The sequence below is a fragment of the Pan paniscus genome, chromosome 19 (assembly GCF_029289425.2).
Source record: "Pan paniscus chromosome 19, NHGRI_mPanPan1-v2.0_pri, whole genome shotgun sequence".
NCBI lineage: Eukaryota > Metazoa > Chordata > Mammalia > Primates > Hominidae > Pan > Pan paniscus.
Genome location: NC_073268.2, coordinates 5,232,158 through 5,376,336, shown reverse-complemented (window position 1 = coordinate 5,376,336; position 144,179 = coordinate 5,232,158).

Sequence of the window (144,179 nt, the reverse complement as noted above, 5' to 3'; positions counted from 1 at the left end):
TTTCCATGTTTATACAGATAGCGTTGGAGATATTTCCATGTTTATACAGATGGAGGTGTAGATATTTCCATGTATATACAGATGACTGTGAAGATATTTCCATGTTTATACAGATAGCGGTGTAGATATTTCCATGTTTATAGAGATGGCTGTGTAGATATTTACATATTTACATAGATGGCAGTGTAGATATTTCCATGTTTAGACAGATAATGGTGTAGATATTTCCATGTTTATACAGCTGGCTGTGTAGATATTTCCATGTGTATACAGATGGAAGTATAGATATTTCCATGTTTATAAAGATGGAGGTGTAGATATTTCCATGTTTATACAGATGACTGTGTAGATATTTCCATGTTTTTACAGATGGCGGTGTAGATATTTCCATGTTTATACAGATAGCGGTGTGGCTATTTCCATGTTTATAGAGATAGCGGTGTAGATATTTCCATGTTTATAGAGATGGCTGTGTAGATATTTACATGTTTATACAGATGGCAGTGTAGATATTTTCATGTTTATACAGATAGTGGTGTAGATATTTCCAGGTTTATGCAGATGACTGTGTAGTTATTTCCTTGTTTATACAGATGGCGTTGAAGATATTTCAAAGTTTATAGAGACAGCCATGTAGATATTTCCATGTTTTCACAGATAGCGGTGTAGACATTTCCATGTTTATAGAGATAGCGGTGTGGATATTTCCTTATGTATACAGATAGCGGTGTCACTATTTCCATGTTTATACAGATAGCGGTGGAGATATTTCCATGTTTATACTGATATCGGTGGAGATATTCTCATGTTTATAGAAATAGCGGTGTAGATATTTCCATGTTTATACAGATAGCTGTGTGGCTATTTCCAAGTTTATACAGATAGCGTTGGAGATATTTCCATGTTTATACAGATAGCGGTGGAGATATTTCCATGTTTATAGAGATAGCAGTGTATATATTAACATGTTTATACAGATAGCTGTGTGGCTATTTCCATGTTTATACAGATAGCGGTGTAGATATTTCCATGTTTATAGAGATGGCTGTGTAGATATTTACATATTTATACAGATGGCAGTGTAGATATTTCCATGTTTAGACAGATAATGGTGTAGATATTTCCATGTTTATACAGATTGCGATGTAGCTATTTCCATGTTTATAGAGATAGCGGTGTAGATATTTCCATGTTTATAAAGATGGCTGTATGGATATTTCCATGTGTATACAGATGGCAGTGTAGATATTTCCATGTTTATACAGATGGATGTGTTGATATTTCCATGTTTATACAGATGACTGTGTACATATTTCCATGTTTTTACAGATGGCAGTGTACACATTTCCATGCTTATACAGATAGCGGTGTGGCTACTTCCATGTTTATACAGATAGCGATGGAGGTATTTCCATGTTTATAGAGATAGCGTTGTAGATATTTCCATGTTTATACAGATAGCTCTGTGGCTATTTCCATGTTTATACAGATAGCGTTGGAGATATTTCCATGTTTATACAGATGGAGGTGTAGATATTTCCATGTTTATACAAATGACTGTGAAGATATTTCCATGTTTATACAGATAGCGGTGTAGATATTTCCATGTTTATAGAGATATCTGTGTAGATATTTACATATTTACATAGATGGCAGTGTAGATATTTCCATGTTTAGACAGATAATGGTGTAGATATTTCCATTTTTATACAGCTGGCTGTGTAGATATTTCCATGTGTATACAGATGGCAGTATAGATATTTCCATGTTTATAAAGATGGAGGTGTAGATATTTCCATGTTTATACAGATGGCGGTGTAGATATTTCCATGTTTATACAGATAGCGGTGTGGCTATTTCCATGTTTATAGGGATAGCGGTGTAGATATTTCCATGTTTATAGAGATGGCTGTGTAGATATTTACATGTTTATACAGATGGCAGTGTAGATATTTTCATGTTTATACAGACAGTGGTGTAGATATTTCCAGGTTTATGCAGATGACTGTGTAGTTATTTCCTTGTTTATACAGATGGCGGTGAAGTTATTTCAAAGTTTATAGAGACAGCCATGTAGATATTTCCATGTTTTCACAGATAGCGGTGTAGACATTTCCATGTTTATAGAGATAGCGGTGTGGATATTTCCTTATGTATACAGATAGCGGTGTCACTATTTCCATGTTTATACAGATAGCGGTGGAGATATTTCCATGTTTATACAGATATCGGTGGAGACATTCTCATGTTTATAGAAATAGCGGTGTAGATATTTCCATGTTTATACAGATAGCTGTGTGGCTATTTCCAAGTTTATACAGATAGCGTTGGAGATATTTCCATGTTTATACAGATGGCGGTGTAGATGTTTCCATGTTTATGCAGATGGCGGTGCAGATATTTCCATGTTTATACAGATAGCGGTGTATATATTTCCATATTTATACAGATGACTGTCTAGTTATTTCCATTTTTATACAGATGGCGGTGTAGATATTTCCATGTTTATACAGATAGCGGTGGAGATATTTCCATGTTTATACAGATGACTGTGTAGATATTTTCTTATTTTTACACATGTCGGTGTAGATATTTCCGTGTTTTTACAGATAGCAGTGTAGATATTTCCATGTTTATAGAGATGGCTGTGTAGATATTTCCATGTTAATACAGATGGCAGTGTAGATATTTCCATGTTTGTACAGACAGTGGTGTAGATATTTCCATGTTTATACAGATGAATGTGTAGGTATTTCCATGTTTATACAGATGGCGGTGTAGATTTTTCCATGTTTATACAGATAGCGGTGTGCCTATTTCCATGTTTATACAGATAGTGGCGTAGATATTTCCATGTTTATACAGATGGCGGTGTAGATATTTCCATGTTTATACAGATAGCGGTGTGGCTATTTCCATGTTTATACAGATAGCGGCGTAGATATTTCCATGTTTATAGAGATGGATGTGTAGATATTTACATGTTTATACAGATGGCGGTGGAGATATTTCCATGTTTATACAGATAGCGGTGGAGATATTTCCATGTTTATAGAGATAGAAGTGTATATATTTCCATGTTTATACAAATAGCTGTGTGGCTATTTTCCTGTTTAAACAGATAGCGGTGTAGATATTTCCATGTTTATAGAGATGGCTGTGTAGATATTTACATATTTATATAGATGGCAGTGTAGATATTTCCATGTTTAGAGAGATAATGGTGTAGATATTTCCATATTTATACAGATGGCTGTGTAGATATTTCCATGTGTATACAGATGGCAGTATAGATATTTCCATGTTTATACAGATAGTGGTGTAGATATTTCCAGGTTTATACAGATGACTGTGTAGGTATTTCCATGTTTATACAGATGGTGGTGTAGATATTTCCATGTTTATACAGAAAGCCATGTAGATATTTCCATGTTTATACAGATAGCGGTGTAGACATTTCCATGATTATAGAGATAGCGGTGTAGATATTTCCATATTTATACAGATAGCGGTGTTACTATTTCCATGTTTATACAGATAGCGGTGTAGATATTTCCATGTTTATACAGATAGCGGTGGAGATATATCCATGTTTATACAGATAGCGGTGCAGATATTTCCATGTTTATAGAGATAGCGGTGTAGATATTTCCATGTTTATACACATAGATGTGTGGCTATTTCCATGTTTATACAGATAGCGGTGTACATATTTCCATGTTTATAGAGATGGCTGTGTAGGTATTTACATATTGATACAGATGGCAGTGTAGATATTTCCATGTTTATACAGATGGAGGTGTAGATATTTCCATGTTTATACAGATGACTGTGTAGGTATTTCCATGTTTTTACAGATGGCGGTGTAGATATTTCCATGTTTATACAGATAGCGGTGTGGCTATTTCCATGTTTATACAGAGAGCGGTGTAGATATTTCCATGTTTATAGAGATGGCTGTGTAGATATTTACAAACTTATACAGATGGCAGTGTAGATATTTCCATGTTTAGACAGATAATGGTGTAAATATTTCCATGTTAATATTGATTGCGTTGTAGGTATTTCCATGTTTATAGAGATAGCGGTGTAGATATTTCCATGTTTATACAGATGGCTGTGTGGATATATCCATGTGTATACAGATGGCAGTGTAGATATTTCCATATTTATACAGATGGAGGTGTAGATATTTCCATGTTTATACAGATGACTGTGTAGATATTTCCATGTTTTACAGATGGCGGTGTAGATATTTCCATGTTAATACAGATAGCGGTGTGGCTATTTCCATGTTCTTACAGATAGCGGTGTAGATATTTCCATGTTTATAGAGATGTCTGTGTATTTATTTACATGTTTATACAGATGGCAGTGTAGATATTTTCATGTTTATACAGATAGTGGTGTAGATATTCCCAAGTTTATACAGATGACTGTGTAGTTATTTCCCAGTTTATACAGATGGCGGTGAGGATATTTCCATGTTTATAGAGATGGCTGTGTAGATATTTCCATGTTTATACAGATAGCGGTGTAGACATTTCCAAGTTTATAGAGATAGCGGTGTAGATGTTTCCATGTTTATACAGATAGCGGTGTCACTATTTCCATGTTTACACAGATATCGGTGGAGATATTTCCATGTTTATACAGATTGCGGTGGAGATATTTCCATGTTTATAGAGATAGCGGTGTAGACATTTCCATGATTATACAGATAGCTGTGTGGCGATTTCCATGTTCATACAGATAGCGTTGGCGATATTTCCATGTTTATACAGATAGCGGTGGAGATATTTCCATGTTTATACAGATAGCGGTGGAGATATTTCCATGTTTATAGAGTTAGCAGTGTATATATTAAGATGTTTATACAGATAGCTGTGTGGCTATTTCCATGTTTATACAGATAGCGGTGTAGATATTTCCATGTTTATAGAGATGACTGTGTAGATATTTACCTATTTATACAGATGGCAGTGTAGATATTTCCATGTTTAGACAGATAATGGTGTAGATATTTCCATGTTTATACAGATTGCGATGTAGGTATTTCCATGTTTATAGAGATAGCGGTGTAGGTATTTCCATGTTTATACAGATGGCTGTATAGATATTTCCATGTGTATACAGATGGCAGTGTAGATATTTCCATGTTTATACAGATGGATGTGTAGATATTTCCATGTTTATACAGATGACTGTGTACATATTTCCATGTTTTTACAGATGGCAGTGTACATATTTCCATGCTTATACAGATAGCGGTGTGGCTATTTCCATGTTTATACAGACAGCGATGGAGTTATTTCCATGTTTATAGAGATAGCGTTGTAGATATTTCCATGTTTATACAGATAGCTCTGTGGCTATTTCCATGTTTATACAGATAGCGTTGGAGATATTTCCATGTTTATACAGATGGAGGTGTAGATATTTCCATGTTTATACAGATGACTGTGTAGATATTTCCATGTTTTTACAGATGGCGGTGTAGATATTTCCATGCTTATACAGATAGCGGTGTGGCTACTTCCATGTTTATACTGATAGCTGTGGAGATATTTCCATGTTTATAGAGATAGCGGTGTAGGTATTTCCATGTTTATACAGATAGCTGTGTGGCTATTTCCATGTTTATACAGATAGCGTTGGAGATATTTCCGTGTTTATACAGATAGCGGTGGAGTTATTTCCATGTTTATAGAGAAGGCTATGTATATATTTACATGTTTATACAGATGGCAGTGTAGATATTTTCATGTTTATACAGATAGTGGGGTAGATATTTCCAGGTTTATACAGATGACTGTGTAGTTATTTCCATGTTTATACAGATGGCGGTGAAGATATTTGAGACAGCCATGTAGATATTTCCATGTTTATACAGATAGCGGTGTAGACATTTCCATGTTTATAGAGATAGCGGTGTAGATATTTCCATATTTATACAGATAGCGGTGTCACTATTTCCATGTTTATACTGATAGCGATGGAGATATTTCCATGTTTATACAGATAGTGGTGGAGATGTTTCCATGTTTATACAGATAGCGGTGTAGATATTTCCATGTTTATACAGATAGCTGTGTGGCTATTTCCATGTTTATACAGATAGCGGTGTAGATATTTGCATGTTTATAGAGATTGCTGTGTAGATATTTACATATTTATACAGATGGCAGTGTAGATATTTCCATGTTTAGACAGATAATGTTGTAGATATTTCCATGTTTATACAGATTGCGGTGTAGGTATTTCCATGTTTCTAGAGATAGCGGTGTAGATATTTCCATGTTTATTCAGATGGCAGTGTAGATATTTTCATGTTTATACAGATAGTGGTGTAGATATTTCCAGGTTTATACAAATGACTGTGTAGTTATTTCCATGTTTATACAGATGGCGGTGAAGATATTTCCATGTTTATAGAGACAGCCATGTAGATATTTCCATGTTTATACAGATAGTGGTGTAGATATTTCCATGTTTATAGAGATAGCGGTGTAGATATTTCCATATTTATACAGATAGTGGTGTCACTATTTCCAAGTTTATACAGATAGCGGTGGAGATAATTCCATGTTTATACAGATAGCGGTGGAGGTATTTCCATGTTTATAGAGATAGCGGTGTAGATATTTCCATGTTTATACAGATAGCTGTGTGGCTATTTCCATGTTCATACAGATAGCGCTGGAGATATTTCCATGTTTATACAGGTAGCGGGGGAGATATTTCCATGTTTATAGAGATAGCGGTGGTGATATTTCCATGTTTATAGATATAGCAGTGTATATATTTCCATGTATATACAGATAGCTGTGTGGCTATTTCCATGTTTATACAGATAGCGGTGTAGATATTCTCATGTTTATAGAGATGGCTGTGTAGATATTTACATATTTATACAGATGGCAGTGTAGATATTTCCATGTTTAGACAGATAATGGTGTAGATATTTCCATGTTTATACAGATTGCGTTGTAGGTATTTCCATGTTTATAGAGATAGCGGTGTAGATATTTCCATGATTATACAGATAGTTTTGTGGCTATTTCAATGTTTATGCAGATAGCGTTGGAGATATTTCCATGTTTATAGAGATAGCGGTGGAGATATTTCCATGTTTATACAGATAGCGTTGGAGATATTTCCATGTTTATAGAGATAGCAGTGCATATATTTCCATGTTTATACAAATAGCTGTGTGGCTATTTCCCTGTTTATACAGATAGCGGTGTAGATATTTCCATGTTTATAGAGATGGCTGTGTAGATATTTACAAATTTACATAGATGGCAGTGTAGATATTTCCATGTTTAGACAGATAATGGTGTAGATATTTCCATGTTTATACAGATGGCTGTGTAGATATTTCCATGTGTATACAGATGGCAGTATAGATATTTCCATGTTTATAAAGATGGAGGTGTAGATATTTCCATGTTTACACAGATGACTGTGTAGATATTTCCATGTTTTTACACATGGCGGTGTAGATATTTCCATGTTTATACAGATAGCGGTGTGGCTATTTCCATGTTTATACAGATAGCGGTGTAGATATTTCCATGTTTATAGAGATGGCTGTGTAGATATTTACATGTTTCTACAGATGGCAGTGTAGATATTTTCATGTTTACAGATAGTGGTGTAGATATTTCCAGGTTTATGCAGATGACTGTGTAGTTATTTCTATGTTTATACAGATGGCGGTGAAGATATTTCCATGTTTATAGAGACAGCCATGTAGATATTTCCATGTTTTCACAGATAGCGGTGTAGACATTTCCATGTTTATAGAGATAGCGGTGTAGATATTTCCTTATGTATACAGATAGCGGTGTCACTATTTCCATGTTTATACAGATAGCGGTGGAGATATTTCCATGTTTATACAGATATCGGTGGAGATATTCCCATGTTTATAGAAATAGCGGTGTAGATATTTCCATGTTTATACAGATAGCTGTGTGGCTATTTCCAAGTTTACACAGATAGCGTTGGAGATATTTCCATGTTTATACAGATGGTGGTGTAGATATTTCCATGTTTATGCAGATGGCGGTGCAGATATTTCCATGTTTATACAGATAGCGGTGAGAATATTTCCATATTTATACAGATGACTGTCTAGTTATTTCCATTTATATACAGATGGCGGTGTAGATGTTTCCATGCTTATACAGATAGCGGTGTAGATATTTCCATGTTTATAGAGATGGCTGTGTAGATATTTACATATTTATACAGATGGCAGTGTAGATATTTCCATGTTTAGACAGATAATGGTGTAGATATTTCCATGTTTATACAGATTGCGATGTAGGTATTTCCATGTTTATAGAGATAGCGGTGTAGGTATTTCCATGTTTATACAGATGGCTGTATAGATATTTCCATGTGTATACAGATGGCAGTGTAGATATTTCCATGTTTATACAGATGGATGTGTAGATATTTCCATGTTTATACAGATGACTGTGTACATATTTCCATGTTTTTACAGATGGCAGTGTACATATTTCCATGCTTATACAGATAGCGGTGTGGCTATTTCCATGTTTATACAGACAGCGATGGAGTTATTTCCATGTTTATAGAGATAGCGTTGTAGATATTTCCATGTTTATACAGATAGCTCTGTGGCTATTTCCATGTTTATACAGATAGCGTTGGAGATATTTCCATGTTTATACAGATGGAGGTGTAGATATTTCCATGTTTATACAGATGACTGTGTAGATATTTCCATGTTTTTACAGATGGCGGTGTAGATATTTCCATGCTTATACAGATAGCGGTGTGGCTACTTCCATGTTTATACTGATAGCTGTGGAGATATTTCCATGTTTATAGAGATAGCGGTGTAGGTATTTCCATGTTTATACAGATAGCTGTGTGGCTATTTCCATGTTTATACAGATAGCGTTGGAGATATTTCCGTGTTTATACAGATAGCGGTGGAGTTATTTCCATGTTTATAGAGAAGGCTATGTATATATTTACATGTTTATACAGATGGCAGTGTAGATATTTTCATGTTTATACAGATAGTGGTGTAGATATTTCCAGGTTTATACAGATGACTGTGTAGTTATTTCCATGTTTATACAGATGGCGGTGAAGATATTTGAGACAGCCATGTAGATATTTCCATGTTTATACAGATAGCGGTGTAGACATTTCCATGTTTATAGAGATAGCGGTGTAGATATTTCCATATTTATACAGATAGCGGTGTCACTATTTCCATGTTTATACTGATAGCGATGGAGATATTTCCATGTTTATACAGATAGTGGTGGAGATGTTTCCATGTTTATACAGATAGCGGTGTAGATATTTCCATGTTTATACAGATAGCTGTGTGGCTATTTCCATGTTTATACAGATAGCGGTGTAGATATTTGCATGTTTATAGAGATTGCTGTGTAGATATTTACATATTTATACAGATGGCAGTGTAGATATTTCCATGTTTAGACAGATAATGTTGTAGATATTTCCATGTTTATACAGATTGCGGTGTAGGTATTTCCATGTTTCTAGAGATAGCGGTGTAGATATTTCCATGTTTATTCAGATGGCAGTGTAGATATTTTCATGTTTATACAGATAGTGGTGTAGATATTTCCAGGTTTATACAAATGACTGTGTAGTTATTTCCATGTTTATACAGATGGCGGTGAAGATATTTCCATGTTTATAGAGACAGCCATGTAGATATTTCCATGTTTATACAGATAGTGGTGTAGATATTTCCATGTTTATAGAGATAGCGGTGTAGATATTTCCATATTTATACAGATAGTGGTGTCACTATTTCCAAGTTTATACAGATAGCGGTGGAGATAATTCCATGTTTATACAGATAGCGGTGGAGGTATTTCCATGTTTATAGAGATAGCGGTGTAGATATTTCCATGTTTATACAGATAGCTGTGTGGCTATTTCCATGTTCATACAGATAGCGCTGGAGATATTTCCATGTTTATACAGGTAGCGGGGGAGATATTTCCATGTTTATAGAGATAGCGGTGGTGATATTTCCATGTTTATAGATATAGCAGTGTATATATTTCCATGTATATACAGATAGCTGTGTGGCTATTTCCATGTTTATACAGATAGCGGTGTAGATATTCTCATGTTTATAGAGATGGCTGTGTAGATATTTACATATTTATACAGATGGCAGTGTAGATATTTCCATGTTTAGACAGATAATGGTGTAGATATTTCCATGTTTATACAGATTGCGTTGTAGGTATTTCCATGTTTATAGAGATAGCGGTGTAGATATTTCCATGATTATACAGATAGTTTTGTGGCTATTTCAATGTTTATGCAGATAGCGTTGGAGATATTTCCATGTTTATAGAGATAGCGGTGGAGATATTTCCATGTTTATACAGATAGCGTTGGAGATATTTCCATGTTTATAGAGATAGCAGTGCATATATTTCCATGTTTATACAAATAGCTGTGTGGCTATTTCCCTGTTTATACAGATAGCGGTGTAGATATTTCCATGTTTATAGAGATGGCTGTGTAGATATTTACAAATTTACATAGATGGCAGTGTAGATATTTCCATGTTTAGACAGATAATGGTGTAGATATTTCCATGTTTATACAGATGGCTGTGTAGATATTTCCATGTGTATACAGATGGCAGTATAGATATTTCCATGTTTATAAAGATGGAGGTGTAGATATTTCCATGTTTACACAGATGACTGTGTAGATATTTCCATGTTTTTACACATGGCGGGGTAGATATTTCCATGTTTATACAGATAGCGGTGTGGCTATTTCCATGTTTATACAGATAGCGGTGTAGATATTTCCATGTTTATAGAGATGGCTGTGTAGATATTTACATGTTTCTACAGATGGCAGTGTAGATATTTTCATGTTTACAGATAGTGGTGTAGATATTTCCAGGTTTATGCAGATGACTGTGTAGTTATTTCTATGTTTATACAGATGGCGGTGAAGATATTTCCATGTTTATAGAGACAGCCATGTAGATATTTCCATGTTTTCACAGATAGCGGTGTAGACATTTCCATGTTTATAGAGATAGCGGTGTAGATATTTCCTTATGTATACAGATAGCGGTGTCACTATTTCCATGTTTATACAGATAGCGGTGGAGATATTTCCATGTTTATACAGATTGCGGTGGAGATATTTCCATGTTTATAGAGATAGCGGTGTAGACATTTCCATGTTTATACAGATAGCTGTGTGGCGATTTCCATGTTCATACAGATAGCGTTGGCGATATTTCCATGTTTATACAGATAGCGTTGGAGATATTTCCATGTTTATACAGATAGCGGTGGAGATATTTCCATGTTTATAGAGATAGCAGTGTATATATTAACATGTTTATACAGATAGCTGTGTGGCTATTTCCATGTTTATACAGATATCGGTGTAGATATTTCCATGTTTATAGAGATGGCTGTGTAGATATTTACATATTTATACAGATGGCAGTGTAGATATTTCCATGTTTAGACAGATAATGGTGTAGATATTTCCATGTTTATACAGATTGCGATGTAGCTATTTCCATGTTTATAGAGATAGCGGTGTAGATATTTCCATGTTTATACAGATGGCTGTATGGATATTTCCATGTGTATACAGATGGCAGTGTAGATATTTCCATGTTTATACAGATGGATGTGTTGATATTTCCATGTTTATACAGATGACTGTGTACATATTTCCATGTTTTTACAGATGGCAGTGTACACATTTCCATGCTTATACAGATAGCGGTGTGGCTACTTCCATGTTTATACAGATAGCGATGGAGGTATTTCCATGTTTATAGAGATAGCGTTGTAGATATTTCCATGTTTATACAGATAGCTCTGTGGCTATTTCCATGTTTATACAGATAGCGTTGGAGATATTTCCATGTTTATACAGATGGAGGTGTAGATATTTCCATGTTTATACAAATGACTGTGAAGATATTTCCATGTTTATACAGATAGCGGTGTAGATATTTCCATGTTTATAGAGATATCTGTGTAGATATTTACATATTTACATAGATGGCAGTGTAGATATTTCCATGTTTAGACAGATAATGGTGTAGATATTTCCATTTTTATACAGCTGGCTGTGTAGATATTTCCATGTGTATACAGATGGCAGTATAGATATTTCCATGTTTATAAAGATGGAGGTGTAGATATTTCCATGTTTATACAGATGGCGGTGTAGATATTTCCATGTTTATACAGATAGCGGTGTGGCTATTTCCATGTTTATAGAGATAGCGGTGTAGATATTTCCATGTTTATAGAGATGGCTGTGTAGATATTTACATGTTTATACAGATGGCAGTGTAGATATTTTCATGTTTATACAGACAGTGGTGTAGATATTTCCAGGTTTATGCAGATGACTGTGTAGTTATTTCCTTGTTTATACAGATGGCGGTGAAGTTATTTCAAAGTTTATAGAGACAGCCATGTAGATATTTCCATGTTTTCACAGATAGCGGTGTAGACATTTCCATGTTTATAGAGATAGCGGTGTGGATATTTCCTTATGTATACAGATAGCGGTGTCACTATTTCCATGTTTATACAGATAGCGGTGGAGATATTTCCATGTTTATACAGATATCGGTGGAGACATTCTCATGTTTATAGAAATAGCGGTGTAGATATTTCCATGTTTATACAGATAGCTGTGTGGCTATTTCCAAGTTTATACAGATAGCGTTGGAGATATTTCCATGTTTATACAGATGGCGGTGTAGATGTTTCCATGTTTATGCAGATGGCGGTGCAGATATTTCCATGTTTATACAGATAGCGGTGTACATATTTCCATATTTATACAGATGACTGTCTAGTTATTTCCATTTTTATACAGATGGCGGTGTAGATATTTCCATGTTTATACAGATAGCGGTGGAGATATTTCCATGTTTATACAGATGACTGTGTAGATATTTTCTTATTTTTACACATGTCGGTGTAGATATTTCCGTGTTTTTACAGATAGCAGTGTAGATATTTCCATGTTTATAGAGATGGCTGTGTAGATATTTCCATGTTAATACAGATGGCAGTGTAGATATTTCCATGTTTGTACAGACAGTGGTGTAGATATTTCCATGTTTATACAGATGAATGTGTAGGTATTTCCATGTTTATACAGATGGCGGTGTAGATTTTTCCATGTTTATACAGATAGCGGTGTGCCTATTTCCATGTTTATACAGATAGTGGCGTAGATATTTCCATGTTTATACAGATGGCGGTGTAGATATTTCCATGTTTATACAGATAGCGGTGTGGCTATTTCCATGTTTATACAGATAGCGGCGTAGATATTTCCATGTTTATAGAGATGGATGTGTAGATATTTACATGTTTATACAGATGGCGGTGGAGATATTTCCATGTTTATACAGATAGCGGTGGAGATATTTCCATGTTTATAGAGATAGAAGTGTATATATTTCCATGTTTATACAAATAGCTGTGTGGCTATTTTCCTGTTTAAACAGATAGCGGTGTAGATATTTCCATGTTTATAGAGATGGCTGTGTAGATATTTACATATTTATATAGATGGCAGTGTAGATATTTCCATGTTTAGAGAGATAATGGTGTAGATATTTCCATATTTATACAGATGGCTGTGTAGATATTTCCATGTGTATACAGATGGCAGTATAGATATTTCCATGTTTATACAGATAGTGGTGTAGATATTTCCAGGTTTATACAGATGACTGTGTAGGTATTTCCATGTTTATACAGATGGTGGTGTAGATATTTCCATGTTTATACAGAAAGCCATGTAGATATTTCCATGTTTATACAGATAGCGGTGTAGACATTTCCATGATTATAGAGATAGCGGTGTAGATATTTCCATATTTATACAGATAGCGGTGTTACTATTTCCATGTTTATACAGATAGCGGTGTAGATATTTCCATGTTTATACAGATAGCGGTGGAGATATATCCATGTTTATACAGATAGCGGTGCAGATATTTCCATGTTTATAGAGATAGCGGTGTAGATATTTCCATGTTTATACACATAGATGTGTGGCTATTTCCATGTTTATACAGATAGCGGTGTACATATTTCCATGTTTATAGAGATGGCTGTGTAGGTATTTACATATTGATACAGATGGCAGTGTAGATATTTCCATGTTTATACAGATGGAGGTGTAGATATTTCCATGTTTATACAGATGACTGTGTAGGTATTTCCATGTTTTTACAGATGGCGGTGTAGATATTTCCATGTTTATACAGATAGCGGTGTGGCTATTTCCATGTTTATACAGAGAGCGGTGTAGATATTTCCATGTTTATAGAGATGGCTGTGTAGATATTTACAAACTTATACAGATGGCAGTGTAGATATTTCCATGTTTAGACAGATAATGGTGTAAATATTTCCATGTTAATATTGATTGCGTTGTAGGTATTTCCATGTTTATAGAGATAGCGGTGTAGATATTTCCATGTTTATACAGATGGCTGTGTGGATATATCCATGTGTATACAGATGGCAGTGTAGATATTTCCATATTTATACAGATGGAGGTGTAGATATTTCCATGTTTATACAGATGACTGTGTAGATATTTCCATGTTTTACAGATGGCGGTGTAGATATTTCCATGTTAATACAGATAGCGGTGTGGCTATTTCCATGTTCTTACAGATAGCGGTGTAGATATTTCCATGTTTATAGAGATGTCTGTGTATTTATTTACATGTTTATACAGATGGCAGTGTAGATATTTTCATGTTTATACAGATAGTGGTGTAGATATTCCCAAGTTTATACAGATGACTGTGTAGTTATTTCCCAGTTTATACAGATGGCGGTGAGGATATTTCCATGTTTATAGAGATGGCTGTGTAGATATTTCCATGTTTATACAGATAGCGGTGTAGACATTTCCAAGTTTATAGAGATAGCGGTGTAGATGTTTCCATGTTTATACAGATAGCGGTGTCACTATTTCCATGTTTACACAGATATCGGTGGAGATATTTCCATGTTTATACAGATTGCGCTGGAGATATTTCCATGTTTATAGAGATAGCGGTGTAGACATTTCCATGATTATACAGATAGCTGTGTGGCGATTTCCATGTTCATACAGATAGCGTTGGCGATATTTCCATGTTTATACAGATAGCGGTGGAGATATTTCCATGTTTATACAGATAGCGGTGGAGATATTTCCATGTTTATAGAGTTAGCAGTGTATATATTAAGATGTTTATACAGATAGCTGTGTGGCTATTTCCATGTTTATACAGATAGCGGTGTAGATATTTCCATGTTTATAGAGATGACTGTGTAGATATTTACCTATTTATACAGATGGCAGTGTAGATATTTCCATGTTTAGACAGATAATGGTGTAGATATTTCCATGTTTATACAGATTGCGATGTAGGTATTTCCATGTTTATAGAGATAGCGGTGTAGGTATTTCCATGTTTATACAGATGGCTGTATAGATATTTCCATGTGTATACAGATGGCAGTGTAGATATTTCCATGTTTATACAGATGGATGTGTAGATATTTCCATGTTTATACAGATGACTGTGTACATATTTCCATGTTTTTACAGATGGCAGTGTACATATTTCCATGCTTATACAGATAGCGGTGTGGCTATTTCCATGTTTATACAGACAGCGATGGAGTTATTTCCATGTTTATAGAGATAGCGTTGTAGATATTTCCATGTTTATACAGATAGCTCTGTGGCTATTTCCATGTTTATACAGATAGCGTTGGAGATATTTCCATGTTTATACAGATGGAGGTGTAGATATTTCCATGTTTATACAGAAGACTGTGTAGATATTTCCATGTTTTTACAGATGGCGGTGTAGATATTTCCATGCTTATACAGATAGCGGTGTGGCTACTTCCATGTTTATACTGATAGCTGTGGAGATATTTCCATGTTTATAGAGATAGCGGTGTAGGTATTTCCATGTTTATACAGATAGCTGTGTGGCTATTTCCATGTTTATACAGATAGCGTTGGAGATATTTCCGTGTTTATACAGATAGCGGTGGAGTTATTTCCATGTTTATAGAGAAGGCTATGTATATATTTACATGTTTATACAGATGGCAGTGTAGATATTTTCATGTTTATACAGATAGTGGTGTAGATATTTCCAGGTTTATACAGATGACTGTGTAGTTATTTCCATGTTTATACAGATGGCGGTGAAGATATTTGAGACAGCCATGTAGATATTTCCATGTTTATACAGATAGCGGTGTAGACATTTCCATGTTTATAGAGATAGCGGTGTAGATATTTCCATATTTATACAGATAGCGGTGTCACTATTTCCATGTTTATACTGATAGCGATGGAGATATTTCCATGTTTATACAGATAGTGGTGGAGATGTTTCCATGTTTATACAGATAGCGGTGTAGATATTTCCATGTTTATACAGATAGCTGTGTGGCTATTTCCATGTTTATACAGATAGCGGTGTAGATATTTGCATGTTTATAGAGATTGCTGTGTAGATATTTACATATTTATACAGATGGCAGTGTAGATATTTCCATGTTTAGACAGATAATGTTGTAGATATTTCCATGTTTATACAGATTGCGGTGTAGGTATTTCCATGTTTCTAGAGATAGCGGTGTAGATATTTCCATGTTTATTCAGATGGCAGTGTAGATATTTTCATGTTTATACAGATAGTGGTGTAGATATTTCCAGGTTTATACAAATGACTGTGTAGTTATTTCCATGTTTATACAGATGGCGGTGAAGATATTTCCATGTTTATAGAGACAGCCATGTAGATATTTCCATGTTTATACAGATAGTGGTGTAGATATTTCCATGTTTATAGAGATAGCGGTGTAGATATTTCCATATTTATACAGATAGTGGTGTCACTATTTCCAAGTTTATACAGATAGCGGTGGAGATAATTCCATGTTTATACAGATAGCGGTGGAGGTATTTCCATGTTTATAGAGATAGCGGTGTAGATATTTCCATGTTTATACAGATAGCTGTGTGGCTATTTCCATGTTCATACAGATAGCGCTGGAGATATTTCCATGTTTATACAGGTAGCGGGGGAGATATTTCCATGTTTATAGAGATAGCGGTGGTGATATTTCCATGTTTATAGATATAGCAGTGTATATATTTCCATGTATATACAGATAGCTGTGTGGCTATTTCCATGTTTATACAGATAGCGGTGTAGATATTCTCATGTTTATAGAGATGGCTGTGTAGATATTTACATATTTATACAGATGGCAGTGTAGATATTTCCATGTTTAGACAGATAATGGTGTAGATATTTCCATGTTTATACAGATTGCGTTGTAGGTATTTCCATGTTTATAGAGATAGCGGTGTAGATATTTCCATGATTATACAGATAGTTTTGTGGCTATTTCAATGTTTATGCAGATAGCGTTGGAGATATTTCCATGTTTATAGAGATAGCGGTGGAGATATTTCCATGTTTATACAGATAGCGTTGGAGATATTTCCATGTTTATAGAGATAGCAGTGCATATATTTCCATGTTTATACAAATAGCTGTGTGGCTATTTCCCTGTTTATACAGATAGCGGTGTAGATATTTCCATGTTTATAGAGATGGCTGTGTAGATATTTACAAATTTACATAGATGGCAGTGTAGATATTTCCATGTTTAGACAGATAATGGTGTAGATATTTCCATGTTTATACAGATGGCTGTGTAGATATTTCCATGTGTATACAGATGGCAGTATAGATATTTCCATGTTTATAAAGATGGAGGTGTAGATATTTCCATGTTTACACAGATGACTGTGTAGATATTTCCATGTTTTTACACATGGCGGTGTAGATATTTCCATGTTTATACAGATAGCGGTGTGGCTATTTCCATGTTTATACAGATAGCGGTGTAGATATTTCCATGTTTATAGAGATGGCTGTGTAGATATTTACATGTTTCTACAGATGGCAGTGTAGATATTTTCATGTTTACAGATAGTGGTGTAGATATTTCCAGGTTTATGCAGATGACTGTGTAGTTATTTCTATGTTTATACAGATGGCGGTGAAGATATTTCCATGTTTATAGAGACAGCCATGTAGATATTTCCATGTTTTCACAGATAGCGGTGTAGACATTTCCATGTTTATAGAGATAGCGGTGTAGATATTTCCTTATGTATACAGATAGCGGTGTCACTATTTCCATGTTTATACAGATAGCGGTGGAGATATTTCCATGTTTATACAGATATCGGTGGAGATATTCCCATGTTTATAGAAATAGCGGTGTAGATATTTCCATCTTTATACAGATAGCTGTGTGGCTATTTCCAAGTTTACACAGATAGCGTTGGAGATATTTCCATGTTTATACAGATGGTGGTGTAGATATTTCCATGTTTATGCAGATGGCGGTGCAGATATTTCCATGTTTATACAGATAGCGGTGAGAATATTTCCATATTTATACAGATGACGGTCTAGTTATTTCCATTTATATACAGATGGCGGTGTAGATGTTTCCATGCTTATACAGATAGCGGTGTAGATATTTCCATGTTTATAGAGATGGCTGTGTAGATATTTACATATTTATACAGATGGCAGTGTAGATATTTCCATGTTTAGACAGATAATGGTGTAGATATTTCCATGTTTATACAGATTGCGATGTAGGTATTTCCATGTTTATAGAGATAGCGGTGTAGATATTTCCATGTTTATACAGATGGCTGTATGGATATTTCCATGTGTATACAGATGGCAGTGTAGATATTTCCATGTTTATACAGATGGATGTGTAGATATTTCCATGTTTATACAGATGACTGTGTACATATTTCCATGTTTTTACAGATGGCAGTGTACACATTTCCATGCTTATACAGATAGCGGTGTGGCTACTTCCATGTTTATACAGATAGCGATGGAGGTATTTCCATGTTTATAGAGATAGCGTTGTAGATATTTCCATGTTAATACAGATAGCTCTGTGGCTATTTCCATGTTTATACAGATAGCGTTGGAGATATTTCCATGTTTATACAGATGGAGGTGTAGATATTTCCATGTATATACAGATGACTGTGAAGATATTTCCATGTTTATACAGATAGCGGTGTAGATATTTCCATGTTTATAGAGATGGCTGTGTAGATATTTACATATTTACATAGATGGCAGTGTAGATATTTCCATGTTTAGACAGATAATGGTGTAGATATTTCCATGTTTATACAGCTGGCTGTGTAGATATTTCCATGTGTATACAGATGGCAGTATAGATATTTCCATGTTTATAAAGATGGAGGTGTAGATATTTCCATGTTTATACAGATGACTGTGTAGATATTTCCATGTTTTTACAGATGGCGGTGTAGATATTTCCATGTTTATACAGATAGCGGTGTGGCTATTTCCATGTTTATAGAGATAGCGGTGTAGATATTTCCATGTTTATAGAGATGGCTGTGTAGATATTTACATGTTTATACAGATGGCAGTGTAGATATTTTCATGTTTATACAGATAGTGGTGTAGATATTTCCAGGTTTATGCAGATGACTGTGTAGTTATTTCCTTGTTTATACAGATGGCGTTGAAGATATTTCAAAGTTTATAGAGACAGCCATGTAGATATTTCCATGTTTTCACAGATAGCGGTGTAGACATTTCCATGTTTATAGAGATAGCAGTGTGGATATTTCCTTATGTATACAGATAGCGGTGTCACTATTTCCATGTTTATACAGATAGCGGTGGAGATATTTCCATGTTTATACAGATATCGGTGGAGATATTCTCATGTTTATAGAAATAGCGGTATAGATATTTCCATGTTTATACAGATAGCTGTGTGGCTATTTCCAAGTTTATACAGATAGCGGTGTAGATATTCTCATGTTTATAGAGATGGCTGTGTAGATATTTACATATTTATACAGATGGCAGTGTAGATATTTCCATGTTTAGACAGATAATGGTGTAGATATTTCCATGTTTATGCAGATTGCGTTGTAGGTATTTCCATGTTTATAGAGATAGCGGTGTAGATATTTCCATGATTATACAGATAGTTTTTTGGCTATTTCAATGTTTATGCAGATAGCGTTGGAGATATTTCCATGTTTATAGAGATAGCGGTGGAGATATTTCCATGTTCATACAGATAGCGTTGGAGATATTTCCATGTTTATAGAGATAGCAGTGTATATATTTCCATGTTTATACAAATAGCTGTGTGGCTATTTCCCTGTTTATACAGATAGCGGTGTAGATATTTCCATGTTTATAGAGATGGCTGTGTAGATATTTACAAATTTACATAGATGGCAGTGTAGATATTTCCATGTTTAGACAGATAATGGTGTAGATATTTCCATGTTTATACAGATGGCTGTGTAGATATTTCCATGTGTATACAGATGGCAGTATAGATATTTCCATGTTTATAAAGATGGAGGTGTAGATATTTCCATGTTTACACAGATGACTGTGTAGATATTTCCATGTTTTTACACATGGCGGTGTAGATATTTCCATGTTTATACAGATAGCGGTGTGGCTATTTCCATGTTTATACAGATAGCGGTGTAGATATTTCCATGTTTATAGAGATGGCTGTGTAGATATTTACATGTTTCTACAGATGGCAGTGTAGATATTTTCATGTTTACAGATAGTGGTGTAGATATTTCCAGGTTTATGCAGATGACTGTGTAGTTATTTCCATGTTTATACAGATGGCGGTGAAGATATTTCCTTGTTTATAGAGACAGCCATGTAGATATTTCCATGTTTTCACAGATAGCGGTGTAGACATTTCCATGTTTATAGAGATAGCGGTGTAGATATTTCCTTATGTATACAGATAGCGGTGTCACTATTTCCATGTTTATACAGATAGCGGTGGAGATATTTCCATGTTTATACAGATATCGGTGGGTATATTCCCATGTTTATAGAAATAGCGGTGTAGATATTTCCATGTTTATACAGATAGCTGTGTGGCTATTTCCAAGTTTACACAGATAGCGTTGGAGATATTTCCATGTTTATACAGATGGTGGTGTAGATATTTCCATGTTTATGCAGATGGCGGTGCAGATATTTCCATGTTTATACAGATAGCGGTGAGAATATTTCCATGTTTATACAGATGACTGTCTAGTTATTTCCATTTATATACAGATGGCGGTGTAGATATTTCCATGCTTATACAGATAGCGGTGTAGATATTTCCATGTTTATAGAGATGGCTGTGTAGATATTTACATATTTATACAGATGGCAGTGTAGATATTTCCATGTTTAGACAGATAATGGTGTAGATATTTCCATGTTTATACAGATTGCGATGTAGGTATTTCCATGTTTATAGAGATAGCGGTGTAGATATTTCCATGTTTATACAGATGGCTGTATGGATATTTCCATGTGTATACAGATGGCAGTGTAGATATTTCCATGTTTATACAGATGGATGTGTAGATATTTCCATGTTTATACAGATGACTGTGTACATATTTCCATGTTTTTACAGATGGCAGTGTACACATTTCCATGCTTATACAGATAGCGGTGTGGCTACTTCCATGTTTATACAGATAGCGATGGAGGTATTTCCATGTTTATAGAGATAGCGTTGTAGATATTTCCATGTTAATACAGATAGCTCTGTGGCTATTTCCATGTTTATACAGATAGCGTTGGAGATATTTCCATGTTTATACGGATGGAGGTGTAGATATTTCCATGTATATACAGATGACTGTGAAGATATTTCCATGTTTATACAGATAGCGGTGTAGATATTTCCATGTTTATAGAGATGGCTGTGTAGATATTTACAAATTTACATAGATGGCAGTGTAGATATTTCCATGTTTAGACAGATAATGGTGTAGATATTTCCATGTTTATACAGATGGCTGTGTAGATATTTCCATGTGTATACAGATGGCAGTATAGATATTTCCATGTTTATAAAGATGGAGGTGTAGATATTTCCATGTTTACACAGATGACTGTGTAGATATTTCCATGTTTTTACACATGGCGGTGTAGATATTTCCATGTTTATACAGATAGCGGTGTGGCTATTTCCATGTTTATACAGATAGCGGTGTAGATATTTCCATGTTTATAGAGATGGCTGTGTAGATATTTACATGTTTCTACAGATGGCAGTGTAGATATTTTCATGTTTACAGATAGTGGTGTAGATATTTCCAGGTTTATGCAGATGACTGTGTAGTTATTTCTATGTTTATACAGATGGCGGTGAAGATATTTCCATGTTTATAGAGACAGCCATGTAGATATTTCCATGTTTTCACAGATAGCGGTGTAGACATTTCCATGTTTATAGAGATAGCGGTGTAGATATTTCCTTATGTATACAGATAGCGGTGTCACTATTTCCATGTTTATACAGATAGCGGTGGAGATATTTCCATGTTTATACAGATTGCGGTGGAGATATTTCCATGTTTATAGAGATAGCGGTGTAGACATTTCCATGTTTATACAGATAGCTGTGTGGCGATTTCCATGTTCATACAGATAGCGTTGGCGATATTTCCATGTTTATACAGATAGCGTTGGAGATATTTCCATGTTTATACAGATAGCGGTGGAGATATTTCCATGTTTATAGAGATAGCAGTGTATATATTAACATGTTTATACATATAGCTGTGTGGCTATTTCCATGTTTATACAGATATCGGTGTAGATATTTCCATGTTTATAGAGATGGCTGTGTAGATATTTACATATTTATACAGATGGCAGTGTAGATATTTCCATGTTTAGACAGATAATGGTGTAGATATTTCCATGTTTATACAGATTGCGATGTAGCTATTTCCATGTTTATAGAGATAGCGGTGTAGATATTTCCATGTTTATACAGATGGCTGTATGGATATTTCCATGTGTATACAGATGGCAGTGTAGATATTTCCATGTTTATACAGATGGATGTGTTGATATTTCCATGTTTATACAGATGACTGTGTACATATTTCCATGTTTTTACAGATGGCAGTGTACACATTTCCATGCTTATACAGATAGCGGTGTGGCTACTTCCATGTTTATACAGATAGCGATGGAGGTATTTCCATGTTTATAGAGATAGCGTTGTAGATATTTCCATGTTTATACAGATAGCTCTGTGGCTATTTCCATGTTTATACAGATAGCGTTGGAGATATTTCCATGTTTATACAGATGGAGGTGTAGATATTTCCATGTTTATACAAATGACTGTGAAGATATTTCCATGTTTATACAGATAGCGGTGTAGATATTTCCATGTTTATAGAGATATCTGTGTAGATATTTACATATTTACATAGATGGCAGTGTAGATATTTCCATGTTTAGACAGATAATGGTGTAGATATTTCCATTTTTATACAGCTGGCTGTGTAGATATTTCCATGTGTATACAGATGGCAGTATAGATATTTCCATGTTTATAAAGATGGAGGTGTAGATATTTCCATGTTTATACAGATGGCGGTGTAGATATTTCCATGTTTATACAGATAGCGGTGTGGCTATTTCCATGTTTATAGAGATAGCGGTGTAGATATTTCCATGTTTATAGAGATGGCTGTGTAGATATTTACATGTTTATACAGATGGCAGTGTAGATATTTTCATGTTTATACAGACAGTGGTGTAGATATTTCCAGGTTTATGCAGATGACTGTGTAGTTATTTCCTTGTTTATAGAGATGGCGGTGAAGTTATTTCAAAGTTTATAGAGACAGCCATGTAGATATTTCCATGTTTTCACAGATAGCGGTGTAGACATTTCCATGTTTATAGAGATAGCGGTGTGGATATTTCCTTATGTATACAGATAGCGGTGTCACTATTTCCATGTTTATACAGATAGCGGTGGAGATATTTCCATGTTTATACAGATATCGGTGGAGACATTCTCATGTTTATAGAAATAGCGGTGTAGATATTTCCATGTTTATACAGATAGCTGTGTGGCTATTTCCAAGTTTATACAGATAGCGTTGGAGATATTTCCATGTTTATACAGATGGCGGTGTAGATGTTTCCATGTTTATGCAGATGGCGGTGCAGATATTTCCATGTTTATACAGATAGCGGTGTACATATTTCCATATTTATACAGATGACTGTCTAGTTATTTCCATTTTTATACAGATGGCGGTGTAGATATTTCCATGTTTATACAGATAGCGGTGGAGATATTTCCATGTTTATACAGATGACTGTGTAGATATTTTCTTATTTTTACACATGTCGGTGTAGATATTTCCGTGTTTTTACAGATAGCAGTGTAGATATTTCCATGTTTATAGAGATGGCTGTGTAGATATTTCCATGTTAATACAGATGGCAGTGTAGATATTTCCATGTTTGTACAGACAGTGGTGTAGATATTTCCATGTTTATACAGATGAATGTGTAGGTATTTCCATGTTTATACAGATGGCGGTGTAGATTTTTCCATGTTTATACAGATAGCGGTGTGCCTATTTCCATGTTTATACAGATAGTGGCGTAGATATTTCCATGTTTATACAGATGGCGGTGTAGATATTTCCATGTTTATACAGATAGCGGTGTGGCTATTTCCATGTTTATACAGATAGCGGCGTAGATATTTCCATGTTTATAGAGATGGATGTGTAGATATTTACATGTTTATACAGATGGCGGTGGAGATATTTCCATGTTTATACAGATAGCGGTGGAGATATTTCCATGTTTATAGAGATAGAAGTGTATATATTTCCATGTTTATACAAATAGCTGTGTGGCTATTTTCCTGTTTAAACAGATAGCGGTGTAGATATTTCCATGTTTATAGAGATGGCTGTGTAGATATTTACATATTTATATAGATGGCAGTGTAGATATTTCCATGTTTAGAGAGATAATGGTGTAGATATTTCCATATTTATACAGATGGCTGTGTAGATATTTCCATGTGTATACAGATGGCAGTATAGATATTTCCATGTTTATACAGATAGTGGTGTAGATATTTCCAGGTTTATACAGATGACTGTGTAGGTATTTCCATGTTTATACAGATGGTGGTGTAGATATTTCCATGTTTATACAGAAAGCCATGTAGATATTTCCATGTTTATACAGATAGCGGTGTAGACATTTCCATGATTATAGAGATAGCGGTGTAGATATTTCCATATTTATACAGATAGCGGTGTTACTATTTCCATGTTTATACAGATAGCGGTGTAGATATTTCCATGTTTATACAGATAGCGGTGGAGATATATCCATGTTTATACAGATAGCGGTGCAGATATTTCCATGTTTATAGAGATAGCGGTGTAGATATTTCCATGTTTATACACATAGATGTGTGGCTATTTCCATGTTTATACAGATAGCGGTGTACATATTTCCATGTTTATAGAGATGGCTGTGTAGGTATTTACATATTGATACAGATGGCAGTGTAGATATTTCCATGTTTATACAGATGGAGGTGTAGATATTTCCATGTTTATACAGATGACTGTGTAGGTATTTCCATGTTTTTACAGATGGCGGTGTAGATATTTCCATGTTTATACAGATAGCGGTGTGGCTATTTCCATGTTTATACAGAGAGCGGTGTAGATATTTCCATGTTTATAGAGATGGCTGTGTAGATATTTACAAACTTATACAGATGGCAGTGTAGATATTTCCATGTTTAGACAGATAATGGTGTAAATATTTCCATGTTAATATTGATTGCGTTGTAGGTATTTCCATGTTTATAGAGATAGCGGTGTAGATATTTCCATGTTTATACAGATGGCTGTGTGGATATATCCATGTGTATACAGATGGCAGTGTAGATATTTCCATATTTATACAGATGGAGGTGTAGATATTTCCATGTTTATACAGATGACTGTGTAGATATTTCCATGTTTTACAGATGGCGGTGTAGATATTTCCATGTTAATACAGATAGCGGTGTGGCTATTTCCATGTTCTTACAGATAGCGGTGTAGATATTTCCATGTTTATAGAGATGTCTGTGTATTTATTTACATGTTTATACAGATGGCAGTGTAGATATTTTCATGTTTATACAGATAGTGGTGTAGATATTCCCAAGTTTATACAGATGACTGTGTAGTTATTTCCCAGTTTATACAGATGGCGGTGAGGATATTTCCATGTTTATAGAGATGGCTGTGTAGATATTTCCATGTTTATACAGATAGCGGTGTAGACATTTCCAAGTTTATAGAGATAGCGGTGTAGATGTTTCCATGTTTATACAGATAGCGGTGTCACTATTTCCATGTTTACACAGATATCGGTGGAGATATTTCCATGTTTATACAGATTGCGGTGGAGATATTTCCATGTTTATAGAGATAGCGGTGTAGACATTTCCATGATTATACAGATAGCTGTGTGGCGATTTCCATGTTCATACAGATAGCGTTGGCGATATTTCCATGTTTATACAGATAGCGGTGGAGATATTTCCATGTTTATACAGATAGCGGTGGAGATATTTCCATGTTTATAGAGTTAGCAGTGTATATATTAAGATGTTTATACAGATAGCTGTGTGGCTATTTCCATGTTTATACAGATAGCGGTGTAGATATTTCCATGTTTATAGAGATGACTGTGTAGATATTTACCTATTTATACAGATGGCAGTGTAGATATTTCCATGTTTAGACAGATAATGGTGTAGATATTTCCATGTTTATACAGATTGCGATGTAGGTATTTCCATGTTTATAGAGATAGCGGTGTAGGTATTTCCATGTTTATACAGATGGCTGTATAGATATTTCCATGTGTATACAGATGGCAGTGTAGATATTTCCATGTTTATACAGATGGATGTGTAGATATTTCCATGTTTATACAGATGACTGTGTACATATTTCCATGTTTTTACAGATGGCAGTGTACATATTTCCATGCTTATACAGATAGCGGTGTGGCTATTTCCATGTTTATACAGACAGCGATGGAGTTATTTCCATGTTTATAGAGATAGCGTTGTAGATATTTCCATGTTTATACAGATAGCTCTGTGGCTATTTCCATGTTTATACAGATAGCGTTGGAGATATTTCCATGTTTATACAGATGGAGGTGTAGATATTTCCATGTTTATACAGAAGACTGTGTAGATATTTCCATGTTTTTACAGATGGCGGTGTAGATATTTCCATGCTTATACAGATAGCGGTGTGGCTACTTCCATGTTTATACTGATAGCTGTGGAGATATTTCCATGTTTATAGAGATAGCGGTGTAGGTATTTCCATGTTTATACAGATAGCTGTGTGGCTATTTCCATGTTTATACAGATAGCGTTGGAGATATTTCCGTGTTTATACAGATAGCGGTGGAGTTATTTCCATGTTTATAGAGAAGGCTATGTATATATTTACATGTTTATACAGATGGCAGTGTAGATATTTTCATGTTTATACAGATAGTGGTGTAGATATTTCCAGGTTTATACAGATGACTGTGTAGTTATTTCCATGTTTATACAGATGGCGGTGAAGATATTTGAGACAGCCATGTAGATATTTCCATGTTTATACAGATAGCGGTGTAGACATTTCCATGTTTATAGAGATAGCGGTGTAGATATTTCCATATTTATACAGATAGCGGTGTCACTATTTCCATGTTTATACTGATAGCGATGGAGATATTTCCATGTTTATACAGATAGTGGTGGAGATGTTTCCATGTTTATACAGATAGCGGTGTAGATATTTCCATGTTTATACAGATAGCTGTGTGGCTATTTCCATGTTTATACAGATAGCGGTGTAGATATTTGCATGTTTATAGAGATTGCTGTGTAGATATTTACATATTTATACAGATGGCAGTGTAGATATTTCCATGTTTAGACAGATAATGTTGTAGATATTTCCATGTTTATACAGATTGCGGTGTAGGTATTTCCATGTTTCTAGAGATAGCGGTGTAGATATTTCCATGTTTATTCAGATGGCAGTGTAGATATTTTCATGTTTATACAGATAGTGGTGTAGATATTTCCAGGTTTATACAAATGACTGTGTAGTTATTTCCATGTTTATACAGATGGCGGTGAAGATATTTCCATGTTTATAGAGACAGCCATGTAGATATTTCCATGTTTATACAGATAGTGGTGTAGATATTTCCATGTTTATAGAGATAGCGGTGTAGATATTTCCATATTTATACAGATAGTGGTGTCACTATTTCCAAGTTTATACAGATAGCGGTGGAGATAATTCCATGTTTATACAGATAGCGGTGGAGGTATTTCCATGTTTATAGAGATAGCGGTGTAGATATTTCCATGTTTATACAGATAGCTGTGTGGCTATTTCCATGTTCATACAGATAGCGCTGGAGATATTTCCATGTTTATACAGGTAGCGGGGGAGATATTTCCATGTTTATAGAGATAGCGGTGGTGATATTTCCATGTTTATAGATATAGCAGTGTATATATTTCCATGTATATACAGATAGCTGTGTGGCTATTTCCATGTTTATACAGATAGCGGTGTAGATATTCTCATGTTTATAGAGATGGCTGTGTAGATATTTACATATTTATACAGATGGCAGTGTAGATATTTCCATGTTTAGACAGATAATGGTGTAGATATTTCCATGTTTATACAGATTGCGTTGTAGGTATTTCCATGTTTATAGAGATAGCGGTGTAGATATTTCCATGATTATACAGATAGTTTTGTGGCTATTTCAATGTTTATGCAGATAGCGTTGGAGATATTTCCATGTTTATAGAGATAGCGGTGGAGATATTTCCATGTTTATACAGATAGCGTTGGAGATATTTCCATGTTTATAGAGATAGCAGTGCATATATTTCCATGTTTATACAAATAGCTGTGTGGCTATTTCCCTGTTTATACAGATAGCGGTGTAGATATTTCCATGTTTATAGAGATGGCTGTGTAGATATTTACAAATTTACATAGATGGCAGTGTAGATATTTCCATGTTTAGACAGATAATGGTGTAGATATTTCCATGTTTATACAGATGGCTGTGTAGATATTTCCATGTGTATACAGATGGCAGTATAGATATTTCCATGTTTATAAAGATGGAGGTGTAGATATTTCCATGTTTACACAGATGACTGTGTAGATATTTCCATGTTTTTACACATGGCGGTGTAGATATTTCCATGTTTATACAGATAGCGGTGTGGCTATTTCCATGTTTATACAGATAGCGGTGTAGATATTTCCATGTTTATAGAGATGGCTGTGTAGATATTTACATGTTTCTACAGATGGCAGTGTAGATATTTTCATGTTTACAGATAGTGGTGTAGATATTTCCAGGTTTATGCAGATGACTGTGTAGTTATTTCTATGTTTATACAGATGGCGGTGAAGATATTTCCATGTTTATAGAGACAGCCATGTAGATATTTCCATGTTTTCACAGATAGCGGTGTAGACATTTCCATGTTTATAGAGATAGCGGTGTAGATATTTCCTTATGTATACAGATAGCGGTGTCACTATTTCCATGTTTATACAGATAGCGGTGGAGATATTTCCATGTTTATACAGATATCGGTGGAGATATTCCCATGTTTATAGAAATAGCGGTGTAGATATTTCCATCTTTATACAGATAGCTGTGTGGCTATTTCCAAGTTTACACAGATAGCGTTGGAGATATTTCCATGTTTATACAGATGGTGGTGTAGATATTTCCATGTTTATGCAGATGGCGGTGCAGATATTTCCATGTTTATACAGATAGCGGTGAGAATATTTCCATATTTATACAGATGACTGTCTAGTTATTTCCATTTATATACAGATGGCGGTGTAGATGTTTCCATGCTTATACAGATAGCGGTGTAGATATTTCCATGTTTATAGAGATGGCTGTGTAGATATTTACATATTTATACAGATGGCAGTGTAGATATTTCCATGTTTAGACAGATAATGGTGTAGATATTTCCATGTTTATACAGATTGCGATGTAGGTATTTCCATGTTTATAGAGATAGCGGTGTAGATATTTCCATGTTTATACAGATGGCTGTATGGATATTTCCATGTGTATACAGATGGCAGTGTAGATATTTCCATGTTTATACAGATGGATGTGTAGATATTTCCATGTTTATACAGATGACTGTGTACATATTTCCATGTTTTTACAGATGGCAGTGTACACATTTCCATGCTTATACAGATAGCGGTGTGGCTACTTCCATGTTTATACAGATAGCGATGGAGGTATTTCCATGTTTATAGAGATAGCGTTGTAGATATTTCCATGTTAATACAGATAGCTCTGTGGCTATTTCCATGTTTATACAGATAGCGTTGGAGATATTTCCATGTTTATACAGATGGAGGTGTAGATATTTCCATGTATATACAGATGACTGTGAAGATATTTCCATGTTTATACAGATAGCGGTGTAGATATTTCCATGTTTATAGAGATGGCTGTGTAGATATTTACATATTTACATAGATGGCAGTGTAGATATTTCCATGTTTAGACAGATAATGGTGTAGATATTTCCATGTTTATACAGCTGGCTGTGTAGATATTTCCATGTGTATACAGATGGCAGTATAGATATTTCCATGTTTATAAAGATGGAGGTGTAGATATTTCCATGTTTATACAGATGACTGTGTAGATATTTCCATGTTTTTACAGATGGCGGTGTAGATATTTCCATGTTTATACAGATAGCGGTGTGGCTATTTCCATGTTTATAGAGATAGCGGTGTAGATATTTCCATGTTTATAGAGATGGCTGTGTAGATATTTACATGTTTATACAGATGGCAGTGTAGATATTTTCATGTTTATACAGATAGTGGTGTAGATATTTCCAGGTTTATGCAGATGACTGTGTAGTTATTTCCTTGTTTATACAGATGGCGTTGAAGATATTTCAAAGTTTATAGAGACAGCCATGTAGATATTTCCATGTTTTCACAGATAGCGGTGTAGACATTTCCATGTTTATAGAGATAGCAGTGTGGATATTTCCTTATGTATACAGATAGCGGTGTCACTATTTCCATGTTTATACAGATAGCGGTGGAGATATTTCCATGTTTATACAGATATCGGTGGAGATATTCTCATGTTTATAGAAATAGCGGTATAGATATTTCCATGTTTATACAGATAGCTGTGTGGCTATTTCCAAGTTTATACAGATAGCGGTGTAGATATTCTCATGTTTATAGAGATGGCTGTGTAGATATTTACATATTTATACAGATGGCAGTGTAGATATTTCCATGTTTAGACAGATAATGGTGTAGATATTTCCATGTTTATGCAGATTGCGTTGTAGGTATTTCCATGTTTATAGAGATAGCGGTGTAGATATTTCCATGATTATACAGATAGTTTTTTGGCTATTTCAATGTTTATGCAGATAGCGTTGGAGATATTTCCATGTTTATAGAGATAGCGGTGGAGATATTTCCATGTTCATACAGATAGCGTTGGAGATATTTCCATGTTTATAGAGATAGCAGTGTATATATTTCCATGTTTATACAAATAGCTGTGTGGCTATTTCCCTGTTTATACAGATAGCGGTGTAGATATTTCCATGTTTATAGAGATGGCTGTGTAGATATTTACAAATTTACATAGATGGCAGTGTAGATATTTCCATGTTTAGACAGATAATGGTGTAGATATTTCCATGTTTATACAGATGGCTGTGTAGATATTTCCATGTGTATACAGATGGCAGTATAGATATTTCCATGTTTATAAAGATGGAGGTGTAGATATTTCCATGTTTACACAGATGACTGTGTAGATATTTCCATGTTTTTACACATGGCGGTGTAGATATTTCCATGTTTATACAGATAGCGGTGTGGCTATTTCCATGTTTATACAGATAGCGGTGTAGATATTTCCATGTTTATAGAGATGGCTGTGTAGATATTTACATGTTTCTACAGATGGCAGTGTAGATATTTTCATGTTTACAGATAGTGGTGTAGATATTTCCAGGTTTATGCAGATGACTGTGTAGTTATTTCCATGTTTATACAGATGGCGGTGAAGATATTTCCTTGTTTATAGAGACAGCCATGTAGATATTTCCATGTTTTCACAGATAGCGGTGTAGACATTTCCATGTTTATAGAGATAGCGGTGTAGATATTTCCTTATGTATACAGATAGCGGTGTCACTATTTCCATGTTTATACAGATAGCGGTGGAGATATTTCCATGTTTATACAGATATCGGTGGGTATATTCCCATGTTTATAGAAATAGCGGTGTAGATATTTCCATGTTTATACAGATAGCTGTGTGGCTATTTCCAAGTTTACACAGATAGCGTTGGAGATATTTCCATGTTTATACAGATGGTGGTGTAGATATTTCCATGTTTATGCAGATGGCGGTGCAGATATTTCCATGTTTATACAGATAGCGGTGAGAATATTTCCATGTTTATACAGATGACTGTCTAGTTATTTCCATTTATATACAGATGGCGGTGTAGATATTTCCATGCTTATACAGATAGCGGTGTAGATATTTCCATGTTTATAGAGATGGCTGTGTAGATATTTACATATTTATACAGATGGCAGTGTAGATATTTCCATGTTTAGACAGATAATGGTGTAGATATTTCCATGTTTATACAGATTGCGATGTAGGTATTTCCATGTTTATAGAGATAGCGGTGTAGATATTTCCATGTTTATACAGATGGCTGTATGGATATTTCCATGTGTATACAGATGGCAGTGTAGATATTTCCATGTTTATACAGATGGATGTGTAGATATTTCCATGTTTATACAGATGACTGTGTACATATTTCCATGTTTTTACAGATGGCAGTGTACACATTTCCATGCTTATACAGATAGCGGTGTGGCTACTTCCATGTTTATACAGATAGCGATGGAGGTATTTCCATGTTTATAGAGATAGCGTTGTAGATATTTCCATGTTAATACAGATAGCTCTGTGGCTATTTCCATGTTTATACAGATAGCGTTGGAGATATTTCCATGTTTATACGGATGGAGGTGTAGATATTTCCATGTATATACAGATGACTGTGAAGATATTTCCATGTTTATACAGATAGCGGTGTAGATATTTCCATGTTTATAGAGATGGCTGTGTAGATATTTACATATTTACATAGATGGCAGTGTAGATATTTCCATGTTTAGACAGATAATGGTGTAGATATTTCCATGTTTATACAGCTGGCTGTGTAGATATTTCCATGTGTATACAGATGGCAGTATAGATATTTCCATGTTTATAAAGATTGAGGTGTAGATATTTCCATGTTTATACAGATGACTGTGTAGATATTTCCATGTTTTTACAGATGGCGGTGTAGATATTTCCATGTTTATACTGATAGCGGTGTGGCTATTTCCATGTTTATAGAGATAGCGGTGTAGATATTTCCATGTTTATAGAGATGGCTGTGTAGATATTTACATGTTTATACAGATGGCAGTGTAGATATTTTCATGTTTATACAGATAGTGGTGTAGATATTTCCAGGTTTATGCAGATGACTGTGTAGTTATTTCCTTGTTTATACAGATGGCGTTGAATATATTTCAAAGTTTATAGAGACAGCCATGTAGATATTTCCATGTTTTCACAGATAGCGGTGTAGACATTTCCATGTTTATAGAGATAGCGGTGTGGATATTTCCTTATGTATACAGATAGCGGTGTCACTATTTCCATGTTTATACAGATAGCGGTGGAGATATTTCCATGTTTATACAGATATCGGTGGAGATATTCTCATGTTTATAGAAATAGCGGTGTAGATATTTCCATGTTTATACAGATAGCTGTGTGGCTATTTCCAAGTTTATACAGATTGCGTTGGAGATATTTCCATGTTTATACAGATAGCGGTGGAGATATTTCCATGTTTATAGAGATAGCAGTGTATATATTAACATGTTTATACAGATAGCTGTGTGGCTATTTCCATGTTTATACAGATAGCGGTGTAGATATTTCCATGTTTATAGAGATGGCTGTGTAGATATTTACATATTTATACAGATGGCAGTGTAGATATTTCCATGTTTAGACAGATAATGGTGTAGATATTTCCATGTTTATACAGATTGCGATGTAGGTATTTCCATGTTTATAGAGATAGCGGTGTAGATATTTCCATGTTTATACAGATGGCTGTATGGATATTTCCATGTGTATACAGATGGCAGTGTAGATATTTCCATGTTTATACAGATGGATGTGTAGATATTTCCATGTTTATACAGATGACTGTGTACATATTTCCATGTTTTTACAGATGGCAGTGTACACATTTCCATGCTTATACAGATAGCGGTGTGGCTACTTCCATGTTTATACAGATAGCGATGGAGGTATTTCCATCTTTATAGAGATAGCGTTGTAGATATTTCCATGTTTATACAGATAGCTCTGTGGCTATTTCCATGTTTATACAGATAGCGTTGGAGATATTTCCATGTTTATACAGATGGAGGTGTAGATATTTCCATGTATATACAGATGACTGTGAAGATATTTCCATGTTTATACAGATAGCGGTGTAGATATTTCCATGTTTATAGAGATGTCTGTGTAGATATTTACATATTTACATAGATGGCAGTGTAGATATTTCCATGTTTAGACAGATAATGGTGTAGATATTTCCATGTTTACACAGCTGGCTGTGTAGATATTTCCATGTGTATACAGATGGCAGTATAGATATTTCCATGTTTATAAAGATGGAGGTGTAGATATTTCCATGTTTATACAGATGACTGTGTAGATATTTCCATGTTTTTACAGATGGCGGTGTAGATATTTCCATGTTTATACAGATAGCGGTGTGGCTATTTCCATGTTTATAGAGATAGCGGTGTAGATATTTCCATGTTTATAGAGATGGCTGTGTAGATATTTACATGTTTATACAGATGGCCGTGTAGATATTTTCATGTTTATACAGATAGTGGTGTAGATATTTCCAGGTTTATGCAGATGACTGTGTAGTTATTTCCTTGTTTATACAGATGGCGGTGAAGATATTTCAAAGTTTATAGAGACAGCCATGTAGATATTTCCATGTTTTCACAGATAGCGGTGTAGACATTTCCATGTTTATAGAGATAGCGGTGTGGATATTTCCTTATGTATACAGATAGCGGTGTCACTATTTCCATGTTTATACAGATAGCGGTGGAGATATTTCCATGTTTATACAGATATCGGTGGAGATATTCTCATGTTTATAGAAATAGCGGTGTAGAAATTTCCATGTTTATACAGATAGCTGTGTGGCTATTTCCAAGTTTATACAGATAGCGTTGGAGATATTTCCATGTTTATACAGATAGCGGTGGAGATATTTCCATGTTTATAGAGGTAGCAGTGTATATATTAACATGTTTATACAGATAGCTGTGTGGCTATTTCCATGTTTATACAGATAGCGGTGTAGATATTTCCATGTTTATAGAGATGGCTGTGTAGATATTTACATATTTATACAGATGGCAGTGTAGATATTTCCATGTTTAGACAGATAATGGTGTAGATATTTCCATGTTTATACAGATTGCGATGTAGGTATTTCCATGTTTATAGAGATAGCGGTGTAGATATTTCCATGTTTATACAGATGGCTTTATGGATATTTCCATGTGTATACAGATGGCAGTGTAGATATTTCCATGTTTAGACAGATAATGGTGTAGATATTTCCATGTTTATACAGATTGCGATGTAGGTATTTCCATGTTTATAGAGATAGCGGTGTAGATATTTCCATGTTTATAGAGATGGCTGTGTAGATATTTACATGTTTATACAGATGGCAGTGTAGATATTTTCATGTTTATACAGATAGTGGCGTAGATATTTCCAGGTTTATACAGATGACTGTGTAGTTATTTCCCTGTTTATACAGATGGCGGTGAAGATATTTCCAAGTTTAAAGAGATGGCTGTGTAGATATTTCCATGTTTATACAGATAGCGGTGTAGACATTTCCAAGTTTATAGAGATAGCGGTGTAGATATTTCCATGTTTATACAGATAGCGGTGTCACTATTTCCATGTTTATACAGATATCAGTGGAGATATTTCCATGTTTATACAGATTGCGGTGGAGATATTTCCATGTTTATAGAGATAGCGGTGTAGACATTTCCATGTTTATACAGATAGCTGTGTGGCGATTTCCATGTTCATACAGATAGCGTTGGCGATATTTCCATGTTTATACAGATAGCGTTGGAGATATTTCCATGTTTATACAGATAGCGGTGGAGATATTTCCATGTTTATAGAGATAGCATTGTATATATTAACATGTTTATACAGATAGCTGTGTGGCTATTTCCATGTTTATACAGATAGCGGTGTAGATATTTCCATGTTTATAGAGATGGCTGTGTAGATATTTACATATTTATACAGATGGCAGTGTAGATATTTCCATGTTTAGACAGATAATGGTGTAGATATTTCCATGTTTATACAAATTGCGATGTAGGTATTTCCATGTTTATAGAGATAGCGGTGTAGATATTTCCATGTTTATACAGATGGCTGTATGGATATTTCCATGTGTATACAGATGGCAGTGTAGATATTTCCATGTTTATACAGATGGATGTGTAGATATTTCCATGTTTATACAGATGACTGTGTACATATTTCCATGTTTTTACAGATGGCAGTGTACACATTTCCATGCTTATACAGATAGCGGTGTGGCTACTTCCATGTTTATACAGATAGCGATGGAGGTATTTCCATCTTTATAGAGATACCGTTGTAGATATTTCCATGTTTATACAGATAGCTCTGTGGCTATTTCCATGTTTATACAGATAGCGTTGGAGATATTTCCATGTTTATACAGATGGAGGTGTAGATATTTCCATGTATATACAGATGACTGTGAAGATATTTCCATGTTTATACAGATAGCGGTGTAGATATTTCCATGTTTATAGAGATGGCTGTGTAGATATTTACATATTTACATAGATGGCAGTGTAGATATTTCCATGTTTAGACAGATAATGGTGTAGATATTTCCATGTTTATACAGCTGGCTGTGTAGATATTTCCATGTGTATACAGATGGAAGTATAGATATTTCCATGTTTATAAAGATGGAGGTGTAGATATTTCCATGTTTATACAGATGACTGTGTAGATATTTCCATGTTTTTACAGATGGCGGTGTAGATATTTCCATGTTTATACAGATAGCGGTGTGGCTATTTCCATGTTTATAGAGATAGCGGTGTAGATATTTCCATGTTTATAGAGATGGCTGTGTAGATATTTACATGTTTATACAGATGGCAGTGTAGATATTTTCATGTTTATACAGATAGTGGTGTAGATATTTCCAGGTTTATGCAGATGACTGTGTAGTTATTTCCTTGTTTATACAGATGGCGTTGAAGATATTTCAAAGTTTATAGAGACAGCCATGTAGATATTTCCATGTTTTCACAGATAGCGGTGTAGACATTTCCATGTTTATAGAGATAGCGGTGTGGATATTTCCTTATGTATACAGATAGCGGTGTCACTATTTCCATGTTTATACAGATAGCGGTGGAGATATTTCCATGTTTATACTGATATCGGTGGAGATATTCTCATGTTTATAGAAATAGCGGTGTAGATATTTCCATGTTTATACAGATAGCTGTGTGGCTATTTCCAAGTTTATACAGATAGCGTTGGAGATATTTCCATGTTTATACAGATAGCGGTGGAGATATTTCCATGTTTATAGAGATAGCAGTGTATATATTAACATGTTTATACAGATAGCTGTGTGGCTATTTCCATGTTTATACAGATAGCGGTGTAGATATTTCCATGTTTATAGAGATGGCTGTGTAGATATTTACATATTTATACAGATGGCAGTGTAGATATTTCCATGTTTAGACAGATAATGGTGTAGATATTTCCATGTTTATACAGATTGCGATGTAGGTATTTCCATGTTTATAGAGATAGCGGTGTAGATATTTCCATGTTTATACAGATGGCTGTATGGATATTTCCATGTGTATACAGATGGCAGTGTAGATATTTCCATGTTTATACAGATGGATGTGTAGATATTTCCATGTTTATACAGATGACTGTGTACATATTTCCATGTTTTTACAGATGGCAGTGTACACATTTCCATGCTTATACAGATAGCGGTGTGGCTACTTCCATGTTTATACAGATAGCGATGGAGGTATTTCCGTCTTTATAGAGATAGCGTTGTAGATATTTCCATGTTTATACAGATAGCTCTGTGGCTATTTCCATGTTTATACAGATAGCGTTGGAGATATTTCCATGTTTATACAGATGGAGGTGTAGATATTTCCATGTATATACAGATGACTGTGAAGATATTTCCATGTTTATACAGATAGCGGTGTAGATATTTCCATGTTTATAGAGATGTCTGTGTAGATATTTACATATTTACATAGATGGCAGTGTAGATATTTCCATGTTTAGACAGATAATGGTGTAGATATTTCCATGTTTATACAGCTGGCTGTGTAGATATTTCCGTGTGTATACAGATGGCAGTATAGATATTTCCATGTTTATAAAGATGGAGGTGTAGATATTTCCATGTTTATACAGATGACTGTGTAGATATTTCCATGTTTTTACAGATGGCGGTGTAGATATTTCCATGTTTATACAGATAGCGGTGTGGCTATTTCCATGTTTATAGAGATAGCGGTGTAGATATTTCCATGTTTATAGAGATGGCTGTGTAGATATTTACATGTTTATACAGATGGCAGTGTAGATATTTTCATGTTTATACAGATAGTGGTGTAGATATTTCCAGGTTTATGCAGATGACTGTGTAGTTATTTCCTTGTTTATACAGATGGCGGTGAAGATATTTCAAAGTTTATAGAGACAGCCATGTAGATATTTCCATGTTTTCACAGATAGCGGTGTAGACATTTCCATGTTTATAGAGATAGCGGTGTGGATATTTCCTTATGTATACAGATAGCGGTGTCACTATTTCCATGTTTATACAGATAGCGGTGGAGATATTTCCATGTTTATACATATATCGGTGGAGATATTCTCATGTTTATAGAAATAGCGGTGTAGTTATTTCCATGTTTATACAGATAGCTGTGTGGCTATTTCCAAGTTTATACAGATAGCGTTGGAGATATTTCCATGTTTATACAGATGGCGGTGTAGATGTTTCCATGTTTATGCAGATGGCAGTGCAGATATTTCCATGTTTATACAGATAGCGGTGTACATATTTCCATATTTATACAGATGACTGTCTAGTTATTTCCATTTTTATACAGATGGCGGTGTAGATATTTCCATGTTTATACAGATAGCGGTGGAGATATTTCCATGTTTATACAGATGACTGTGTAGATATTTTCTTATTTTTACACATGTCGGTGTAGATATTTCCGTGTTTGTACAGATAGCAGTGTAGATATATCCATGTTTATAGAGATGGCTGTGTAGATATTTCCATGTTAATACAGATGGCAGTGTAGATATTTCCATGTTTGTACAGACAGTGGTGTAGATATTTCCATGTTTATACAGATGACTGCGTAGGTATTTCCATGTTTATACAGATGGCGGTGTAGATTTTTCCATGTTTATACAGATAGCGGTGTGGCTATTTCCATGTTTATACAGATAGTGGCGTAGATATTTCCATGTTTATACAGACGGCGGTGTAGATATTTCCATGTTTATACAGATAGCGGTGTGGCTATTTCCATGTTTATACAGATAGCGGCGTAGATATTTCCATGTTTATAGAGATGGATGTGTAGATATTTACATGTTTATACAGATGGCGGTGGAGATATTTCCATGTTTATACAGATAGCGGTGGAGATATTTCCATGTTTATAGAGATAGAAGTGTATATATTTCCATGTTTATACAAATAGCTGTGTGGCTATTTTCCTGTTTAAACAGATAGCGGTGTAGATATTTCCATGTTTATAGAGATGGCTGTGTAGATATTTACATATTTATATAGATGGCAGTGTAGATATTTCCATGTTTAGACAGATAATGGTGTAGATATTTCCATGTTTATACAGATGGCTGTGTAGATATTTCCATGTGTATACAGATGGCAGTATAGATATTTCCATGTTTATAAAGATGGAGGTGTAGATATTTCCATGTTTATAAAGATGACTGTGTAGATATTTCCATGTTTTTACAGATGGCGGTGTAGATATTTCCATGTTTATACAGATAGCGGTGGAGATATTTCCATGTTTATACAGATGACTGTGTAGATATTTTCATATTTTTACACATGTCGGTGTAGATATTTCCGTGTTTATACAGATAGCGGTGTGGCTATTTCCATGTTTATACAGATAGCAGTGAAGGTATTTCCATGTTTATAGAGATGGCTGTGTAGATATTTCCATGTTTATACAGATGGCAGTGTAGATATTTCCATGTTTGTACAGACAGTGGTGTAGATATTTCCATGTTTATACAGATGACTGTGTAGGTATTTCCATGTTTATACAGATGGCTGTGTAGATATTTCCATGTTTATACAGATAGCGGTGTGGCTATTTCCATGTTTATACAGATAGCGGCGTAGATATTTCCATGTTTATAGGGATGGATGTGTAGATATTTACATGTTTATACAGATGGCAGTGTAGATATTTCCATGTTTATACAGATAGTGGTGTAGATATTTCCAGGTTTATACAGATGACTGTGTAGGTATTTCCATGTTTATACAGATGGTGGTGTAGATATTTCCATGTTTATAGAGAAAGCCATGTAGATATTTCCATGTTTATACAGATAGCGGTGTAGACATTTCCATGATTATAGAGATAGCGGTGTAGATATTTCCATATTTATACAGATAGCGGTGTCACTATTTCCACGTTTATACAGATAGCGGTGTAGATATTTCCATGTTTATACAGATATCGGTGGAGATATATCCATGTTTATACAGATAGCGGTGCAGATATTTCCATGTTTCTAGAGATAGCAGTGTAGATATTTCCATGTTTATACAGATAGCTGTGTGGCTATTTCCATGTTTATACAGATAGCGGTGTACATATTTCCATGTTTATAGAGATGGCTGTGTAGGTATTTACATGTTGATACAGATGGCAGTGTAGATATTTCCATGTTTATACAGATGGAGGTGTAGATATTTCCATGTTTATACAGATGACTGTGTAGGTATTTCCATGTTTTTACAGATGGCGGTGAAGATATTTCCATGTTTATACAGATAGCGGTGTGGCTATTTCCATGTTTATACAGAGAGCGGTGTAGATATTTCCATGTTTATAGAGATGGCTGTGTAGATATTTACAAACTTATACAGATGGCAGTGTAGATATTTCCATGTTTAGACAGATAATGGTGTAAATATTTCCATGTTAATATTGATTGCGGTGTAGGTATTTCCATGTTTATAGAGATAGCGGTGTAGATATTTCCATGTTTATACAGATGGCTGTGTGGATATATCCATGTGTATACAGATGGCAGTGTAGATATTTCCATGTTTATACAGATGGAGGTGTAGATATTTCCATGTTTATACAGATGACTGTGTAGATATTTCCATGTTTTACAGATGGCGGTGTAGATATTTCCATGTTAATACAGATAGCGGTGTGGCTATTTCCATGTTCATACAGATAGCGGTGTAGATATTTCCATGTTTATAGAGATGTCTGTGTATTTATTTACATGTTTATACAGATGGCAGTGTAGATATTTTCATGTTTATACAGATAGTGGTGTAGATATTCCCCGGTTTATACAGATGACTGTGTAGTTATTTCCCAGTTTATACAGATGGCGGTGAGGATATTTCCATGTTTATAGAGATGGCTGTGTAGATATTTCCATGTTTATACAGATAGCGGTGTAGACATTTCCAAGTTTATAGAGATAGCGGTGTAGATGTTTCCATGTTTATACAGATAGCGGCGTCACTATTTCCATGTTTACACAGATAGCGGTGGAGATATTTCCATGTTTATACAGATTGCGGTGGAGATATTTCCATGTTTATAGAGATAGCGGTGTAGACATTTCCATGATTATACAGATAGCTGTGTGGCGATTTCCATGTTCATACAGGTAGCGTTGGCGATATTTCCATGTTTATACAGATAGCGGTGGAGATATTTCCATGTTTATACAGATAGCGGTGGAGATATTTCCATGTTTATAGAGTTAGCAGTGTATATATTAGCATGTTTATACAGATAGCTATGTGGCTATTTCCATGTTTATACAGATAGCGGTGTAGATATTTCCATGTTTATAGAGATGGCTGTGTAGATATTTACATATTTATACAGATGGCAGTGTAGATATTTCCATGTTTAGACAGATAATGGTGTAGATATTTCCATGTTTATACAGATTGCGATGTAGGTATTTCCATGTTTATAGAGATAGCGGTGTAGATATTTCCATGTTTATACAGATGGCTGTATGGATATTTCCATGTGTATACAGATGGCAGTGTAGATATTTCCATGTTTAGACAGATAATGGTGTAGATATTTCCATGTTTATACAGATTGTGATGTAGGTATTTCCATGTTTATAGAGATAGCGGTGTAGATATTTCCATGTTTATAGAGATGGCTGTGTAGATATTTTCATGTTTATACAGATGGCAGTGTAGATATTTTCATGTTTATACAGATAGTGGTGTAGATATTTTCAGGTTTATACAGATGACTGTGTAGTTATTTCCCTGTTTATACAGATGGCGGTGAAGATATTTCCAAGTTTAAAGAGATGGCTGTGTAGATATTTCCATGTTTATACAGATAGCGGTGTAGACATTTCCAAGTTTATAGAGATAGCGGTGTAGATATTTCCATGTTTATACAGATAGCGGTGTCACTATTTCCATGTTTATACAGATATCAGTGGAGATATTTCCATGTTTATACAGATTGCGGTGGAGATATTTCCATGTTTATAGAGATAGCGGTGTAGACATTTCCATGTTTATACAGATAGCTGTGTGGCGATTTCCATGTTCATACAGATAGCGTTGGCGATATTTCCATGTTTATACAGATAGCGTTGGAGATATTTCCATGTTTATACAGATAGCGGTGGAGATATTTCCATGTTTATAGAGATAGCAGTGTATATATTAACATGTTTATACAGATAGCTGTGTGGCTATTTCCATGTTTATACAGATAGCGGTGTAGATATTTCCATGTTTATAGAGATGGCTGTGTAGATATTTACATATTTATACAGATGGCAGTGTAGATATTTCCATGTTTAGACAGATAATGGTGTAGATATTTCCATGTTTATACAGATTGCGATGTAGGTATTTCCATGTTTATAGAGATAGCGGTGTAGATATTTCCATGTTTATACAGATGGCTGTATGGATATTTCCATGTGTATACAGACGGCAGTGTAGATATTTCCATGTTTATACAGATGGATGTGTAGATATTTCCATGTTTATACAGATGACTGTGTACATATTTCCATGTTTTTACAGATGGCAGTGTACACATTTCCATGCTTATACAGATAGCGGTGTGGCTACTTCCATGTTTATACAGATAGCGATGGAGGTATTTCCATGTTTATAGAGATAGCGTTGTAGATATTTCCATGTTAATACAGATAGCTCTGTGGCTATTTCCATGTTTATACAGATAGCGTTGGAGATATTTCCATGTTTATACAGATGGAGGTGTAGATATTTCCATGTATATACAGATGACTGTGAAGATATTTCCATGTTTATACAGATAGCGGTGTAGATATTTCCATGTTTATAGAGATGGCTGTGTAGATATTTACATATTTACATAGATGGCAGTGTAGATATTTCCATGTTTAGACAGATAATGGTGTAGATATTTCCATGTTTATACAGCTGGCTGTGTAGATATTTCCATGTGTATACAGATGGCAGTATAGATATTTCCATGTTTATAAAGATGGAGGTGTAGATATTTCCATGTTTATACAGATGACTGTGTTGATATTTCCATGTTTTTACAGATGGCGGTGTAGATATTTCCATGTTTATACAGATAGCGGTGTGGCTATTTCCATGTTTATAGAGATAGCGGTGTAGATATTTCCATGTTTATAGAGATGGCTGTGTAGATATTTACATGTTTATACAGATGGCAGTGTAGATATTTTCATGTTTATACAGATAGTGGTGTAGATATTTCCAGGTTTATGCAGATGACTGTGTAGTTATTTCCTTGTTTATACAGATGGCATTGAAGATATTTCAAAGTTTATAGAGACAGCCATGTAGATATTTCCATGTTTTCACAGATAGCGGTGTAGACATTTCCATGTTTATAGAGATAGCGGTGTGGATATTTCCTTATGTATACAGATAGCGGTGTCACTATTTCCATGTTTATACAGATAGCGGTGGAGATATTTCCATGTTTATACAGATATCGGTGGAGATATTCTCATGTTTATAGAAATAGCGGTGTAGATATTTCCATGTTTATACAGATAGCTGTGTGGCTATTTCCAAGTTTATACAGATAGCGTTGGAGATATTTCCATGTTTATACAGATAGCGGTGGAGATATTTCCATGTTTATAGAGATAGCAGTGTATATATTAACATGTTTATACAGATAGCTGTGTGGCTATTTCCATGTTTATACAGATAGCGGTGTAGATATTTCCATGTTTATAGAGATGGCTGTGTAGATATTTACATATTTATACAGATGGCAGTGTAGATATTTCCATGTTTAGACAGATAATGGTGTAGATATTTCCATGTTTATACAGATTGCGATGTAGGTATTTCCATGTTTATAGAGATAGCGGTGTAGATATTTCCATGTTTATACAGATGGCTGTATGGATATTTCCATGTGTATACAGATGGCAGTGTAGATATTTCCATGTTTATACAGATGGATGTGTAGATATTTCCATGTTTATACAGATGACTGTGTACATATTTCCATGTTTTTACAGATGGCAGTGTACACATTTCCATGCTTATACAGATAGCGGTGTGGCTACTTCCATGTTTATACAGATAGCGATGGAGGTATTTCCATCTTTATAGAGATACCGTTGTAGATATTTCCATGTTTATACAGATAGCTCTGTGGCTATTTCCATGTTTATACAGATAGCGTTGGAGATATTTCCATGTTTATACAGATGGAGGTGTAGATATTTCCATGTATATACAGATGACTGTGAAGATATTTCCATGTTTATACAGATAGCGGTGTAGATATTTCCATGTTTATAGAGATGGCTGTGTAGATATTTACATATTTACATAGATGGCAGTGTAGATATTTCCATGTTTAGGCAGATAATGGTGTAGATATTTCCATGTTTATACAGCTGGCTGTGTAGATATTTCCATGTGTATACAGATGGCAGTATAGATATTTCCATGTTTATAAAGATGGAGGTGTAGATATTTCCATGTTTATACATATGACTGTGTAGATATTTCCATGTTTTTACAGATGGCGGTGTAGATATTTCCATGTTTATACAGATAGCGGTGTGGCTATTTCCATGTTTATAGAGATAGCGGTGTAGATATTTCCATGTTTATAGAGATGGCTGTGTAGATATTTACATGTTTATACAGATGGCAGTGTAGATATTTTCATGTTTATACAGATAGTGGTGTAGATATTTCCAGGTTTATGCAGATGACTGTGTAGTTATTTCCTTGTTTATACAGATGGCGGTGAAGATATTTCAAAGTTTATAGAGACAGCCATGTAGATATTTCCATGTTTTCACAGATAGCGGTGTAGACATTTCCATGTTTATAGAGATAGCGGTGTGGATATTTCCTTATGTATACAGATAGCGGTGTCACTATTTCCATGTTTATACAGATAGCGGTGGAGATATTTCCATGTTTATACATATATCGGTGGAGATATTCTCATGTTTATAGAAATAGCGGTGTAGTTATTTCCATGTTTATACAGATAGCTGTGTGGCTATTTCCAAGTTTATACAGATAGCGTTGGAGATATTTCCATGTTTATACAGATGGCGGTGTAGATGTTTCCATGTTTATGCAGATGGCAGTGCAGATATTTCCATGTTTATACAGATAGCGGTGTACATATTTCCATATTTATACAGATGACTGTCTAGTTATTTCCATTTTTATACAGATGGCGGTGTAGATATTTCCATGTTTATACAGATAGCGGTGGAGATATTTCCATGTTTATACAGATGTCTGTGTAGATATTTTCTTATTTTTACACATGTCGGTGTAGATATTTCCGTGTTTGTACAGATAGCAGTGTAGATATATCCATGTTTATAGAGATGGCTGTGTAGATATTTCCATGTTAATACAGATGGCAGTGTAGATATTTCCATGTTTGTACAGACAGTGGTGTAGATATTTCCATGTTTATACAGATGACTGCGTAGGTATTTCCATGTTTATACAGATGGCGGTGTAGATTTTTCCATGTTTATACAGATAGCGGTGTGGCTATTTCCATGTTTATACAGATAGTGGCGTAGATATTTCCATGTTTATACAGAAGGCGGTGTAGATATTTCCATGTTTATACAGATAGCGGTGTGGCTATTTCCATGTTTATACAGATAGCGGCGTAGATATTTCCATGTTTATAGAGATGGATGTGTAGATATTTACATGTTTATACAGATGGCGGTGGAGATATTTCCATGTTTATACAGATAGCGGTGGAGATATTTCCATGTTTATAGAGATAGAAGTGTATATATTTCCATGTTTATACAAATAGCTGTGTGGCTATTTTCCTGTTTAAACAGATAGCGGTGTAGATATTTCCATGTTTATAGAGATGGCTGTGTAGATATTTACATATTTATATAGATGACAGTGTAGATATTTCCATGTTTAGACAGATAATGGTGTAGATATTTCCATGTTTATACAGATGGCTGTGTAGATATTTCCATGAGTATACAGATGGCAGTATAGATATTTCCATGTTTATAAAGATGGAGGTGTAGATATTTCCATGTTTATACAGATGACTGTGTAGATATTTCCATGTTTTTACAGATGGCGGTGTAGATATTTCCATGTTTATACAGATAGCGGTGGAGATATTTCCATGTTTATACAGATGACTGTGTAGATATTTTCATATTTTTACACATGTCGGTGTAGATATTTCCGTGTTTATACAGATAGCGGTGTGGCTATTTCCATGTTTATACAGATAGCAGTGAAGATATTTCCATGTTTATAGAGATGGCTGTGTAGATATTTCCATGTTTATACAGATGGCAGTGTAGATATTTCCATGTTTGTACAGACAGTGGTATAGATATTTCCATGTTTATACAGATGACTGTGTAGGTATTTCCATGTTTATACAGATGGCTGTGTAGATATTTCCATGTTTATACAGATAGCGGTGTGGCTATTTCCATGTTTATACAGATAGCGGCGTAGATATTTCCATGTTTATAGAGATGGATGTGTAGATATTTACATGTTTATACAGATGGCAGTGTAGATATTTCCATGTTTATACAGATAGTGGTGTAGATATTTCCAGGTTTATACAGATGACTGTGTAGGTATTTCCATGTTTATACAGATGGTGGTGTAGATATTTCCATGTTTATAGAGAAAGCCATGTAGATATTTCCATGTTTATACAGATAGCGGTGTAGACACTTCCATGATTATAGAGATAGCGGTGTAGATATTTCCATATTTATACAGATAGCGGTGTCACTATTTCCATGTTTATACAGATAGCGGTGTAGATATTTCCATGTTTATACAGATAGCGGTGGAGATATATCCATGTTTATACAGATAGCGGTGCAGATATTTCCATGTTTCTAGAGATAGCAGTGTAGATATTTCCATGTTTATACAGATAGCTGTGTGGCTATTTCCATGTTTATACAGATAGCGGTGTACATATTTCCATGTTTATAGAGATGGCTGTGTAGGTATTTACATGTTGATACAGATGGCAGTGTAGATATTTCCATGTTTTTACAGATGGAGGTGTAGATATTTCCATGTTTATACAGATGACTGTGTAGGTATTTCCATGTTTTTACAGATGGCGGTGTAGATATTTCCATGTTTATACAGATAGCGGTGTGGCTATTTCCATGTTTATACAGAGAGCGGTGTAGATATTTCCATGTTTATAGAGATGGCTGTGTAGATATTTACAAACTTATACAGATGGCAGTGTAGATATTTCCATGTTTAGACAGATAATGGTGTAAATATTTCCATGTTAATATTGATTGCGGTGTAGGTATTTCCATGTTTATAGAGATAGCGGTGTAGATATTTCCATGTTTATACAGATGGCTGTGTGGATATATCCATGTGTATACAGATGGCAGTGTAGATATTTCCATGTTTATACAGATGGAGGTGTAGATATTTCCATGTTTATACAGATGACTGTGTAGATATTTCCATGTTTTACAGATGGCGGTGTAGATATTTCCATGTTAATACAGATAGCGGTGTGGCTATTTCCATGTTCATACAGATAGCGGTGTAGATATTTCCATGTTTATAGAGATGTCTGTGTATTTATTTACATGTTTATACAGATGGCAGTGTAGATATTTTCATGTTTATACAGATAGTGGTGTAGATATTCCCAGGTTTATACAGATGACTGTGTAGTTATTTCCCAGTTTATACAGATGGCGGTGAGGATATTTCCATGTTTATAGAGATGGCTGTGTAGATATTTCCATGTTTATACAGATAGCGGTGTAGACATTTCCAAGTTTACAGAGATAGCGGTGTAGATGTTTCCATGTTTATACAGATAGCGGTGTCACTATTTCCATGTTTACACAGATAGCGGTGGAGTTATTTCCATGTTGATACAGATTGCGGTGGAGATATTTCCATGTTTATAGAGATAGCGGTGTAGACATTTCCATGATTATACAGATAGCTGTGTGGCGATTTCCATGTTCATACAGGTAGCGTTGGCGATATTTCCATGTTTATACAGATAGCGGTGGAGATATTTCCATGTTTATACAGATAGCGGTGGAGATATTTCCATGTTTATAGAGTTAGCAGTGTATATATTAGCATGTTTATACAGATAGCTATATGGCTATTTCCATGTTTATACAGATAGCGGTGTAGATATTTCCATGTTTATAGAGATGGCTGTGTAGATATTTACATATTTATACAGATGGCAGTGTAGATATTTCCATGTTTAGACAGATAATGTTGTAGATATTTCCATGTTTATACAGATTGCGATGTAGGTATTTCCATGTTTATAGAGATAGCGGTGTAGGTATTTCCATGTTTATACAGATGGCTGTATAGATATTTCCATGTGTATACAGATGGCAGTGTAGATATTTCCATGTTTATACAGATGACTGCGTAGGTATTTCCATGTTTATACAGATGGCGGTGTAGATGTTTCCATGTTTATACAGATAGCGGTGTGCCTATTTCCATGTTTATACAGATAGTGGCGTAGATATTTCCATGTTTATACAGATGGCGGTGTAGATATTTCCATGTTTATACAGATAGCGGTGTGGCTATTTCCATGTTTATACAGATAGCGGCGTAGATATTTCCATGTTTATAGAGATGGATGTGTAGATATTTACATGTTTATACAGATGGCGGTGGCGATATTTCCATGTTTATACAGATAGCGGTGGAGATATTTCCATGTTTATAGAGATAGAAGTGTATATATTTCCATGTTTATAAAAATAGCTGCGTGGCTATTTTCCTGTTTAAACTGATAGCGGTGTAGATATTTCCATGTTTATAGAGATGGCTGTGTAGATATTTACATATTTATATAGATGGCAGTGTAGATATTTCCATGTTTAGACAGATAATGGTGTAGATATTTCCATGTTTATACAGATGGCTGTGTAGATATTTCCATGTGTATACAGATGGCAGTATAGATATTTCCATGTTTATAAAGATGGAGGTGTAGATATTTCCCTGTTTATACAGATGACTGTGTAGATATTTCCATGTTTTTACAGATGGCGGTGTAGATATTTCCATGTTTATACAGATAGCGGTGGAGATATTTCCATGTTTATACAGATGACTGTGTAGATATTTTCATATTTTTACACATGTCGGTGTAGATATTTCCGTGTTTATACAGATAGCGGTGTGGCTATTTCCATGTTTATACAGATAGCAGTGAAGATCTTTCCATGTTTATAGAGATGGCTGTGTAGATATTTCCATGTTTATACAGATGGCAGTGTAGATATTTCCATGTTTGTACAGACAGTGGTGTAGATATTTCCATGTTTATACAGATGACTGTGTAGGTATTTCCATGTTTATACAGATGGCTGTGTAGATATTTCCATGTTTATACAGATAGCGGTGTGGCTATTTCCATGTTTATACAGATAGCGGCGTAGATATTTCCATGTTTATAGAGATGGATGTGTAGATATTTACATGTTTATACAGATGGCAGTGTAGATATTTCCATGTTTATACAGATAGTGGTGTAGATATTTCCAGGTTTATACAGATGACTGTGTAGGTATTTCCATGTTTATACAGATGGTGGTGTAGATATTTCCATGTTCATAGAGAAAGCCATGTAGATATTTCCATGTTTATACAGATAGCGGTGTAGACATTTCCATGATTATAGAGATAGCGGTGTAGATATTTCCATATTTATACAGATAGCGGTGTCACTATTTCCATGTTTATACAGATAGCGGTGTAGATATTTCCATGTTTATACAGATAGCGGTGGAGATATATCCATGTTTATACAGATAGCGGTGCAGATATTTCCATGTTTATAGAGATAGCGGTGTAGATATTTCCATGTTTATACAGATAGCTGTGTGGCTATTTCCATGTTTATACAGATAGCGGTGTACATATTTCCATGTTTATAGAGATGGCTGTGTAGGTATTTACATATTGATACAGATGGCAGTGTAGATATTTCCATGTTTATACAGATGGAGGTGTAGATATTTCCATGTTGATACAGATGACTGTGTAGGTATTTCCATGTTTTTACAGATGGCGGTGTAGATATTTCCATGTTTATACAGATAGCGGTGTGGCTATTTCCATGTTTATACAGAGAGCGGTGTAGATATTTAAATGTTTACAGAGATGGCTGTGTAGATATTTACAAACTTATACAGATGGCAGTGTAGATATTTCCATGTTTAGACAGATAATGGTGTAAATATTTCCATGTTAATATTGATTGCGGTGTAGGTATTTCCATGTTTATAGAGATAGCGGTGTAGATATTTCCATGTTTATACAGATGGCTGTGTGGATATATCCATGTGTATACAGATGGCAGTGTAGATATTTCCATGTTTATACAGATGTAGGTGTAGATATTTCCATGTTTATACAGATGACTGTGTAGATATTTCCATGTTTTACAGATGGCGGTGTAGATATTTCCATGTTAATACAGATAGCGGTGTGGCTATTTCCATGTTCATACAGATAGCGGTGTAGATATTTCCATGTTTATAGAGATGTCTGTGTATTTATTTACATGTTTATACAGATGGCAGTGTAGATATTTTCATGTTTATACAGATAGTGCTGTAGATATTCCCAGGTTTATACAGATGACTGTGTAGTTATTTCCCAGTTTATACAGATGGCGGTGAGGATATTTCCATGTTTATAGAGATGGCTGTGTAAATATTTCCATGTTTATACAGATAGCGGTGTAGACATTTCCAAGTTTATAGAGATAGCGGTGTAGATGTTTCCATGTTTATACAGATAGCGGTGTCACTATTTCCATGTTTACACAGATAGCGGTGGAGATATTTCCATGTTTATACAGATTGCGGTGGAGATATTTCCATGTTTATAGAGATAGCGGTGTAGACATTTCCATGATTATACAGATAGCTGTGTGGCGATATCCATGTTCATACAGATAGCGTTGGCGATATTTCCATGTTTATACAGATAGCGGTGGAGATATTTCCATGTTTATACAGATAGCGGTGGAGATATTTCCATGTTTATAGAGTTAGCAGTGTATATATTAACATGTTTATACAGATAGCTGTGTGGCTATTTCCATGTTTATACAGATAGCGGTGTAGATATTTCCATGTTTATAGAGATGGCTGTGTAGATATTTACATATTTATACAGATGGCAGTGTAGATATTTCCATGTTTAGACAGATAATGGTGTAGATATTTCCATGTTTATACAGATTGCGATGTAGGTATTTCCATGTTTATAGAGATAGCGGTGTAGGTATTTCCATGATTATACAGATGGCTGTATAGATATTTCCATGTGTATACAGATGGCAGTGTAGATATTTCCATGTTTATGCAGATGACTGTGTAGGTATTTCCATGTTTATACAGATGGCGGTGTAGATTTTTCCATGTTTATACAGATAGCGGTGTGCCTATTTCCATGTTTATACAGATAGTGGCGTAGATATTTCCATGTTTATACAGATGGCGGTGTAGATATTTCCATGTTTATACAGATAGCGGTGTGGCTATTTCCATGTTTATACAGATAGCGGCGTAGATATTTCCATGTTTATAGAGATGGATGTGTAGATATTTACATGTTTATACAGATGGCGGTGGAGATATTTCCATGTTTATACAGATAGCGGTGGAGATATTTCCATGTTTATAGAGATAGAAGTGTATATATTTCCATGTTTATACAAATAGCTGCGTGGCTATTTTCCTGTTTAAACTGATAGCGGTGTAGATATTTCCATGTTTATAGAGATGGCTGTGTAGATATTTACATATTTATATAGATGGCAGTGTAGATATTTCCATGTTTAGACAGATAATGGTGTAGATATTTCCATGTTTATACAGATGGCTGTGTAGATATTTCCATGTGTATACAGATGGCAGTATAGTTATTTCCATGTTTATAAAGATGGAGGTGTAGATATTTCCATGTTTATACAGATGACTGTGTAGATATTTCCATGTTTTTACAGATGGCGGTGTAGATATTTCCATGTTTATACAGATAGCGGTGGAGATATTTCCATGTTTATACAGATGACTGTGTAGATATTTTCATATTTTTACACATGTCGGTGTAGATATTTCCGTGTTTATACAGATAGCGGTGTGGCTATTTCCATGTTTATACAGATAGCAGTGAAGATCTTTCCATGTTTATAGAGATGGCTGTGTAGATATTTCCATGTTTATACAGATGGCAGTGTAGATATTTCCATCTTTGTACAGACAGTGGTGTAGATATTTCCATGTTTATACAGATGACTGTGTAGGTATTTCCATGTTTATACAGATGGCTGTGTAGATATTTCCATGTTTATACAGATAGCGGTGTGGCTATTTCCATGTTTATACAGATAGCGGCGTAGATATTTCCATGTTTATAGAGATGGATGTGTAGATATTTACATGTTTATACAGATGGCAGTGTAGATATTTCCATGTTTATACAGATAGTGGTGTAGATATTTCCAGGTTTATACAGATGACTGTGTAGGTATTTCCATGTTTATACAGATGGTGGTGTAGATATTTCCATGTTTATAGAGAAAGCCATGTAGATATTTCCATGTTTATACAGATAGCGGTGTAGACATTTCCATGATTATAGAGATAGCGGTGTAGATATTTCCATATTTATACAGATAGCGGTGTCACTATTTCCATGTTTATACAGATAGCGGTGTAGATATTTCCATGTTTATACAGATAGCGGTGGAGATATATCCATGTTTATACAGATAGCGGTGCAGATATTTCCATGTTTATAGAGATAGCGGTGTAGATATTTCCATGTTTATACAGATAGCTGTGTGGCTATTTCCATGTTTATACAGATAGCGGTGTACATATTTCCATGTTTATAGAGATGGCTGTGTAGGTATTTACATATTGATACAGATGGCAGTGTAGATATTTCCATGTTTATACAGATGGAGGTGTAGATATTTCCATGTTGATACAGATGACTGTGTAGGTATTTCCATGTTTTTACAGATGGCGTTGTAGATATTTCCATGTTTATACAGATAGCGGTGTGGCTATTTCCATGTTTATACAGAGAGCGGTGTAGATATTTAAATGTTTACAGAGATGGCTGTGTAGATATTTACAAACTTATACAGATGGCAGTGTAGATATTTCCATGTTTAGACAGATAATGGTGTAAATATTTCCATGTTAATATTGATTGCGGTGTAGGTATTTCCATGTTTATAGAGATAGCGGTGTAGATATTTCCATGTTTATACAGATGGCTGTGTGGATATATCCATGTGTATACAGATGGCAGTGTAGATATTTCCATGTTTATACAGATGTAGGTGTAAATATTTCCATGTTTATACAGATGACTGTGTAGATATTTCCATGTTTTACAGATGGCGGTGTAGATATTTCCATGTTAATACAGATAGCGGTGTGGCTATTTCCATGTTCATACAGATAGCGGTGTAGATATTTCCATGTTTATAGAGATGTCTGTGTATTTATTTACATGTTTATACAGATGGCAGTGTAGATATTTTCATGTTTATACAGATAGTGCTGTAGATATTCCCAGGTTTATACAGATGACTGTGTAGTTATTTCCCAGTTTATACAGATGGCGGTGAGGATATTTCCATGTTTATAGAGATGGCTGTGTAAATATTTCCATGTTTATACAGATAGCGGTGTAGACATTTCCAAGTTTATAGAGATAGCGGTGTAGATGTTTCCATGTTTATACAGATAGCGGTGTCACTATTTCCATGTTTACACAGATAGCGGTGGAGATATTTCCATGTTTATACAGATTGCGGTGGAGATATTTCCATGTTTATAGAGATAGCGGTGTAGACATTTCCATGATTATACAGATAGCTGTGTGGCGATATCCATGTTCATACAGATAGCGTTGGCGATATTTCCATGTTTATACAGATAGCGGTGGAGATATTTCCATGTTTATACAGATAGCGGTGGAGATATTTCCATGTTTATAGAGTTAGCAGTGTATATATTAACATGTTTATACAGATAGCTGTGTGGCTATTTCCATGTTTATACAGATAGCGGTGTAGATATTTCCATGTTTATAGAGATGGCTGTGTAGATATTTACATATTTATACAGATGGCAGTGTAGATATTTCCATGTTTAGACAGATAATGGTGTAGATATTTCCATGTTTATACAGATTGCGATGTAGGTATTTCCACGTTTATAGAGATAGCGGTGTAGGTATTTCCATGATTATACAGATGGCTGTATAGATATTTCCATGTGTATACAGATGGCAGTGTAGATATTTCCATGTTTATGCAGATGACTGTGTAGGTATTTCCATGTTTATACAGATGGCGGTGTAGATTTTTCCATGTTTATACAGATAGCGGTGTGCCTATTTCCATGTTTATACAGATAGTGGCGTAGATATTTCCATGTTTATACAGATGGCGGTGTAGATATTTCCATGTTTATACAGATAGCGGTGTGGCTATTTCCATGTTTATACAGATAGCGGCGTAGATATTTCCATGTTTATAGAGATGGATGTGTAGATATTTACATGTTTATACAGATGGCGGTGGAGATATTTCCATGTTTATACAGATAGCGGTGGAGATATTTCCATGTTTATAGAGATAGAAGTGTATATATTTCCATGTTTATACAAATAGCTGCGTGGCTATTTTCCTGTTTAAACTGATAGCGGTGTAGATATTTCCATGTTTATAGAGATGGCTGTGTAGATATTTACATATTTATATAGATGGCAGTGTAGATATTTCCATGTTTAGACAGATAATGGTGTAGATATTTCCATGTTTATACAGATGGCTGTGTAGATATTTCCATGTGTATGCAGATGGCAGTATAGGTATTTCCATGTTTATAAAGATGGAGTTGTAGATATTTCCAAGTTTATACAGATGACTGTGTAGATATTTCCATGTTTTTACAGATGGCGGTGTAGATATTTCCATGTTTATACAGATAGCGGTGGAGATATTTCCATGTTTATACAGATGACTGTGTAGATATTTTCATATTTTTACACATGTCGGTGTAGATATTTCCGTGTTTATACAGATAGCGGTGTGGCTATTTCCATGTTTATACAGATAGCAGTGAAGATATCTCCATGTTTATAGAGATGGCTGTGTAGATATTTCCATGTTTATACAGATGGCAGTGTAGATATTTCCATGTTTGTACAGACAGTGGTGTAGATATTTCCATGTTTATACAGATGACTGTGTAGGTATTTCCATGTTTATACAGATGGCTGTGTAGATATTTCCATGTTTATACAGATAGCGGTGTGGCTATTTCCATGTTTATACAGATAGCGGCGTAGATATTTCCATGTTTATAGAGATGGATGTGTAGATATTTACATGTTTATACAGATGGCAGTGTAGATATTTCCATGTTTATACAGATAGTGGTGTAGATATTTCCAGGTTTATACAGATGACTGTGTAGGTATTTCCATGTTTATACAGATGGTGGTGTAGATATTTCCATGTTTATAGAGAAAGCCATGTAGATATTTCCATGTTTATACAGATAGCGGTGTAGACATTTCCATGATTATAGAGATAGCGGTGTAGATATTTCCATATTTATACAGATAGCGGTGTCACTATTTCCATGTTTATACAGATAGCGGTGTAGATATTTCCATGTTTATACAGATAGCGGTGGAGATATATCCATGTTTATACAGATAGCGGTGCAGATATTTCCATGTTTATAGAGATAGCGCTGTAGATATTTCCATGTTTATACAGATAGCTGTGTGGCTATTTCCATGTTTATACAGATAGCGGTGTACATATTTCCATGTTTATAGAGATGGCTGTGTAGGTATTTACATATTGATACAGATGGCAGTGTAGATATTTCCATGTTTATACAGATGGAGGTGTAGATATTTCCATGTTGATACAGATGACTGTGTAGGTATTTCCATGTTTTTACAGATGGCGGTGTAGAGATTTCCATGTTTATACAGATAGCGGTGTGGCTATTTCCATGTTTATACAGAGAGCGGTGTAGATATTTCCATGTTTATAGAGATGGCTGTGTAGATATTTACAAACTTATACAGATGGCAGTGTAGATATTTCCATGTTTAGACAGATAATGGTGTAAATATTTCCATGCTAATATTGATTGCGGTGTAGGTATTTCCATGTTTATAGAGATAGCGGTGTAGATATTTCCATGTTTATACAGATGGCTGTGTGGATATATCCATGTGTATACAGATGGCAGTGTAGATATTTCCATGTTTATACAGATGACTGTGTAGATATTTCCATGTTTTACAGATGGCGGTGTAGATATTTCCATGTTAATACAGATAGCGGTGTGGCTATTTCCATGTTCATACAGATAGCGGTGTAGATATTTCCATGTTTATAGAGATGTCTGTGTATTTATTTACATGTTTATACAGATGGCAGTGTAGATATTTTCATGTTTATACAGATAGTGGTGTAGATATTCCCAGGTTTATACAGATGACTGTGTAGTTATTTCCCAGTTTACACAGATGGCGGTGAGGATATTTCCATGTTTATAGAGATGGCTTTGTAGATATTTCCATGTTTATACAGATAGCGGTGTAGACATTTCCAAGTTTATAGAGATAGCGGTGTAGATGTTTCCATGTTTATACAGATAGCGGTGTCACTATTTCCATGTTTACACAGATAGCGGTGGAGATATTTCCATGTTTATACAGATTGCGGTGGAGATATTTCCATGTTTATAGAGATAGCGGTGTAGACATTTCCATGATTATACAGATAGCTGTGTAGCGATTTCCATGTTCATACAGATAGCGTTGGCGATATTTCCATGTTTATACAGATAGCGGTGGAGATATTTCCATGTTTATACAGATAGCGGTGGAGATATTTCCATGTTTATAGAGTTAGCAGTGTATATATTAACATGTTTATACAGATAGCTGTGTGGCTATTTCCATGTTTATACAGATAGCCGTGTAGATATTTCCATGTTTATAGAGATGGCTGTGTAGATATTTACATATTTATACAGATGGCAGTGTAGATATTTCCATGTTTAGACAGATAATGGTGTAGATATTTCCATGTTTATACAGATTGCGATGTAGGTATTTCCATGTTTATAGAGATAGCGGTGTAGGTATTTCCATGTTTATACAAATGGCTGTATAGATATTTCCATGTGTATACAGATGGCAGTGTAGATATTTCCATGTTTATACAGATGACTGTGTAGGTATTTCCATGTTTATACAGATGGCGGTGTAGATTTTTCCATGTTTATACAGATAGCGGTGTGCCTATTTCCATGTTTATACAGATAGTGGCGTAGATACTTCCATGTTTATACAGATGGCGGGGTAGATATTTCCATGTTTATACAGATAGCGGTGTGGCTATTTCCATGTTTATACAGATAGCGGCATAGATATTTCCATGTTTATAGAGATGGATGTGTAGATATTTACATGTTTATACAGATGGCGGTGGAGATATTTCCATGTTTATACAGATAGCGGTGGAGATATTTCCATGTTTATAGAGATAGAAGTGTATATATTTCCATGTTTATACAAATAGCTGCGTGGCTATTTTCCTGTTTAAACAGATAGCGGTGTAGATATTTCCATGTTTATAGAGATGGCTGTGTAGATATTTACATATTTATATAGATGGCAGTGTAGATATTTCCATGTTTAGACAGATAATGGTGTAGATATTTCCATGTTTATACAGATGGCTGTGTAGATATTTCCATGTGTATACAGATGGCAGTATAGGTATTTCCATGTTAATAAAGATGGAGGTGTAGATATTTCCATGTTTATACAGATGACTGTGTAGATATTTCCATGTTTTTACAGATGGCGGTGTAGATATTTCCATGTTTATACAGATAGCGGTGGAGATATTTCCATGTTTATACAGATGACTGTGTAGATATTTTCATATTTTTACACATGTCGGTGTAGATATTTCCGTGTTTATACAGATAGCGGTGTTGCTATTTCCATGTTTATACAGATAGCAGTGAAGATATTTCCATGTTTATAGAGATGGCTGTGTAGATATTTCCATGTTTATACAGATGGCAGTGTAGATATTTCCATGTTTGTACAGACAGTGGTGTAGATATTTCCATGTTTATACAGATGACTGTGTAGGTATTTCCATGTTTATACAGATGGCTGTGTAGATATTTCCATGTTTATACAGATAGCGGTGTGGCTATTTCCATGTTTATACAGATAGCGGCGTAGATATTTCCATGTTTATAGAGATGGATGTGTAGATATTTACATGTTTATACAGATGGCAGTGTAGATATTTCCATGTTTATACAGATAGTGGTGTAGATATTTCCAGGTTTATACAGATGACTGTGTAGGTATTTCCATGTTTATACAGATGGTGGTGTAGATATTTCCATGTTTATAGAGAAAGCCATGGAGATATTTCCATGTTTATACAGATAGCGGTGTAGACATTTCCATGATTATAGAGATAGCGGTGTAGATATTTCCATATTTATACAGATAGCGGTGTCACTATTTCCATGTTTATACAGATAGCGGTGTAGATATTTCCATGTTTATACAGATAGCGGTGGAGATATATCCATGTTTATACAGATAGCGGTGCAGATATTTCCATGTTTATAGAGATAGCGCTGTAGATATTTCCATGTTTATACAGATAGCTGTGTGGCTATTTCCATGTTTATACAGATAGCGGTGTACATATTTCCATGTTTATAGAGATGGCTGTGTAGGTATTTACATATTGATACAGATGGCAGTGTAGATATTTCCATGTTTATACAGATGGAGGTGTAGATATTTCCATGTTGATACAGATGACTGTGTAGGTATTTCCATGTTTTTACAGATGGCGGTGTAGAGATTTCCATGTTTATACAGATAGCGGTGTGGCTATTTCCATGTTTATACAGAGAGCGGTGTAGATATTTCCATGTTTATAGAGATGGCTGTGTAGATATTTACAAACTTATACAGATGGCAGTGTAGATATTTCCATGTTTAGACAGATAATGGTGTAAATATTTCCATGCTAATATTGATTGCGGTGTAGGTATTTCCACGTTTATAGAGATAGCGGTGTAGATATTTCCATGTTTATACAGATGGCTGTGTGGATATATCCATGTGTATACAGATGGCAGTGTAGATATTTCCATGTTTATACAGATGGAGGTGTAGATATTTCCATGTTTATAGAGATGACTGTGTAGATATTTCCATGTTTTACAGATGGCGGTGTAGATATTTCCATGTTAATACAGATAGCGGTGTGGCTATTTCCATGTTCATACAGATAGCGGTGTAGATATTTCCATGTTTATAGAGATGTCTGTGTATTTATTTACATGTTTATACAGATGGCAGTGTAGATATTTTCATGTTTATACAGATAGTGGTGTAGATATTCCCAGGTTTATACAGATGACTGTGTAGTTATTTCCCAGTTTACACAGATGGCGGTGAGGATATTTCCATGTTTATAGAGATGGCTGTGTAGATATTTCCATGTTTATACAGATAGCGGTGTAGACATTTCCAAGTTTATAGAGATAGCGGTGTAGATGTTTCCATGTTTATACAGATAGCGGTGTCACTATTTCCATGTTTACACAGATAGCGGTGGAGATATTTCCATGTTTATACAGATTGCGGTGGAGATATTTCCATGTTTATAGAGATAGCGGTGTAGACATTTCCATGATTATACAGATAGCTGTGTGGCGATTTCCATGTTCAAACAGATAGCGTTGGCGATATTTCCATGTTTATACAGATAGCGGTGGAGATATTTCCATGTTTATACAGATAGCGGTGGAGATATTTCCATGTTTATAGAGTTAGCAGTGTATATATTAACATGTTTATACAGATAGCTGTGTGGCTATTTCCATGTTTATACAGATAGCGGTGTAGATATTTCCATGTTTATAGAGATGGCTGTGTAGATATTTACATATTTATACAGATGGCAGTGTAGATATTTCCATGTTTAGACAGATAATGGTGTAGATATTTCCATGTTTATACAGATTGCGATGTAGGTATTTCCATGTTTATAGAGATAGCGGTGTAGGTATTTCCATGTTTATACAGATGGCTGTATAGATATTTCCATGTGTATACAGATGGCAGTGTAGATATTTCCATGTTTATACAGATGACTGTGTAGGTATTTCCATGTTTATACAGATGGCGGTGTAGATTTTTCCATGTTTATACAGATAGCGGTGTGCCTATTTCCATGTTTATACAGATAGTGGCGTAGATACTTCCATGTTTATACAGATGGCGGTGTAGATATTTCCATGTTTATACAGATAGCGGTGTGGCTATTTCCATGTTTATACAGATAGCGGCATAGATATTTCCATGTTTATAGAGATGGATGTGTATATATTTACAGGTTTATGCAGATGGCGGTGGAGATATTTCCATGTTTATACAGATAGCGGTGGAGATATTTCCATGTTTATAGAGATAGAAGTGTATATATTTCCATGGTTATACAAATAGCTGCGTGGCTATTTTCCTGTTTAAACAGATAGCGGTGTAGATATTTCCATGTTTATAGAGATGGCTGTGTAGATATTTACATATTTATATAGATGGCAGTGTAGATATTTCCATGTTTAGACAGATAATGGTGTAGATATTTCCATGTTTATACAGATGGCTGTGTAGATATTTCCATGTGTATACAGATGGCAGTATAGATATTTCCATGTTAATAAAGATGGAGGTGTAGATATTTCCATGTTTATACAGATGACTGTGTAGATATTTCCATGTTTTTACAGATGGCGGTGTAGATATTTCCATGTTTATACAGATAGCGGTGGAGATATTTCCATGTTTATACAGATGACTGTGTAGATATTTTCATATTTTTACACATGTCGGTGTAGATATTTCCGTGTTTATACAGATAGCGGTGTGGCTATTTCCATGTTTATACAGATAGCAGTGAAGATATTTCCATGTTTATAGAGATGGCTGTGTAGATATTTCCATGTTTATACAGATGGCAGTGTAGATATTTCCATGTTTGTACAGACAGTGGTGTAGATATTTCCATGTTTATACAGATGACTGTGTAGGTATTTCCATGTTTATACAGATGGCTGTGTAGATATTTCCATGTTTATACAGATAGCGGTGTGGCTATTTCCATGTTTATACAGATAGCGGCGTAGATATTTCCATGTTTATAGAGATGGATGTGTAGATATTTACATGTTTATACAGATGGCAGTGTAGATATTTCCATGTTTATACAGATAGTGGTGTAGATATTTCCAGGTTTATACAGATGACTGTGTAGGTATTTCCATGTTTATACAGATGGTGGTGTAGATATTTCCATGTTCATAGAGAAAGCCATGTAGATATTTCCATGTTTATACAGATAGCGGTGTAGACATTTCCATGATTATAGAGATAGCGGTGTAGATATTTCCATATTTATACAGATAGCGGTGTCACTATTTCCATGTTTATACAGATAGCGGTGTAGATATTTCCATGTTTATACAGATAGCGGTGGAGATATATACATGTTTATACAGATAGCGGTGCAGATATTTCCATGTTTATAGAGATAGCGGTGTAGATATTTCCATGTTTATACAGATAGCTGTGTGGCTATTTCCATGTTTATACAGATAGCGGTGTACATATTTCCATGTTTATAGAGATGGCGGTGTAGGTATTTACATATTGATACAGATGGCAGTGTAGATATTTCCATGTTTATACAGATGGAGGTGTAGATATTTCCATGTTTATACAGATGACTGTGTAGGTATTTCCATGTTTTTACAGATGGCGGTGTAGATATTTCCATGTTTATACAGATAGCGGTGTGGCTATTTCCATGTTTATACAGAGAGCGGTGTAGATATTTACATGTTTATAGAGATGGCTGTGTAGATATTTACAAACTTATACAGATGGCAGTGTAGATATTTCCATGTTTAGACAGATAATGGTGTAAATATTTCCATGTTAATATTGATTGCGTTGTAGGTATTTCCATGTTTATAGAGATAGCGGTGTAGATATTTCCATGTTTATACAGATGGCTGTGTGGATATATCCATGTGTATACAGATGGCAGTGTAGATATTTCCATGTTTATACAGATGGAGGTGTAGATATTTCCATGTTTATACAGATGACTGTGTAGATATTTCCATGTTTTACAGATGGCGGTGTAGATATTTCCATGTTAATACAGATAGCGGTGTGGCTATTTCCATGTTCATACAGATAGCGGTGTAGATATTTCCATGTTTATAGAGATGTCTGTGTATTTATTTACATGTTTATACAGATGGCAGTGTAGATATTTTCATGTTTATACAGATAGTGGTGTAGATATTCCCAGGTTTATACAGATGACTGTGTAGTTATTTCCCAGTTTATACAGATGGCGGTGAGGATATTTCCATGTTTATAGAGATGGCTGTGTAGATATTTCCATGTTTATACAGATAGCGGTGTAGACATTTCCAAGTTTATAGAGATAGCGGTGTAGATGTTTCCATGTTTATACAGATAGCGGTGTCACTATTTCCATGTTTACACAGATAGCGGTGGAGATATTTCCATGTTTATACAGATTGCGGTGGAGATATTTCCATGTTTATAGAGATAGCGGTGTAGACATTTCCATGATTATACAGATAGCTGTGTGGCGATTTCCATGTTCATACAGATAGCGTTGGCGATATTTCCATGTTTATACAGATAGCGGTGGAGATATTTCCATGTTTATACAGATAGCGGTGGAGATATTTCCATGTTTACAGAGTTAGCAGTGTTTATATTAACATGTTTATACAGATAGCTGTGTGGCTATTTCCATGTTTATACAGATAGCGGCGTAGATATTTCCATGTTTATAGAGATGGCTGTGTAGATATTTACATATTTATACAGATGGCAGTGTAGATATTTCCATGTTTAGACAGATAATGGTGTAGATATTTCCATGTTTATACAGATTGCGATGTAGGTATTTCCATGTTTATAGAGATAGCGGTGTAGGTATTTCCATGTTTATACAGATGGCTGTATAGATAATTCCATGTGTATACAGAAGGCAGTGTAGATATTTCCATGTTTATACAGATGACTGTGTAGGTATTTCCATGTTTATACAGATGGCGGTGTAGATTTTTCCATGTTTATACAGATAGCGGTGTGCCTATTTCCATGTTTATACAGATAGTGGCGTAGATATTTCCATGTTTATACAGATGGCGGTGTAGATATTTCCATGTTTATACAGATAGCGGTGTGGCTATTTCCATGTTTATACAGATAGCGGCGTAGATATTTCCATGTTTATAGAGATGGATGTGTAGATATTTACATGTTTATACAGATGGCGGTGGAGATATTTCCATGTTTATACAGATAGCGGTGGAGAGATTTCCATGTTTATAGAGATAGAAGTGTATGTATTTCCATGTTTATACAAATAGCTGCGTGGCTATTTTCCTGTTTAAACAGATAGCGGTGTAGATATTTCCATGTTTATAGAGATGGCTGTGTAGATATTTACATATTTATATAGATGGCAGTGTAGATATTTCCATGTTTAGACAGATAATGGTGTAGATATTTCCATGTTTATACAGATGGCTGTGTAGATATTTCCATGTGTATACAGATGGCAGTATAGATATTTCCATGTTTATAAAGATGGAGGTGTAGATATTTCCATGTTTATACAGAAGACTGTGTAGATATTTCCATGTTTTTACAGATGGCGGTGTAGATATTTCCATGTTTATACAGATAGCGGTGGAGATATTTCCATGTTTATACAGATGACTGTGTAGATATTTTAATATTTTTACACATGTCGGTGTAGATATTTCCGTGTTTATACAGATAGCGGTGTGGCTATTTCCATGTTTATACAGATAGCAGTGAAGATATTTCCATGTTTATAGAGATGGCTGTGTAGATATTTCCATGTTTATACAGATGGCAGTGTAGATATTTCCATGTTTGTACAGACAGTGGTGTAGATATTTCCATGTTTATACAGATGACTGTGTAGGTATTTCCATGTTTATACAGATGGCTGTGTAGATATTTCCATGTTTATACAGATAGCGGTGTGGCTATTTCCATGTTTATACAGATAGCGGCGTAGATTTTTCCATGTTTATAGAGATGGATGTGTAGATATTTACATGTTTATACAGATGGCAGTGTAGATATTTCCATGTTTATACAGATAGTGGTGTAGATATTTCCAGGTTTATACAGATGACTGTGTAGGTATTTCCATGTTTATACAGATGGTGGTGTAGATATTTCCATGTTTATAGAGAAAGCCATGTAGATATTTCCATGTTTATACAGATAGCGGTGTAGACATTTCCATGATTATAGAGATAGCGGTGTAGATATTTCCATATTTATACAGATAGCGGTGTCACTATTTCCATGTTTATACAGATAGCGGTGTAGATATTTCCATGTTTATACAGATAGCGGTGGAGATATATACATGTTTATACAGATAGCGGTGCAGATATTTCCATGTTTATAGAGATAGCGGTGTAGATATTTCCATGTTTATACAGATAGCTGTGTGGCTATTTCCATGTTTATACAGATAGCGGTGTACATATTTCCATGTTTATAGAGATGGCTGTGTAGGTATTTACATATTGATACAGATGGCAGTGTAGATATTTCCATGTTTATACAGATGGAGGTGTAGATATTTCCATGTTTATACAGATGACTGTGTAGGTATTTCCATGTTTTTACAGATGGCGGTGTAGATATTTCCATGTTTATACAGATAGCGGTGTGGCTATTTCCATGTTTATACAGAGAGCGGTGTAGATATTTCCATGTTTATAGAGATGGCTGTGTAGATATTTACAAACTTATACAGATGGCAGTGTAGATATTTCCATGTTTAGACAGATAATGGTGTAAATATTTCCATGTTAATATTGGTTGCGTTGTAGGTATTTCCATGTTTATAGAGATAGCGGTGTAGATATTTCCATGTTTATACAGATGGCTGTGTGGATATATCCATGTGTATACAGATGGCAGTGTAGATATTTCCATGTTTATACAGATGGAGGTGTAGATATTTCCATGTTTATACAGATGACTGTGTAGATATTTCCATGTTTTACAGATGGCGGTGTAGATATTTCCATGTTAATACAGATAGCGGTGTGTCTATTTCCATGTTCATACAGATAGCGGTGTAGATATTTCCATGTTTATAGAGATGTCTGTGTATTTATTCGCATGTTTATACAGATGGCAGTGTAGATATTTTCATGTTTATACAGATAGTGGTGTAGATATTCCCAGGTTTATACAGATGACTGTGTAGTTATTTCCCAGTTTATACAGATGGCGGTGAGGATATTTCCATGTTTATAGAGATGGCTGTGTAGATATTTCCACGTTTATACAGATAGCGGTGTAGATATTTCCATGTTTAGACAGATAATGTTGTAGATATTTCCATGTTTATACTGATTGAGGTGTAGGTATTTCCATGTTTCTAGAGATAGCGGTGTAGATATTTCCATGTTTATTCAGATGGCAGTGTAGATATTTTCATGTTTATACAGATAGTGGTGTAGATAATTCCAGGTTTATACAAATGACTGTGTAGTTATTTCCATGTTTATACAGATGGCGGTGAAGATATTTCCATGTTTATAGAGACAGCCATGTAGATATTTCCATGTTTATACAGATAGTGGTGTAGACATTTCCATGTTTATAGAGATAGCGGTGTAGATATTTCCACATTTATACAGATAGTGGTGTCACTATTTCCAAGTTTATACAGATAGCGGTGGAGATATTTCCATGTTTATACAGATAGCGGTGGAGGTATTTCCATGTTTATAGAGATAGCGGTGTAGATATTTCCATGTTTATACAGATAGCTGTGTGGCGATTTCCATGTTCATACAGATAGCGCTGGAGATATTTCCATGTTTATACAGGTAGCGGGGGAGATATTTCCATGTTTATAGAGATAGCGGTGGTGATATTTCCATGTTTATAGATATAGCAGTGTATATATTTCCATGTATATACAGATAGCTGTGTGGCTATTTCCATGTTTATACAGATAGCGGTGTAGATATTTTCATGTTTATAGAGATGGCTGTGCAGATATTTACATATTTATACAGATGGCAGTGTAGATATTTCCATGTTTAGACAGATAATGGTGTAGATATTTCCATGTTTATACAGATTGCGGTGTAGGTATTTCCATGTTTATAGAGATAGCGGTGTAGATATTTCCATGATTATACAGATAGTTGTGTGGCTATTTCCATGTTTATGCAGATAGCGTTGGAGATATTTCCATTTTTATAGAGATAGCGGTGGAGATATTTCCATGTTAATACAGATAGCGTTGGAGATATTTCCATGTTTATAGAGATAGCAGTGTATATATTTCCATGTTTATACAAATAGCTGTGTGGCTATTTCCCTGTTGATACAGATAGCGGTGTAGATATTTCCATGTTTATAGAGATGGCTGTGTAGATATTTACAAATTTACATAGATGGCAGTGTAGATATTTCCATGTTTAGACAGCTAATGGTGTAGATATTTCCATGTTTATACAGATGGCTGTGTAGATATTTCCATGTGAATACAGATGGCAGTATAGATATTTCCATGTTTATAAAGATGGAGGTGTTGATATTTCCATGTTTATACAGATGACTGTGTAGATATTTCCATGTTTTTACAGATGGCGGTGTAGATATTTCCATGTTTATACAGATAGCGGTGTGGCTATTTCCATGTTTATACAGATAGCGGTGTAGATATTTCCATGTTTATGGAGATGGCAGTGTAGATATTTACATGTTTATACAGATGGCAGTGTAGATATTTTCATGTTTACAGATAGTGGTGTAGATATTTCCAGGTATATGCAGATGACTGTGTAGTTATTTCCATGTTTATACAGATGGCGGTGAAGATATTTCCATGTTTATAGAGACAGCCATGTAGATATTTCCATGTTTTCACAGATAGCGGTGTAGACATTTCCATGTTTATAGAGATAGCGGTGTAGATATTTCCTTATGTATACAGATAGCGGTGTCACTATTTCCATGTTTATACAGATAGCGGTGGAGATATTTCCATGTTTATACAGATATCGGTGGAGATATTCCCATGTTTATAGAAATAGCAGTGTAGATATTTCCATGTTTATACAGATAGCTGTGTGGCTATTTCCAAGTTTACACAGAAAGCGTTGGAGATATTTCCATGTTTATACAGATGGTGGTGTAGATATTTCCATGTTTATGCAGATGGTGGTGCAGATATTTCCATGTTTATAGAGATGGATGTGTAGATATTTACATGTTTATACAGATGGCGGTGGAGATATTTCCATGTTTATACAGATAGCGGTGGAGATATTTCCATGTTTATAGAGATAGCATTGTATATATTTCCATGTTTATACAAATAGCTGTGTGGCTATTTCCCTGTTTAAACAGATAGCGGTGTAGATATTTCCATGTTCATAGAGATGGCTGTGTAGATATTTACATATTTATATAGATGGCAGTTTAGATATTTCCATGTTTAGACAGATAATGGTGAAGATATTTCCATGTTTATACAGATGGCTGTGTAGATATTTCCATGTGTATACAGGTGACAGTATAGATATTTCCATGTTTATAAAGATGGAGGTGTAGATATTTCCAAGTTTATACAGATGACTATGTAGATATTTCCATGTTTTTACAGATGGCGGTGTAGATATTTGCATGTTTATACAGATAGCGGTGGAGGTATTTCCATGTTTATACAGATGACTGTGTAGATATTTTCATATTTTTACACATGTCGGTGTAGATATTTCCGTGTTTATACAGATATCTGTGTGGCTATTTCCATGTTTATACAGATAGCGGTGTACATATTTCCATGTTTATAGAGATGGCTGTGTAGCTATTTACATATTTATACAGATGGCAGTGTAGATATTTCCATGTTTATACAGATAGAGGTGTAGATATTTCCAGGTTTATACAGATGACTGTGTAGGTATTTCCATGTTTTTACAGATGGCGGTGTAGAGATTTCCATGTTTATACAGATAGCGGTGTGGCTATTTCCATGTTTATACAGATAGCGTTGTAGATATTTCCATGTTTATAGAGATGGCTGTGTAGATGTTTACATACTTATACAGATGGCAGTGTAGATATTTCCATGTTTAGACAGATAATGGTGTAAATATTTCCATGTTTATATTGATTGCGGTGTAGGTATTTCCATGTTTATGAAGATAGCGGTGTAGATATTTCCATGTTTATACAGATGGCTGTGTGGATATTTCCATGTGTATACAGATGGCAGTGTTGATATTTCCATGTTTATACAGATGGTGGTGTAGATATTTCCATGTTTATACAGATGACTGTGTAGGTATTTCCATGTTTTACAGATGGCGGTGTAGATATTTCCATGTTAATACAGATAGCGGTGTGGCTATTTCCATGTTCATACAGATAGCGGTGTAGATATTTCCATGTTTATAGAGATGGCTGTGTAGATATTTACATGTTTATACAGATGGCAATGTAGATATTTTCATGTTTATACAGATAGTGGTGTAGATATTTCCAGGTTTATACAGATGACTGTGTAGTTATTTCCCTGTTTATACAGATGGTGGTGAAGATATTTCCATGTTTATAGAGATGGCTGTGTAGATATTTCCATGTTTATACAGATAGCGGTGTAGACATTTCCAAGTTTACAGAGATAGCGGTGTAGATATTTCCATGTTTATACAGATAGCGGTGTCACTATTTCCATGTTTATACAGATAGCGGTGGAGATATTTCCATGTTTATACAGATTGCGGTGGAGATATTTCCATGTTTATAGAGATAGCGGTGTAGACATTTCCATGTTTATACAGATAGCTGTGAGGCGATTTCCATGATCATACAGATAGCGTTGGCGATATTTCCATGTTTATACAGATAGCGGTGGAGATATTTCCATGTGTATACAGATAGCGGTGGAGATATTTCCATGTTTATAGAGATAGCAGTGTATATATTAACATGTTTATACAGATAGCTGTGTGGCTATTTCCATGTTTATACAGATAGCGGTGTAGATATTTCCATGTTTATAGAGATGGCTGTGCAGGTATTTACATATTTATACAGATGGCAGTGTAGATATTTCCATGTTTAGACAGATAATGGTGTAGATATTTCCATGTTTATACAGATTGCGATGTAGGTATTTCCATGTTTATAGAGATAGCGGTGTAGATATTTCCATGTTTATACAGATGGCTGTATAGATATTTCCATGAGTATACAGATGGCAGTGTAGATATTTCCATGTTTATACAGATGGATGTGTAGATATTTCCATGTTTATACAGATGACTGTGTACATATTTCCATGTTTTTACAGATGGCAGTGTACACATTTCCATGCTTATACAGATAGCGGTGTGGCTACTTCCATGTTTATACAGATAGCGATGGAGTTATTTCCATGTTTATAGAGATAGCGTTGTAGATATTTCCATGTTTATACAGATAGCTCTGTGGCTATTTGCATGTTTATACAGATAGCGTTGGAGATATTTCCATGTTTATACAGATGGAGGTGTAGATATTTCCATGTTTATACAGATGACTGTGTAGATATTTCCATGTTTTTACAGATGGCGGTGTAGATATTTCCATGCTTATACAGATAGCGGTGTGGCTACTTCCATTTTTATACTGATAGCTGTGGAGATATTTCCATGTTTATAGAGATAGCGGTGTAGATATTTCCATGTTTATACAGATAGCTGAGTGGCTATTTCCATGTTTATACAGATAGCGTTGGAGATATTTCCGTGTTTATACAGATAGCGGTGGAGTTATTTCCATGTTTATAGATATGGCTTTGTAGATATTTACATGTTTATACAGATGGCAGTGTAGATATTTTCAAGTTTATACAGATAGTGGTGTAGATATTTCCAGTTTTATACAGATGACTGTGTAGTTATTTCCATGTTTATACAGATGGCGCTGAAGATATTTCCATGTTTATAGAGACAGCCATGTAGATATTTCCATGTTTATACAGATAGCGGTGTAGTCATTTCCATGTTTATAGAGATAGCGGTGTAGATCTTTCCATATTTATACAGATAGCGTTGTCACTATTTCCATGTTTATACAGATAGCGGTGGAGATATTTCCATGTTTATACAGATAGCGGTGGAGATATTTCCATGTTTATAGAGATAGCGGTGTAGGTATTTCCATGTTTATAAAGATAGCTGTGTGGCTATTTCCATGTTTATACAGATAGCGTTGGAGATATTTCTATGTTTATAGAGATGGCGGTGTAGATATTTCCATGTTTATGCAGATGGCGGTGCAGATATTTCCATGTTTATACAGATAGCGTTGTACATATTTCCATATTTATACAGATGACTGTGTAGTTATTTCCATTTTTATACAGATGGCGGTGTAGATATTTCCATGTTTATACTGATAGCGGTGGAGATATTTCCATGTTTATACAGATGACTGTGTAGATATTTCCATGTTTATACAGATAGCGGTTTAGATATTTCCATGTTTATAGAGATAGCGGTGTAGATATTTCCAAGTTTATACAGATAGCGGTGTGGGTATTTCCATGTTTATACAGATAGCGGTGTAGATATTTCCATGTTTATAGAGATGGCGGTGTAGATATTTACATATTTATACAGATGGAAGTGTAGATATTTCCATGTTTAGAGAGATAATGGTGTAGATATTTCCGTGTTTATACAGATTGCGGTGTAGGTATTTCCATGTTTATGGAGATAGCGGTGTAGGTATTTCCAAGTTTATAGAGATGGCTGTGTGGATATTTCCATGTGTATACAGATGGCAGTGTAGATATTTCCATGTTTTTACAGATGACGGTGTAGATATTTCCATGTTTATACAGATAGCGGTGTGGCTATTTCCAAGTTCATACAGATAGCGGTGTAGATATTTCCATGTTTATAGAGATGGCTGTGTAGATATTTACATGTTTATACAGATGGCAGTGTAGATATTTTCATGTTTATACAGATAGTGGTGTAGATATTTCCAGGTTTATACAGATGATTGTGTAGTTATTTCCATGTTTATACAGATGGCGGTGTAGGTATTTCCACGTGTATACAGATGGCAGTGTAGATATTTCCATGTTTATACAGATATCGGTGGAGATATTTCCATGTTTATACAGATGACTGTGTAGATATTTCCACGTTTATACAGATAGCGGTGGAGATATTTCCATGTTTATAGAGATAGCGGTGTAGATATTTCCATGTTTATACAGATAGCGGTGAAGATATTTCCATGTTTATAGAGATTGCTGTGTATATATTTACATATTTATACAGATGGCAGTGTAGATATTTCCATGTTTAGACAGATAATGGTGTAGATATTTCCATGTTTATACAGATTGTGGTGTAGGTATTTCCATGTTTATAGAGATAGCGGTGTATATATTTCCATGTTTATACAGATGGCTGTGTGGATATTTCCATGTGTATACAGATGGCAGTGTAGATATTTCCATGTTTATGCAGAAGAGGTGTAGATATTTCCATGTGTATACAGATGACTGTGTAGATATTTCCATGTTTTTACAGATGGCGGTGTAGATATTTCCATGTTTATACAGATAGCGGTGTGGCTATTTCCATGTTCATACAGATAGCGGTGTAGATATTTCCATGTTTATAGAGATGGCTGTGTAGATATTTACATGTTTATACAGATGGCAGCGTAGATATTTTCATATTTATACAGATAGTGGTGTAGATATTTCCAGGTTTATACAGATGACTGTGTAGTTATTTCCATGTTTATACAGATGGCGGTGAAGATATTTCCATGTTTATAGAGACAGCCATGTAGATGTTTCCATGTTTATACAGATAGCGGTGTAGATATTTCCATATTTATACAGATAGCGGTGTCACTATTTCCATGTTTATACAGATAGCGGTGGAGATATTTCCATGTTTATACAGATAGCGGTGGAGATATTTCCATGTTTATAGAGATAGCGGTGTAGATATTTCAATGTTTATACAGATAGCGGTGAGGCTATTTCCATGTTTATACAGATAGCGGTGTAGATATTTCCATGTTTATAGAGATGGCTGTGTAGATATTTACATATTTATACAGATGGCAGTGTAGTTATTTCCATGTTTAGAGAGATAATGGTGTAGATATTTCCATGTTTATACAGATTGCGCTGTAGGTATTTCCATGTTTATAGAGATAGCGGTGTAGACATTTCCATGTTTCTACAGATGGCTGTGTGGATATTTCCATGTGTATACAGATGGCAGTGTAGATATTTCCATGTTTATACAGATGGAGGTGTAGATATTTCCATGTTTATACAGATTGCGGTGTAGTTATTTCCATGTGTATACAGATGGCAGTATAGATATTTCCAGGTTTATACAGATGGAGGTGTAGATATTTCCATGATTATACAGATGACTGTGTAGATATTTCCATGTTTTTACAGATGGCGGTGTAGATATTTCCATGTTTATACAGATAGCGGTGTGGCTATTTCCATGTTTATACAGATAGCGGTGGAGATATTTCCATGTTTATAGAGATAGCGGTGTAGATATTTCCATGTTTATACAGATAGCTTTGTGGCTATTTCCATGTTTATACAGATAGCGTTGGAGATATTTCCATGTTTATACAGATAGCGGCGGAGATATTTAGATGTTTATACAGTTTGCGGTGGATATATTTCCATGTTTATAGAGATAGCAGTGTGTATATTTCCATGTTTATACAGATATCTGTGTGGCTATTTCCATGTTTATACAGATAGCGGTGTAGATATTTCCATGTTTATAGAGATGGCTGTGTAGATATTTACATATTTATACAGATGGCAGTGTAGATATTTACATTTTTAGACAGATAATGGTGTAGATATTTCCATGTTTATACAGATTGCGGTGTAGGTATTTCCATGTTTATACAGATAGCGGTGTAGACATTTCCATGTTTATACAGATGGCTGTGTAGATATTTCCACGTGTATACAGATGGCAGTGTAGATATTTCCATGTTTATACAGATGGAGGTGTAGATATTTCCATGTGTATACAGATGACTGTGTAGATATTTCCATGTTTTTACAGATGGAGGTGTAGATATTTCCATGTTTATACAGAGAGCGGTGTGGCTATTTGCATGTTCATACAGATAGCGGTGTAGATATTTCCATGTTTATAGAGATGGCTGTGTAGATATTTACATGTTTATACAGATGCAGTGTAGATATTTTCATGTTTATACAGATATTGGTGTAGATATTTCCATTTTTATACAGATGACTTTGTGGTTATTTCCATGTTTATACAGATGGCGGGGAAGATATTTCCGTGTTTATAGAGACAGCCATGTAGATATTTCCATGTGTATACAGATAGCGGTGTAGACATTTCCATGTTTATAGAGATAGCGGTGTAGGTATTTCCATATTTATACAGATAGTGGTGTCACTATGTCCATGTTTATACAGATAGCTTTGTGGCGATTTCCATGTTCATACAGATAGCGTTGGAGATATTCCCATGTTTATACAGATAGCGGTGGAGATATTTCCATGTTTATACAGATAGCGGTGGAGATATTTCCATGTTTATAGAGATAGCAATGTATATATTTCCATGTATATACAGATAGCTGTGTGGCTATTTCCATGTTTATACAGATAGCGGTGAAGATATTTCCATGTTTATAGAGATGGCTGTGTAGATATTTACATATTTATACAGATGGCAGTGCAGATATTTCCATGTTTAGACAGATAATGGTGTAGATATTTCCATGATTATACAGATTGCGGTGTAGGTATTTCCGTGTTTATAGAGATAGCGGTGTAGATATTTCCATGTTTATACAGATGGCTGTGTAGGTATTTCCATGTGTATACAGATGGCAGTGGAGCTATTTCCATGTTTATACAGATGGAGGTGTAGATATTTCCATGATTATACAGATTGCGGTGTAGGTATTTCCGTGTTTATAGAGATAGCGGTGTAGATATTTCCATGTTTATACAGATGGCTGTGTAGGTATTTCCATGTGTATACAGATGGCAGTGGAGCTATTTCCATGTTTATACAGATGGAGGTGTAGATAATTCCATGTTTATACAGATGACTGTGTAGATATTTCCATGTTTATACAGATAGCGGTGTGGCTATTTCCATGTTTATACAGATAGCGGTGGAGATATTTCCATGTTTATAGAGATAGCGGTGTAGTTATTTCCATGTTTATACCGATAGCTGTGTGGCTATTTCCATGTTTATACAGATAGCGTTCGAGATATTTCCATGTTTATGCAGATAGCGGTGGAGATATTTCCATGTTTATAGAGATAGCAGTGTATATATTTCCATGTTTATACAGATATCTGTGTGGCTATTTCCATGTTTATACAGATAGCGGTCTAGATATTTCCATGTTTATAGAGATGGCTGTGTAGATATTTACATATTTATACAGATGGCAGTGTAGATATTTCCATGTTTAGACAGATAATGGTGTAGATATTTCCATGTTTATACAGATTGCGGTGTAGGTATTTCCATGTTTATAGAGATAGCGGTGTAGATATTTCCATGTTTATACAGATGGCTGTGTGGATATTTCCATGTGTATACAGATGGCAGTGTAGATATTTCCATGTTTATACAGACGGAGGTGTAGATATTTCCATGTGTATACAGATGACTGTGTAGATATTTCCATGTTTTTACAGATGGCGGTGTAGTTATTTCCAAGTTTATACAGATAGCGGTGTGGCTATTTCCATGTTCATACAGATAGCGGTGTGTATATTTCCATGTTCATACAGATAGCGGTGTAGATATTTCCATGTTTGTAGAGATGGTTGTGTAGATATTTACATGTTTATACAGATGGCAGTGTAGATATTTTCATGTTTATACAGATAGTGGTGTAGATATTTCCAGGTTTATACAGATGACTGTGTAGATATTTCCATGTTTATGCAGATGGCGGTGAAGATATTTCCATGTTTATAGAGACAGCCATGTAGATATTTCCATGTTTATGCAGATAGCGGTGTAGACATTTCCATGTTTATAGAGATAGCAGTGTAGATATTTCCATATTTATACAGATAGCGGTGTCACTATTTCCATGATTATACAGATAGCGGTGTCACTATTTCCATGTTTATACAGATACCGGTGGAGATATTTCCATGTTTATAGAGATAGCAGTGTAGATATTTCCATGTTTATATGGATAGCGGTGTGGCTATTTCCATGTTTATACAGATAGCGGTGTAGACATTTCCATGTTTATAGAGATGGCTGTGTAGATATTTACATGTTTATACAGATGGCAGTGTAGATATTTTCATGTTTATACAGATAGTGGTGAAGATATTTCCAGGTTTATACAGAAGACTGTGTAGTTATTTCCATGTCTATACAGATGGCGGTGAAGATATTTCCACGTTTATAGAGACAGCCATGTAGATATTTCCATGTTTATACAGATAGCGGTGTAGACATTTCCATGATTATAGAGATAGCAGTGTAGATATTTCCATATTTATACAGATAGCGGTGTCACTATTTCCATGTTTATACAGATAGCGGTGGAGATATTTCCATGTTTATACAGATAGCGGTGGAGATATTTCCATGTTTATACAGATAGCGTTGGAGATATTTCCATGTTTATACAGATAGCGGTGGAGTTATTTCCATGTTTATACAGATATCGGTGGAGATATTTCCATGTTTATAGAGATAGCAGTGTATATATTTCCATGTTTATACAGATAGCTGTGTGGATATTTCCATGTTTATACAGATATCGGTGTAGATATTTCCATGTTTATAGAGATGGCTCTGTAGATATTTACATATTTATACAGATGGCAGTGTAGATATTTCCATGTTTAGACAGATAATGGTGTAGATATTTCCATGTTTATACAGATTGCGGTGTAGGTATTTCCAAGTTTATAGAGATAGCAGTGTAGATATTTCCATGTTTATACAGATGGCTGTGTAGTTATTTCCATGTGTATACAGACGGCAGTGTAGATATTTCCATGTTTAGACAGATAATGGTGTAGATATTTCCATGTTTATACAGATTGCGGTGTAGGTATTTCCATGTTTATAGAGATAGCGGTGTAGATATTTCCATGTTTCTACAGATGGCTGTGTGGATATTTCCATGTGTATACAGATGGCAGTGTAGATATTTCCATGTTTATACAGATGGATGTGTAGATATCTCCATGTTTACACAGATGACTGCGTAGATATTTCCATGTTTTTACAGATGGCGGTGTAGATATTTCCATGTTTATACAGATAGCGGTGTGGCTATTTCCATGTTAATACAGATAGTGGTGTAGACATTTCCATGTTTATAGAGATGGCTGTGTAGATATTTACATGTTTATAAAGATGGCAGTGTAGATATTTTCATGTTTATACAGATAGTGGTGAAGATATTTCCAGGTTTATACAGAAGACTGTGTAGTTATTTCCATGTCTATACAGATGGCTGTGAAGATATTTCTACGTTTATAGAGACAGCCATGTAGATATTTCCATGTTTATACAGATAGCGGTGTAGACATTTCCATGATTATAGAGATAGCAGTGTAGATATTTCCATATTTATACAGATAGCGGTGTCACTATTTCCATGTTTATACAGATAGCGGTGGAGATATTTCCATGTTTATACAGATAGCGGTGGAGATATTTCCATGTTTATACAGATAGCGTTGGAGATATTTCCATGTTTATACAGATAGCGGTGGAGTTATTTCCATGTTTATACAGATATCGGTGGAGATATTTCCATGTTTATAGAGATAGCAGTGTATATATTTCCATGTTTATACAGATAGCTGTGTGGCTATTTCCATGTTTATACAGATATCGGTGTAGATATTTCCATGTTTATAGAGATGGCTCTGTAGATATTTACATATTTATACAGATGGCAGTGTAGATATTTCAATGTTTAAACAGATAATGGTGTAGATATTTCCATGTTTATACAGATTGCGGTGTAGGTATTTCCAAGTTTATAGAGATAGCAGTGTAGATATTTCCATGTTTATACAGATGGCTGTGTAGTTATTTCCATGTGTATACAGACGGCAGTGTAGATATTTCCATGTTTATACAGATGGAGGTGTAGATATTACCATGTTTATACAGATAGCGGTGTAGACATTTCCATGTTTATAGAGATAGCGGTGTAAATATTTCCTTATTTATACAGATAGCGGTGTCACTATTTCCATGTTTATACAGATAGCGGTGGAGATATTTCCAGGTTTATACAGATAGCGGTGGAGATATTTCCATGTTTATAGAGATAGCGGTGTAGATATTTCCATGTTTATACAGATAGCTGTGTGGCTATATCCATGTTTATACAGATAGCGTTGGAGATATTTCCATGTTTATACAGATGGCGGTGAAGATATTTCCATGTTTATGCAGATGGCGTTGCAGATATTTCCATGTTTATACAGATAGTGGTGTACATATTTCCATATTTATACAGATGACTGTGTAGTTATTTCCATTTTTATACAGATGGTGGTGAAGATATTTCCATGTTTATACAGATAGCGGTGGAGATATTTCCATGCTTATACAGATGACTGTGTAGATATTTTCATATTTTTACACATGTCGTTGTAGATATTTCCATGTTTATACAGATAGCGGTGTGGCTATTTCCATGTTTATACAGATAGCAGTGTAGATATTTCCATGTTTATAGAGATGGCTGTGTAGATATTTACATGTTTATACTGATGGCAGTGTAGATATTTCCATGTTTATACAGATAGTGGTGTAGATATTTCCAGGTCTATACAGATGACTGTGTAGGTATTTCGATGTTTATACAGACGGCGGTGTAGATATTTCCATGTTTACTGAGATAGCCATGTAGATATTTCCATGTTTATACAGATAACGGTGTAGACATTTCCATGTTTATAGAGATAGCGGTGTAGATATTTCCATATTTATACAGATGGCTGTGTCACTATTTCCATGTTTATACTGATAGCGGTGGAGATATTTCCATGTTTATACAGATAGCGGTGGAGATGTTTCCATGTTTATACAGATAGCGGTGGAGATATTTCCATGTTTATAGAGATAGCGGCGTAGTTATTTCCATGTTTATACAGATAGCTGTGTGGCTATTTCCATGTTTATACAGATAGCGGTGTAGATATTTCCATGTTTATAGAGATGGCTGTGTAGATATTTACATATTTATACAGATGGCAGTGTAGATGTTTCCATGTTTAGACAGATAATGGTGTAGATATTTCCATGTTTATACAGATTGCGGTGTAGGTATTTCCATATTTAAAGAGATAGCGGTGTAGATATTTCCATGTTTATACAGATGGCTGTGTGGATATTTCCATGTGTATATAGATGGCAGTGTAGATATTTCCATGTTTATACAGATGGAGGTGTAGATATTTCCATGTTTATACAGATGTCTGTGTGTATATTTCCATGTGTATACAGATGGCAGTGTAGATATTTCCATGTCTTTACAGATGGAGGTGTAGATATTTCCATGTTTATACAGATGACTGTGTAGATATTTCCATGTTTTTACAGATGGCGGTGTAGATATTTCCATGTTCATACAGATAGCGGTGTAGATATTTCCATGTTTATAGAGATGGCTGTGCAGATATTTACATGTTTATACAGATGGCAGTGTAGATATTTTCATGTTAATACAGATAGTGGTGTAGATATTTCCAGGTTTATACAGATGACTGTGTAGTTATTACCATGTATATACAGATGGCGGTGAAAGTATTTCCATGTTTATAGAGAGAGCCATGTAGATATTTCCATGTTTATACAGGTAGCGGTGTAGACATTTCCATGTTTACAGAGATAGCGGTGTAGATATTTCCATATTTATACAGATAGCGGTGTCACTATTTCTTGTTTATACAGATAGCGGTGGAGATATTTCCATGTTTATACAGATAGCGGTGGAGATATTTCCATGTTTATAGAGATAGCGGTGTAGACATTTCCATGTTTATACAGATAGCAGTGTGGCGATTTCCATGTTCATACAGATAGCGTTGGAGATATTTCCATGTTTATACAGATAGCGGTGGAGATATTTCGATATTTATACAGATAGCGGTGGAGATATTTCCATGTTTATAGAGATAGCATTGTATATATTTCCATGTATATACAGATAGCTGTGTGGCTATTTCCATGTTTATACAGATAGCGGTGTAGATATTTCCATGTTTATAGAGATGGCTGTGTAGATATTTACATATTTATACAGATGGCAGTGTAGATATTTCCATGTTTAGACAGATAATGGTGTAGATATTTCCATGTTTATACAGATTGCTGTGTAGGTATTTCCATGTGTATACAGATGGCAGTATAGATATTTCCATGTCTTTACAGATGGAGGTGTAGATATTTCCATGTTTATACAGATGACAGTGTAGATATTTCCATGTTTTTACAGATGGCTGTGTAGATATTTCCATGTTTATACAGATAGCGGTGTGGCTATTTCCATGTTTATACAGATAGCGGTGGAGATATTTCCATGTTTATAGAGATAGCGGTGTAGATATTTCCATGTTTATACAGATAGCTGTGTGGCTATTTCCATGTTTACACAGATAGCGTTGGAGAGATTTCCATGTTTATACAGATAGCGGTGGAGATAATTCCATGTTTATACAGATAGCGGTGGAGATATTCCCATGTTTATAGAGATAGCAGTGTATATATTACCATGTTTATACAGATATCTGCGTGGCTATTTCCATGTTTATACAGATAGCGGTTTAGATATTTCCATGTTTATAGAGATGGCTGTGTAGATATTTACGTATTTACAGATGGCAGTGTAGATATTTCCATGTTTAGACAGATAATGGTGTAGATATTTCCAAGTTTATACAGATTTCGGTGTAGGTATTTCCATGTTTATACAGATATCGGTGAAGATATTTCCATGTTTATACAGATTGCGGTGTAGGTATTTCCATGTTTATACAGATATCGGTGTAGATATTTCCATGTTTATACAGATGGCTGTGTAGAAATTTCCACGTGTATACAGATGGCAGTGTAGATATTTCCATGTTTATACAGATGGAGGTGTAGATATTTCCATGTTTATACAGATGACTGTGTAGATACTTCCATGTTTTTACAGATGGCGGTGTAGATATTTCCATGTTTATAGAGATAGCGGTGTGGCTATTTCCATGTTTATACAGATAGCTGTGGAGATATTTTCATGTTTATAGAGATGGCTGTGTAGATACTTACATGTTTATACAGATGGCAGTGTAGATATTTTCATGTTTATATAGATAGTGGTGTACATATTTCCAGGTTTATACAGATGACTCTGTAGTTATTTCCATGTTTATACAGATGGCGGTGAAGATATTTCGATGTTTATAGAGACAGCCATGTAGATATTTCCATGTTTATACAGATAGCGGTGTAGACATTTCCATGTTTATAGAGATAGCGGTGTAGATATTTCCATATTTATACAGATAGCGGTGTCACTATTTCCATGTTTATACAGATAGAGGTGGAGATATTTCCATGTTTATAGAGCTAGCGATGGAGATATTTCCATGTTTATAGAGATAGCGATGTAGATATTTCCATGTTTATACAGATTGCGGTGTAGCTATTTCCATGTGTATACAGATGGCAGTATAGATATTTCCAGGTTTATACAGATGGAGGTGTAGATATTTCCATGTTTATACAGATGACTGTGTAGATATTTCCATGTTTTTACAGATGGCGGTGTAGATATTTCCATGTTTATACAGATAGCGGTGTGGCTATTTCCATCTTTATACAGATAGCGGTGGAGATATTTCCATGTTTATAGAGATAGCGGTGTAGATATTTCCATGTTTATACAGATAGCTGTGTGGCTATTTCCATGTTTATACAGATAGCGTTGGAGATATTTCCATGTTTATACAGATAGCGGTGGAGATATTTAGATGTTTATACAGTTTTCGGTGGAGATATTTCCATGTTTATAGAGATAGCAGTGTGTATATTTCCAGGTTTATACAGATATCTGTGTGGTTATTTCCATGTTTATACAGATAGCGGTGTAGATATTTCCATGTTTATAGAGATGGCTGTGTAGATATTTACATATTTATACAGATGGCAGTGTAGATATTTCCATTTTTAGACAGATAATGGTGTAGATATTTCCATGTTTATACAGATTGCGGTGTAGGTATTTCCATGTTTATACAGATAGCGGTGTAGACATTTCCATGTTTATACAGATGGCTGTGTAGATATTTCCACGTGTATACAGATGGCAGTGTAGATATTTCCATGTTTATACAGATGGAGGTGTAGATATTTCCATGTGTATACAGATGACTGTGTAGATATTTCCATGTTTTTACAGATGGCAGTGTAGATATTTCCATGTTTATACAGATGGAGGTGTAGATATTTCCATGTTTATACAGATGACTGTGTAGATATTTCCATGTTTTTACAGATGGCGGTGTAGATATTTCCATGTTTATAGAGATAGCGGTGTGGCTATTTGCATGTTCATACAGATAGCGGTGTAGATATTTCCATGTTTATAGAGATGGCTGTGTAGATATTTACATGTTTATACAGATGCAGTGTAGATATTTTCATGTTTATACAGATATTGTTGTAGATATTTCCATTTTTATACAGATGACTTTGTGGTTATTTCCATGTTTATACAGATGGCGGGGAAGATATTTCCGTGTTTATAGAGTCAGCCATGTAGATATTTCCATGTGTATACAGATAGCGGTGTAGACATTTCCATGTTTATAGAGATAGCGGTGTAGGTATTTCCATATTTATACAGATAGTGGTGTCACTATGTCCATGTTTATACAGATAGCTTTGTGGCGATTTCCATGTTCATACAGATAGCGTTGGAGATATTCCCATGTTTATACAGATAGCGGTGGAGATATTTCCATGTTTATACAGATAGCGGTGGAGATATTTCCATGTTTATAGAGATAGCAATGTATATATTTCCATGTATATACAGATAGCTGTGTGGCTATTTCCATGTTTATACAGATAGCAGTGAAGATATTTCCATGTTTATAGAGATGGCTGTGTAGATATTTACATATTTATACAGATGGCAGTGCAGATATTTCCATGTTTAGACAGATAATGGTGTAGATATTTCCATGATTATACAGATTGCGGTGTAGGTATTTCCGTGTTTATAGAGATAGCGGTGTAGATATTTCCATGTTTATACAGATGGCTGTGTAGGTATTTCCATGTGTATACAGATGGCAGTGGAGCTATTTCCATGTTTATACAGATGGAGGTGTAGATATTTCCATGATTATACAGATTGCGGTGTAGGTATTTCCGTGTTTATAGAGATAGCGGTGTAGATATTTCCATGTTTATACAGATGGCTGTGTAGGTATTTCCATGTGTATACAGATGGCAGTGGAGCTATTTCCATGTTTATACAGATGGAGGTGTAGATAATTCCATGTTTATACAGATGACTGTGTAGATATTTCCATGTTTATACAGATAGCGGTGTGGCTATTTCCATGTTTATACAGATAGCGGTGGAGATATTTCCATGTTTATAGAGATAGCGGTGTAGTTATTTCCATGTTTATACCGATAGCTGTGTGGCTATTTCCATGTTTATACAGATAGCGTTGGAGATATTTCCATGTTTATGCAGATAGCGGTGGAGATATTTCCATGTTTATAGAGATAGCAGTGTATATATTTCCATGTTTATACAGATATCTGTGTGGCTATTTCCATGTTTATACAGATAGCGGTCTAGATATTTCCATGTTTATAGAGATGGCTGTGTAGATATTTACATATTTATACAGATGGCAGTGTAGATATTTCCATGTTTAGACAGATAATGGTGTAGATATTTCCATGTTTATACAGATTGCGGTGTAGGTATTTCCATGTTTATAGAGATAGCGGTGTAGATATTTCCATGTTTATACAGATGGCTGTGTGGATATTTCCATGTGTATACAGATGGCAGTGTAGATATTTCCATGTTTATACAGACGGAGGTGTAGATATTTCCATGTGTATACAGATGACTGTGTAGATATTTCCATGTTTTTACAGATGGCGGTGTAGTTATTTCCATGTTTATACAGATAGCGGTGTGGCTATTTCCATGTTCATACAGATAGCGGTGTGTATATTTCCATGTTCATACAGATAGCGGTGTAGATATTTCCATGTTTGTAGAGATGGTTGTGTAGATATTTACATGTTTATACAGATGGCAGTGTAGATATTTTCATGTTTATACAGATAGTGGTGTAGATATTTCCAGGTTTATACAGATGACTGTGTAGATATTTCCATGTTTATGCAGATGGCGGTGAAGATATTTCCATGTTTATAGAGACAGCCATGTAGATATTTCCATGTTTATGCAGATAGCGGTGTAGACATTTCCATGTTTATAGAGATAGCAGTGTAGATATTTCCATATTTATACAGATAGCGGTGTCACTATTTCCATGTTTATACAGATAGCGGTGTCACTATTTCCATGTTTATACAGATACCGGTGGAGATATTTCCATGTTTATAGAGATAGCAGTGTAGATATTTCCATGTTTATACAGATAGCGGTGTGGCTATTTCCATGTTTATACAGATAGCGGTGTAGTTATTTCCATGTTTATAGAGATGGCTGTGTAGATATTTACATATTTATACAGATGGCAGTGTAGATATTTCCATGTTTAGACAGATAATGGTGTAGATATTTCCATGTTTATACAGATTGTGGTGTAGGTATTTCCATGTTTATAGAGATAGCGGTGTAGATATTTCCATGTTTCTACAGATGGCTGTGTGGATATTTCCATGTGTATACAGATGGCAGTGTAGATATTTCCATGTTTATACAGATGGATGTGTAGATATCTCCATGTTTACACAGATGACTGTGTAGATATTTCCATGTTTTTACAGATGGCGGTGTAGATATTTCCATGTTTATACAGATAGCGGTGTGGCTATTTCCATGTTAATACAGATAGCGGTGTAGACATTTCCATGTTTATAGAGATGGCTGTGTAGATATTTACATGTTTATACAGATGGCAGTGTAGATATTTTCATGTTTATACAGATAGTGGTGAAGATATTTCCAGGTTTATACAGAAGACTGTGTAGTTATTTCCATGTCTATACAGATGGCGGTGAAGATATTTCCACGTTTATAGAGACAGCCATGTAGATATTTCCATGTTTATACAGATAGCGGTGTAGACATTTCCATGATTATAGAGATAGCAGTGTAGATATTTCCATATTTATACAGATAGCGGTGTCACTGTTTCCATGTTTATACAGATAGCGGTGGAGATATTTCCATGTTTATACAGATAGCGGTGGAGATATTTCCATTTTTATACAGATAGCGTTGGAGATATTTCCATGTTTATACAGATAGCGGTGGAGTTATTTCCATGTTTATACAGATATCGGTGGAGATATTTCCATGTTTATAGAGATAGCAGTGTATATATTTCCATGTTTATACAGATAGCTGTGTGGCTATTTCCATGTTTATACAGATATCGGTGTAGATATTTCCATGTTTATAGAGATGGCTCTGTAGATATTTACATATTTATACAGATGGCAGTGTAGATATTTCCATGTTTAGACAGATAATGGTGTAGATATTTCCATGTTTATACAGATTGCGGTGTAGGTATTTCCAAGTTTATAGAGATAGCAGTGTAGATATTTCCATGTTTATACAGATGGCTGTGTAGTTATTTCCATGTGTATACAGACGGCAGTGTAGATATTTCCATGTTTAGACAGATAATGGTGTAGATATTTCCATGTTTATACAGATTGCGGTGTAGGTATTTCCATGTTTATAGAGATAGCGGTGTAGATATTTCCATGTTTCTACAGATGGCTGTGTGGATATTTCCATGTGTATACAGATGGCAGTGTAGATATTTCCATGTTTATACAGATGGATGTGTAGATATCTCCATGTTTACACAGATGACTGTGTAGATATTTCCATGTTTTTACAGATGGCGGTGTAGATATTTCCATGTTTATACAGATAGCGGTGTGGCTATTTCCATGTTAATACAGATAGTGGTGTAGACATTTCCATGTTTATAGAGATGGCTGTGTAGATATTTACATGTTTATAAAGATGGCAGTGTAGATATTTTCATGTTTATACAGATAGTGGTGAAGATATTTCCAGGTTTATACAGAAGACTGTGTAGTTATTTCCATGTCTATACAGATGGCTGTGAAGATATTTCCACGTTTATAGAGACAGCCATGTAGATATTTCCATGTTTATACAGATAGCGGTGTAGACATTTCCATGATTATAGAGATAGCAGTGTAGATATTTCCATATTTATACAGATAGCGGTGTCACTATTTCCATGTTTATACAGATAGCGGTGGAGATATTTCCATGTTTATACAGATAGCGGTGGAGATATTTCCATGTTTATACAGATAGCGTTGGAGATATTTCCATGTTTATACAGATAGCGGTGGAGTTATTTCCATGTTTATACAGATATCGGTGGAGATATTTCCATGTTTATAGAGATAGCAGTGTATATATTTCCATGTTTATACAGATAGCTGTGTGGCTATTTCCATGTTTATACAGATATCGGTGTAGATATTTCCATGTTTATAGAGATGGCTCTGTAGATATTTACATATTTATACAGATGGCAGTGTAGATATTTCAATGTTTAGACAGATAATGGTGTAGATATTTCCATGTTTATACAGATTGCGGTGTAGGTATTTCCAAGTTTATAGAGATAGCAGTGTAGATATTTCCATGTTTATACAGATGGCTGTGTAGTTATTTCCATGTGTATACAGACGGCAGTGTAGATATTTCCATGTTTATACAGATGGAGGTGTAGATATTACCATGTTTATACAGATAGCGGTGTAGACATTTCCATGTTTATAGAGATAGCGGTGTAAATATTTCCTTATTTATACAGATAGCGGTGTCACTATTTCCATGTTTATACAGATAGCGGTGGAGATATTTCCAGGTTTATACAGATAGCGGTGGAGATATTTCCATGTTTATAGAGATAGCGGTGTAGATATTTCCATGTTTATACAGATAGCTGTGTGGCTATATCCATGTTTATACAGATAGCGTTGGAGATATTTCCATGTTTATACAGATGGCGGTGAAGATATTTCCATGTTTATGCAGATGGCGTTGCAGATATTTCCATGTTTATACAGATAGTGGTGTACATATTTCCATATTTATACAGATGACTGTGTAGTTATTTCCATTTTTATACAGATGGTGGTGAAGATATTTCCATGTTTATACAGATAGCGGTGGAGATATTTCCATGCTTATACAGATGACTGTGTAGATATTTTCATATTTTTACACATGTCGTTGTAGATATTTCCATGTTTATACAGATAGCGGTGTGGCTATTTCCATGTTTATACAGATAGCAGTGTAGATATTTCCATGTTTATAGAGATGGCTGTGTAGATATTTACATGTTTATACTGATGGCAGTGTAGATATTTCCATGTTTATACAGATAGTGGTGTAGATATTTCCAGGTCTATACAGATGACTGTGTAGGTATTTCGATGTTTATACAGACGGCGGTGTAGATATTTCCATGTTTACTGAGATAGCCATGTAGATATTTCCATGTTTATACAGATAACGGTGTAGACATTTCCATGTTTATAGAGATAGCGGTGTAGATATTTCCATATTTATACAGATGGCTGTGTCACTATTTCCATGTTTATACTGATAGCGGTGGAGATATTTCCATGTTTATACAGATAGCGGTGGAGATGTTTCCATGTTTATACAGATAGCGGTGGAGATATTTCCATGTTTATAGAGATAGCGGCGTAGTTATTTCCATGTTTATACAGATAGCTGTGTGGCTATTTCCATGTTTATACAGATAGCGGTGTAGATATTTCCATGTTTATAGAGATGGCTGTGTAGATATTTACATATTTATACATATGGCAGTGTAGATGTTTCCATGTTTAGACAGATAATGGTGTAGATATTTCCATGTTTATACAGATTGCGGTGTAGGTATTTCCATATTTAAAGAGATAGCGGTGTAGATATTTCCATGTTTATACAGATGGCTGTGTGGATATTTCCATGTGTATATAGATGGCAGTGTAGATATTTCCATGTTTATACAGATGGAGGTGTAGATATTTCCATGTTTATACAGATGTCTGTGTGTATATTTCCATGTGTATACAGATGGCAGTGTAGATATTTCCATGTCTTTACAGATGGAGGTGTAGATATTTCCATGTTTATACAGATGACTGTGTAGATATTTCCATGTTTTTACAGATGGCGGTGTAGATATTTCCATGTTCATACAGATAGCGGTGTAGATATTTCCGTGTTTATAGAGATGGCTGTGCAGATATTTACATGTTTATACAGATGGCAGTGTAGATATTTTCATGTTAATACAGATAGTGGTGTAGATATTTCCAGGTTTATACAGATGACTGTGTAGTTATTACCATGTATATACAGATGGCGGTGAAGGTATTTCCATGTTTATAGAGAGAGCCATGTAGATATTTCCATGTTTATACAGGTAGCGGTGTAGACATTTCCATGTTTACAGAGATAGCGGTGTAGATATTTCCATATTTATACAGATAGCGGTGTCACTATTTCTTGTTTATACAGATAGCGGTGGAGATATTTCCATGTTTATACAGATAGCGGTGGAGATATTTCCATGTTTATAGAGATAGCGGTGTAGATATTTCCATGTTTATACAGATAGCAGTGTGGCGATTTCCATGTTCATACAGATAGCGTTGGAGATATTTCCATGTTTATACAGATAGCGGTGGAGATATTTCGATATTTATACAGATAGCGGTGGAGATATTTCCATGTTTATAGAGATAGCATTGTATATATTTCCATGTATAGACAGATAGCTGTGTGGCTATTTCCATGTTTATACAGATAGCGGTGTAGATATTTCCATGTTTATAGAGATGGCTGTGTAGATATTTACATATTTATACAGATGGCAGTGTAGATATTTCCATGTTTAGACAGATAATGGTGTAGATATTTCCATGTTTATACAGATTGCTGTGTAGGTATTTCCATGTGTATACAGATGGCAGTATAGATATTTCCATGTCTTTACAGATGGAGGTGTAGATATTTCCATGTTTATACAGATGACAGTGTAGATATTTCCATGTTTTTACAGATGGCTGTGTAGATATTTCCATGTTTATACAGATAGCGGTGTGGCTATTTCCATGTTTATACAGATAGCGGTGGAGATATTTCCATGTTTATAGAGATAGCGGTGTAGATATTTCCATGTTTATACAGATAGCTGTGTGGCTATTTCCATGTTTACACAGATAGCGTTGGAGAGATTTCCATGTTTATACAGATAGCGGTGGAGATATTTCCATGTTTATACAGATAGCGGTGGAGATATTCCCATGTTTATAGAGATAGCAGTGTATATATTTCCATGTTTATACAGATATCTGCGTGGCTATTTCCATGTTTATACAGATAGCGGTGTAGATATTTCCATGTTTATAGAGATGGCTGTGTAGATATTTACGTATTTATACAGATGGCAGTGTAGATATTTCCATGTTTAGACAGATAATGGTGTAGATATTTCCAAGTTTATACAGATTTCGGTGTAGGTATTTCCATGTTTATACAGATATCGGTGAAGATATTTCCATGTTTATACAGATTGCGGTGTAGGTATTTCCATGTTTATACAGATATCGGTGTAGATATTTCCATGTTTATACAGATGGCTGTGTAGAAATTTCCACGTGTATACAGATGGCAGTGTAGATATTTCCATGTTTATACAGATGGAGGTGTAGATATTTCCATGTTTATACAGATGACTGTGTAGATATTTCCATGTTTTTACAGATGGCGGTGTAGATATTTCCATGTTTATAGAGATAGCGGTGTGGCTATTTCCATGTTTATACAGATAGCTGTGGAGATATTTTCATGTTTATAGAGATGGCTGTGTAGATACTTACATGTTTATACAGATGGCAGTGTAGATATTTTCATGTTTATATAGATAGTGGTGTACATATTTCCAGGTTTATACAGATGACTCTGTAGTTATTTCCATGTTTATACAGATGGCGGTGAAGATATTTCGATGTTTATAGAGACAGCCATGTAGATATTTCCATGTTTATACAGATAGCGGTGTAGACATTTCCATGTTTATAGACATAGCGGTGTAGATATTTCCATATTTATACAGATAGCGGTGTCACTATTTCCATGTTTATACAGATAGAGGTGGAGATATTTCCATGTTTATAGAGCTAGCGATGGAGATATTTCCATGTTTATAGAGATAGCGATGTAGATATTTCCATGTTTATACAAATTGAGGTGTAGCTATTTCCATGTGTATACAGATGGCAGTATAGATATTTCCAGGTTTATACAGATGGAGGTGTAGATATTTCCATGTTTATACAGATGACTGTGTAGATATTTCCATGTATTTACAGATGGCGGTGTAGATATTTCCATGTTTATACAGATAGCGGTGTGGCTATTTCCATCTTTATACAGATAGCGGTGGAGATATTTCCATGTTTATAGAGATAGCGGTGTAGATATTTCCATGTTTATACAGATAGCTGTGTGGCTATTTCCATGTTTATACAGATAGCGTTGGAGATATTTCCATGTTTATACAGATAGCGGTGGAGATATTTAGATGTTTATACAGTTTTCGGTGGAGATATTTCCATGTTTATAGAGATAGCAGTGTGTATATTTCCATGTTTATACAGATATCTGTGTGGCTATTTCCATGTTTATACAGATAGCGGTGTAGCTATTTCCATGTTTATAGAGATGGCTGTGTAGATATTTACATATTTATACAGATGGCAGTGTAGATATTTCCATTTTTAGACAGATAATGGTGTAGATATTTCCATGTTTATACAGATTGCGGTGTAGGTATTTCCATGTTTATACAGATAGCGGTGTAGGTATTTCCATGTTTATACAGATGGCAGTGTAGATATTTCCATGTTTATACAGATGGAGGTGTAGATATTTCCATGTGTATACAGATGACTGTGTAGATATTTCCATGTTTTTACAGATGGCGGTGTAGATATTTCCATGTTTATACAGAGAGCGGTGTGGCTATTTCCATGTTCATACAGATATCGGTGTAGATATTTCCATGTTTATAGAGATGGCTCGGTAGATATTTACATATTTATACAGATGGCAGTGTAGATATTTCCATGTTTAGACAGATAATGGTGTAGATATTTCCATGTTTATACAGATTGCGGTGTAGGTATTTCCAAGTTTATAGAGATAGCAGTGTAGATATTTCCATGTTTATACAGATGGCTGTGTAGTTATTTCCATGTGTATACAGACGGCAGTGTAGATATTTCCATGTTTATACAGATGGAGGTGTAGATATTACCATGTTTATACAGATAGCGGTGTAGACATTTCCATGTTTATAGAGATAGCGGTGTAAATATTTCCTTATTTATACAGATAGCGGTGTCACTATTTCCATGTTTATACAGATAGCGGTGGAGATATTTCCATGTTTATACAGATAGCGGTGGAGATATTTCCGTGTTTATAGAGATAGCGGTGTAGATATTTCCATGTTTATACAGATAGCTGTGTGGCTATATCCATGTTTATACAGATAGCGTTGGAGATATTTCCATGTTTATACAGATGGCGGTGAAGATATTTCCATGTTTATGCAGATGGCGGTGCAGATATTTCCATGTTTATGCAGATAGTGGTGTACATATTTCCATATTTATACAGATGACTGTGTAGTTATTTCCATTTTTATACAGATGGTGGTGAAGATATTTCCATGTTTATACAGATAGCAGTGGAGATATTTCCATGCTTATACAGATGACTGTGTAGATATTTTCATATTTTTACACATGTCGGTGAAGATATTTCCAAGTTTATACAGATAGCGGTGTGGCTATTTCCATGTTTATACAGATAGCAGTGTAGATATTTCCATGTTTATAGAGATGGCTGTGTAGATATTTACATGTTTATACTGATGGCAGTGTAGATATTTCCATGTTTATACAGATAGTGGTGTAGATATTTCCAGGTCTATACAGATGACTGTGTAGGTATTTCCATGTTTATACAGATGGCGGTGTAGATATTTCCATGTTTATTGAGATAGCCATGTAGATATTTCCATGTTTATACAGATAGCGGTGTAGACATTTCCATGTTTATAGAGATAGCGGTGTAGATATTTCCATATTTATACAGATGGCTGTGTCATTATTTCCATGTTTATACTGATAGCGGTGGAGATATTTCCATGTTTATACAGATAGCGGTGGAGATGTTTCCATGTTTATACAGATAGCGTTGGAGATATTTTCATGTTTATAGAGATAGCGGCGTAGTTATTTCCATGTTTATACAGATAGCTGTGTGGCTATTTCCATGTTTATACAGATAGCGGTGTAGATATTTCCATGTTTATAGAGATGGCTGTGTAGATATTTCCATGTTTATACAGATAGCGGTGTAGATATTTCCATGTTTATACAGATAGCGTTGGAGATATTTTCATGTTTATAGAGATAGCGGCGTAGTTATTTCCATGTTTATACAGATAGCTGTGTGGCTATTTCCATGTTTATACAGATAGCGGTGTAGATATTTCCATGTTTATAGAGATGGCTGTGTAGATATTTACATATTTATACAGATGGCAGTGTAGATATTTCCATGTTTAGACAGATAATGGTGTAGATATTTCCATGTTTATACAGATTGCGGTGTAGGTATTTCCATATTTAAAGAGATAGCGGTGTAGATATTTCCATGTTTATACAGATGGCTGTGTGGATATTTCCATGTGTATACAGATGGCAGTGTAGATATTTCCATGTTTATACAGATGGAGGTGTAGATATTTCCATGTTTATACAGATGTCTGTGTGTATATTTCCATGTGTATACAGATGGCAGTGTAGATATTTCCTTGTTTATACAGACGGAGGTGTAGATATTTCCATGTTTATACAGATGACTGTGTAGATATTTCCATGTTTTTACAGAAGGCGGTGTAGATATTTCCATGTTTATAAAGATAGCGGTGTCGTTATTTCCATGTTCATACAGATAGCGGTGTAGATATTTCCATGTTTATAGAGATGGCTGTGCAGATATTTACATGTTTATACAGATGGCAGTGTAGATATTTTCATGTTTATACAGATAGTGGTGTAGATATTTCCAGGTTTATACAGATAACTGTGTAGTTATTACCATGTATATACAGATGGCGGTGAAGGTATTTCCATGTTTACAGAGAGAGCCATGTAGATATTTCCATGTTTATACAGGTAGCGGTGTAGACATTTCCATGTTTACAGAGATAGCGGTGTAGATATTTCCATATTTATACAGATAGCGGTGTCACTATTTCTTGTTTATACAGATAGCGGTGGAGATATTTCCATGTTTATACAGATAGCGGTGGAGATATTTCCATGTTTATAGAGATAGCGGTGTAGACATTTCCATGTTTATACAGATAGCAGTGTGGCGATTTCCATGTTCATACAGATAGCGTTGGAGATATTTCCATGTTTATACAGATAGCGGTGGAGATATTTCGATATTTATACAGATAGCGGTGGAGATATTTCCATGTTTATAGAGATAGCATTGTATATATTTCCATGTATATACAGATAGCTGTGTGGCTATTTCCATGTTTATACAGATAGCGGTGTAGATATTTCCATGTTTATAGAGATGGCTGTGTAGATATTTACATATTTATACAGATGGCAGTGTAGATATTTCCATGTTTAGACAGATAATGGTGTAGATATTTCCATGTTTATACAGATTGCTGTGTAGGTATTTCCATGTGTATACAGATGGCAGTATAGATATTTCCATGTCTTTACAGATGGAGGTGTAGATATTTCCATGTTTATACAGATGACAGTGTAGATATTTCCATGTTTTTACAGATGGCGGTGTAGATATTTCCATGTTTATACAGATGACTGTGTAGATATTTCCATGTTTTTACAGATGGCGGTGTAGATATTTCCATGTTTATAGAGATAGCGGTGTGGCTATTTCCATGTTTATACAGATAGCTGTGGAGATATTTTCATGTTTATAGAGATGGCTGTGTAGATACTTACATGTTTATACAGATGGCAGTGTAGATATTTTCATGTTTATATAGATAGTGGTGTACATATTTCCAGGTTTATACAGATGACTCTGTAGTTATTTCCATGTTTATACAGATGGCGGTGAAGATATTTCGATGTTTATAGAGACAGCCATGTAGATATTTCCATGTTTATACAGATAGCGGTGTAGACATTTCCATGTTTATAGAGATAGCGGTGTAGATATTTCCATATTTATACAGATAGCGGTGTCACTATTTCCATGTTTATACAGATAGAGGTGGAGATATTTCCATGTTTATACAGCTAGCGATGGAGATATTTCCATGTTTATAGAGATAGCGATGTAGATATTTCCATGTTTATAGAGATTGCGGTGTAGCTATTTCCATGTGTATAGAGATGGCAGTATAGATATTTCCAGGTTTATACAGATGGAGGTGTAGATATTTCCATGTTTATACAGATGACTGTGTAGATATTTCCATTTTTTTACAGATGGCGATGTAGATATTTCCATGTTTATACAGATAGCGGTGTGGCTATTTCCATCTTTATACAGATAGCGGTGGAGATATTTCCATGTTTATAGAGATAGCGGTGTAGATATTTCCATGTTTATACAGATAGCTGTGTGGATATTTCCATGTTTATACAGATAGCGTTGGAGATATTTCCATGTTTATACAGATAGCGGTGGAGATATTTAGATGTTTATACAGTTTTCGGTGGAGATATTTCCATGTTTATAGAGATAGCAGTGTGTATATTTCCATTTTTAAACAGATATCTGTGTGGCTATTTCCATGTTTATACAGATAGCGGTGTAGATATTTCCATGTTTATAGAGATGGCTGTGTAGATATTTACATATTTATACAGATGGCAGTGTAGATATTTCCATTTTTAGACAGATAATGGTGTAGATATTTCCATGTTTATACAGATTGCGGTGTAGGTATTTCCATGTTTATACAGATAGCGGTGTAGGTATTTCCATGTTTATACAGATGGCTGTGTAGAGATTTCCACGTGTATACAGATGGCAGTGTAGATATTTCCATGTTTATACAGATGGAGGTGTAGATATTTCCATGTGTATACAGATGACTGTGTAGATATTTCCATGTTTTTACAGATGGCGGTGTAGATATTTCCATGTTTATACAGAGAGCGGTGTGGCTATTTCCATGTTCATACAGATATCGGTGTAGATATTTCCATGTTTATAGAGATGGCTCTGTAGATATTTACATATTTATACAGATGGCAGTGTAGATATTTCCATGTTTAGACAGATAATGGTGTAGATATTTCCATGTTTATACAGATTGCGGTGTAGGTATTTCCAAGTTTATAGAGATAGCAGTGTAGATATTTCCATGTTTATACAGATGGCTGTTTAGTTATTTCCATGTGTATACAGACGGCAGTGTAGATATTTCCATGTTTATACAGATGGAGGTGTAGATATTACCATGTTTATACAGATAGCGGAGTAGACATTTCCATGTTTATACAGATAGCGGTGTGGCTATTTCCATGTTTATACAGATAGCTGTGGAGATATTTCCATGTTTATAGAGATTTCTGTGTAGATATTTACATGTTTCTACAGATGGCAGTGTAGATATTTTCATGTTTATATAGATAGTGGTGTAGATATTTCCAGGTTAATACAGATGACTGTGCAGTTTTTTCCATGTTTATACAGATGGCGGTGAAGATAATTCCATGTTTATAGAGACAGCCATGTAGACATTTCCATGTTTATACAGATAGCGGTGTAGAAATTTCCATGTTTATAGAGATAGCGGTGTAGATATTTCCATATTTATACAGATAGCGGTGTCACTATTTCCATGTTTATTCAGATAGAGGTGGAGATATTTCCATGTTTATACAGATAGCGGTGGAGATATTTCCATGTTTGTAGAGATAGCGATGTAGATATTTCCATGTTTATTCAGATAGCTGTGTGGATATTTCCATGTTTATACAGATAGCTTTGGAGATATTTACATGTTTATACAGATGGCGGTGTAGATATTTCCATGTTTATGCAGATGGCGGTGCAGATATTTCCATGTTTATACAGATAGCAGTGTACAAATTTCCATATTTATATAGATGACTGTGTAGTTATTTCCATTTTATACAGATGGCGGTGTAGTTATTTCCATGTTTATACAGATATCGGTGGAGATATTTCCATGTTTATACAGATGACTGTGTAGATATTTCCACGTTTATACAGATAGCGGTGGAGATATTTCCATGTTTATAGAGATAGCGGTGTAGATATTTCCATGTTTATACAGATAGCGGTGAAGATATTTCCATGTTTATAGAGATTGCTGTGTATATATTTACATATTTATACAGATGGCAGTGTAGATATTTCCATGTTTAGACAGATAATGGTGTAGATATTTCCATGTTTATACAGATTGCGGTTTAGTTATTTCCATGTTTATAGAGATAGCGGTGTATATATTTCCATGTTTATACAGATGGCTGTGTGGATATTTCCATGTGTATACAGATGGCAGTGTAGATATTTCCATGTTTATGCAGAAGAGGTGTAGATATTTCCATGTGTATACAGATGACTGTGTAGATATTTCCATGTTTTTACAGATGGCGGTGTAGATATTTCCATGTTTATACAGATAGCGGTGTGGCTATTTCCATGTTCATACAGATAGCGGTGTAGATATTTCCATGTTTATAGAGATGGCTGTGTAGATATTTACATGTTTATACAGATGGCAGTGTAGATATTTTCATATTTATACAGATAGTGGTGTAGATATTTCCAGGTTTATACAGATGACTGTGTAGTTATTTCCATGTTTATACAGATGGCGGTGAAGATATTTCCATGTTTATAGAGACAGCCATGTAGATGTTTCCATGTTTATACAGATAGCGGTGTAGATATTTCCATATTTATACAGATAGCGGTGTCACTATTTCCATGTTTATACAGATAGCGGTGGAGATATTTCCAGGTTTATACAGATAGCGGTGGAGATATTTCCATGATTATAGAGATAGCGGTGTAGATATTTCCATGTTTATACAGATAGCGGTGAGGCTATTTCCATGTTTATACATATAGCGGTGTAGATATTTCCATGTTTATAGAGATGGCTGTTTAGATATTTACATATTTATACAGATGGCAGTGTAGTTATTTCCATGTTTAGACAGATAATGGTGTAGATATTTCCATGTTTATACAGATTGCGCTGTAGGTATTTCCATGTTTATAGAGATAGCGGTGTAGACATTTCCATGTTTCTACAGATGGCTGTGTGGATATTTCCATGTGTATACAGATGGCAGTGTAGATATTTCCATGTTTATACAGATGGAGGTGTAGATAATTCCATGTTTATACAGATTGCGGTGTAGTTATTTCCATGTGTATACAGATGGCAGTATAGATATTTCCAGGTTTATACAGATGGAGGTGTAGATATTTCCATGTTTATACAGATGACTGTGTAGATATTTCCATGTTTTTACAGATGGCGGTGTAGATATTTCCATGTTTATACAGATAGCGGTGTGGCTATTTCCATGTTTATACAGATAGCGGTGGAGATATTTCCATGTTTATAGAGATAGCGGTGTAGATATTTCCATGTTTATACAGATAGCTGTGTGGCTATTTCCATGTTTATACAGATAGCGTTGGAGATATTTCCATGTTTATACAGATAGCGGCGGAGATATTTAGATGTTTATACAGTTTGCGGTGGATATATTTCCATGTTTATAGAGATAGCAGTGTGTATATTTCCATGTTTAGACAGATATCTGTGTGGCTATTTCCATGTTTATACAGATAGCGGTGTAGATATTTCCATGTTTATAGAGATGGCTGTGTAGATATTTACATATTTATACAGATGTCAGTGTAGATATTTACATTTTTAGACAGATAATGGTGTAGATATTTCCATGTTTATACAGATTGCGGTGTAGGTATTTCCATGTTTATACAGATAGCGGTGTAGACATTTCCATGTTTATACAGATGGCTGTGTAGATATTTCCACGTGTATACAGATGGCAGTGTAGATATTTCCATGTTTATACAGATGGAGGTGTAGATATTTCCATGGGTATACAGATGACTGTGTAGATATTTCCATGTTTTTACAGATGGCGGTGTAGATATTTCCATGTTTCTACAGAGAGCGGTGTGGCTATTTGCATGTTCATACAGATAGCGGTGTAGATATTTCCATGTTTATAGAGATGGCTGTGTAGATATTTACATGTTTATACAGATGCAGTGTAGATATTTTCATGTTTATACAGATATTGGTGTAGATATTTCCAGGTTTATACAGATGACTTTGTGGTTATTTCCATGTTTATACAGATGGCGGTGAAGATATTTCCGTGTTTATAGAGACAGCCATGTAGATATTTCCATGTGTATACAGATAGCGGTGTAGACATTTACATGTTTATAGAGATAGCGGTGTAGGTATTTCCATATTTATACAGATAGTGGTGTCACTATTTCCATGTTTATACAGATAGCTTTGTGGCGATTTCCATGTTCATACAGATAGCGTTGGAGATATTCCCATGTTTATAGAGATAGCGGTGTAGATATTTCCATGTTTATACAGATAGCGGTGGAGATATTTCCATGTTTATAGAGATAGCAATGTATATATTTCCATGTATATACAGATAGCTGTGTGGCTATTTCCATGTTTATACAGATAGCGGTGAAGATATTTCCATGTTTATAGAGATGGCTGTGTAGATATTTACATATTTATACAGATGGCAGTGCAGATATTTCCATGTTTAGACAGATAATGGTGTAGATATTTCCATGATTATACAGATTGCGGTGTAGGTATTTCCGTGTTTATAGAGATAGCGGTGTAGATATTTCCATGTTTATACAGATGGCTGTGTACGTATTTCCATGTATATACAGATGGCAGTGGAGCTATTTCCATGTTTATACAGATGGAGGTGTAGATAATTCCATGTTTATACAGATGACTGTGTAGATATTTCCATGTTTATACAGATAGCGGTGTGGCTATTTCCATGTTTATACAGATAGCGGTGGAGATATTTCCACGTTTATAGAGATAGCGGTGTAGTTATTTCCATGTTTATACCGATAGCTGTGTGGCTATTTCCATGTTTATACAGATAGCGTTGGAGATATTTCCATGTTTATGCAGATAGCGGTGGAGATATTTCCATGTTTATAGAGATAGCAGTGTATATATTTCCATGTTTATACAGATATCTGTGTGGCTATTTCCATGTTTATACAGATAGCGGTCTAGATATTTCCATGTTTATAGAGATGGCTGTGTAGATATTTACATATTTATACAGATGGCAGTGTAGATATTTCCAAGTTTAGACAGATAATGGTGTAGATATTTCCATGTTTATACAGATTGCGGTGTAGGTATTTCCATGTTTATAGAGATAGCGGTGTAGATATTTCCATGTTTATACAGATGGCTGTGTGGATATTTCCATGTGTATACAGATGGCAGTGTAGATATTTCCATGATTATACAGACGGAGGTGTAGATATTTCCATGTGTATACAGATGACTGTGTAGATATTTCCATGTTTTTACAGATGGCGGTGTAGTTATTTCCATGTTTATACAGATAGCGGTGTGGCTATTTCCATGTTCATACAGATAGCGGTGTGTATATTTCCATGTTCATACAGATAGCGGTGTAGATATTTCCATGTTTGTAGAGATGGTTGTGTAGATATTTACATGTTTATACAGATGGCAGTGTAGATATTTTCATGTTTATACAGATAGTGGTGTAGATATTTCCAGGTTTATACAGATGACTGTGTAGGTATTTCCATGTTTATGCAGATGGCGGTGAAGATATTTCCATGTTTATAGAGACAGCCATGTAGATATTTCCATGTTTATGCAGACAGCGGTGTAGACATTTCCATGTTTATAGAGATAGCAGTGTAGATATTTCCATATTTATACAGATAGCGGTGTCACTATTTCCATGTTTATACAGATAGCGGTGGAGATATTTCCATGTTTATACAGATACCGGTGGAGATATTTCCATGTTTATAGAGATAGCAGTGTAGATATTTCCATGTTTATACAGATAGCGGTGTGGCTATTTCCATGTTTATACAGATAGCGGTGTAGTTATTTCCATGTTTATAGAGATGGCTGTGTAGATATTTACATATTTATACAGATGGCAGTGTAGATATTTCCATGTTTACACAGATTGCGGTGTAGGTATTTCCATGTTTATAGAGATAGCGGTGTAGATATTTCCATGTTTCTACAGATGGCTGTGTGGATATTTCCATGTGTATACAGATGGCAGTGTAGATATTTCCATGTTTATACAGATGTATGTGTAGATATCTCCATGTTTACACAGATGACTGTGTAGATATTTCCATGTTTTTACAGATGGCGGTGTAGATATTTCCATGTTTATACAGATAGCGGTGTGGCTATTTCCATGTTAATACAGATAGCGGTGTAGACATTTTCATGTTTATAGAGATGGCTGTGTAGATATTTACATGTTTATACAGATGGCAGTGCAGATATTTTCATGTTTATACAGATAGTGGTGAAGATATTTCCAGGTTTATACAGATGACTGTGTAGTTATTTCCATGTCTATACAGATGGCGGTGAAGATATTTCCACGTTTATAGAGACAGCCATGTAGATATTTCCATGTTTATACAGATAGCGGTGTAGACATTTCCATGATTATAGAGATAGCAGTGTAGATATTTCCATATTTATACAGATAGCGTTGTCACTATTTCCATGTTTATACAGATAGCGGTGGAGATATTTCCATGTTTATACAGATAGCGGTGGAGATATTTCCATGTTTATACAGATAGCGTTGGAGATATTTCCATGTTTATACAGATAGCGGTGGAGTTATTTCCATGTTTATACAGATATCGGTGGAGATATTTCCATGTTTATAGAGATAGCAGTGTATATATTTCCATGTTTATACAGATAGCTGTGTGGCTATTTCCATGTTTATACAGATATCGGTGTAGATATTTCCATGTTTATAGAGATGGCTGTGTAGATATTTACATATTTATACAGATGTCAGTGTAGATATTTCCATGTTTAGACAGATAATGGTGTAGATATTTCCATGTTTATACAGATTGCGGTGTAGGTATTTCCAAGTTTATAGAGATAGCAGTGTAGATATTTCCATGTTTATACAGATGGCTGTGTAGTTATTTCCATGTGTATACAGACGGCAGTGTAGATATTTCCATGTTTAGACAGATAATGGTGTAGATATTTCCATGTTTATACAGATTGCGGTGTAGGTATTTCCATGTTTATAGTGATAGCGGTGTAGATATTTCCATGTTTCTACAGATGGCTGTGTGGATATTTCCATGTGTATACAGATGGCAGTGTAGATATTTCCATGTTTTTACAGATGGCGGTGTAGATATTTCCATGTTTATACAGATAGCGTTGTGGCTATTTCCATGTTAATACAGATAGTGGTGTAGACATTTCCATGTTTATAGAGATGGCTGTGTAGATATTTACATGTTTATAGAGATGGCAGTGTAGATATTTTCAGGTTTATACAGATAGTGGTGAAGATATTTCCAGGTTTATACAGAAGACTGTGTAGTTATTTCCATGTCTACAGATGGCGGTGAAGATATTTCCACGTTTATAGAGACAGCCATGTAGATATTTCCATGTTTATACAGATAGCGGTGTAGACATTTCCATGATTATAGAGATAGCAGTGTAGATATTTCCATATTTATACAGATAGCGGTGTCACTATTTCCATGTTTATACAGATAGAGGTGGAGATATTTCCATGTTTATACAGATAGCGGTGGAGATATTTCCATGTTTATACAGATAGCGTTGGAGATATTTCCATGTTTATACAGATAGCGGTGGAGTTATTTCCATGTTTATACAGATATCGGTGGAGATATTTCCATGTTTATAGAGATAGCAGTGTATATATTTCCATGTTTATACAGATAGCTGTGTGGCTATATCCATGTTTATACAGATAGCGTTGGAGATATTTCCATGTTTATACAGATGGCGGTGAAGATATTTCCATGTTTATGCAGATGGCGGTGCGGATATTTCCATGTTTATACAGATAGTGGTGTACATATTTCCATATTTATACAGATGACTGTGTAGTTATTTCCATTTTTATACAGATTGTGGTGAAGATATTTCCTGAGTTTATACAGATAGCGGTGGAGATATTTCCATGCTTATACAGATGACTGTGTAGATATTTTCATATTTTTACACATGTCTGTGTAGATATTACCATGTTTATACTGATAGCTGTGTGGCTATTTCCATGTTTATACATATAGCAGTGTAGATATTTCCATGTTTATACAGATGGCAGTGTAGATATTTCCATGTTTGTACAGACAGTGGTGTAGATATTTCCATGTTTATACAGACGACTGTGTAGGTATTTCCATGTTTATACAGATGGCGGTGTAGATATTTCCATGTTTATACAGATGGCAGTGTAGATATTTCCATGTTTGTACAGACAGTGGTGTAGATATTTCCATGTTTATACAGACGACTGTGTAGGTATTTCCATGTTTATACAGATGGCGGTGTAGATATTTCCATGTTTATACAGATAGCGGTGTAGATATTTCCATGTTTATAGAGCTGGCTGTGTAGATATTTACATGTTTATACTGATGGCAGTGTATATATTTCCATGTTTATACAGATAGTGGTGTAGATATTTCCAGGTCTATACAGATGACTGTGTAGGTATTTCCATGTTTATACAGATGGCGGTGTAGATATTTCCATGTTTATTGAGATAGCCATGTAGATATTTCCATGTTTATACAGATAGCGGTGTAGTCATTTCCATGTTTATAGAGAGAGCGGTGTAGATATTTCCATATTTATACAGATGGCGGTGTCACTATTTCCATGTTTATACTGATAGCGGTGGAGATATTTCCATGTTTATACAGATAGCGGTGGAGATATTTCCATGTTTATACAGATAGCGGTGAAGATATTTCCATGTTTATAGAGATAGCGGCGTAGTTATTTCCATGTTTATACAGATAGCTGTGTGGCTATTTCCATGTTTATACAGATAGCGGTGTAGATATTTCCATGTTTATAGAGATGGCTGTGTAGATATTTACATATTTATACAGATGGCAGTGTAGATATTTCCATGTTTAGACAGATAATGGTGTAGATATTTCCATGTTTATACAGATTGCGGTGTAGGTATTTCCATATATAGGAGATAGCGGTGTAGATATTTCCATGTTTATACAGATGGCTGTGTGGATATTTCCATGTGTATACAGTTGGCAGTGTAGATATTTCCATGTTTATACAGATGGAGGTGTAGATATTTCCATGTTTATACAGATGGCTGTGTGTATATTTCCATGTGTATACAGATGGCAGTGTAGATATTTCCATGTTTATACAGATGGAGGTGTAGATATTTCCATGTTTATACAGATGACTGTGTAGATATTTCCATGTTTTTACAGATGGCGGTGTAGATATTTCCATGTTTATACAGATAGCGGTGTCGCTATTTCCATGTTCATACAGATAGCGGTGTAGATATTTCCATGTTTATAGAGATGGCTGTGCAGATATTTACATGTTTATACAGATGGCAGTGTAGATATTTTCATGTTTATACAGATAGTGGTGTAGATATTTCCAGGTTTATACAGATGACTGTGTAGTTATTACCATGTTTATACAGATGGGAGTGAAGGTGTTTCCATGTTTATAGAGAGAGCCATGTAGATATTTCCATGTTTATACAGGTAGCGGTGTAGACATTTCCATGTTTATAGAGATAGCGGTGTAGATATTTCAATAATTATACAGATAGCGGTGTCACTATTTCCATGTTTATACAGATAGCGGTGGAGATATTTCCATGTTTATGCAGATATCGGTGGAGATACTTCCATGTTTATAGAGATAGCGGTGTAGACATTTCCATGTTTATACAGATAGCGGTGTGGCGATTTCCATGTTCATACAGATAGCGTTGGAGATATTTCCATGTTTATACAGATAGCGGTGGAGATATTTCCATATTTATACAGATTGCAGTGGAGATATTTCCATGTTTATAGAGATAGCATTGTATATATTTCCATGTATATACAGATAGCAGTGTGGCTATTTCCATGTTTATACAGATAGCGGTGTAGGTATTTCCATGTTTATAGAGATGGCTGTGTAGATATTTACATATTTATACAGATGGCAGTGTAGATATTTCCATGTTTAGACAGATAATGGTGTAGATATTTCCATGTTTATACAGATTGCTGTGTAGTTATTTTCATGTGTATACAGATGGCAGTATAGATATTTCCATGTCTTTACAGATGGAGGTGTGGATATTTCCATGTTTATACAGATGACAGTGTAGATATTTCCATGTTTTTACAGATGGCGGTGTAGATATTTCCATGTTTATACAGATAGCTGTGTGGCTATTTCCATGTTTATACAGATAGCGTTGGAGATATTTCCATGTTTATACAGATAGCGGTGGAGATATTTCCATGTTTATACAGATAGCGGTGGAGATATTCCCATGTTTATAGAGATAGCAGTGTATATATTTCCATGTTTATACAGATATCTGCGTGGCTATTTCCATGTTTATACAGATAGCGGTGTAGATATTTCCATGTTTATAGAGATGGCTGTGTAGATATTTACGTATTTATACAGATGGCAGTGTAGATATTTCCATGTTTAGTCAGATAATGGTGTAGATATTTCCAAGTTTATACAGATTGCGGTGTAGGTATTTCCATGTTTATACAGATATCGGTGTAGATATTTCCATGTTTATACAGATGGCTGTGTAGATATTTCCACGTGTATACAGATGGCAGTGTAGATATTTCCATGTTTATATAGATGGAGGTGTAGATATTTCCATGTTTATACAGATGACTGTGTAGATATTTCCATGTTTTTACAGATGGCGGTGTAGATATTTCCATGTTTATAGAGATAGCGGTGTGGCTATTTCCATGTTTATACAGATAGCTGTGGAGATATTTTCATGTTTATAGAGATGGCTGTGTAGATACTTACTTGTTTATACAGATGGCAGTGTAGATATTTTCATGTTTATATAGATAGTGGTGTACATATTTCCAGGTTTATACAGATGACTCTGTAGTTATTTCCATGTTTATACAGATGGCGGTGAAGATATTTCGAGGTTTATAGAGACAGCCATGTAGATATTTCCATGTTTATACAGATAGCGGTGTAATCGTTTCCATGTTTATAGAGATAGCGGTGTAGATATTTCCATATTTATACAGATAGCGGTGTCACTATTTCCATGTTTATACAGATAGAGGTGGAGATATTTCCATGTTTATACAGCTAGCGATGGAGATATTTCCATGTTTATAGAGATAGCGATGTAGATATTTCCATGTTTATGCAGATGGCGTTGCAGATATTTCCATGTTTATAAAGATAGCGGTGTACATATTTCCATATTTATACAGATGACTGTGTAGTTATTTCCATTTTTACACAGATGGCGGTGTAGATATTTCCATGTTTATACAGATAGCGGTGGAGATATTTCCATGTTTATACAGATGTCTGTGTAGATATTTCCATGTTTATACAGATAGCGGTGGAGATATTTCCATGTTTATAGAGATAGCAGTGTAGATATTTCCATGTTTATACAGATAGCGGTGTGGCTATTTCCATGTTTATACAGATAGCGGTGTAGATATTTCCATGTTTATAGAGATGGCTGTGTATATATTTACATATTTATACAGATGGCAGTGTAGATATTTCCATGTTTAGACTGATAATGGTGTAGATATTTCCATGTTTATACAGATTGCGGTGTAGCTATTTCCATGTTTATAGAGATAGTGGTGTAGATATTTCCATGTTTATACAGATGGCTGTGTGGATATTTCCATGTGTATACAGATGGCAGTGTAGATATTTCCATGTTTATACAGATGGAGGTGTAGATATTTCCATGTGTATACAGATGACTGTGTAGATATTTCCATGTTTTTACAGATGGCGGTGTAGATATTTCCATGTTTATACAGAGAGCGGTGTGGCTATTTCCATGTTCATACAGATAGCGGTGTAGATATTTCCATGTTTATAGAGATGGCTGTGTAGATATTTACATGTTTATACAGATGGCAGTGTAGATATTTTCATGTTTATACAGATTGCGGTGTAGTTATTTCCATCTTTATAGAGATAGCGGTGTAGATATTTCCATGTTTATACAGATGGCTGTGTAGATATTTCCACGTGTATACAGATGTCAGTGTAGATATTTCCATGTTTATACAGATGGAGGTGTGGATATTTCTGTGTTTATACAGATAGCGGTGGAGATATTTCCATGTTTATAGAGATAGCGGTGTAGATATTTCCATGTTTAGACAGATAATGGTGTAGATATTTCCATGTTTATACAGATTGCGGTGTAGTTATTTCCATGTTTATAGAGATAGCGGTGTAGATATTTCCATGTTTATACAGATGGCTGTGTAGATATTTCCACGTTTATACAGATGTCAGTGTAGATATTTCCATGTTTATACAGATGGAGGTGTGGATATTTCTGTGTATATACAGATGACTGTGTAGATATTTCCATGTTTTCACAGATGGCGGTGTAGATATTTCCATGTTTATACAGATACCGGTGTGGCTATTTCCATGTTTATACAGATAGCGGTGGAGATATTTTCATGTTTATAGAGATGGCTGTGTATATATTTACATGTTTATACAGATGGCAGTGTAGATATTTTCATGTTTATACAGATAGTGTTGTAGATATTTCCAGGTTTATACAGATGACTGTGTAGTTATTTCCATGTTTATACAGATGGCGGTGAAGATATTTCCATGTTTATAGAGACAGCCATGTAGATATTTCCATGTTTATACAGAGAGCGGTGTAGACATTTCCATGTTTATAGAGATAGCGGTGTAGATATTTCCATATTTATACAGATAGCGGTGTCACTGTTTCCATGTTTATACAGATAGAGGTGCAGATATTTCCATGTTTATACAGATAGCGGTGGAGATATTTCCATGTTTATAGAGATAGCGGTGTAGATATTTCCATGTTTATACAGATAGCTGTGTGGCTATTTCCATGTTTATACAGATAGCTATGGAGATATTACCATGTTTATACAGATGGCAGTGTAGATATTTCCATGTTTATGCAGATGGCGGTGCAGATATTTCCATGTTTATACAGATAGCGGTGTACATATTTCCATATTTATAGAGATGACTGTGTTGTTATTTCCATTTTTATACAGATGGCGGTGTAGATATTTCTCTGTTTATACAGATAGCGGTGGAGATATTTCCATATTTATACAGATGACTGTGTATATATTTTCATATTTTTACACATGTCGGTGTAGATATTTCCATGTTTATACAGATAGCGGTGTGGCTATTTCCATGTTTATACAGATAGCAGTGTAGATATTTCCATGTGTATAGAGATGGCTGTGTAGATATTTCCATGTTTATACAGCTGGCAGTGTAGATTTTTCCATGTTTGTACAGACAGTGGTGTAGATATTTCCATGTTTATACAGATGACTGTGTAGTCATTTCCATGTTTATACAGATGGCGGTGTAGACATTTCCATGTTTATACAGATAGCGGTGTTGCTATTTTCATGTTTATAGAGATAGCGTTGTAGACATTTCCATTTTTATAGAGATGGCTGTGTAGAAATTTACATGTTTATACAGATGGCAGTGTAGATATTTCCATGTTTATACAGATAGTGTTGTAGGTATTTCTAGGTTTATACAGATGACTGTGTAGGTATTTCCATGTTTTTACAGATGGCGGTATAGGTATTTCAATGTTTATACAGATAGCGGTGTGGCTATTTCCATGTTTATACAGATAGCGGTGTAGATATTTCCATGTTTATAGAGATGGCTGTGTAGGTATTTACATATTTATACAGATGGCAGTGTAGATATTTCCATGTTTAGACAGATAATGGTGTAGATATATCCATGTTTATACAGATTGCGGTGTAGGTATTTCCATGTTTATAGAGATAACGGTGTAGATATTTCCATGTTTATACAGATGGCTGTGTGGATATTTCCATGTGTATACAGATGGCAGTGTAGATATTTCCATGTTTATACAGATGGAGGTGTAGATATTTCCATGTTTATACAGATGACTGTGTAGATATTTCCATGTTTTTACAGATGGCGGTGTAGATATTTCCATGTTTATACAGATAGCGGTGTGGCTATTTCCATGTTTATACAGACAGCGGTGTAGATATTTCCATGTTTATAGAGATGGCTGTGTAGATATTTTCATGTTTATACAGATAGTGGTGTACATATTTCCAGGTTTATACAGATGACTGTGACGTTATTTCCATGTCTATACAGATGGCGGTGAAGATATTTCCATGTTTATAGAGACAGCCATGTAGATATTTCCATGTTTATACAGATAGCGGTGTAGACATTTCCATGATTATAGAGATAGCGGTGTAGATATTTCCATATTTATACAGATAGCGGTGTCACTATTTCCATGTTTATACAGATAGCGGTGGAGACAATTCCATGTTTATACAGATAGCGGTGGAGATATTTCCATGTTTATAGAGATAGTGATGTAGATATTTCCATGTTTATACAGATAGCGGTGTGGCTATTTCCATGTTTATACAGATAGCGGTGTAGATATTTCCATGTTTATAGAGATGGCTGTGTATATATTTACATATTTATACAGATGGCAGTGTAGATATTTCCAAGTTTAGACAGATAATGGTGTAGATATTACCATGTTTATACAGATTGCGGTGTAGCTATTTCCATGTTTATAGAGATAGTGGTGTACATATTTCCATGTTTATACAGATGGCTGTGTGGATATTTCCATGTGTATACAGATGGCAGTGTAGATATTTCCATGTTTATACAGATGGAGTTGTAGATATTTCCATGTGTATACAAATGACTGTGTAGATATTTCCATGTTTTTACAGATGGCGGTGTAGATATTTCCATGTTTATACAGAGAGCGGTGTGGCTATTTCCATGTTCATACAGATAGCGGTGTAGATATTTCCATGTTTATAGAGATGGCTGTGTAGATATTTACATGTTTATACAGATGGCAGTGTAGATATTTTCATGTTTATACAGATAGTGGTGTAGATATTTCCAGGTTTATACAGATGACTGTGTGGTTATTTCCATGTTTATACAGATGGCGGTGAAGATATTTCCATGTTTATAGAGACAGCCATGTAGATATTTCCAGGTTCATACAGATAGCGGTGTAGACATTTCCATGTTTATAGAGATAGCGGTGTAGATATTTCCATATTTATACAGATAGTGGTGTCACTATTTCCATGTTTATACAGATAGCTTTGTGGCAATTTCCATGTTCATACAGATAGCGTTGGAGATATTCCCATGTTTATACAGATAGCGGTGGAGATATTTCCATGTTTATACAGATAGCGGTGGAGATATTTCCATGTTTATAGAGATAGCAGTGTATATATTTCCATGTATATACAGATAGCTGTGTGGCTATTTCCATGTTTATACAGATAGCGGTGTACATATTTCCATGTTTATAGAGATGGCTGTGTAGATATTTACATATTTATACAGATGGCAGTGTAGATATTTCCATGTTTAGACAGATAATGGTGTAGATATTTCCATGATTATACAGATTGCGGTGTAGGTATTTCCATGTTTATAGAGATAGCGGTGTAGATATTTCCATGTTTTTACAGATGGCGGTGTAGATATTTCCATGTTTATAGAGATAGCTGTGTGGCTATTTCCATGTTTATACAGATAGCGGTGGAGATATTTCCATGTTTATAGAGATAGCGGTGTAGATATTTCCATGTTTATAGAGATAGCTGTGTGGCTATTTCCATGTTTATACAGATAGCGTTGGAGATATTTCCATGTTTATACAGATAGCGGTGGGGATATTTCCATGTTTATACAGATAGCGGTGGAGATATTCCCATGTTTATAGAGATAGCAGTGTATATATTTCCATGTTTATACAGATATCTGTGTGGCTATTTCCATGTTTATACAGATAGCGGTGTAGGTATTTCCATGTTTATAGAGATGGCTGTGTAGATATTTCCATGTTTTTACAGATGGCGGTGTAGACATTTCCATGTTTATAGAGATAGCAGTGTGGCTATTTCCGTGCTTATACAGATAGCTGTGGAGATATTTCCATGTTTATAGAGATGGCTTTGTAGATATTTACATGTTTATGCATATGGCAGTGTAGATATTTTCATGTTTATATAGATAGTGGTGTACATATTTCCAGGATTATACAGATGACTCTGTAGTTATTTCCATGTTTATACAGATGGCGGTGAAGATATTTCGATGTTTATAGATACAGCCATGTAGATATTTCCATGTTTATACAGATAGCGGTGTAGACATTTCCATGTTTATAGAGATAGCGGTGTAGATATTTCCATATTTATACAGATAGCGGTGTCACTATTTCCATGTTTATACAGATAGAGTTGGAGTTATTACCATGTTTATACAGCTTGCGGTGGAGATATTTCCATGTTTATAGAGATAGCGATGTAGATATTTCCATGTTTATACAGATAGCTGTGTGGCTATTTCCATGTTTATACTGATAGCTTTGGAGATATTTCCATGTTTATACAGATGGCGGTGTAGATATTTCCATGTTTATGCAGATGGCGGTGCAGATATTTCCATGTTTATACAGATAGCGGTGTACATATTTCCATATTTATACAGATGACTGTCTAGTTATTTCCATTTTAATACAGATGGCGGTGTAGATATTTCCACGTGTATACAGATGTCAGTGTAGATATTTCCATGTTTATACAGATGGAGGTGTGGATATTTCTGTGTTTATACAGATGACTGTGTAGATATTTCCATGTTTTCACAGATGGCGGTGTAGATATTTCCATGTTTATACAGATACCGGTGTGGCTATTTCCATGTTTATACAGATAGCGGTGGAGATATTTCCATGTTTATAGAGATGGCTGTGTAGATATTTACATGTTTATACAGATGGCCGTGTTGATATTTTCATGTTTATACAGATAGTGGTGTAGATATTTCCAGGTTTATACAGATGACTGTGTAGTTATTTCCATGTTAATAGAGATGGCTGTGTAGATATTTCCATGTTTATAGAGACAGCCATGTAGATATTTCCATGTTTATACAGAGAGCGGTGTAGACATTTCCATGTTTATAGAGATAGCGGTGTAGATATTTCCATATTTATACAGATAGCGGTGTCACTATTTCCATGTTTATACTGATAGAGGTGCAGATATTTCCATGTTTATACAGATAGCGGTGGAGATATTTCCATGTTTATTGAGATAGCCATGTAGATATTTCCATGTTTATACAGATAGCGGTGTAGACATTTCCATGTTTATAGAGATAGCGGTGTAGATATTTCCATATTTATACAGATATCGGTGTCACTATTTCCATGTTTATACTGATAGCGGTGGAGATATTTCCATGTTTATAGAGATAGCGGTGGAGATACTTCCATGTTTATACAGATAGCGGTGGAGATATTTCCATGTTAATTCAGATAGCGGTGGAGATATTTCCATGTTTATAGAGATAGCGGTGTAGATATTTCCATGTTTATACAGATAGCAGTGTGGCTATTTCCATGTTTATGTAGATAGCGGTGTAGATATTTCCATGTTTATAGAGATGGCTGTGTAGATATTTACATATTTATACAGATGGCAGTGTAGATATTTCCATGTTTAGACAGATAATGGTGTAGATATTTCCATGTTTATACAGATTGCGGTGTAGGTATTTCCATATTTAAAGAGATAGCGGTGTAGATATTTCCATGTTTATACAGATGGCTGTGTGGATATTTCCATGTGTATATAGATGGCAGTGTAGATATTTCCATGTTTATACAGATGGAGGTGTAGATATTTCCATGTTTATACAGATGACTCTGTGTATATTTCCATGTGTATACAGATGGCAGTGTAGATATTTCCATGTTTTTACAGAGGGAGGTGTAGATATTTCCATGTTTATACAGATGACTTTGTAGATATTTAAACGTTTTTACAGATGGCGGTGTAGATATTTCCATGTTTATACAGATAGCGGTGTGGCTATTTCCATGTTTATACAGATAGCGGTGGAGATATTTCCATGTTTACAGAGATTGCTGTGTAGATATTTACATGTTTATACTGATGGCAGTGTAGATATTTTCGTGTTTATACAGATAGTGTTGTAGATATATCCAGGTTTATACAGATGACTGTGTAGATATTTCCATGTTTATACAGATGGCGGTGAAGATATTTCCATGTTCATAGAGACAGCCATGTAGATATTTCCATGTTTATACAGATAGCGGTGTAGACATTTCCATGTTTATAGAGATAGCGGTGTAGATATTTCCTTATTAATACAGATAGCGGTGTCACTATTTCCATGTTTATACAGATAGCGGTGGAGATATTTCCATGTTTATACAGATAGTGGTGGAGGTATTTCCATGTTTATACAGATAGTGGTGTAGATATTTCCATGTTTATACAGATAGCTGTGTGGCTATTTCCATGTTTATACAGATAGCGGTGTAGATATTTCCATGTTTAAAGAGATGGCTGTGTAGATATTTACATATTTATACAGATGGCAGTGTAGATATTTCCATGTTTAGACAGATATTGGTGTAGATATTTCCATGTTTATGAAAATTGCGGTGTAAGTATTTCCATGTTTATAGAGATAGCGGTGTAGATATTTCCATGTTTATACAAATGGCTGTGTAGATATTTCCATGTGTATACAGATGGCAGTGTAGATATTTCCATGTTTATAGAGATGGCTGTGTAGATATTTTCATGTTTATACAGACGTCTGTGTAGATATTTTCATGTTTATACAGATAGTGGTGTAGATATTTACAGGTTTATACAGATGATTGTGTAGTTATTTCCGTGTCTATACAGATGGCGGTGAAGATATTTCCATGTTTATAGAGACAGCCATGAAGATATTTCCATGTTTTCACAGATGGCGGTGTAGATATTTCCATGTTTATACAGATACCGGTGTGGCTATTTCCATGTTTATACAGATAGCGTTGGAGATATTTCCATGTTTATACAGATGGCGGTGTAGATATTTCCATGTTTATGCAGATGACGGTGCAGGTATTTCCATGTTCATACAGATAGCGGTGTACACATTTCCATATTAATACAGATGACTGTGTAGTTATTTCTATTTTTATACAGATGGCGGTTTAGATATTTCCATGTTTATACAGATAGAGGTGGAGATATTTCCATGTTTATACAGATGACTGTGTACATATTTCCATGTGTATACAGAGGGCAGTGTAGATATTTCCAGGTTTATACAGATGGAGGTGTAGATATTTCCATGTTTATACAGATGACTGTGTAGATATTTCCATGTTTTTACAGATGGCTGTGTAGATATTTCCATGTTTATACAGATAGCGGTGTGGCTATTTCCATGTTTATACAGATAGCGGTGCAGATATTTCCATGTTAATAGAGATGGCTGTGTAGATATTTACATGTTTATACAGACCGCAGTGTAGTTATTTTCATGTTTATACAGATAGTGGTGTAGATATTTCCAGGTTTATACAGATGACTGTGTAGTTATTTCCATGTTTATTCAGATGGCGGTGAAGATATTTCCATGTTTATAGAGACAGCCATGTAGATATTTCCATGTTTATACAGATAGCGTTGTAGACATTTCCATGTTTATAGAGATAGCGGTGTAAATATTTCCATATTTATACAGATAGCGGTGTCACTATTTCCATGTTTATACAGATAGCGGTGGAGATTTTTCCATGTTTATACAGATAGCGGTGGAGATATTTCCATGTTTATAGAGATAGCGGTGTAGATATTTCCATGTTTATACAGATAGCAGTGTGGCTATTTCCATGTTTATACAGATAGCGTTGGAGATATTTCCTTGTTTATACAGATGGCGGTGTAGATATTTCCATGTTTATGCAGATGGCGGTGCAGATATTTCCATGTTTATACAGATAGCGGTGTACATATTTCCATATTTATACAGATGACTGTGCAGTTATTTCTATTTTTATACAGATGGCGGTGTAGATATTTCCATGTTTATACAGATAGCGGTGGAGATATTTCCATGTTTATACAGATGACTGTGTAGGTATTTTCATATTTTTACACATGTCGGTGTAGATAATTCCATGTTTATACAGATAGCAGTGTAGATATTTCCATGTTTATAGAGATGTCTGTGTAGATATTTCCATGTTTATACAGAATGCAGTGTAGATATTTCCATGTTTGTACAGACAGTGGTGTAGATATTTCCAGGTTTATACAGATGACTCTGTAGTTATTTCCATGTTTATACAGACGGCGGTGAAGTTATTTCCATGTTTATAGAGACAGCCATGTAGATATTTCCATGTTTATACAGATAGCGGTGTAGACATTTCCATGTTTATAGAGATAGCGCTGTAGATATTTCCATATTTATACAGATAGCGGTGTCACTATTTCCATGTTTATACAGATAGCACTGGAGATATTTCCATGTTTATACTGATAGCGGTGGAGATATTTCCATGTTTATAGAGATAGCTGTGTGGCTATTTCCATGTTTATACAGATAGCGCTGGAGATATTTCCATGTTTATACAGATAGCGGTGGAGATATTTCCATTTTTATACAGATAGCCGTGGAGATATTTCCATGTTTATACAGAAAGCGGTGGAGATATTTCCATGTTTAAAGAGATAGCAGTGTATATATTTACATGTTTATACAGATATCTGTGTGGCTAATTTCATGTTTATACAGATAGCGGTGTAGATATTTCCATGTTTATAGAGATGGCTGTGTAGATATTTACATATTTATACAGATGGCAGTGTAGATATTTCCATGTGTATACAGATGGCAGTGTAGATATTTCCATGTTTATGCAGATGGAGGTGTAGATATTTCCATGTTTATACAGATGACTGTGTAGATATTTCCATGTTTTTACAGATGGCGGTGTAGATATTTCCATGTTTATACAGATAGCGGTGTGACTATTTCCATGTTTATACAGATAGCGGTGTAGATATTTCCATGTTTATACAGATAGCTGTGTGGCTATTTACATGTTTATACAGATGGCAGTGTAGATATATTCATGTTTATACAGATAGTGGTGTAGATATTTCCAGGTTTATACAGATGACTGTGTAGTTATTTCCATGTTTATACAGATGGCGGTGAAGATATTTCCATGTTCATAGGGACAGCCATGTAGATATTTCCATGTTTATACAGATAGCGGTGTTGACATTTCCATGTTTACAGAGATAGCGGTGTAGATATTTCCATATTTATACAGATAGCGGTGTCACTATTTCCATGTTTATACAGATAGTGGTGGAGATATTTCCATTTTTATAGAGAGAGCGGTGTAGATATTTCCATGTTTATACAGATAGCGGTGTGGCTATTTCCATGTTTGTTCAGATAGCGGTGTAGATATTTCCATGTTTATAGAGATGGCTGTGTAGATATTTACATAATTATACAGATGGCAGTGTAGATATTTTCATGTTTAGACAGATAACGATGTACATATTTCCATGTTTATACAGATTGCGGTGTAGGTATTTCCATGTTTATAGAGATAGCGGTGTAGATATTTCCATGGTTATACAGATGGCTGCGTGGATATTTCCATGTGTATACAGATGGCAGTGTAGATATTTCCATGTTTATACAGATGACTGTGTAGATATTTCCATGTTTTTACAGATGGCGGTGTAGATATTTCCATGTTTATACAGATAGTGGGTGTGGTTATTTCCATGTTTATACAGATTGCGTTGTAGATATTTCCATGTTTATAGATATGGCTGTGTAGATATTTACATGTTTATACAGATGTCAGTGTGGATATTTTCATGTTTATACTGATAGTGGTGTAGATATTTCCAGGTTTATACAGATGACTTTGTAGGTATTTCCATGTTTATACAGATAGCGGTGTAGATATTTCCATGTTTATTGAGATAGCCATGTAGGTATTTCCATGTTTATACAGATAGCGGTGTAGACATTTCCATGTTTATAGAGATAGCGGTGTAGATATTTCCATATTTATACAGATAGCGGTGTCCCTATTTCCATGTTTATACTGATAGCGGTGGAGATGTTTCCATGTTTATGTAGATAGCGGTGGAGATATTTCGATATTTATACAGATAGCAGTGGAGATATTTCCATGTTTATAGAGATAGCGGTGGAGATATTTCCATGTTTATAGAGATAGCGGTGGACATATTTCCATGTTTATACAGATAGCTGTGTGGCTATCTCCATGTTTATACAGATAGCGGTGTAGATATTTCCATGTTTTTAGAGATGGCTGTGTAGATATTTACATATTTATACAGATGGCAGTGTAGATATTTCCATGTTTAGACAGATAATGGTGTAGATATTTTCATGTTTATACAGATTGCGGTGTAGGTATTTCCATGTTTATAGAGATAGCGGTGTAGATATTTCCATGTTTATACTGATAGCTGTGTGGCTATTTCCATGTGTATACAGATAGCGTTGGAAATATTTCCATGTTTATACAGATTGCGGTGTAGGTATTTCCATGTTTATAGAGATAGCGGTGTACATATTTCCATGTTTATACAGATAGCTTTGTGGCTACTTCCATGTTTATACAGATGGCGTTGGACATATTTCCATGTGTATACAGATATCGTTGGAAATATTTCCACGTTTATACAGATTGCGGTGTAGGTATTTCCATGTTTATAGAGATAGCGGTGTAGATATTTCCATGTTTATACAGATAGCTTTGTGGCTACTTCCATGTTTATACAGATGGCGTTGGACATATTTCCATGTTTATACAGATGGCGGTGCAGATATTTCCATGTTTATGCAGATGGCGGTGCAGATATTTCCATGTTTATACAGATAGTGGTGTAGATATTTCCAGGTTTATACAGATGACTGTGTAGGTATTTCCATGTTTATACAGATAGTGGTGTAGATATTTCCATGTTTATTGAGTTAGCCATGTACATATTTCCATGTTTGTACAGATAGAGTTGTAGACATTTCCATGTTTATAGAGACAGCGGTGTAGATATTTCCATATTTATACAGATAGCGGTGTCCCTATTTCCATGTTTATACAGATATCGGTGGAGATATTACCATGTTTATAGAGATAGCGGTGTAGATATTTCCATGTTTATACAGATAGCTGTGTGGCTATTTCCATGTTTATACAGATAACGTTGGAGATATTTCCATGTTTATACAGATAGCGGTGGAGATATTTCCATGTTTATACAGATAGCGGTGGAGATATTTCCATGTTTATAGAGATAGCAGTGTATATATTACCATGTTTATACAGATAGCTGTGTGGCTATTTCCATGTTTATACAGATAGCAGTGTAGATATTTCCATGTTTATAGAGATGGCTGTGTAGATATTTACATATTTATACAGATGGCAGTGTAGATATTTCCATGTTTAGACAGATAATGGTGTAGATATTTCCATGTTTATACAGATTGCGGTGTTGGTATTTCCATGTTTATAGAGATAGCGGTGTAGATATTTCCATGTTTATACAGATGGCTGTGTAGATATTTCCATGTGTATACAGATGGCAGTATAGATATTTCCATGTTTATAAAGATGGAGGTGTAGATATTTCCATGTTTACACAGATGACTGTGTAGATATTTCCATGTTTTTACAGATGGCGTTGTAGGTATTTCTATGTATATACAGATAGTGGTGTGGCTATTTCCTTGTTTATACAGATAGCGGTGTAGATATTTCCATGCTTATAGAGATGGCTGTGTAGATATTTACATGTTTATACAGATGGCAGTGAAGATATTTTCATGTTTATACTGATAGTTGTGTAGATATTTCCAGGTTTATACAGATGACTGTGTAGTTATTTCCATGTTTATACAGATGGCGGTGAAGATATTTCCATGTTCATAGAGACAGCCATGTAGATATTTCCATGTTTATACAGATAGCGGTGTAGACATTTCCATGTTTATAGAGATAGCGGTGTAGATATTTCCATACTTATACAAATAGCGGTGTCACTATTCCCATGTTTATACAGATAGCATTGGAGATATTTCCATGTTTATACAGATAGAGGTGGAGATATTTCCATGTTTATAGAGATAGCGGTGTAGATATTTCCATGTTTATACAGATAGCTCTGTGGCTATTTCCATGTTTATACACATAGCGTTGGAGATATTTCCATGTTTATACAGATGGCGGTGTAGATATTTCCATGATTATGCAGATGGCGGTGCAGAGATTTCCATGTTTATACAGATAGCGGTGAACATATTTCCATATTTATACAGATGACTGTGTAGTTAATTCTATTTTTATACAGATGGAGGTGTAGATATTTCCATGTTTATACAGATAGCGGTGGAGATATTTCCATGTTTATACAGATGACTGTGTAGATATTTTCATGTTCATAGAGATAGCGGTGTAGATATTTCCATGTTTATACAGATAGCTGTGTGGCTATTTCCATGTTTATACAGTTAGCGGTGTAGATATTTCCATGTATATAGAGATGGCTGTGTAGATATTTACATATTTATACAGATGGCAGTGTAGATATTTCCATGTTTAGACAGATAATGGTGTAGATATTCCCATGTTTATACAGATTGCGGTGTAGGTATTTCCATGTTTATGGAGATAGCGGTGTAGGTATTTCCATGTTTATACAGATAGCTGTGTGGCTATTTCCATGTTTGTACAGATAGCGTTGGAGATATTTCCGTGTTTATACAGATGGAGGTATAGATATTTCCATGTTTATGCCCATGGCGGTGCAGATATTTCCATGTGTATACAGATAGCGGTGCACATATTTCCATATTTATAGAGATGACTGTGTAGTTATTTCCATTTTTATACAGATGGCGGTGTAGATATTTCCATGTTTATACAGATAGCGGTGGAGGTATTTCCATGTTTACAAAGATGACTGCGTACATATTTTCATATTTTTACACATCTTGGTGTAGATATTTCCATGTTTATACAGATACCGGCGTGGCTATTTCCATGTTTATACAGCTAGCAGTGTAGATATTTCCATGTTTATAGAGATGGATGTGAAGATATTTCCATGTTTATACAGATGGCAGTATATATATTTCCATGTTCGTACAGACAGTGGTGTAGATATTTCCATGTTTATACAGATGACTGTGTAGGTATTTCCATGTTTATACAGATGGTGGTGTAGACATTTCCATGTTTATAGAGATAGCGGTGTAGATATTTCCATATTTATACAAATAGCGGTGTCCCTATTTCCATGTTTATACAGATAGCGGTGGAGATATTTCCATGTTTACAGATAGCGGTGGATATATTTCCATGTTTATAGAGTTAGCGGTGTAGATATTTCCATGTTTATACAGATAGCGGTGTGGCTATTTCCATGTTTATACAGATGACTGTGTAGTTATTTCCATGTTTATAGAGATGGTTGTGCAGATATTTACATATTTATATGGATGGCAGGGTAGATATTTCCATGTTTATACAGATAATGGTGTAGATATTTCCATGTTTATACAGATTGCGGTGTAGGTATTTCCATGTTTATAGACATAGCGGTGTAGATATTTCCATGTTTATACAGATGGCTGTGTAGATATTTCCATGTGTATACAGATGGCAGTGTAGATATTTCCATCTTTATACAGATGGAGGTGTAGATATTTCCATGTTTATACAGATGACTGTGTAGATATTTCCATGTTTTTACAGATGGCGGTGTAGATATTTCCATGTTTATAAAGATAGCGGTGTGGCTATTTCCATGTTTACACAGATAGCGGTGTAGATATTTCAATGTTTATAGAGATGGCTGTGTAGATATTTACATGTTTGTACAGACGGCAGTGTAGATATTTTCATGTTTATACAGATAGTGGTGTAGATATTTCCAGGTTTATACAGATGACTGTGCAGTTATTTCCATGTTTATACAGATGGCGGTGAAGATATTTCCATGTTTATAGAGACATCCATGTAGATATTTCCATGTTTATAGAGATGGCTGTGTAGATATTTACATATTTATACAGATGGCAGTGTATATATTTCCATGTTTATACAGATGGAGGTGTAGATATTTCCATGTTTATACAGATGACTGTGTAGGTATTTCCATGTTTTTACAGATGGCGGTGTAGCTATTTCCATGTTTATACAGATAGGGGTGTGGCTATTTCCATGTTTATACAGATAGCGGTGTAGATATTTCCATGTTTATAGAGAGGGCTGTGTAGATATTTACATGTTTATACAGAAGGCAGTGTAGATATTTTCATGTTAATACAGATAGTGGTGTAGGTATTTCCATGTTTATAGAGATAGCGGTGTAGATACTTCCATGTTTATACAGATGGCTGTGTAGATATTTCCATGTGTATACAGATGGCAGTATAGATATTTCCATGTTTATAAAGATGGAGGTGTAGATATTTCCATGTTTACACAGATGACTGTGTAGGTATTTCCATGTTTATACAGATGGCGGTGTAGACATTTCCATGTTTATACAGATAGCGGTGTGGCTATTTCCATGTTTATACAGATAGCGGTGCAGATATTTCCAGGTTTATAGAGATGGCTGTATAGATATTTACATGTTTATACAGATGGCAGTGTAGTTATTTCCATGTTTATACAGATAGTGGTGTAGATATTTCCAGGTTTATGCAGATGACTGTGTAGTTATTTCCATGTTTATACAGATGGCGGTGAAGATATTTCCATGTTTATAGAGACAGCCATGTAGATATTTCCATGTTTACACAGATAGCGGTGTAGACATTTCCATGTTTATAGAGATAGCGGTGTAGATATTTACATATTTATACAGATAGCGGTGTCACTATTTCCATGTTTATACAGATAGCGGTGGAGATATTTCCATGTTTATTCAGATAGCGGTGGAGATATTTCCATGTTTATAGAGATAGCGGTGTAGATATTTCCATGTTTATACAGATAGCTGTGTGGCTATTTCCATGTTTATACAGATAGCGTTGGAGATATTTCCATGTTTATACAGATAGCGGTGGAGACATTTCCATGTTTATACAGATAGCGGTGGAGATATTTCCATGTTTATAGAGATAGCAGTGTATATATTTCCATGTTTATACAGATAGCAGTGTGGCTATTTCCATGTTTAGACAGATAATGGAGTAGATATTTACATGTTTATACAGATTGCAGTGTAGGTATTTCCATGTTTATAGAGATAGCGGTGTAGATATTTCCATGTTTATACAGATGCCTTTTTAGATATTTCCATGTGTATACAGATGGCAATATAGATATTTCCATGTTTATACAGATGGAGGTGTAGATATTTTCATGTTTATACAGATGACTGTGTAGATATTTCCATGTTTTTACAGATGGCGGTGTACATGTTTACATGTTTATTCAGATAGCGTTGGAGGTATTTCCATGTTTATACAGATAGCGGTGGAGATATTTCCATGTTTATACAGTTAGCGGTGGAGATATTTCCATGTTTATAGAGATAGCAGTGTATATATTACCATGTTTATACAAATAGCTGTGTGGCTATTTCCATGTTTATACAGATAGCAGTGTAGATATTTCCATGTTTATAGAGATGGCTGTGTAGATATTTACATATTTATACAGATGGCAGTGTAGATATTTCCATGTTTAGACAGATAATGGTGTAGATATTTCCATGTTTATACAGATTGCGGTGTAGGTATTTCCATGTTTATAGAGATAGCGGTGTAGATATTTCCATGTTTATACAGATGGCTGTGTAGGTATTTCCATGTGTATACAGATGGCAGTATAGATATTTCCATGTTTATAAAGATGGAGGTGTAGATATTTCCATGTTTACACAGATGACTGTGTAGATATTTCCATGTTTTTACAGATGGCGGTGTAGATATTTCTATGTATATACAGATAGCGGTGTGGCTATTTTCATGTTTATACAGATAGCGGTGTAGATATTTCCATGCTTATAGAGATGGCTGTGTAGATATTTACATGTTTATACAGATGGCAGTGTAGATATTTTCATGTTTATACAGATAGTTGTGTCGATATTTCCAGGTTTATACAGATGACTGTGTAGTTATTTCCATGTTTATACAGATGGCGGTGAAGATATTTCCATGTTCATAGAGACAGCCAGGTAGATATTTCCATGTTTATACAGATAGCGGTGTAGACATTTCCATGTTTTTAGAGATAGCGGTGTAGATATTTCCATACTTATACAGATAGCGGTGTCACTATTTCCATGTTTGTACAGATAGCGGTGGAGATATTTCCATGTTTATACAGATAGAGGTGGAGATATTTCCATGTTTATAGAGATAGCGGTGTAGATATTTCCATGTTTATACAGATAGCTGTGTGGCTATTTCCATGTTTATACACATAACGTTGGAGATATTTCCATGTTTATACAGATGGCGGTGCAGATGTTTCCTTGTTTATACAGATAGCGGTGTATATATTTCCATATTTATACAGATGACTGTGTAGTTATTTCCATTTTTATACAGATGGCGGTGAAGTTATATCCATGTTTATACAGATGGCTGTGTAGGTATTTTCAAATTTTTACACATATCGGTGTGGATATTTCCATGTTTATACAGATAGCGGTGTGGCTATTTCCATGTTTGTACAGATAGCAGTGTAGATATTTCCATGTTTATAGAGATGGCTGTGTAGATATTTCCATGTTTATACAGATGGCTGTGTAGATATTTCCATGTTTGTGCAGACAGTGGTGTAGATATTTCCATGTTTATACAGATTACTGTGTAGCTATTTCCATGTTTATACAGATGGCGGTGTAGATATTTCCATGTTTATATAGATAGCGGTGTGGCTATTTCCATGTTTATAGAGATAGCGGTTTAGATATTTCCATGGTTATAGAGATGGCTGTGTAGCTATTTACATGTTTATACAGATGGCAGTGTAGATTTTTCCATGTTTACAGATAGTGGTGTAGATATTTCCATGTTTATTCAGATAGCAGTGTGGCTATTTCCATGTTTATACAGATAGCGGTGTAGATATTTCCACGTTTATAGAGATGGCTGTGTACATATTTACATATTTATACAGATGGCCGTGTAGATATTTCCATGTTTAGAAGGATAATGGTGTAGAGATTTCCATGTTTATACAGATTGCGGTGTAGGTATTTCCATGTTTATGAAGGTAGCGGTGTAGATATTTCCATGTCTATACAGATAGCTGTGTGGGTATTTCCATGTTTATACAGATAGCGTTGGAGATATTTCCATGTTTATACAGATGGCGGTGTAGATATTTCCATGTTTATGCAGATGGCGGTACAGATATTTCCATGTTTATACAGATAGTGGTGTACATATTTCCATATTTATACAGATGACTGTTTAGTTATTTCCATTATTATACTGAGGGCGGTGTAGGTATTTCCATGTTTATACAGATAGCGGTGGAGATATTTCCATGTTTATACAGATGACTGTGTAGATATTTTCATATTTTTACTCATGTCGGTTTAGATATTTCCTTGTTTATACAGAGAGCGGTGTGTCTATTTCCATGTTTATACAGATAGCAGTGTAGATATTTCCATGTTTATAGAGATGGCTGTGTAGATATTTCCTTGTTTATACAGCTGGCAGTGTAGATATTTCCATGTTTGTACAGACAGTGGTGTAGATATTTCCATGTTTATACACATGACTCTTTTGGTATTTCCATGTTTACACAGATGGCGGTGTAGACATTTCCATGTTTATACAGATAGCGGTGTGGCTATTTCCATGTTTATACAGATAGCGGTGTAGACATTTCCATGTTTATACAGATGGCTGTGTAGATATTTCCATGTGTATACAGATGGCAGTGTAGATATTTCCATCTTTATACAGATGGAGGTGTAGATATTTCCATGTTTATACAGATGACTGTGTAGGTATTTCCATGTTTTTACAGATGGCGGTGTAGATATTTCCATGTTTATACAGATGGCGGTGTGGCTATTTCCATGTTTATACAGATAGCGGTGTAGATATTTCCATGTTTATAGAGATGGCTGTGTAGATATTTACATGTTTATACAGACGGCAGTGTAGATATTTTCACGTTAATACAGATAGTGGTGTAGATATTTCCAGGTTTATACAGATGACTGTGTAGTTATTTCCATGTTTATACAGATGGCGGTGAAGATAATTCCATGTTTATAGAGACAGCCATGTAGATATTTCCATGTTTTTACAGATAGCGGTGTAGACATTTCCATGTTCATAGAGATAGCGGTGTAGATATTTCCATATGTATACAGATAGCGGTGTCACTATTTCCATCTTTATACAGATAGCGGTGGAGGTATTTCCATGTTTATACAGATAGAGGTGGAGTTATTTCCATGTTTATAGAGATAGCGGTGTAGATATTTCCATGTTTATACAGATAGCTGTGTGGCTATTTCCATGTTTATACAGATAGCGTTGGAGATTTTTCCATGTTTATGCAGATAGCGGTGGAGATATTTCCATGTTTATAGGGATAGCAGTGTATATATTTCCACGTTTATACAGATAGCTGTGTGGCTATTTCCATGTTCATACAGATAGCAGTGTAGGTATTTCCATGTTTATAGAGATTGCTGTGTAGATATTTACATATTTATACAGATGGCAGTGTAGGTATTTCCATGTTTAGACAGATAATGGTGTAGATATTTCCATGTTTATACAGATTGAGGTGTAGGTATTTCCATGTTTATAGAGATAGCGGTGTAGATATTTCCATGTTTATACAGATGGCTGTGTAGATATTTCCATGTGTATACATATGGCAGTATAGATATTTCCATGTTTATAAAGATGGAGGTGTAGATATTTCCATGTTTACACAGATGACTCTGTAGGTATTTCCATGTTTATACAGATGGCGGTGTAGACATTTCCATGTTTATACAGATAGCGGTGTGGCTATTTCCATGTTTATACAGATAGCAGTGCAGATATTTCCAGGTATATAGAGATGGCTGTGTAGATATTTACATGTTTATACAGATGGCAGTGTAGTTATTTCCATGTTTATACAGATAGTGGTGTAGATATTTCCAGGTTTATTCAGATGACTGTGTAGTTATTTCCACGTTTATACAGATGGCGGTGAAGATATTTCCATGTTTATAGAGACAGCCATGTAGATATTTCCTTGTTTACACAGATAGCGGTGTAGACATTTCCATGTTTATAGAGATAGCGGTGTAGATATTTCCATACTTATACAAATAGCGGTGTCACTATTCCCATGTTTATACAGATAGCATTGGAGATATTTCCATGTTTATACAGATAGAGGTGGAGATATTTCCATGTTTATAGAGATAGCGGTGTAGATATTTCCATGTTTATACAGATAGCTCTGTGGCTATTTCCATGTTTATACACATAGCGTTGGAGATATTTCCATGTTTATACAGATGGCGGTGTAGATATTTCCATGTTTATGCAGATGGCGGTGCAGAGATTTCCATGTTTATACAGATAGCGGTGAACATATTTCCATATTTATACAGATGACTGTGTAGTTAATTCTATTTTTATACAGATGGAGGTGTAGATATTTCCATGTTTATACAGATAGCGGTGGAGATATTTCCATGTTTATACAGATGACTGTGTAGATATTTTCATGTTCATAGAGATAGCGGTGTAGATATTTCCATGTTTATACAGATAGCTGTGTGGCTATTTCCATGTTTATACAGTTAGCGGTGTAGATATTTCCATGTTTATAGAGATGGCTGTGTAGATATTTACATATTTATACAGATGGCAGTGTAGATATTTCCATGTTTAGACAGATAATGGTGTAGATATTTCCATGTTTATACAGATTGCGGTGTAGGTATTTCCATGTTTATGGAGATAGCGGTGTAGGTATTTCCATGTTTATACAGATAGCTGTGTGGCTATTTCCATGTTTATACAGATAGCGATGGAGATATTTCCATGTTTATACAGATGGAGGTGTAGATATTTCCATGTTTATGCCCATGGCGGTGCAGATATTTCCATGTGTATACAGATAGCGGTGCACATATTTCCATATTTATAGAGATGACTGTGTAGTTATTTCCATTTTTATACAGATGGCGGTGTAGATATTTCCATGTTTATACAGATAGCGGTGGAGGTATTTCCATGTTTACAAAGATGACTGCGTACATATTTTCATATTTTTACACATGTTGGTGTAGATATTTCCATGTTTATACAGATACCGGCGTGGCTATTTCCATGTTTATACAGCTAGCAGTGTAGATATTTCCATGTTTATAGAGATGGATGTGAAGATATTTCCATGTTTATACAGATGGCAGTATATATATTTCCATGTTTGTACAGACAGTGGTGTAGATATTTCCATGTTTATACAGATGACTGTGTAGGTATTTCCATGTTTATACAGATGGCGGTGTAGACATTTCCATGTTTATAGAGATAGCGGTGTAGATATTTCCATATTTATACAAATAGCGGTGTCCCTATTTCCATGTTTATACAGATAGCGGTGGAGATATTTCCATGTTTACAGATAGCGGTGGAGATATTTCCATGTTTATAGAGTTAGCGGTGTAGATATTTCCATGTTTATACAGATAGCGGTGTGGCTATTTCCATGTTTATACAGATGACTGTGTAGTTATTTCCATGTTTATAGAGATGGTTGTGCAGATATTTACATATTTATATGGATGGCAGGGTAGATATTTCCATGTTTATACAGATAATGGTGTAGATATTTCCATGTTTATACAGATTGCGGTGTAGGTATTTCCATGTTTATAGACATAGCGGTGTAGATATTTCCATGTTTATACAGATGGCTGTGTAGATATTTCCATGTGTATACAGATGGCAGTGTAGATATTTCAATCTTTATACAGATGGAGGTGTAGATATTTCCATGTTTATACAGATGACTGTGTAGATATTTCCATGTTTTTACAGATGGCGGTGAAGATATTTCCATGTTTATAGAGACATCCATGTAGATATTTCCATGTTTATAGAGATGGCTGTGTAGATATTTACATATTTATACAGATGGCAGTGTAGATATTTCCATGTTTATACAGATGGAGGTGCAGATATTTCCATGTTTATACAGATGACTGTGTAGGTATTTCCATGTTTTTACAGATGGCGGTGTAGCTATTTCCATGTTTATACAGATAGGGGTGTGGCTATTTCCATGTTTATACAGATAGCGGTGTAGATATTTCCATGTTTATAGAGAGGGCTGTGTAGATATTTACATGTTTATACAGAAGGCAGTGTAGATATTTTCATGTTAATACAGATAGTGGTGTAGGTATTTCCATGTTTATAGAGATAGCGGTGTAGATATTTCCATGTTTATACAGATGGCTGTGTAGATATTTCCATGTGTATACAGATGGCAGTATAGATATTTCCATGTTTATAAAGATGGAGGTGTAGATATTTCCATGTTTACACAGATGACTGTGTAGGTATTTCCATGTTTATACAGATGGCGGTGTAGACATTTCCATGTTTATACAGATAGCGGTGTGGCTATTTCCATGTTTATACAGATAGCGGTGCAGATATTTCGAGGTTTATAGAGATGGCTGTATAGATATTTACATGTTTATACAGATGGCAGTGTAGTTATTTCCATGTTTATACAGATAGTGGTGTAGATATTTCCAGGTTTATGCAGATGACTGTGTAGTTATTTCCATGTTTATACAGATGGCGGTGAAGATATTTCCATGTTTATAGAGACAGCCATGTAGATATTTCCATGTTTACACAGATAGCGGTGTAGACATTTCCATGTTTATAGAGATAGCGGTGTAGATATTTCCATATTTATACAGATAGCGGTGTCACTATTTCCATGTTTATACAGATAGCGGTGGAGATATTTCCATGTTTATTCAGATAGCGGTGGAGATATTTCCATGTTTATAGAGATAGCGGTGTAGATATTTCCATGTTTATACAGATAGCTGTGTGGCTATTTCCATGTTTATACAGATAGCGTTGGAGATATTTCCATGTTTATACAGATAGCGGTGGAGACATTTCCATGTTTATACAGATAGCTGTGGAGATATTTCCATGTTTATAGAGATAGCAGTGTATATATTTCCATGTTTATACAGATAGCAGTGTGGCTATTTCCATGTTTAGACAGATAATGGTGTAGATATTTACATGTTTATACAGATTGCAGTGTAGGTATTTCCATGTTTATAGAGATAGCGGTGTAGATATTTCCATGTTTATACAGATGCCTTTTTAGATATTTCCATGTGTATACAGATGGCAATATAGATATTTCCATGTTTATACAGATGGAATTGTAGATATTTTCATGTTTATACAGATGACTGTGTAGATATTTCCATGTTTTTACAGATGGCGGTGTACATATTTCCATGTTTATTCAGATAGCGTTGGAGATATTTCCATGTTTATACAGATAGAGGTGGAGATATTTCCATGTTTATACAGTTAGCGGTGGAGATATTTCCATGTTTATAGAGATAGCAGTGTATATATTACCATGTTTATACAAATAGCTGTGTGGCTATTTCCATGTTTATACAGATAGCAGTGTAGATATTTCCATGTTTATAGAGATGGCTGTGTAGATATTTACATATTTATACAGATGGCAGTGTAGATATTTCCATGTTTAGACAGATAATGGTGTAGATATTTCCATGTTTATACAGATTGCGGTGTAGGTATTTCCATGTTTATAGAGATAGCGGTGTAGATATTTCCATGTTTATACAGATGGCTGTGTAGGTATTTCCATGTGTATACATATGGCAGTATAGATATTTCCATGTTTATAAAGATGGAGGTGTAGATATTTCCATGTTTACACAGATGACTCTGTAGGTATTTCCATGTTTATACAGATGGCGGTGTAGACATTTCCATGTTTATACAGATAGCGGTGTGGCTATTTCCATGTTTATACAGATAGCAGTGTAGATATTTCCAGCTATATAGAGATGGCTGTGTAGATATTTACATGTTTATACAGATGGCAGTGTAGTTATTTCCATGTTTATACAGATAGTGGTGTAGATATTTCCAGGTTTATTCAGATGACTGTGTAGTTATTTCCACGTTTATACAGATGGCGGTGAACATATTTCCATGTTTATAGAGACAGCCATGTAGATATTTCCTTGTTTACACAGATAGCGGTGTAGACATTTCCATGTTTATAGAGATAGCGGTGTAGATATTTCCATATTTATACAGATAGCGGTGTCACTATTTCCATGTTTATACAGGTAGCGGTGGAGATATTTCCATGTTTATACAGATAGCGGTGGAGATATTTCCATGTTTATAGAGATAGCGGTGTAGATATGTCCATGTTAATACAGATAGCTGTGTGGCTATTTCCATGTTTATACAGATAGCGTTGGAGATATTTCCATGTTTATACAGATAGCGGTGGAGACATTTCCATGTTTATACAGATAGCGGTGGAGATATTTCCATGTTTATAGAGATAGTAGTGTATATATTTCCATGTTTATACAGATAGCTATGTGGCTATTTCCATGTTTAGACAGATAATGGTGTAGATATTTACATGTTTATACAGATTGCAGTGTAGGTATTTCCATGTTTATAGAGATAGCGGTGTAGATATTTCCATGTTTATACAGATGGCTGTTTAGATATTTCCATGTGTATACAGATGGCAATATAGATATTTCCATGTTTATACAGATGGAGGTGTAGATATTTTCATGTTTATACAGATGACTGTGTAGATATTTCCATGTTTTTACAGATGGCGGTGTACATATTTCCATGTTTATACAGATAGCGATGTGGCTATTTCCATGTTTATACAGATAGCGGTGTAGATATTTCCATGTTAATAGAGATGGCTGTTTAGATATTTACATGTTTATACAGATGGCAGTGTAGATATTTTCATGTTTATACAGATAGTGGTGTAGATATTTCGAGGTTTATACAGATGACTGTGTAGTTATTTCCATATTTATACAGATGGCGGTGAAGATATTTCCATGTTTATAGAGACAGCCATGTAGATATTTCCATGTTTATACAGATAGCGGTGTAGACATTTCCATGTTTATAGAGATAGCGGTGTAGATATTTCCATATTTATACTGATAGCGGTGTCACTATTTCCATGTTTATACAGATAGCGGTGGAGATATTTTCATGTTTATACAGATAGCGGTGGAGATATTTCCATGTTTAGAGAGATAGCGGTGTAGATATTTCCATGTTTATACAGATAGCGGTGTGGCTATTTCCATGTTTATACAGATAGCAGTGTAGATATTTCCATGTTTATAGAGATGGCTGTGTAGATATTTCCATGTTTATACAGATAGCGGTTTAGATATTTCCATGTTTATAGAGATGGCAGTGTAGATATTTACATGTTTATACAGATGGCAGTGTAGATTTTTCCATGTTTATACAGATAGTGGTGTAGATATTTCCAGGTTTATACAGATGACTGTGTAGGTATTTCCATGTTTATACAGATGGCAGTGTTGATATTTCCATGTTTATAGAGACAGCCATGAAGATATTTCCATGTTTATACAGATAGTGGTGTAGACATTTCCATGTTTGTAGAGATAGCGGTGTAGATATTTCCATATTTATACAGATAGCGGTGTGACTAACTCCATGTTTATACAGATTGCGGTGGAGATATTTCCATGTTTATACAGATAGCGGTGGAGACATTTCCATGTTTATACAGATAGCGGTGGAGATATTTCCATGTTTATAGAGATAGTAGTGTATATATTTCCATGTTTATACAGATAGCTATGTGGCTATTTCCATGTTTAGACAGATAATGGTGTAGATATTTACATGTTTATACAGATTGCAGTGTAGGTATTTCCATGTTTATAGAGATAGCGGTGTAGATATTTCCATGTTTATACAGATGGCTGTTTAGATATTTCCATGTGTATACAGATGGCAATATAGATATTTCCATGTTTATACAGATGGAGGTGTAGATATTTTCATGTTTATACAGATGACTGTGTAGATATTTCCATGTTTTTACAGATGGCGGTGTACATATTTCCATGTTTATACAGATAGCGATGTGGCTATTTCCATGTTTATACAGATAGCGGTGTAGATATTTCCATGTTAATAGAGATGGCTGTTTAGATATTTACATGTTTATACAGATGGCAGTGTAGATATTTTCATGTTTATACAGATAGTGGTGTAGATATTTCGAGGTTTATACAGATGACTGTGTAGTTATTTCCATATTTATACAGATGGCGGTGAAGATATTTCCATGTTTATAGAGACAGCCATGTAGATATTTCCATGTTTATACAGATAGCGGTGTAGACATTTCCATGTTTATAGAGATAGCGGTGTAGATATTTCCATATTTATACTGATAGCGGTGTCACTATTTCCATGTTTATACAGATAGCGGTGGAGATATTTTCATGTTTATACAGATAGCGGTGGAGATATTTCCATGTTTAGAGAGATAGCGGTGTAGATATTTCCATGTTTATACAGATAGCGGTGTGGCTATTTCCATGTTTATACAGATAGCAGTGTAGATATTTCCATGTTTATAGAGATGGCTGTGTAGATATTTCCATGTTTATACAGATAGCGGTGGAGATATTTCCATGTTTATAGAGATAGCGGTGTAGATATGTCCATGTTAATACAGATAGCTGTGTGGCTATTTCCATGTTTATACAGATAGCGTTGGAGATATTTCCATGTTTATACAGATAGCGGTGGAGACATTTCCATGTTTATACAGATAGCGGTGGAGATATTTCCATGTTTATAGAGATAGTAGTGTATATATTTCCATGTTTATACAGATAGCTATGTGGCTATTTCCATGTTTAGACAGATAATGGTGTAGATATTTACATGTTTATACAGATTGCAGTGTAGGTATTTCCATGTTTATAGAGATAGCGGTGTAGATATTTCCATGTTTATACAGATGGCTGTTTAGATATTTCCATGTGTATACAGATGGCAATATAGATATTTCCATGTTTATACAGATGGAGGTGTAGATATTTTCATGTTTATACAGATGACTGTGTAGATATTTCCATGTTTTTACAGATGGCGGTGTACATATTTCCATGTTTATACAGATAGCGATGTGGCTATTTCCATGTTTATACAGATAGCGGTGTAGATATTTCCATGTTAATAGAGATGGCTGTTTAGATATTTACATGTTTATACAGATGGCAGTGTAGATATTTTCATGTTTATACAGATAGTGGTGTAGATATTTCGAGGTTTATACAGATGACTGTGTAGTTATTTCCATATTTATACAGATGGCGGTGAAGATATTTCCATGTTTATAGAGACAGCCATGTAGATATTTCCATGTTTATACAGATAGCGGTGTAGACATTTCCATGTTTATAGAGATAGCGGTGTAGATATTTCCATATTTATACTGATAGCGGTGTCACTATTTCCATGTTTATACAGATAGCGGTGGAGATATTTTCATGTTTATACAGATAGCGGTGGAGATATTTCCATGTTTAGAGAGATAGCGGTGTAGATATTTCCATGTTTATACAGATAGCGGTGTGGCTATTTCCATGTTTATACAGATAGCAGTGTAGATATTTCCATGTTTATAGAGATGGCTGTGTAGATATTTCCATGTTTATACAGATAGCGGTTTAGATATTTCCATGTTTATAGAGATGGCAGTGTAGATATTTACATGTTTATACAGATGGCAGTGTAGATTTTTCCATGTTTATACAGATAGTGGTGTAGATATTTCCAGGTTTATACAGATGACTGTGTAGGTATTTCCATGTTTATACAGATGGCAGTGTTGATATTTCCATGTTTATAGAGACAGCCATGAAGATATTTCCATGTTTATACAGATAGTGGTGTAGACATTTCCATGTTTGTAGAGATAGCGGTGTAGATATTTCCATATTTATACAGATAGCGGTGTGACTAACTCCATGTTTATACAGATTGCGGTGGAGATATTTCCATGTTTATACAGATAGCGGTGGAGACATTTCCATGTTTATACAGATAGCGGTGGAGATATTTCCATGTTTATAGAGATAGTAGTGTATATATTTCCATGTTTATACAGATAGCTATGTGGCTATTTCCATGTTTAGACAGATAATGGTGTAGATATTTACATGTTTATACAGATTGCAGTGTAGGTATTTCCATGTTTATAGAGATAGCGGTGTAGATATTTCCATGTTTATACAGATGGCTGTTTAGATATTTCCATGTGTATACAGATGGCAATATAGATATTTCCATGTTTATACAGATGGAGGTGTAGATATTTTCATGTTTATACAGATGACTGTGTAGATATTTCCATGTTTTTACAGATGGCGGTGTACATATTTCCATGTTTATACAGATAGCGATGTGGCTATTTCCATGTTTATACAGATAGCGGTGTAGATATTTCCATGTTAATAGAGATGGCTGTTTAGATATTTACATGTTTATACAGATGGCAGTGTAGATATTTTCATGTTTATACAGATAGTGGTGTAGATATTTCGAGGTTTATACAGATGACTGTGTAGTTATTTCCATATTTATACAGATGGCGGTGAAGATATTTCCATGTTTATAGAGACAGCCATGTAGATATTTCCATGTTTATACAGATAGCGGTGTAGACATTTCCATGTTTATAGAGATAGCGGTGTAGATATTTCCATATTTATACTGATAGCGGTGTCACTATTTCCATGTTTATACAGATAGCGGTGGAGATATTTTCATGTTTATACAGATAGCGGTGGAGATATTTCCATGTTTAGAGAGATAGCTGTGTAGATATTTCCATGTTTATACAGATAGCGGTTTAGATATTTCCATGTTTATAGAGATGGCAGTGTAGATATTTACATGTTTATACAGATGGCAGTGTAGATTTTTCCATGTTTATACAGATAGTGGTGTAGATATTTCCAGGTTTATACAGATGACTGTGTAGGTATTTCCATGTTTATACAGATGGCAGTGTTGATATTTCCATGTTTATAGAGACAGCCATGAAGATATTTCCATGTTTATACAGATAGTGGTGTAGACATTTCCATGTTTGTAGAGATAGCGGTGTAGATATTTCCATATTTATACAGATAGCGGTGTGACTAACTCCATGTTTATACAGATTGCGGTGGAGATATTTCCATGTTTATGCAGATAGCGGTGGAGATATTTCCATGTTTATACAGATAGCGGTGGAGATATTTTCATGTTTATAGAGATAGCGGTGTAGATATTTCCATGTTTATGCAGATAGCTGTGTGGCTATTTCCATGTTTATTCTGATAGCGGTGTAGTTATTTCCATGTTTATAGAGATGGCTGTGTAGATATTTACATATTTATACAGATGGCAGTGTAGATATTTCCATGTTTAGACAGATAATGGTGTAGATATTTCCATGTTCATACAGATTGCGGTGTAGGTATTTCCATGTTTACGGAGATAGCGGTGTAGGTATTTCCATGTTTATACACATAGCTGTGTGGCTATTTCCATGTTTATACAGATAGCGTTGGAGATATTTCCATGTTTATACAGATGGCAGTGTAGATATTTCCATGTTTATGCAGATGGCGGTGCAGATATTTCCATGTGTATACAGATAGCGGTGTACATATTTCCATATTTATACAGATGACTGTGTAGTTATTTCCATTTTTATACAGATGGAGGTGTAGATATTTCCATGTTTATACAGATAGCGGTGGAGGTATTTCCATGTTTATACAGATGACTGTGTAGATATATTTAAATTTTTACACATGTCGGTGTAGATATTTCCATGTTTATACAGATAGCGCTGTGGCTATTTCCATGTTTATACAGATAGCACTGTAGATATTTCCATGTTTATAGAGATGGCTGTGAAGGTATTTCCATGTTTATACAGATGGCAGTGTAGAGATTTCCATGTTTGTACAGACAGTGGTGTAGATATTTCCATGTTTATACAGATGACTGTGTAGGTATTTCCATGTTTATACAGTTGGCGGTGTAGACATTTCCATGTTTATACAGATAGCGGTGTCGCTATTTCCATGTTTATACTGATTGCGTTGTAGTTATTTCCATGTTTATAGAGATAGCGGTGTAGATATTTACATGTTTATACAGATGGCTGTGTAGATATTTCCATGTGTATACAGATGGCAGTATAGATATTTCCATGTTTATACAGATGGAGGTGTAGATACTTCCATGTTTATACAGATGACTGTGTAGATATTTCCATGTTTTTACAGATGGCGGTGTAGATATTTCCATGTTTATACAGATAGCGGTGTGGCTATTTCCATGTTTATACAGATAGCGCTGTAGATATTTCCATGTTTATAGACATGGTTGTGTAGATATTTACATGTTTATACAGATGGCAGTGTACATATTTCCATGTTTATAGAGATAGCGGTGTGGCTATTTCCATGTTTATACTGATAGCGGTTTAGTTATTTCCATGTTTATAGAGATGGCAGTGTAGATATTTACATGTTTATACAGATGTCAGTGTAGATTTTTCCATGTTTATTCAGATAGTGGTGTAGATATTTCCAGGTTTATACAGATGACTGTGTATGTATTTCCATGTTTATACAGATTGCAGTGTAGATATTTCCATGATTATAGAGATAGCCATGTAGATATTTCCATGTTTATACAGATAGCGGTGTAGACATTTCCATGTTTATAGAGATAGCGGTGAAGATATTTCCATACTTATCCAAATAGCGGTGTCACTATTTCCATGTTTATACAGATAGCGGTGTAGATATTTCCATGTTTATACAGATAGCGGTGCAGATATTTCCATGTTTATAGAGATGGCTGTGTAGATATTTACATGTGTATACAGATGGCAGTGTAGATATTTTCATGTTTATGCAGATAGTGGTGTAGATATTTCCAGGATTATACAGATGACGGTGTAGTTATTTCCATGTTTATACAGATGGCCGTGAAGGTATTTCCATGTTTACAGAGACAGCCATGTAGATATTTCCATGTTTATACAGTTAGCGGTGTCGACATTTCCATATTTATAGAGATAGCAGTGTAGATATTTCCATGTTTATGAAGATAGCGGTGGAGGTATTTCCATGTTTATACAGATAGCGGTGGAGATATTTCCATGTTTATAGAGATAGCGGTGTAGACATTTCCATGTTTATACAGATAACTGTGTGGCTATTTCCATGTTTATACAGATAGCGTTGGAGATATTTTCATGTTTATACAGATAGCGTTGGAGATATTTCCATGTTTATACAGATAGCGGTGGAGATATTTACATGTTTATAGAGATAGCAGTGTATATATTTCCATGTTTATACAGATAGCTGTGTGGCTATTTCCATGTTTATAGAGATAGCGGTGTAGATATTTCCATGTTTATAGAGATGGCTGTGTAGATATTTACATATTTATACAGATGGCAGTGTAGATATTTCCATGTTTAGACAGATAATGGTGTAGATATTTCCATGCTTATACAGATTGCGGTGCAGGTATTTCCATGTTTATACAGTTGGCAGTGTAGATATTTCCATGTTTATACAGATGGAGGTGTAGATATTTCCAGGTTTATACAGATGACTCTGTAGATATTTCCATGTTTTTACAGTTGGCGGTGTAGCTATTTCCATGTTTATACAGATAGCGGTGTGAAGATTTCCATGTTTATAAAGATAGCGGTGTAGATATTTCCATGTTTATAGAGATGGCTGTGTAGACATTTACATGTTTAAACAGATGGCATTGTAGATATTTTCATGTTTATACAGATAGTGGTGTAGATATTTCCAGGATTATACAGATGACTGTGTAGCTATTTCCATGTCTATACAGATGGCGGTGAAGATATTTCCATGTTTATAGAGACAGCCATGTAGTTATTTCCATGTTTATACAGATAGCGGTGTAGACATTTCCATGTTTATAGAGATAGCGGTGTAGATATTTCCATATTTATACAGATAGCGGTGTCACTATTTCCATGTTTATACAGATAGCGGTGGATATATTTCCAAGTTTACAGATAGCGGTGGAGATATTTCCATGATTATAGAGATAGCGGTGTAGACTTTACCATGTTTATACAGCTAGCTGTGTGGCTATTTCCATGTTTATACAGATAGCGTTGGAGGTATTTCCATGTTTATATAGATAGCGGTGGAGATATTTCCATGTTTATGCAGATAGCGGTGTAGATATTTCCATGTTTATAGAGAACGCTGTGTAGATATTTACATATTTATACAGATGGCAGTGTAGATATTTCCAAGTTTAGACAGATAATTGTGTAAATATTTCCATGTTTATACAGATTGCGGGGTAGGTATTTCCAAGTTTATAGAGATAGCGGTGTAGATATTTCCATGTTTATTCAAATGGCTGTGTAGATATTTCCATGTGTATACAGATGGCAGTGTAGATATTTCCATGTTTATACAGATGGAGGTGTAGATAGTTCCATGTTTATACAGATGACTGTGTAGATATTTCCCTGTTTTTACACATGACGGTGTAGATATTTCAATGTTTATACAGATAGCGGTGTGGCTATTTGCATGTTTATACAGATAGCGGTGGAAATATTTCCATGTTTATAGAGATGGCTGTGTAGATATTTACATGTTTATACAGATGGCAGTGTAGATATTTCCATGTTTATACAGATAGTGGTGTAGATATTTCCAGGTTTCTAGAGACTACTGTGTAGGTATTTCCATGTTTATACAGATGGCGGTGTAGATATTTCCATGTTTATAGAGATAGCCATGTAGATATTTCCATGTTTATACAGATAGCGGTGTAGACATTTCCATGTTTATAGAGATAGCGGTGAAGATATTTCCATATTTATCCAAATAGCGGTGTCACTATTTCCATGTTTATACAGATAGCGGTGTAGATATTTCCATGTTTATACAGATAGCGGAGGAGATATTTCCATGTTTATACAGATAGCGGTGGTGATATTTCCATGTTTATAGAGATAGCGGTGTAGATATTTCCATGTTTATACAGATAGCGGTGTGGCTATTTCCATTTTTATACAGATAGCGGTGTAGGTATTTCCATGTTTATAGAGATGGCTGTGCAGATATTTACATATTTATACAGATGGCAGTGTAGATATTTCCATGTTTATACAGATAATGGTGTAGATATTTCCATGTTTATACAGATTGCGGAGTAGTTATTTCCATGTTTATAGACATAGCGGTGTAGATATTTCCATTTTTATACAGATGGCTGTGGAGATATTTCCATGTGTATACAGATGGCATTGTAGATATTTCCATGTTTATACAGATGGAGGTGTAGATATTTCCATGTTTATACAGATGTCTGTGTAGATATTTCCATGTTTTTACAGATGGCGGTGTAGATATTTCCATGTTTATACAGATAGTGGTGTGGCTATTTCCATGTTTAAACAGATAGAGGTGCAGATATTTCCATGTTTATAGAGATGGCTGTGTAGTTATTTACATGTGTATACAGATGGCAGTGTAGATATTTTCATGTTTATGCAGATAGTGGTGTAGATATTTCCAGGATTATACAGATGACTGTGTAGTTATTTCCATGTTTATACAGATGGCGGTGAAGTTATTTCCATGTTTACAGAGACAGCCATGTAGATATTTCCATGTTTATACAGTTAGCGGTGTCGACATTTCCATATTTATAGAGATAGCAGTGTAGATATTTCCATGTTTATGAAGATAGCGGTGGAGATATTTCCATGTTTATACAGATAGCGGTGGAGTTATTTCCATGTTAATAGAGATAGCCGTGTAGACATTTCCATGTTTATACAGATAACTGTGTGGCTATTTCCATGTTTATACAGATAGCGTTGGAGATATTTCCATGTTTATACAGATAGCGTTGGAGATATTTCCATGTTTATACAGATAGCGGTGGAGATATTTACATGTTTATAGAGATAGCAGTGTATATATTTCCATGTTTATACAGATAGCTGTGTGGCTATTTCCATGTTTATAGAGATAGCGGTGTAGATATTTCCATGTTTATAGAGATGGCTGTGTAGATATTTACATATTTATACAGATGGCAGTGTAGATATTTCCATGTTTAGACAGATAATGGTGTAGATATTTCCAAGTTTATACAGATTGCGGTGCAGGTATTTCCATGTTTATACAGATGGCAGTGTAGATATTTCCATGTTTAGACAGATAATGGTGTAGATATTTCCAAGTTTATACAGATTGCGGTGCAGGTATTTCCATGTTTATACAGATGGCAGTGTAGATATTTCCATGTTTATACAGATGGAGGTGTAGATATTTCCATGTTTATACAGATGACTGTGTAGATATTTCCATGTTTTTACAGATGGCGGTGTAGCTATTTCCATGTTTATACAGATAGCGGTGTGACTATTTCCATGTTTATAAAGATAGCGGTGTAGATATTTCCATGTTTATAGAGATGGCTGTGTAGATATTTACATGTTTAAACAGATGGCAGTGTAGATATTTTCATGTTTATACAGTTAGTGGTGTAGATATTTCCAGGATTATACAGATGACTGTGTAGTTATTTCCATGTCTATACAGATGGCGGTGAAGATATTTCCATGTTTATAGAGACAGCCATGTAGATATTTCCATGTTTATACAGATAGCGGTGTAGACATTTCCATGTTTATAGAGATAGCGGTGTAGATATTTCCATATTTATACAGATAGCGGTGTCACTATTTCCATGTTTATACTGATAGCGGTGGAGATATTTCCATGTTTATACAGATAGCGGTGGAGATATTTCCATGTTTATACAGATAGCGGTGTTGATATTTCCATGTTTATAGAGATAGCGGTGGAGGTATTTCCATGTATATAATGATAGCGATGTAGATATTTCCATGTTTATACAGATAGTGGTGTAGATATATCCCTGTTTATACAGATTTCGGTGTACATATTTCCATGTTTATACAGATAGGGTGGTAGATATTTCCATTTTTATACAGATTGTGGTGTAGGTATTTCCATGTTTATAGAGATAGCGGTGTAGATATTTCCATGTTTATACAGATCGCTTTGTAGATATTTTCATGTTTATACAGATGAAGGTGTAGGTATTTCCATATTTATACTGATGACTGTGTATATATTTTCATGTATTTGCAGATGGCGTTGTAGATATTTCCATGTTTATACAGATAGCGGTGTGGCTATTTCCACGTTCATTCAGCTAGCAGTGTAGATATTTCCATGTTTATAGAGATGGCTTCGTAGATATTTCCATGTTTATACTGATGGCGTTGTAGATATTTCCATGTTTATACAGATAGCGGTGTGGCTATTTCCACGTTCATACAGATACCAGTGTAGATATTTCCATGTTTATAGGGATGGCTTTGTAGATATTTCCTTGTTTATACATACGGCAGTGTAGATATTTCCATGTTTATACAGATGGCGGTGTAGGTATTTCCATGTTTATGCAGATGGCAGTGCCGATTTTTCCATGTTTATACAGATAGCGGTGTAGGTATTTCCATGTTTGTACAGATAGCGGTGGAGATATTTCCATGTTTATACAGATAGCGGTGGAGATATTTCAATGTTTATACAGATGGCAGTGTTTGTATTTCCATGTTTATACAGATGACTGTGTAGATATTTCAACGTTTTTACAGATGGCGGTTTAAATATTTCCATATTTATAGAGATAGCCGTGTAGATATTTCCATGTTCATGCAGATGGCGGTGAAGATATTTCCATGTTTATACAGATGGCAGTGTAGATATTTCTATGTTTATATAGATATCGGTGTAGATAATTCCATGTTTATAGAGATGGCGGTGTAGGTATTTCCATGTTTATAGAGACAGTGGTGTAGGTATTTCCATGTTTATACAGATAGCGGTGTTGGTATTTCCATGTTTATACAGATAGTGTTGTAGATATTTCCATGTTTATACAGATAGTGGTGTAGATATTTCCATTTTTAACCAGATGGCGGTGTAGATAGTTCCATGTTTATGGAGATGGCGGTGTAGATATTTTCATGTTTATAGAGATGGCGGTGTAGATATTTCCACGTTTATACAGATAGCGGTGTAGATATTTCCATGTTTATACATATAGCGGTGTAGATATTTCCATGTTCAGAAAGATAGCGGTGTAGATATTTCCATGTTTACAGAGATAGCGGTGGAGATATTTCAATGTTTATACAGATAGCGATGTACATATTTCCATGTTTATACAGATAGCGATGTATATATTTCCAAGTTTATACAGATAGCGGTGTAGATATTTCCATGTTTATACAGATAGTGGTGTAGTTATTTCCATGTTTATATAGATATCGTTGTAGATATTTCCATGTTTATAGAGGTAGCGGTGAAGTCATTTCCATGTTTATAGAGAAAGCGGTGTGGATATTTCCATGTTTACGCAGATGGCGGTGCAGATATTTCCATGTTTATACAGATAGCGGTGTAGATATTTCCATGTTTATGCAGATGACTGTGTAGTTATTTCCATGTTTATACAGATGGCGGTGTAGATATTTCCATTTTTATAGAGATAGCCATGTAGATATTTCCATGTTTATACAGATAGCGGTGTAGACATTTCCATGTTTATAGAGATGGCGTTGAAGATATTTCCATATTTATACAGATAGCGGTGTAGATATTTCCGTGTTTATACAGATAGCGGTATAGATTTTCCATGTTCATACAGATAGCGGTGTAGATATTAACATGTTTATACAGATCGTGCTGTAGATATTTCCATGTTTATACAGATAGCGGTGTTGATATTTCCACATTTATGCAGATAGCGGTGTAGATAATTCCATGTTTACAGAGATAGCGGTGTAGATATTTCCAAATTTTCACAGATTGCAGTGTATATATTTCCAACTTTACACAGATAGCGGGTTACAAATTTCCATATTTACACAGATAGCTGTGTAGATATTTCCATGTTTTCACAGATAGTGCTGTAGATATTTCCATGTTTATACAGATAACGGTGTAGATATTTCCATGTTTATATAGATAGGGTGGTAGATATTTCCATGTTTATACAGATTGTTTTGTAGGTATTTCCATGTTTATAGAGATAGCGGTGTAGATATTTCCATGTTTATACAGATGGCTTTGTAGATATTTCCATGTTTATACAGATGAAGTTGTAGATATTTCCATATTTATACTGATGACTGTGTAGATATTTTCATGTATTTGCAGATGGCGTTGTAGATATTTCCATGTTTATACAGATAGCGGTGTGGCTATTTCCACGTTCATTCAGATAGCAGTGTAGATATTTCCATGTTTATACAGATGGCTTTTTAGATATTTCCATGTTTATACAGATGGCGTTTTAGATATTTCCATGTTTATACAGATGGCGGTGTGGCTATTTCCACGTTCATACAGATAGCAGTGTAGATATTTCCATGTATATAGAGATGGCTTTGTAGATATTTCCATGTTTATACATATGGCAGTGTAGATATTTCCATGTTTATACAGATGGCTGTGTAGATATTTCAATGTTTGTGCAGATGGCGGTGCCGATATTTCCATGTTTATACAGATAGCGGTGTAGGTATTCCCATGTTTGTACAGATAGCGGTGGAGATATTTCCATGTTTATACAGATAGCGGTGGAGATATTTCAATGTTTATACA